At 42.3% G+C, this 141,560-nt stretch overlaps 1 protein-coding gene across 2 annotated transcripts; it reads left to right on the top strand.

Annotated features, from left to right (window-relative positions):
* The first annotated feature begins 22,147 nt into the window (after positions 1–22,147).
* DGKQ (diacylglycerol kinase theta) lies at positions 22,148–132,670 on the top strand. Of its 2 annotated transcripts, XM_052776235.1 has the most exons (23): positions 22,148–22,376; positions 49,009–49,088; positions 61,039–61,138; positions 65,811–65,896; positions 66,647–66,772; positions 68,204–68,357; positions 72,718–72,786; positions 93,306–93,406; positions 94,923–95,146; positions 95,983–96,073; positions 100,346–100,400; positions 101,569–101,630; positions 101,889–102,039; positions 102,909–102,947; positions 104,620–104,735; positions 111,653–111,804; positions 113,189–113,337; positions 113,899–114,080; positions 115,537–115,637; positions 119,767–119,913; positions 121,460–121,571; positions 124,146–124,298; positions 125,465–132,670. In XM_052776235.1, the coding sequence occupies exons 1-23, from the start codon at positions 22,178–22,180 to the stop codon at positions 125,561–125,563; spliced, it is 2,748 nt and encodes a 915-aa protein (XP_052632195.1). In that variant the 5' UTR covers positions 22,148–22,177; the 3' UTR covers positions 125,564–132,670. The 2 variants fall into 2 exon arrangements, with proteins under 2 accessions (XP_052632195.1, XP_052632196.1); XM_052776236.1 differs by lacking the exons at positions 124,146–124,298; positions 125,465–132,670 and adding an exon at positions 121,709–122,038.
* The last annotated feature ends 8,890 nt before the right edge of the window (positions 132,671–141,560 follow it).

The following is a 141,560-nucleotide window of genomic DNA, read 5'->3' as shown; positions in this document are numbered from 1 at the left end:
GCCGGGGCCCGCACTCACCAGGGAGCGAGGAGAAACAGACCGTGCCGCTTGCCGTCAGGGGCCGCCGGGCGCAGGGAGGGAAAGGGTGGGGGCGGGCTGGCTCCGCCCCGCCGCCCTCAAGGCCGGCCGCGGCGCCCTGGCGGCCGGCTGGCCGAGCGGGGAGGCTGGAAGCGAGGAAGGGCCGGCAGCCGGCCGGCGGCTGGCGGGGGCGCGGAGCGGGCCGGGCTTCCCTTTCCCGCCCGCAGCCCTGGCCCGGGCTCGCCCCTCACGGAGCCGCTGCCTTTCTGGGGCGGCGCCTCGCTCGCCCCGGGCGGCGGCGGCGGCGGCGGCGGGGGGGGGGACACGGGGCCGAGGCGGTGGAGCTCTGTTCTGTGTGGAGGGGTGGCCCCGAAGGTCAGGGGGTGGGCAGGGGTGGTGGCACCGGGGCCGAGGCCGGGTCAGGTCGGGCCTCTGCTGCGGGGCCGAGCCACGGCAGAGGCCGGCACCGTGAAACGGGCGGCGGGGCGCGGGCCGTGGTGTGCTTTGCACGGGCCACGAGCGCTCCGCCTGCTGCCCGCCAGCACGCTTGCTCGGGCTTCGGACGGGCGGTCCGGGAGTCCCCTCCCCGAGGCCAGGACCTGGAAACGGACGGGTCTTGCTCGGGACACAGCCTGGCAGCGCAGGACCGCTTCCTCGGGGCAGCGCGATAGGAGGGGCACCTCGGGCTGCCTCTCGGGTTGCCCGAGGGAGAGCTCGCTGGCCTGGCTGTTGGCAAAAACAGCCTGTTACTTATAAACTGGTCAAGATCAATACCGTGACGCCAACTTTGAAGAACAGCGTCAGCGTACAGGGCGTCCCAGAGGACCTGACTGACATCAATCACCCCCACAGCTGAGTGCTATGGGGCGTTTTTCAGTGTCCAGCGTGCCCACAATAGAACAGCATATGGTTTGGGCCTGAACAAAGTAAATTAAAAAGCATCTAATTCTAGGAAAATCATTAGATAGATAAGAAAGGGGAGTAGTGTGGAAAGAGTTTAGATGTCTGGAGAAGGTCTTGGAGAGCAGTGGCTAGGAGACTTGCTAACCACTGAGAGTCAGAGCTGGAGGAAAAGGCCAGTAATGCTTTGTTTTCCCCCTGAAGAAAGCTCAGGCTGAGAGCAAACAGGGCTACTTGCTGGCTTTGCTGCAGAGGAGCAGGTCTCAGGTGAGCAAGCTGATGCAAAAAAATGAAAATGGAAGTGCTTTGCTTGGAGAGAAGGGTGAAACCTAGAAAATGCCCAAGATGGCCTGCCTGGTTGTTTGCGGGTTGGATTCTTGCACACCGACCTGTGCTGGCAGATCCTGCTATTAAACCTACTGTTCTCTGACTGATACTCTAAACGTCCTGTCATCTACGAAATACAGTACTTTTAACTTATAATTCAAAACCTTTTCCAGGTTGGCCTGTTTTCTGTTCAGCATAAATATCTCATGGAGTAATTCACAGCCACCAAATTCTCTTTTTAGAATTGAACAAGTTTTTAAAACATAGGATTTGCTTTCACAAATTAGTAACTTGGACATGAAACCAGACATTCATTCATAATATTCTTTTCAAACCTTTGGCTAGAGAGGCTCACAAGACTGAGTTTGTCAGAACAAAGTCATATTTGTAGTTTGGCAGTGGAAGGAGAAGGACCATTTTTTCTTCAAGACAACCACAAAATAGTAGATGACTCTGGTGGTATGAGAAGCCAGGAATTTCTAAAACTTCTTAGTTTCTAAAGCCTCCTTAGAGCTTTAGATGTTTCATTAATTGATAGAATTTTTTACTTTTGTGTATGTTTATTTAATAGTAATAAAAGCATTTCAATATGCTCCTCTTGGTGAGATAAAGTCCTGCAATAACACTTTGGGTCACTTCCTTTTTAAAACAAGGATTGTGATTTTTTTGTTGTTGTTTCTAACAGAACAGACTTCCAAGGCCCATGTGCATCACTGAGTTTTGAATCACAAATAAAATCCTTCATACCTAGATACCAAAGCAATTGCTGATTTACCTAAAATCTCTTGGGCAAAGAGCAAAGACTAGTGAAATAGCAGGTCAGCAACAGAAATGGGAAATCCATTCATCAGCTCTGACTTCTCCCAGCAAGTATCTGCAAGGTTTGTATTTTCTGTTCTGTGTGGAGAGGAGGCCCTTGAGGTTGGGGGTGCGAGGGAAGATTTCTTACCACAGAGAGGCAGCACTGGTGCAGCATCTGCTAGTTATATGTAAGGACACAGAGGCCACAATGAGATTGGAAGATAGGTTGTTCATTCAAGGGTTTGTGGTAATGCTGTCTGAAGGTTATCACAGGCTGGTGCTTGCAGCACGAGTATTTGAGGCTGTCATTCTTCTCAGCAGGGCTGAGTTTACAATAATGTTGCTTACTGAGTAGATGATTAAAAGTTTGTGGGTTTGTCTCTCTCCCAGCACTGCTAGGAGGTGAGTACTACACTAGATCCATTGTTTGTAAGGAAGATGTTTCCTGAAATGGGTTCATGTTTTTAATGTCAGATTGTGAGGATGTCCAACAGTTTTCTTGGGCAATCATGCATTGTGCTGAATAAGGGTTAAAGGAAATGACTTTCAGTTCTTGCACCAAAGATGGATGCAAATAGGAGTAACAAAGCCTTTCATGTTGCAGTCATGAGCGTCTCAGTGCTTGTGACTTCCTGTTTTTTAGGGTTTTTCATTAAATTATTTCACGGCAGATGAGGAACTGTGTTGTCAGTCCTTTGTCCTTTCTGTCTTACTGGGGAAATCCATTTACAAGAGGCTTGGCCTAACCTCAGATTCCTTCTAGACTGTTCTTTGACATTATTCACCAAGCAGTGTCCTAGAAGTCCAGGGAGTGCATCATGTCTGTTCAGTCCCTAGCTGACTTCACTTTTGTGCCTCTAAACATACTTCACTCATTCTGATCCTATCAAGAAGTTACAAATACTTGGGATTCCCAAGGGGCAGCTTTCAGCTCATTATAGCCACTAAAGCCTTAACATACAGCAGTTAGTAGACTTCTGTGTTGTGGTAATCCTCCGTGAAGTCTCAGCAGAGCACTGAGGTTGCAGCAATCACAGGATTGCTGTAATTTGTCTCAAACTGGGTGAGGACTGGGATGAGGGGGAGACAATAAACTAGAACTGTCAGCCTGGAGGACCCAGAGCTGTTTACCCTTTGAAGTAGCCATCCCCCAAAAGTGTCCCTCAGTAGCACAATCTGCATGTGTCCTCCTGCCTTTCCTGGCTATTTGCAGTATAATGAAATCACCTGATGAGGTTTGGTCTGGAGTGCTGTGTCCCCACAAGCAGCACCTAAGGGTACATCATACAACATACTATGTACTGCAGAGCATGATATGAATTAATATTTTCAAATCAATTCAGCACTCAATAAAAGTCTTTCACTCTAGGAAGCCATCTGTGAGCGAGTTTGTGAAGTGGTGGGGTGGTAGCTTGCAGGTTATGGCCTACAGCTTGTCCTGAGTACAGGAAAATGAACTTGTTTGGCAGCTGACAAAGGAGTTCATGCTCGGATTTCATCGCCAGTCATATACACCCAACTGTTTTAAGCTGTTTGAATTGTCACTGTGCAACAGTAGTACAAGTCTGAAAAGAGAGCATCTAGTGTCTCTTAGAAGACCGGTTAGAAATGCCAGAGTGGGTTCTGGTTATTTAAATAAGTGAGGGCCTGCTGCTTCTCTATCTTTAATTAGATGATTGTGCATCCTCTAAAGGAAATTCTGCGGCCAGCATATTTTATTAAATATATTATAATTTGCTTCTGGTCTTAGCACTGATTTACTTAAATGCCTTTCTTTAAATGAGTCTTCAATTCATGTAATTGCAGTAATGCTTATAGAACTTCATAGTTCAGCTTCAGCATCAAAACAAAGATTTAAGTTCTGCCATCTACTGGTTAAATGGGGTTTAGCGGAGGCTTGGTGTCATTCACTACCAGTAAGAGGGCATTGACTTGGGAGTTCAGATCCTGATTTTGCTCCCGAGTCGAAATTCACACAGGTGTACTGTCAAGGAACCATATAGTTGCCTTGCAGAATAAAAGCGCTTGTTTGACTCCACCACATGAACTGAAGAAAAAGGAGTTGAGACCAGGATTGTAAACGCAAAATCAAAGCATAAATTGAGACCGAGGCAAGTAAAACTGCTGTCACTTGACTGTCAGCACTGTGCCTTCAACACCGAACTACATAACCCTTTTGCAGAATTTCTTCAGAAGTGGATATTCTCTGATCAGCTTATAGGCGCTGTAGTGAGCATCAGAAAGAAGAACTGTGTGCACCATAGCAGTGGGAGGGCAGTTCCTGTCCCTATTGAGAGTAGTGATATAACTTGCAGTAAATGCAGAAGTCTTTGCTGGCCACCAGTGTATTTCCCTGCGTAGCTGGAATGGTGTAGAGGACTTTAACCTGGACTAGATTCTTGGGCATGCTCACCCTAAACCAACCCATATTCAAAATATTCTTTAAACTGTTGGTGTATACGCGATGTACAATACCTTTGCACACAGGCTGGATCTGTGCTGTTCCTAGTGTGTACTACAGTTGCACTAACACTCCCTTACTGAGCTCAGGACTCTGACAGAAAATGTTATTCATCTGATACAGCTGAAAGGGGATGAAGAGGAGAGTAAACTCATGCAGAAAGTTGGTAGAAGAAACAAACTCTGGAGCCCAGGCTGCTATACTATATATCATGTGGCAAGTCTAAGCTACCTGTTTTCACTTTGAAGCTGTACCAGGCTGAAGAACTTGCACACAATCACTAACCTCTACCCGAGAGGCATCCATTTCCTACTACATGCTCACTGTCATGCATTTGGTGACTGGTAAACGTACAGCCTTGAGCGTTCACTACAGCGCTGTCCTTCCATGCCCTGTACTGACAAATAGTAATTATTTGTAGTTGCCCTGAAATCCAGAACTCGGTTTACCCACTTCCTGTACAGCCTGTTCCAGTGAGTTCTCACTTCTAAGAAGTGAGTTGAAGGTGATTTTTTTCTTTTGTAGCTCACAATTTAGGAGTTACTGCACTTAAATAGCAGGGAAATTTCTTAGAAAAATAGGAAGGAGAAACAATAACACTGTCTTTGCTTTAATTTACATTTTTGCTGCGATATAGTAACAACTTCACTTTCAAAATTCTGCACTTGATATGTACATACAAGCAAATTCTGGGTTAGGACTAACTGGTATTTAAGAACAGCTTACAAGAGCTGCGAAATTGTGCAGATTTAGCCAAAGTGATGTGCTGTTTTCATAAGTGAATAAAAACATACAAACTTCAAAAATCCTGTGCCTTTTAAGAAACAGTGGTTTTCAAGCATCAGTAACTCCCAAAGTCAGGGACAATAGAGAACCTTTGTGACCTACCTTTAGCAATGCAGCTGAAATCAGTTCTGTCTCCAGTCTTAAACGCTGTATTAACCCAGGTTGGTGGAGGCCTAGATGTAATATTACATGTGTCTTTCTGCAGCTCCAGACAGAGGAAGACAGTTGCTGATTCTGCCCTTCTGAGTTCTGTGAAGCATTTTGTGAGTTAAGATGTGGAGCAAATTGTCATTGTTATGCTGACTTGAGTGTAACTGAGATAATTTTTATGAACAGAGGTGATGGCCACACCTCAAATTTCAGAATAATTTCTGCTTTGCAGAGAAGTGCTAATATAAAATCTAGATTTGTTGGATGCATTATGGCTGCAGTGTTTTGAATCAGCTGGGATGGAAGTTTTAAAGCTCTCACTGATAGAAATAACATAAAAGCAGTTTCACATAAAGTATGAAGGTATTACGTAGAACACAAGGATGATTTCAGAACAGTTGTGGTCATTTGCAGTCAAATTAAGATAATTTTGAAGTCAATTTCAATAAGATTATTTAGAAAAATAAACATCATGTAATGATCCTCCAAATGAAGAGTGTGAGAGCAAATCACAAGGAATGCTTTGAGAATAAAAGCAGGTTAGAGAAAGAGGAAACTGGGCCAAAAAGAAAATGTGTTGAAATTCAAGACAGGCCCGGTTAGTAAAATGAGTAAGAAACCATTCATAAGTAAATACTACTATTATAATAAAAATATGCGTTAACTTCTGGATAGATTCTGCAAGGGTTAATATACTAACCATAAATGATGGAAAAGGCTCAGAGTAATTCATTCAGCAAATATTGAACTATTTTTGCGCTGGCTAAAAACTTGGAAGTCTGGAGTTCAATTTGATCAGATCCACACTGCCATAGCTGCTCAGCTTTTAGTGGAGTTGTTCTGACTTACACCAGCTAAGGCATACTGTCATTTTTCGCTTTTATAGACTACTCAAACAGCACTTTAGCCCTGCAGTGAGGGACTTAATGTGCAAAGTAATGTGCAAAACTTACTGTAAGCCTCTGGGAGGAGTACAGCATCTGGGGTCTAAATCAGGAGACAAAGGGCTGTCTTTCCCACTGTCTCCACACACTAGCAGTGGTCAAACAGCACAAGACTTTGCTAAGTAGAAAGGACAGTGTTCCTCTTCCTGTATCCCTGGTTCCTAATTTCTGAGGGGAATAAACATCTGGACATGTCTTACTACCTTAGCGAAGGCTCTGCATTAACATACGTCCTCTGGATTCCTGGTGGATAATAATTGTACTTAAATGGAGTAGTTAAAGTCTTGCTGTAATAACAAATAAAAGCTACTACATTACTAATAGAAAATACAAGAACAGCAGCAGGGAATATTTCACTTGCCTTTGGTACCATTCATCTATGTGCATATTTAATCCACCTGCTGACATTAATTTCAGTGCTTATTTAGGCCTTATTTGCAAAATACCATTTTTACCCTCCGACAACTCATTCAGTCATAGTAGAAGATTGTGCCAAACTTTTTCTTCCAGAACTGAGAGAAAAGCAGAGCCAGGTTCAGCGCAAAAGCAAGGAGCTGAGGCTCACCATTCTTTTCTGCTTCCTATTTATATGGAGATGGAGGAGGAGGACAAGGAAGCATCTGGAAATAAATCTCACTAATCCCTCTAAAGTATGGGGAGTGATAGAAAAACTTGTTTTCAACCTGAAATTCATCATTTTCCAGCTGTCTGTTTTTCTGTCCTGTTATTATCCATTTCCATAGTCATGTCAGAAGATCTTCTGATATAAGTTCTACTAATTTCTCTGAAGTATAAAAATGGGAACATGCTTTTGTTACTTTGAAATTAACTATTTGACACCTGTTTCGAAAGCAAACATTTAATCATAGCTGTAAAGAACAGCTGGCACATTCTAGAAAGCAATAGAGAATGTGCTCCCTGAAAAGAAGTCTGTATTTTTTACTGCCTATACATGCTTGTTTTGCTCAAGGAGCATTAAAGACGCAGAGAAAGGCAGTAGAAATTCCTCTGCTGCACCCTAGTGGTAGCCTGTGTTTGTCCGTTTCACCTTTATGCCCGAACGTGACTGATTAACTGTTCTTAACTACTTTTCAATGAAAAGTTGGATATTGCCTATTTTTTACCAAAATGTTTGTACTAGTACTTTTCTTTTTGTTTTCTCACTTTTCCTGCAGAGAGTTAACATTCTGAATAAAAACAGCAGTCAAAATTCAAGAATCTTCCGCTAAGTTTCTTCCAAGGCTTCCCGACCAGACCAGATCACTTATGATACAGCACAGTCACGATGGATATTTCTCTGACATATTTTCCTGCCTCTGAGGGCAGAGAATGATGCATCATAAGGGTATACCCTGACCCCTAGCAAAAGTGAGAGCACAGAGCTAAATTACATCTCACACCAGGCACTGCAATACTATTTCTGTTTAAAAAGTTGTCTTTTTTGCCTGTTTGCAGGTAGTCTAAGTCTTTCCATACAACTAAGCCTTCATTAAGATCTACTTCAGTGGTTGCACTAACCAACAGGACACCCACTGAACACAGCAGCTGAGGATAACATAGTGAGGAAAACAGAGGTTGGTGTTTCTTTTTATCCTGTTTCTTAGCACAACATTTAGATGTCATGAGAGTGGGTAATCATCTACTACTGCTCTGTGTGCAAATAATATCTCCACTGTTGATCACTCTTTCAGTGAACAGACTGCCTCATTCACCACAGACCTTAATCAAAAGCTGTGGTTGTGCCAAAAGCAATCTACCCAATGGGACTTACTATGAAATGTTAATTTCAATGCTACCGGGCTCTCAATGCTTCATTTCCATCAGTGAAATCCCATTTACTTTGTTTTTTTAATGCAGTATCTTAACTGACCACAACCACTGAAAATCTATTTGCTAAACACCGATGAGATATTTCAGTCATGTTCGCTATGCAAGCGGCTCCTGTATAGACAGATTTAATTCTGTGGTGCTTTCAACACATGCCAAGGCTAAGCCTCTTTTTAAATGTCCACCTCCTAAAAGCATTTAGTATTGGCCTGATGGCAGGTCTTGTTGTAATTTTGCCTTTTAGGAGATTTTGTAAATGTGTTATTTGGAGGCTAATGAGTCAAAAGGGCTATTCCACACTAGAGTCCCATCTGGATGATCTTGTTGCATGCTAAAAATTACACTGGCAGTACTTAGTTTAGTCCATTTGCAAAGAAAACTTACCTAGGCTACAGAACCCTAGTTCTGGAGCAAGCATTCACATGAAAGTTAATGGAGGAGTATCTGCTGTACTTTAACATTACACCCTGTTATTTCACATTCTCTTTCCTCTGGCTACACCCACAGGGAAATGGCAAGCTGTCCTAAAATCCCACCCTGAAGTCTGCCTTCCCAACCTGAACATAAAGCTAGCACACTGAAAGGAAGAGTTGAAGGCTGGTTTTTCCCATATGAAACTAATTTAGGATTAAATTGCCAAACCTCAGCAACTATTTGATGTGTCTTTGATCTTTGAAACTCTTGTTAATGAATAATTGTGACAATGCACTGAAGTATTTGTTGGTAAATTGAACCTCTTAAGCTTTCAGAAGTAAGCAAAAATGACTTTATATTCCAGTGTTCTGAGTGGGCATCTGGAAGTAGAGGAACCTTCCAGGAAGATGTAATATGCTGATTTTGAAAAAAAAAAAAAAAAAAAAAAAGATGAGAGTTATTTTACTTGTTTAGTGAAGAATGGAGTGTAGCGTGAGTGCTTTGGAATGTGATCGTTAAAAAAAGGTTAGAAAAAAAAACCAAGAGGACTTAATTTTCAAGAGAAACATTTTACTCCTGTGTGTGTGTCAAACCTGTCTGTAGATGCCCTTTACTTAGATGAAAGTAACTAAGCATACAGAGCAATCTAACAGTTACTGACATTAGTAGGGCCTGACTCCCAACAAATCCCAAGATCCTGCAATGGCACTGCCTGGTGATTTAAGTATTTTTGAGGTTGAATCCAACTTAGAGAAATACTCAGGCTGAGCTGATTCTCTCATCAGCTGAGCAGGGCTTATGGAAGGGGAAGAGGCTCACATGAAGCCTGGGATCCCACCACAGCCAGAGATCTTGCCAGGAGCAGTATCTTGGGCCAATGCAGTGGTTCATAAGGAAATTCGTGGGCTGAAAGGCAAGGGCTCTGTTTTGGTGGTCTCTGAGAGAAAGCCAGGCTGGACTCCAGTGCTTAGACTTTCACGATGCCAGTGGTCTGTGGTGGGAAACTGTGGGGTTCACGGCTTTTCTGTCCGGTAACCAGCCTTGCACCGACTGACACCTGCAGGTAGGTCCCTGGGTTGGGGCTGTGCAGATGAGCTCTCGGCTTCTCTCCCAGGGGTTGCTTCCAGGCCTGTCGTGGCTTTGGTGCTGGAGGTGCTGGTGCCTGTCCCCATGCTGCAATGCGCAGGTGCAGGATCCCTGTTAACTTAGCTGTAGAACACATTTTGATGTTGGGTGCTCATTCCCTCTGGCCCTTGGGGAATATAAGGACATCTCCTTCTGCAGGGGTAAGTGCCACTGCCACATTGCCTTCCCTGCCTGACCCTCCGGGATGTAACACTGTTGCTAGAGCCATCAGCTGTCCTGCACACCTTGAAAGTTTCTATTTTACATCCATGACCACCTGCTGGTCCTGTCCAGTTATGTCACAGAGCACACAAGCAGGTTTTTAATTGTTTTACTTGTAGCATGGTTTGGAAAATTTACACTCTTCCCAAAATCTTGAACTGAGTTACACAGTGTAAAGTTTTGTCTGCATAAGAAGGTGATAGAGCAGGTCCATAACAGGGTGACCCAACAAGTCAGCAGCCCTGCTGGGAGAAAGTGGGGAACTGTTTTAATACCCAAGTTGGATCTAACTTTGAGGTTGCCTGTGCTCTGAGCTCCCAAGACCCCTCCCATCCTGCATTACTCAGTGAAATAAACACCTATGAAATGAGTGCTTGCAGCAGCATTCACAGTGTGTATCTTTCCATGTATCAATGCTGGAGCGCACTCAGCAGAGCCCGTTTCAGTTAGAGACTTACTCTAAGAGTAGAAGGAAGGAAATGTAATGGTAACCAGGGGGAGCAAACAGGGACTTTGCACTTAACAGACCAGTTTTTCGTCATTCACAGATAGAGATAGGCTTCTGCTCCTGCTTGTGTTTTCCTCATTATGGAGCACAGCAGCTCCAAGTCAGTGGCTTCCCCGTCAGGGGGTATTTGCTGCTGTTGAGCTGGCCCAGAGGAGAGCAGTGATGAGGCTGGCGAGGGGGTGCTGGCCTTTAGCACAGCAGTAGCATAACAGGGGACACCAAAGGGGCACAGAAATACTGCTGGAGATTGTCCAGGACAGCCAGAGCCATCATGATAGCATGCCCCTTAGCACCAGCCCAAATGCTACTCCAGAAGGAAGCTGGGGGGGCCTCCAGGTGTGAGGTTACAGGGTGTGCCTGGTGCCTCTCCCCAGGGCCAGGGCTAGGGTCACACTGGCCTCAGCCCTGGGAAGTCGAGGTCCGGCTGAGGTGCAGGGCTGCCTGGTGCAGAAGCTATGGGAGAAGGCCAGCACACCATGTAGCATCAGGAGGATGAGCAGGAGAGCAACAGGATCCTTCCAAGGAGATGCTTGTGCAGAGGCAGGAGCTGGAGCCCTGTGCTGCTGTGAAGGGTGCACCCACTCTGACTGAGTGAACAGCACTTTGGCTCAGGCATCACCAACAAGCAGGCCTGACTGAAATCAATGACTGCTCTGCAAACCTTGAGAATCATGCTAGGCCATTATCTTCTCAGGAACCTAGGCCATGTCTTATCAGGACCTAACATTACTAGCCTGAGGTGGGACTAGACAAAAGTAAAACCACTATGGCTGCACTCCTGCATATACACCAAAGGGGGGCTGACTACAAGTCAACCACTTTATGCTATAGATATCTGTAGGCGTCCCCCCCCCCGGCCCCGAGCCCATTGAGCTCTCCTGCACAGCAGCAGGTTGCACAGCAGTGATCTCCCCTTGAGCAGGGACACCCCTCAAGGTTACTTCTCGAGGTTGAGAGACCCCTTACCTGGCATCTGGTATCTGTAATGAGGTAAATGACATTTTCTATTAGGCCTAAAAGTATACTGCATACTAGCAACGTTTATGTATCCAGCTATAGCTTAATTATTAGAAGTGTACTAAGTAGTAGAGTGTTTGAGAACTGTCTAATCACTATTTAAATAATCATTTAAATCATCATTTAAATCATTGTCAAATCATCATCAAACCACTGTTTACCATTCAATTATTGCTTAATCACCACTTGATTGCTATTTAATTATCATTCAATCATTGATTAATTATAATTTTATCATCATCAAGAAATCCCATTTAGTTAACTCCACAACAATGACTTCTCTTAATAATTCTTCTGCGACAGCTGTGTAAGAGGTGCGATGGCTAAACACTATGCTTGAGTTTGTAGTGGGTTGGGTCTCCCAAGATGGCAAGGCTGGGAGCTTGTGACTCCCTGCAGCAGGAGAACAGCTCCTTCTGCTCATGCAGATGCGAACTGAAGGCACTCAGGTGCAACACCCTGAGAACAGGTAAGCAGGAACAAGCTCAGTCTGGAAAGGCATCTGAGCCTGGAACACATGTCCCCTCATGAGGACATTTTGAGTGATGGTGGCTGGAGACTTTACTTTTTCTGACCAGACTTACTGTCTCAGGAGGTTTGCCACTTGCCAGGGCCTTAGATCTGGGATGGTTTGTCCAGCCCTTGGACGATCACCCTCTGTCATCCACGTGGCCACCAGTGACACTGCCAAAGGAGCATCTCCAGTGTGGCCATGCCGCTCTGGAGTCTAGGATGAAGGGCATGGGAGTGCAGATGGTGTTTCCTTATATCCTTGCTGGTGAAGAAGTGGGTGTATCCTGTGGGCCAACAGGCTCAATCAGACATAAAGAGAAAACAGACTTTATTAAATGGTGTTTTATATACTGGGTTTCTAATACATTATTAGAGTGTAGAAACAAAAGGGGTTGTTTCTGGCGAGGCCAACCAGTATGGGACTTGACTGCAAGATATGTTGTGATAAGAGGGAGAACCAGTTATGCTCCATCTTATTTTTCGTAGGCCCGATTCATTGTAGGCCTGTTCAAACTCTTATGAGCAGGCCTGATTTTTTGTGTTTAGTACGTTTGTGGAGGAGACTTCCAATCTCCATTGCTTACACATATCGTTACGAGTGGGAGTGATACTTGATGGGACCTCATAGGAGGCTGCCTCATCCCTTCTCCATCCACCATAGCTTGCAAAATTGTTGTTAGGCTGATATTCAAAAGGAGATTTCAGCATAAACCCTGTCCCATGCTGTTCAGTCTGCAGGGAGTTCACCCAGATGGTTAATAAGGATAAACTTAATATCCTGGCTTGCGGCTTTTGGAATTGGAGTGCATATACCTTGGTCAGTGTGATTCCAAATATACATAAAACCATGAATTAGTTCCCATGCTAAGTTTGGGGATTGCTCTCCTCGAGTCCCACCAAGAGTGATGAAGAGGAGAAAGACACAAACTTTCCAAAACATTTTATAATAATACAAACAACTTAACCTTAAGGCAAAGGGTCAATATTAGACATACCAAAACATCTTTCTCTATTTAAACATAAATAGACAAAAGCTGAGATTAAACAAATAACACACACAATTATCAACACAGTCAAGGTTAACATAGGTCCCACATCATTTTCTTTTCCTCCTTTTTAGATCTAAAATGCATACAAAAAAGAAACAGAATAAAATAGGAAAAGGTCAGACCAACAGGACAATCCACCTAGTGTGGATTCAAAGATCCCTTCTGTGGGCATCAGTAGCCATCCATGCATACACATTGGTGGGGGCCTTCTAAGTCAGTGGTACTGGTCCCACAGTGGGTAAATCCACCAGGACTGGCTGCCCTGGGTACTGGAGGGGATTCACAGGGTCCTTGGTTTTCTTCTCCCCAGAAAGTATAGACGGAGCCTTGGGACAGAAGGCTTGCAAGCCGGGGGCAACCATTGATTCCCCACCGGCTGTTTACTCTCGTTACTGCATCTGGCACCCATTGTGGCCATCACGGTTCATGGGTTTTAGGGCCTGCTTTAGAAGCCCATTGGTACGCTCCACAATCCCATTCGCTTGGGGGTAGTATGGGGTATGGAAAAACCACCAGATTCCTTCATCCTGAGCCCACTCCTGAACCACCTTGGCAGTAAAGTGGCTTCCATTGTCTGATTGGATTGATTTGGGTTTAGGCAAGCAGCCTAAACCATCATTTTAACCCCTTCACCGTACTTTCCCCTGTTGCCCAAGATACAGCTTCTGCTTGGGTTAGGCCCGATACTATTTCAACCCCCACAAACACATAGCATTTTCCCTTGGAAACCCAGAAAGGACTAATATAATCCACCAGCCAGGTGTTCCATAGTCCCTTATTGTCCCTTAGGTGTATGGGTTGGTCCTTAAGAGGATTGTGTTCTCTTAGCTGAGTATGGCATAGAGCACATGCTGAAATAATGGTTTCGCACAATTTTCTGGTTATGGCCCATCCCCTACTTACTGCCTCTTTAAACAAATCTTTGCTCCCTGAGTGGCCTCATTTTACATGCAACCGTTCCAGAAAGTGTTCCCATTTTTCCTCTTCACCCTCTGCAGTCAACCTTGCCAAGCGGGTCAGCAAATCCACCTGATTATTCAAAAGCTGAGCTGGATTGTCTCCTGTCTGGTGCACAGGGAGCCATCCTACTAAAAAGGATTTCTACTTGGTAATGTTCAAGATTTCCTCACATTTTTCTTGTTGCCACACCGGTACCCAACTCACCTCCCATTGATTTTGTTCCCAGAATGGGAGCCATTCAGTACATCCCTTAAACACAGTGTATGAATCTGTGTAAATAAACACTGGTTCTTTAGCCTTGGCCTCTTCAGTAATTATGCTCCATACAGCAACTAATTCTCCTATTTGAGCGCTTCCCTCACCTTCTGCCATGATTCAGTTCCCTGAATCAACATGCAGGGCTACCGCTTGGTATTTCCACACCTGTCCCTCTCTCCTAGAGGACACGTCAGTAAACCATGCATTCCTCAGGTGGAGTTCAAATGGAGGAGCAGGTTTTATGCATGAGGGAGGAGGTTCTGTGTCTGGGTGGTCAGAGGGTGGATCTTGTATTTGGAGGATTTTGGGTGTTCCCTCCTCTATCTGTTGTGTGTGGCAATAGTGATCTAATTGGGCATACCACTTTCTCACTGTTTCTCGCTGTGCAACCCCCATGGTGGGAGGTTCCAGGCAGTATTGGTTTCAAGACCTTAAAATGTGCTTGTAGAATGATTTATTGTTGCTGTATCATTCAGCTTCCTGTAGAGCTAGGCTAACCACAAAGAGACCCTTCTCCCAAACTGAGTAACATTTTTCTGCATCTTTGAAACTGCACAAATAAAACCCCATGGGGCGGATTGGACCCTCTGGTCCACGTTGCCACATATGTATGGATACTCCATGAGTTGCAAAACCCCACTCGATATGGAGTGGATCTGTCGGGTGTATTGGCCTCCAGCCCTGACATACCCCAGCCTCAAAAATCAACAACTTTAAGGCTTCTTTGTGGACAGGGGTCCAGTCCCAAGTAGCCCTTTTGTGTGTTAAATCACAGAGGGGGTGGGCTATGATAGAAATATTGGGAATGTGTTTCCTCCAAAATACTAGCAAGCCTAGGGCATGTTGCAGTTCCTTCTTATTTTCAGGCATTTTTACCTGCTTGAGGGTAGTTAAAGTTTCAGGGGGAATGCACACCGTTCCTCCCCTCCACCATATACCCAGGAACTTTTCCTCAGAAGATGGGAGTTGTACTTTTTTGGATGGAATTTGGAGCCCTGAATTTTCTAGGTGGATGATTATTTCTGTCTGGGTCTGTCCCACCGTGGTGGTGTCAGGGCTGTCAACCAGTACATTGTCAATATATTGATATACTTTAACCCCTTCTCCAGGAGTAATTTAGACCAGTTCTTGTGCCAACACTGGCGATATCCCTGGGGGAGATGAATAAAAGTGAGTTGCACACCTTCCCATGTAAAGGCAAAACAATCTCTGTCTGCTTCCTGCAAGGGGACCATAAAAAACATATCTTTCATGTTAATGGTTACCAAAATTTGCTGGGCTTGGTCCTCTATGGTCGCAATCAATTCAGCTATGTTAGGCACTGCAGCTGTCAAGGGGCCTATATTTTCATTCAAACACCTGTAGTTAATGGTTAATTGCCATTTCCCCTTCAGTTTGAGCACAGGCCAGACAGGATAGTTAAAGGGGGAATGTGTGGGGATAATCATTCCTTTCTCCTTTAATTCAGCTGTCACCGAGGTGATCCGTTCCCTTGCTCACAGGGTTTAACATTAACAACTTTAAAGTCTCATAGAAGCAGTAGGGAGCCCAAATTTCCATTCCCTTCCTTTCGAATCCACCCAGGCTCATCCCTTTAATAGATCAAGTCCCAAGATATTCATGGGGAAAGTTCCCAAACTCATGATAGCCTCTACTGGAGTTTGGTTTCCAGGTAACGAGCATTTAACCTGAGCCACTGGCTGTGGCTTAGAGTTTCCAAAAACATCTGTAACCCAAATCTGTTTTTTATCGGCAGCTATGCCATTGTGGTCAGCAACATCCACTCAGAGTGCTGAGACTTGAGCGCTGGTGCCCACTAAAAATGTAACTGGGATTTTAAAAGGGCCAAGGGGAAAGGTAATCAACAAGTGTCCCTTAGTATTTTCTGGGAGCCTTCTTAGGTGGACTCACCGGCTGTCACCCAACTGACTTACTGGGGACAGCATGTCCAGTTTCCTGATCCGAAAGCAATCAAGTCCTTTTCAGGGGCAGTTGGTGTTTGAGGGACAGTTACCGCCACCTCGTGAGATTTTGGTTCCACCCTGCCTTTCCCCTGGGAGGGCTGCTCCATCCTGAGGGGTAATCTCCTCTGACCTTTCCATGCTCAAATAAGCTTCTCTAGGGCTGTGGTGGGTAGACCATCCATTACGCGCTGGGGAACCCCATTCTCAATTCCTTTGGCCCACAACAGATTTCTTTTTGCCCCTAGATTTCGTGAGGGGAGGGTGATCCTCCCATTGTTCTATTCTACACACAGCGACTTTAGATTTACCCATTCCCACTGTGAGGCCCATCCTTCGGCCATAGTTAATCAACTCTTGTGCCACTTCCCCCCAGGTCATAGCTCCCCGCTGTTGGTTCCGTCTTCCTCCCCTCAGGGCTAATGCATCCCGCAAATGGTCTGGAGTTGGACCACATATAGTTTTAAACAGTCAGGCAAGCCCTGGATCAGGGGAGTCATCCTGTTGGGGTTGGCATTTAATAGCATCGGGGAGAGTTGCTGAGATACTAAACGCCTGTCATGCATCAACTGGAGACAAGCAGTCTTCTGCAGACTTTCAGTTAAGTGTTTTATAGTTGGGGTCTCGATACACATTGGGTCCCCTCGTTCCATGGGATCTAATCCCCCTTCCCAATATGCAACTCATTGGGTTATGGACCACGATTCTCTCCGGTTGTTGGTCGTCAAAAATACCCCCGGCCCCCAGTACCCCTGTGCCTCATCTTCTGACAATAAAACCCAGTCTCTGCCAGTCAATGATACCCTCCATACATATTCAGTCTCAGTTTCTTGAGCTAATCTAGTATATTTTTCCTGGATTTTTGATAGTTTGGTCGCTGAATATGTTACCGTTTGGACAGTAACTTGTGGGACCCTTCCCGCCTGACTGTTACCATTTTGGTCTTAATTAGAGGTCTCAACGTTGCCTCCTCATTTTGGGGGTAAAAAATTTCTCGGCTCATCTCTAACTCCTTTGTCGGATACAAGGATCTCTTGGCTAATTTTGCCAGACTTGTAAATCCCAGTTCACTATCCCGGATGCAGTTAAGTTCCGTTTGGTCACAGGTTTCTTGTTTGTTCTCCTCTAGTTTGGACTGTAAGATTTTTTTCTCAGACCACGGCATCCAACAGAGCTGTGTGGAGTCACTGAGTGGTGTTACGCTCAGCAGCTAATTGGCTTTGCAAAATTTCAATTTGCTCTTGCAAGAACTTGACCGTTTTAGTAACATCACATTCCTCAGCCAATTGATTCTGGAGAACTTTTACCTGGTCTTGCGAGGATCTGATTGTCTCCCCTTCCACCTGCCTGATCAAGTGTCTATCCTTTTGGGCTGTGGTCAGTGCTGCCCCTAATGCAGCACACACTATAGCTTTTCCTTTACCTGACCACAACCTTTGCTCCTTTGCAAGGTTAGTGATAAAACTTGCCCCTGCCTCTGAATTATGCCAATTATCATGGGCCCATACCATTCCTGGTGGAGTAGGTCACTCCTTGTACTCCTTCAATTTCTCAAGAATCGGGGAGCAGTCAAGCACCGATATTTCCCGGGCAGTCATGGCTTGCTACCGCTCGAACTTCTCCCAGCTTCTAGCTGAGAGGTCACTTCCCAGTTCTCCCCGTCCGTGTTCATCAGATGGAGAATCAGTATCCCTTAGGACCTTCCAACACCAAGGGGTTCCTGTCCGTGACACCAATTTAAATGTCATGACCCACTCAGAAGAGGAGGGTGAGTGACTCAGATTCGCAAATCCCCAGTGGTGTGGACTAAGTTGAGACAACTCTCAGGTCTGTATACAAACATTTATTAGATTCTCACAGTGATTAATATATGTCCTAAACTAGGTTTTCCAATAATTGGTTAGGTATATAACAAATTATGGCAAGCGGTAAGGTACGCCTTGCATTACTTAACAACTCTAAGACAAAAGAGAAACAGGGCGGGGCGGGAGGGGGGGAGCAGGGAGAGAGAGAGAAAGCATGAAAGAGAGAGATAAAGAGATGACTGGTCCTGTTTCCAGCATTGGTCCAGCTAACAGGGGATTCTGGTTCATAAGAGCGCTTTTCTGTGGAATTCCACACACTTTCCTTTTCCTTCTCTTTTCAGTGGCACCTATCTTCCCCCTTTATATTCACCGTATCAGTACGACCCGCCCTACTGCTGCCGTGGCAGCTTCATTTCAGGTTCTCCCACTCCTCCCTCCCCAGCCCCCGGGTGACGTGTAGCATGATTTGGATTGAGAGATTTGGCCTGAGAGACGAGTGCTGTAGTCACACATATGTTTAGCATGATTTCCATAATCTTCATTATCATATGCAAGGATGTCAACTTTAATATGCATTTCACAAATAATGAAGCAAAGGTCATTCATCAGACGCAATGGCCCTGAAAACATAGAGTTAACAAGCTTCACAAGTTGCACCAGAGCAGAACCATCCTGTCTCCACAGGGCTTCCTCCCCCAGCTGCATCCTTTGCTATTCCTCCCACACGGCTATCCTTATCAGTTCATTGAGCACAAGGCCTGCATTATTCAGTTCAGGGTACTTCTGAGTGTTTGAGACATTCCTCAGAGAGTCTCGGAGAGCCTCTGCCCCCCGCCCCCCTTATCTTTACGAAGTTTTGTCTCTCGCCACTGCTTCTCTCAGTCTTTGTTTCGGGGGAGTTACGAGCCATCTCCTGCAACAAGTTCTTGAAGAAAAGCAAGAGACGAGGTCTCTATAGCTAGGTGAGAATACGATAGCATGGGCTAATCACATACAGAAGGGACTTCCTCTCCTGAACAAGGAGGAATGTCCCAAAGAACAAATCTGGCAAACAGCACTGAACTCCACCTAAAAAACCACTGGCACTTCTAATCTAATTACAACTTTTGTTTTGATATAGTCAAACTCAGCTTGTTTGAAAGCACTGAGACAGACTACGTGGTAGTTGAGGCAAGCAGACAGCATGGCAAACAGACTGCTTTTGTTTGTCTCAGTTTCCCTTTCTCCATCTTCAACAGGAATTTAAATGTTCCTGTAGTCTCTCTGAATTCAGGTGTCCTCTGTGAATGTCTGCACTCTCACCTGGTGGACACAGAGATAAAACTCAAGGAACTATGTCAGCTCATACCAACTGACAATATAGCCAGATCTCTAAAAGAGATAGTATTTGTGTGTGTGTTGAAGTCCATTCACATTTGAAATGGCTGAGTGTAACATTTTGAATCATAGGATCATGGGATAATTCAGGTTGGAAGGACCTGCTCAAAGCCTGCTTACCCATGAGGTCAGACCAGGTTGGTCATGGCTTATCCAGTCATGTCTTGAAAACTTCCAAGAATGGAGATGGCATAAGCTCTCTATGTAATATGCTTCTCTGCTTGGCTGCCTTTAGGGGGAAGAGATTTCTCCTTATATCCAGCCTGAACACCTTGTTTGAAGATCTGCCCTTTTTCTCTTGTCCTCCCAGCATGCACTGCTGTAAAGAGCCTTGCTCCATCTCCTTGAAAACCTCTGTGTTGGTACTAGGGGGCTGCTATGAGGTCCCCCTGAAGCTGTCTCTTCTTCAGGCTAAGTCCTGCTCCCTCAAACTCTCCTCACAGGATAAGTGCTCCAGCCCCCATCCTGGTGGCCCTCCACTGAAATAGTTCTAGTATGTCAATGTGATTCCTGTATTTGGGGCCAAAACTGGATGGAATACTCTAATGAGTGCTGAGGAAACAGGGATAATCCCTTCTTTCAGCCTACTAGTTGTGCTCCTGAACAGCCCAGGATGCTGTTGAGACTGGCTGTTGCCAGGGTGCGCAGCTAGCTCATACTAGCTCATTGTCAACCAGATACCCAGGACCTTTTCCACAGCGCTGCCCCACTTGCCTGTCTGTTCATTTCTCCCGTCTGTCCAGGTCCCTCTGGATGGTCGTGTAATGACTGTTCCCCCCAGCTTGGTGTCATGTGCAAACCTGACAAAACTGCTCTCCATCACCTTCGCCACGTTGCTGATAAAGATGCTAAATGCAACAGGTCCCAGGAGAGACCCCTGCAGTACTCCTCCCATTACAGTCCTCCAAGCAGAGTTCAAGTATGACCCATTAACCCCTACCCACTGAGCCCAACCATCCAACCAGTTTTCTACCCATCTAGTCGTCCACCCATGCTGGACCATAATATTCCAGCTTGGTGTCATGGTTTAACCCAGCAGGCTGCTAAACAATACAAGAATACAAGAATATTGTGGGAGACCATGTCATAAACCTTGCTGAAGTCAAGGTACCACTGGTCTCCCCCCCTACACAGATCTACCCATTTTGTCATGGAAGGCAATAAGGTGGGTCAGGCATCACTAACCCTTGGCAAATCCATACTGGCTGTTCCTAATCACCATCTTCTCCAGGGAAGAGATTTCACGCTGCTTCCCTCTTCCCCATCCTCTTGTATATTTGGGTCTCAATAAAGCTGTATAGTATCTTAGGTGTGTTTTCTAAATCATGTTTTTAGGAGCAATTAGAAATATTTCAAAGCTTTTGTATCTAACTGCTCACTCTTTCTCCAACCATAAAAAGACATAGCATGCTTTCTTTAGTCCCCTAAGTTATTTTTACTGTTTCTCTTGGAACTGGTCATAAATATGGTCATATTAACAATAGGGAAAGGAGATGTAAAGTAAGATTAGTAGAAACTAGAAGATGCTAAGAAATTTTAGAAAGACTTCAGTGTTGGTCTACAGGACAACAGGATGATTTATTAAACCTTTCACCAAAACACAAATAAATCAGAGTCAGGGATGACAATCTGAACCACTTTTTTCTTGTCTCTCATGGCTTAATGAAGGTACCTGGGCGTTGTTTCAGACAGCTCAGTGGAGATTCTCACTTAATACGAAGCTGAGACCTAGGACCCAATCAGACAAATAGAGGTGCGGACAGCATACATCTACATAAACAAGATCCAGAGGCAGAGCCTCCTTCCTTGTCCCAACCTACTCCAGCCACAATACTTTGCCTAATGTAAGAAACAGAGGCGTTTCAGAGGCGGAGGAGGAGACTAGCAACATAGAAACTTTCTGGTGTGTAAATGTTTTCAAAACTAGCAACAGGAAGGTGAAGTGAACATAAAGAACAAAACAATTGTGTTATAGAGGAGGCAGACTGCTAGGCAGAACCCTTTGTCTTTTCACATGAAGGCAGAGATGTTGACAGCAGAAGGCAAAATCTGCAGCAAACCATCTTCTTCTCCCAATGCATCATCAGAAGACTTCTTGAGATGGAGCTTCGTGCACTCCCAAATTGCACGAGGCTGTGGTAGCAAAACTGTCCAGTTTAATGTCACAGTAAGAAACCGGCAGTCTTTTCAAGCTTCACGGTGTTAAGTTGCAAACGGAACCCGCTGCCTGTTTGCGATCAGACCTTCTCACAAGCAGGTCTTTCTTCCCTGCCTCAACGTTGCTTCCTGTGGCTTTGTCACCGGTCGCAATGCAGCGGCAGTAGCGGCGGGGCACCGAGGTACGCCCATCTCTCTGATGCCTGTTAGGTGCGGAGGAGCTCGTTTTCCGACACCCTTCCACCTACTTCTCCAGCGCTCACCTGAACCTAGGCGCCCTGCGCGTAATTCGCACCTGGCCGGAGCGGGGACGCCTCAGGACACGCCGGGACCTGACCAGAAACGCCTGGAAAGCGTCAGGATGGCGGTGGCCCTGAGGGAGGGCCGCTGGCGTGAGGGGAGCCGGCGGGGCGGCTCCGGCGTCCCCTCAGGGCGGGCGAGCGAGCGGCGCGGCGCGGCCGGCAGGGGGCAGCGCGGCGCCGCCCGGCGAGGCCCTGACGGGGCACCGCCCCCGCCCGCCCCCGCCGCGGCCGCCGCCGCCGCCTGGGGCGGAAGCGAGGGCGAGCGGCGGCCGGTGCCGCGCCGTGAGGAGCGGGCATGGCGGACGGGACGCGCTCGCTGCGCGGCGGCAGCCCGGCCTCTAGCCCGCTGCTGGGCGGGCGGGGCGGCGCCGCGGCGGCGGCGGCGGGGAGCAGCTCGCCGGGCCACGGCTTCCGCAGGGTGACCCTCACCAAGCCCACCTTCTGCCACTACTGCACCGACTTCATCTGGGGGCTGGCCGGCTACCAGTGCGAGGGTAAGGGGATGGCGGGGGGCGGGGGGCGGCCGGGCGGGAGGTAGAGCAGCCGGCGGGGGGGGCAGGCCGGGCGCCGCGCCGCCGTGCTGGCTGGGGCGGCCGTCGGTCGTGCGGGACCTGCTGGGAACGACCGCCGCGTCCTGGGCGAGATGGGGGGGCCGGGGGGCGGGGAACAGGAGAAACTAAAAAATTCCTAAAAACACTCCTAATAAAAATTCTAATAATAATCATAAATGGCAATAATAAAATTCTCATAATAATAAAATAGTACAGTATTAAAAAGAATACGTTCTACGAAAAATCTAACAGTAATGATAAAAATTCTAGTAATTGTAATAAATTCTAATAATAAAGTCTAACGACCACAGTAATACTAAAAATTCTAATAATAATAATAATAAATTATAAAAATAAAAAGGTCTGAAACCAACAGTGATACTAATATTACAACAGTAATTCTAATATTAATAATAACAAATTCTAATAATAATAAATGGTATCAATAATAATAAGTCTAACAACAATAATTTTAGTAATAAATTACAATAAATTCTAACAACAATAATAATACAATTCTGATAATAGTAATAATAATTCTAATAATAATGTTGGACATATTTCACTGCCCTCTCCTGTCTGGAGGCACAGGTGTTTGCCCTGATCCAGCACTGCCCCTGCCCATCCTGGGATGGATCCGCTGCGAGCCACCAGCCTCCCCAGCAGGCACCAGCCGCTGCCTGCCGGGGTGGCCAGTGGCTCGCAGCAGAGCCATCCCAGGGGTGTTCTTATCTGCTGGCATGCCTGATGTCATGGAGGAGCCACAACCTGCGTCGAGTTTGAACCTTTTAAACCCTGATGCCAGGGAGGGGAGAAGGAATTGCTAGGTCTCCTTGCCAGCCCCCATGGCAGCTGAGGTTCATGGAGGTGATGAAATTATGGCTTGTTCTGATGCAGTGAAACCAAACGGTGCTATAGGGAAAAGAGGGGCTCTGCGTGTCCTGCTTAAAAAAAAAAAAACAAACCAAAAAACCAAAACAACACCTTGATGTCTTTTTGAGCGTATGCTGCCCAGCCGGCTTGGGTTGCATCTCCAAGACCATGTCTGGAGGAGTCGTGTTGTACAAGAGCCTCATTGTTGAGGTGGTTATCAAACAAGGCCGTGGGTGTAGAGAAGTACCCTGCAGTGCTTGAAATAGCTCCTGCCTTTTGTCGTCGTTGTGGGTGAAGAGGGTGCAGGATTAAGTTGGGTGGAAGTCATGCTGTGTGGTGCAAAAAAAGTCTTGCAAGAATGGTTTTATATTTGCTTAAAACTTTGCTGAGAGATGCATCATCCTGTCTGCATAGCAGAAGGTCACTGCCTACCCTAACAGCAAAAAAGCCCCAACCTCGAGTGAAAATTTCTTAATTTGTGAAAAAGCATAAAGCTAATCTTTTACAGTCTTTTATTACATCACTGCCTTAAAAAAAGGCAAATTACTAGAGTCACAGAAGTGGGTGTTCAGGTGCCACTTTTGTTACTTGAAGAGCTGTGCGGCTTTGGTACGTTAACAAAATGTGGAAGGCTTTCATTCAGGATGTCTCACTTTTGTTCCATTCACATACTAGGTCCATAAAGGTAGTGCATAGCTGTAACTTGAGTTTAGGGTCTTTTCCTAGTTTGAAAACTGTGCTGACAGTTTGTGGTCTGGAATTGTTTTTCCCCTTTGGCTTTTCAGGCTGAATTCCGGGTAAGGATCGTTAGCACCACTGTCTAATGACAGTGTGCTAATGAGGAACTTCTAAGCTGCATTGTTAAGATATCTCTTTTAAACCTACATCCAAAACCTCCACCCCAAACAAGTCGTGTGTGTGAGGGGTAATGAGAAAAATACTCTTCATTAGCTGTAACATTCCCTGCTCAGAATGTGGGGGGGAAACCCTGTAATGTCACCTGACACGTCAGTGTCTCCTTTGGGTGAAGAACTGGGTTTTTTTCTTGTTCATTTGTCAGTTTTCAGCCAGCTATGCTCAGTGTGATGTTTGTCTTTTCCAACAACTTAACTGCTAAACAACAAATTTCAAAAATACCCGATGGGTCATTCGCTGACGGTGGCCACTGTTGACAGCCATGTGTACACCCTTGTACCTTGTTGTATAACTTGGCAGCTCATTCATTCCAAGTTATTTAATAAATGCTAATATGATTTCTTGAATGATATTTTAAGTAAATTCAATTTAATAATTACCTCCTTGTCACATTTGCTTTAACTAATGGAGTTTGACCATTGTTCTTTAGAAAGTAATAAAAGGGTGATCTCTAGGAGTACCTGGCTGATTAAAAATAAGAAAATAACCCACCCAGCTTTTAGTGAAGGAAATGTTTGCAGTAGACTGGAAAAACTTGGTAGATAATTGCTATCTCCTTTTTCTTCTCCCCAAAGAGACTAGGACTGTGGGTTTGATTGCAGCTGAGCTGATGTTGTTGTCACTGGGACTCCTTTTGATAAACCACCTACGGGCTTCAAAATGAAGCCACTGAGTGGCCTTTTTCTAGGTGAATTTGCAATGGTTTCTGTTCCAAATCTGTGGGTTCAGGTGTTCAGTCTCCTGATGCTGTTTGTGTTGTCGTTCTCTGAAGCTGGTCTTGAATTAAACAAGTTTCCAAACTTTGAAGGGAACTGAGCATGCTGATGATAAGACTCCATCAGTTAAAGAAAGGAGACAAAAAAAAAAAAAGCTCCTGCCTATCATTATTTTGAGTAGTTTTGTGGCCTGAATTACCTGGATTTGAGTCTTAATTGATCACAATTTGTGCTTTTGACCCTTGGAAAATGGCATCTTCTATATGTGAATGATCAGGTCTGTGGAGTTTTTCAGTAAACTTACCAACTACTCAGCAGACTGGCACGTGCCCATGTGGCTTACATCGCTGTGTAGCAAAAATACAAGAAAGTATAATGATTTCTTAACACATTTCTGGCAATGCAAGCCAAGATATGTGATCCTTCCCTTTTCTTCTTGTGGATTCTGAAAAATACGTAGAAGAGATGCTCTGATGCTCTCAGTACAAGGCACAAAGTGTCCTGGATCTAATCTCTCTGTTTTGAAGTGAGACACTGCTTCCCTCTGCAGTTCAGGACCAGTACTGCTGTCGCCAGCACTTTGTAGGGGACGGGAGGTACTGTTGGGGAGCAGCTCTCTTGCTAGATTGGCAAAGTATTTTTATAAGTGAAATATTACAGGGAAGGCAGTAGTCTTCCTATGTGGGTTAAGTGTCCAGTTGGGTCTGAAGATGTGACTGTATTAAGCTTTTGTGCCCATATTTATTGTAATCTCAGTCAACCAGGCTTGCAGCTGTGGTTTATTTTTTCTTTCTCCACCCCCCCACCTTGTTTTCTGTAAACCCTTTGTAAGTCACTCTTTATTTTTCTTGCCCCTTTACTCTTTGTAGCTGTCACTTCCTTTGATAAGTGTGTGTGCGAAAGAATAAGTAATGTTTGGATTGTAACATGAACAATTACTCTCTTATATTGCTCTTGCTTTCCAAAGCCTGGTCATTTCAGTTTTGAGTGCGTTTAAATTTCCTCGGGCTTGGCAAGGAAGAGAGGTAGTGTAAGTGACTGGGTTTCTGTGCATGTGTGTGTGCATCTTAAAAACAAAAAGTATTAAATATATGAAGTCTGTAGAATAAATAAAGAGAGTTGAGTTCTCATTGGTAGTGCAGAGAGGAACCAATTTCATACATTAAAAAAATAGCTAGCAGATAGTTTAATTTGGAGTTTGGGATTTACTTTAACCACCAATAAATACATTTCTTTTCACAGTGCTGCTTCTTTTTCCATAAAAGACTTTAAAAAAAAAGTAGGAAAAATTGTGAATCTGTACATTTTGGGGGCTACAAATATTTCCAGTGCTATAAATCTTTCTAATGTGAACTCGGTTTGGTTTATTTGCCAAAGGTAAAATGTAAGGGGTTTAAGTAATAAGCAAGGTGGTTAGCAAATTTAACAGAATTGTTTAGCTATTTTCAGGTTTTATATATCTATCTCTATATATCTATCTTTCTTTCATTAAAACATTTATTGGAAGCTACTGTCAGGGACTTTTTGGTGTCTGTTTCTACTAAGGAAATGTCATTTGAGCAGGTAGGGTACTTGTCTTGATATGAAGGCACTAAGTCACATAATACTTTGGGAAATAGCATCCATGTTTTCTGGTTTTGTGTTTTTGGAGGTTTTTTGTTTGGGGTTTTTTTTTTTAGGCTTTGTATTCTAAGCAGAACCTCCAAACTTATTCCAAGATGAAGAGATCCTTGTTTCTCCTTATCTGGTTTAGATGTTGGCTGACAGCACTGCAGCTTTTCCAGAATAAAATGTAAATGGTGAATTGGAGTTATGTTTATGCCATAAATCTCTGGCTTAGCAAGACAGCCATAAAGCTGCTGTGATTCATACAGGCATGTCCCAGACATGGGCAAGCCATGTTGTTCCTTGTTGGTGCAGGAGAACCTGGAGATGTTCAGACAGCATCTCTGCAGCGGTCTGGGGATGCATATTCTGGACATGTTTTGAATGGAGTCTACTCCATTTAAAGACTGTTCTAAATAATTGGAGTCAGATAGGGAAGGTGTGTTTTAATTTAAAGCTGGGAGTTAGACCAACAGGGATTTTGTAGGGATACGGAAACAGTAGCAGGGAATAACGGGACGGGGAGCAATCCCCTTGAACTCTCATCCTTTCTAGTTAGTTCTGTTGTTGGGACAGGCAGCTGGAACATCCTTGACCCTGCTGGTTTCGTTCAGCTCAGTTTTGAAGGAAGTGAATGATGTATGAGATTCCCCAGAAAGTCTTAATGCTTGCAGTTCAAAAGGAAGCCAAATTCTTCCTTCTTCTGATGATGCTTGGCTTGCTTTTGGTGCACTTTGAACTAAAAATAAAAGCTGCAAGAAGGTAAAATCTTGCATCTATCCCACAATCAGTTTGAATTTTCAAGACTTGCTGGCTTTATTCTTTAGTGGGTTCCTTGTCAGTGGTGGGGCCTTTCCGTGCAACAATAATATGTTTGATATTGAGATGCAATATGAGTTTGTGGTTGAGATGTTGTTGAGCTGATGTGACTTTGCTGCATTTAAAACTCAGATTTAGTTATGCAACTCTAAATCCATCTTGCGAACAAACACAACGACTGTCAAAAAAGAAAAAAAAAAAACAGCAAAAAACACTCTCCAAAAGAAGCCCTGACGCAGAAACTTAGCTCCGTTCTGGTCAAGCTGAAACATATGTTGGGGAAAAATGTTTGGGGCATTGACTGACACTGAAAGATGCAACTTACTTGCTGGTCTGGATGTGAAGAATAATCCATTTTGTACTGAAGAGAATTTACGCTTTTCTTTTCCCCGCCTGCCTCTGACAGTGCTTTGGAGGAAAATATCATTGTCACCATCAGTGATGCAGAGGAGAGGACAGGGAGCTTTGCGAGGATGCACACAGCTTTTGTAGCTGGAAGCTATATTTTGTGTTGATAGCATTATCCCAGAGTCCAGAAACTCAATTAGGCAGTAAATAACTTACCACAGAAAGTGCTAAAGCCAGTAATCCAATACCAGGCTTTGCACAGCACTTTCGTATCTCATCTATGTTACTGCCTCAGTCTGACTCAGTGATAAATGACCAAAGCAATAAAGAAGGTGCTCATCAATCCATCATGGTGTGGAGTGGCTGCGGCTGGCACTCTGCACGTTTCCTTTCTAGATGATCTTTCTTCTAATGTTGCTTAGACTCAATATATTCAGCTGTTCCTCAGCCGTCTTCTAGGCTAATACCCTCTGGTTCTTTTCATCTCACACAAAATTTTTCAGTGTTCCTCTGGTAAGTTTCCTGTGGACCATAGTTCTTGCAGTGCTGTGCTAAGGGTCTAAAAAGCCTTTTATTCTTTCTTGCAGTTGTGTGGGAGATAAATGCCTGACTAGTTCTTTCTTTCTGATAAACAAAGGACATTGAACTCCAAGGCTTTCTCCATAAAACATTTTCTAAGCACTCCACTGAGCCATTTAACAGCATTTTCTTTAAAACTTGGGTAGCGTTTCAGTCAGAAGTCACCTTAGTACTGCATGGGTGGAGAAGCACTTGCCTGTTCCTCTTTTCTGTGATGTTGTTGTGCATTAGCTGTGTGTTTCCCCTTGGTTCAGGTTTGGTTCCTTTTTGGGAATCAGTACATTTCGGTAACATCTCCCCTTTCTCTAGAGATGGTGTGCATTCCTTCTTTATAGGTGTAGAAGTTTGTATTAAAATGGGATGTAGCGCATCTTGCTCAGCAACACACATCTCTGTGTGATTACTCTGTCCTTCAGTTTTAGTCTTCAGCAATTTTTTTTAGTAGTGACGTTATTTTTATTTCAATGTTTTCCTGGTAATGTTGGACAGTATCCTGGGGTTTTCCATGTGAAATAACCCCATTAAGCAATCACTTTTCATTGAGAGTTGCTTTATAGCAATTATTACCCAAGTCTAGATGCTGATCTTGAGGTGCAATTTCCTGCTTATAGTGCCATGGAAGATGATATACAAGGTTTTTAGTTTTCATTCTCTTCTTGGCAGTTTGTAACAAATGTTTCTGTTGATTCCTGCCCCCGCCCCTGCTGTTCTGAATTCCAAGTCCAGGGATAAGGAATTTTGCTGCATTGTTTCCAGGGGTTTCTCTGTGGGCAGGGTCCCTGTTGCTTGTCTGTTTTCTCCTCTTTGATTATGTGCTCTTTATAACTTGTCTATAATGTTGCTTTTCTGCTTAGTATCCCATAGTAAACTGGTTCTCTTACTGATTTTGGAGCTCTTTTCTCAGATGGCAGCTTTGAATTATCTTTGAATCAGGCTGTCCCCAAATGACCTTTGCATTTTGGTTAAGTTACTAGTTTCTTCCAGAGTTGTTTCTAACACTGCATTTCATCAGCTCAAACTGCCTTCCTTCTGGGCTAGTTGTTGCTCATTAGGCCCATCCTGAGCTGGCTCACGAAAATCCCGTTGGCGAAACTGCTTTTGCAACTCCTATTGTAAACAGGTGACAAAGTTACATTCATGTATTTAATTTGACTCAGCTCCACTGGGGAAAGAACAGGATATGTGTATAGCATATAGACCTTTCTAAAAGATAAAATAATATGTGCTGATCACCGCCTATTGTTCCCTACCCCACACATCAAGCTTTTTTGTTTAATAGCACCTTTCAGTTTTGAGAGAAGCCTGTTAGGAAACACTCTGAAGCAGAGTGCAAAAACTAACATTTGTATATGACAATGTGGTAAGGAACTCAGTGGAAGTGTACTATTTTTTTAATAAATGTGCCACCACAGTATTCTTTCTTTTAAACCATATTGTTGCCTATTGTTTTCTCACTTGTGGAAGTTTGTTATTCACTAGAGTACAGTCAACCCCTAATTTCACTTCCTGTTTTTATTTAAATACTTTTATTTGCTTGGCTGTGGAAGAATGTGGGTGTGTGCATGTATGTGTACATCTATTCATACATATATATTCACATATATATACACACTTGAAAAACACGTGTATTTGTATTTTTGTATATGTTTGTTGCTTTTCCCCTGTTTAAAATTGAATATGAGTGATTTACTTGGAAGTATGTTTAGGATTATGAATGTAATATGCTGATACCACTCACCTACTTGCCTTCTTTTTAAATACCACTTGCATGCTATAAATGTCATGCCACTTGCTATGTAAAAATAATGTTGCTTAATATCTAAAGCAACTAATAGTGAGAATAAAAATTACTGTATTTGACCACAATTTAATCTGTCCCTGGAGGTTTTACATACAGAAGCGTGCTAGAGACATTCTGAATACTTTGCTAAACAGATGTGCTTGGGAGAAACCGAATGATTTGAAATTCAGGTGTTAAGATAGGAGCAGTCTGTTGTTCTGCAGGGTAGTATTAGATTACAGTGGCTAGGAAATAAGACTTCCAGTTTAAGTGCAAGAATATGTAGCAAAAAAATCTCTGTTCCTCATTGCATTTCTTTCTCCTCAGCAGAATGTGTCACACATCTTAATGTCTTGGTTTGTTATGATGTAATTCAGGAAATGAGACTGCTTTTTCTGCAGCACTTTCTCTACAGTGTGTGGAGATAAGAACTGGTACACCTTGTTAACCAGTGAGCATAGGAGTACTCCACTAACCAGTTCCTTAAGTGTTTCAAACAGAAATACTTCCTCAGTGCTGAAATCATTGCATGGTTGGGAGCTTCAAAAGGAGGCAGAATAATACAAGGAAATTGCTAGGATTCCTCTAAGGATGAAGAGGGCATGAGGGAAGGATCTGAACAAACTGAAAAGGCTAGTCCTATTTGAGACTGTGGATGCTCTCTTTCAGGATAAAAAAATGCCTTTTGTGAGATGAAAGGTTTTCTTCAGAATATAGTTAGAATGCCGGAGAGAGTGTAAATCATCGCACATACAAATTTGCATGGGGAACTGATTAGGACTAGCAATTCTGGAATGTATCTGCTATAGAAAGAAGTCCTTAGACTTGAAACAAGGGTGTGGGCTGAGTAGCATGACCTAGGAAGAACTGCTTTTTCACATTAAACCTCTTCTCAAAATAGTGTTGATATGGAGGACTGGAAAAGCTGATTTGAAACTTCTTGGATATTCACAAATATTTAGAGAATTTAAAACTCTCAAGACACTTCTGCAGGTTGATGCACAAATTTTGGGTGGCCATGGATGCCATTGGATATACTGGTAGCATAGTACCACACTGGGACAGTTGTGCCTGGCAGGTGTGCATGTAAGCTGTGAGCAGCCATCTGGGCTCAGTGCTGGAGAGTTGTCATTGCTGGTAATAGCAGCCCTTTCAAAAAGTAATCGCAACCCCTTTGTCCTAGAACGGTTTGAAACTTGAGGAGAATGGTCCTTACAATTATGTTTTATGTTCCAACCCTCTGTCTGGATGCTGGGGAGACTTAACTCTGCAAATAGAAGATGCTGAGTGAGAAACCGAGCATGGGACCCAAAATGAGGAGGTGTGAAAGAAGAGACGTAACCTTAAAAACAAAAGCAAGTGAAAAGATGCCTGTTTTGATTTCTGTGCCATTGACTTACATGCCTGTAGTTTCTCTTGTGAAAAAGAGAAGTTAACCAGTGCTGCTTATTCCCAACAGCAGCTGGGACTATCAGACCTCCCCAGCCAAATCCTTTTGCAGAAACACCTGAAGTAGGAGGTAAACATACCATAATGTTAAAAATACCCTTCAAGACAGCTAAGTATCATCAAGTCCATTCTGGTTTTGACCTCTCTTACTCTGTTCCTCTTACATTCTCTTTGCTCCAGAACGGCTCCTGTCTGGCAAGTGCCTTGAAATTTCTTGAAGCTATTGTATTTTTCATTCATGAGCTTTTTCTTCAGGAGGAGCAAATAGATTATTTAAAAAATAAATCCTCCTCCCCTTCCTTTTCCCAAGTCTGGAAAGATAATGGAGATACAGTATACTTATTCAGTACTTTTGCTCAGTGTAACTTTTTTCTAAATACGGTCTCATGAGAAGCCCTAAGAACCTTTCAGCATGCTTTGGTAATTCATGTGTATAAATTAATAGCTGATTATGTTACATAATAAATTAAGAGCAAATGCTACAAGAACTTGCCATGCCAATCTGATCGATTAATAAAACCACACCAAACAACAAACCAAAATAAACAAGATAATTTGGTCCCTCTTTAGGAACCATTTATAGTTTCTCAGGGGTAGGTTTTGAATTTTACTGTTTTGTGAACAGAGCTATTGGAAGTTGTGGTGTACTCATAAGTGGTGTATATAACTTGACACTGCAGGCTTCTGTTCTCCAGATAGATGTAAATGCTCAGCTTCTATGAATTACATGTGATCTTACTCATGTGAAAGAGGCTGTTCCTTAAATTCAAGGTAAATATACTGTTGAGTCTCATCAATGACTCAAGCCTAAGCAGTGGAATTGAAATCCTCACTCTTTCTTAACAGTAATCTTTTTAAAATGCTTGAAATTCATAAAAAAAATTAAGAGTGGTTCAAAAAAAAAAAAGTAGCACAGAGATTAGCACCTTCAGTTTGCTAGCCTTTAGGGAAATAGTGCCTTGTGAGTGTTTTATTTTCCTCTGATTCACCACTGTGTGGATCAGTTGCCTTTAGTTTCCTGACCATCAATACCCTTGTAGCAACCACATTGAAGAAAATACTGAATGTACTTACCCAGCTGGCACAGAAACCTATTTCTTTGCTTTTTACCTTTTTTTCCCCTCTCTTCTTTCCAGCTCTGTTTTTCACTCAAATCCTACAGTTTCGTACACTTCTGTCTGTGATGTGGGTTGGAAATGAAGCCCTATAGGAATGAGAGGTAGAGGTTGCCATGGCAACTGGGATGTTTTTGGTTTTTAATTTTTTCCTTCACTTGTTTTGTGGTGATAGGAAGTGTTGAGATGCCCTAGATAATGCTGAGATTACCCAAGTTAAAAGAGGAAGGAAAACCCTTACCTTGGGGTTACATGTATTAATAATTGGGCCTACACTTCAATTGTACTCCATGTTTCTTTTAAAATTGTAACTGTGCTGTGGAGGTAGGTGGGTGCTATGGTAGCTAAGGTTAGCAGTGGTTTTTATTGTAGCCTTCTTGGGATTTTTTATTACGTTTTTATGTTCTGTGTTCAGTTTTTAAGAGGCAAGGTAGAAGGAAGTGCACCTCCTAGGGACTGCAACCCTCCTGCTTCCCGGTTACATCACTGAGCAGAGGAGGCTTGTTTTATGTAAAATGCTGCCTGTCTCTCCCTTCCTCAGTCCATTTAAAGGCTTATGTGTGTTTTGGAGGGAATTCTTGGGTTTTCCCCCTCCTAGACCACTAAGCAAACTCACTGAGGCTCTGTGTGCATGGGATGCATGTGCGGTGTACGTTTTGTGCCCCTGGTGATACACCCTGCAGGTGCAGGACTACATTATGGCTGCTCTGAATGGGGTAGTGTTAAGAACGTCTCCAAATCTTTGAGTATCGTGAGGGATTGCAGGCAACTGTGTCAACATCACAGTTTTCTGCCAAAATGCCATCATGGCTTACGAAGTCCTACCGTGCATTAAATTCTGCTGTAATCCGCCCTGTTTATTAAAGTGTAACTCAAATTCTTCTTTTTCGAAGCTGAAGATGTGCTACTGTTATTTCCCTTTTATAAGTGGGGAGGCATTTTGACTTGAATATGTCTAAAATTGCAGAAGTGTTAACAGGACTGATTTTTGTAGAAGACATCTGTGTTGTCCACCTGGGTTTTCAGAAACTAGTTATTGAAGTCTGATATTGACATTGTGGTGTGTGAAGTTATATGCGCTATACTGAGCAACCAGTGATAGTCATGCAGGAGGCCACGTATGTGAGGGCTGGAAACTGGCAGGGTTTATGTAGGTTCCCTAACCATGATGAAGTTTTAGTTGTAAGGACACTTGCAGTAAATGTCAAATTGTCTTAGTGGATTTTCCTTAAAATTGAGGGCTGGGTCAGACTGCCTTATGGTTTTTGTTGTGTTACTCTGTTCTGAATGCTGTAAGCTATAGCTCTTTGTTTTGACCAGTAGCTGTGAGTCAGCTGGAGAGTGCTGATAAACAATTGACAAAGTTTCTCTTTGTAAAGCATCACCCTGAAAGCAGTGAATTGGAGAAGCTGTTGCAGACAACAGCTGCAGGGAGTTAAGTACCATGTCTTTAGCATTCGTGACACCCGTGTCCTACAGTAGGTGGTTCTGTGGTCCAGCTGGGTCTTCCTTGTCACTCTCCTGGTTTTAACCATTACATGTTTCTCTGCCCCTGCTTTTCCATTTCACTTGCAGATGCAGCAGAGCTGCCACCTCTCTGTTCTAGCCACTGGTTTTTAATCTATGGTTCAGCTGATCACATGGGCAATCTGCAGCAGAAAACAGAAGAGTCTCCAGCTTAAGGCAGAGCCGGGGGAAAAGACTGATATTTAAGTGGTCTTCAAGAGGCCTGTCTGTAGTGGTATCTGGTACTTGATTTTCTTCTTATCCCCTTCGCATCTTGCTGAAATTTTGAGTTGCGTGTCATTGGAAGACCTCTTCTCCCTTCAAGGGTATTAGGAGCTGCAGCCTTTCACTGCAGGTGAAGTGGGCGTGATAAAAGCTTTTTCTGTCAGATTTCAAGCTGGCTCGACCCTTTCTAGCTGTGTAAAGGCTGCAGTTTGGAAGACCTGGCAAAAAGCCATGACATGTCTGGCATGGTGTTACATGGTCTGGCATCTGGTTTGTACGGCAACCTTCATCCTCTAGCCTGTACAAAAGAGCAACTGGAGTGCTGAATTGTTTGCCCTCAAACAGATTTCTGTGGGTCAGAGATGATTTCTTTTCAGGATCCCTGTCTTCAGCATCACTGACTACCACTGCTAGCCCCCTAACATTGGGAGCTTGTGATTCATCCTCACTGGAAAGAGAGTCACAGTCATCCCAATGGGCTGTGGCTGTTGCATGGTGGGTGTGACTTCCCAGTAGTGCATTACCATGCTAGAACCATGCAGTGGAAAGACAAATTCGGTGGACAGAGGGCAAAAACTGTGTCTGTCCAGGTTCCCTGTGCAACTCCGTGTTGTGAGTGGGATGCCTCTTCCTCTGGGGGATCTTTTTTGGGGAACTGAAAGGAGATGAGTTGCTGAGCTCTCTCCTGATGTTGTAGCCCTCTTGGAGATTTCTGGTTTTCCATCGGTGAACCAGTGCCTTGTCCCAGGGCACTGTCCTGTCCTTGGCTTAATCCTTAAGAAAAGAGAATATGTTGGGTGCTTTCTGGATCCGAATGTGAGTGTGGCACTAGCCATCTTCCATCTGTGAAGAAGAAAAAGCTCCTAATGTCAGGGACATATTCTGTGCTAAAATCACATGCCTTTGAAATTCTGTGCCCACCTTCATTTCACAGGTGGGAAGTCAGATCCAGCTGTCTTTCAAGGAGAAAGTAAAGTCTGTGCAGAACTCGCCTTTCTCATGGAGTTTCATAGAATGGTTTGGGTTGGAAGGGACCTATAAAGGTCATCTAGTGCAACCCTCCCCCACAACAACCAGGGACGTCTTCAACTAGATCAGGTTGCTCAGAGACCCGTCCAACCTGACCTTGAATGTTTCCAGGGATGGGGCATCTACCACCTCCCTGGGCAACCTCTTCCAGTGTTTCACCACCCTCATCATAAAAAATTCCTTCCTTATATCTAGTCTAAATTTACCCTCTTTTAGTTTGAAGCCATTACGCCTTGTCCTATCACAACAGGCCCTGCTAAAAAAGTTCGTCCTCATCTTTCTTATAGGCCCCCTCTGAAAGGCCGCAATAAGATCTCTGTGGAGCCTTCTCTTCTCCTCCAGGCTGAACAACCCCAACTCTCTCAGCCTGTCCCCATAGGAGAGGTGTTCCATCCCTCTGACCATTTTTGTGGCCCTCCTCTGGACCTGCTCCAACAGGTCCATGTCCTTCTTATGTCGGGGGCCCCAGAGCTGGATGCAGTACTCCAGGTGGGGTCTCGCCAGAGCGGAGCAGAGGGGCAGAATCCCCTCCCTCAATGTGCTGGCCACCCTTCTTTTAATGCAGCCCAGGATACGGTTGGCTTTCTGGGCTGCAAGTGCACGTTGCTGGCTCACATCCAACTTTTCATCCAGCAGTACCCCCAAGTCCTTATCCTCAGGGCTGCTCTCAATCCCTTCATCCTCCAGCCTGGGTTGATACTGAGGGTTGCCCGTACCCAAGTGCAGGACCTTGCACTTGGCCTTGTTGAACTTCATGAGGTTCACATGGGCCCACTTCTCGACCTTGTCCAGGTCCCTCTGGATGGCATCCCTTCCCTCAGGTGTGTCAACTGCACCACTCAGCTTGGTGTTGTCTGCAAACTTGCTGAGGGTGCACTCGATCCCACTGTCCATGTCACTGATGAAGATATTAAACAGTACTGATCCCAGTACAGACCCCTGAGGGACACTACTTTTCACTGATCTCCATCTGGACATTGTGCTGTTGACCTCTACCCTGGATGTAACCATCCAGCCAATTTGTTTAATTGAAGCCTGTATTGAGCTAGGCCATGTTATTATTTGCCATACTTTACAGCACGGAAGGAGGGTGAACTGCAGCATGTTAAGTGGAGAGGGTGGATCCCACTTCTTTGCATAGGCGCAGCTGGTAGTGTGTCTAGGTTTTCTGCTGGCTATGGTTATGACCTAGAAAAGCCTCTTGACCAAATGGAGGTGGCTACTTTTGCTAATGTGGTATTGCTTACTTGTGCAGTTGTTATTTGCTCCTTGGATTGCAAAGCCCTGGTGGAACAGTGCACACAGCGTAGGTGCCCTTGTTGTCTCTCCAGCTGTAGGTGCTCTAGCTTTGCCTGCTTAGCAGGATTTAGGAAACCTGCTCTGGGTGAAGTCAGGAGACGGTAGGATGGGGAGGGTGCTTTTCTGACAGGTGAAGTTCTGTCAGTTCATTTGTCAATACTGCGCTTACTGTAACAGGGAAGATGGAGAAGCAAGACAGAGTTTGTTGTTAGACTTAAGAATATTTACAGCCTTACTTATGAGAGAGTGAGAGGTCCATAGGGTAGCCCAGGGGCTTTGTAAGGCTACCACCATTCCAGCAAACCTAGTATGACCAAATTGGTGTTTTTATGATGGATGCTTTAAGTATATCATTGAACTCATTTGACTGTTTTGTTATTCAGTGGCTTGTCTTGTTTTCACTTGACTTGTTGCTATGTTATTTCCTAACAGCGTATCTGAAATACAAATGAATAGGAATTCAAATGTGCTGCTTTGAAATTACAGAGCTCAGATGTTACAAAACCATTTCTTTTGCGTATCCATACCTATAAATAGAGCTTGCTGTCATGTACACAATTCTGGAAATAAAAAGTACAACGCATCCATGTTGTGCAGGGGGAAGCTGTGTTTTTATCAGACAGGGTAGATGCTGGTTATCTCCATTTAAAGCAGACACAGGTATGGCTGGTTAGTTGCTAAGGCTGGAGAGTCCTGGAGGAGAAAGGACCTGGCAAGTACAAGTTGTATATAAGGATACTCAGTAAATATTTAGAAAACCTTAACAGGTTTCTCAGTTCTTCTGGATTTTCAGAGGAAGAAGATCCACGGTGTGGTCTCATTGAACTGTAAGACAAGCAAAGGCCCAAGGTTTCTCACCGCAGTGAGAGAGAAGGGTGTTTTTAACGCCTGACTTCTTAAAGCTTTCAGAGATTTTTCCATTCCTGTCTTGCTGTTGTTTGAAATGTTCTGGGAAGACCAAAGCTTCTAGTGACAGCTTTTCTGGTGACATTTAGCAAGCATTGCACAACAGACTTCTAAACTTAAACTAGGTTGTGTTTTTGTCTGAGAAAGCACACCAATATTGCATACAGGTCTCTGCATGTTTCTGCTGAGTTGGGAAATAAGTTGGCAAGGCCCATGCACTGCATCCAGCATTCCTTTCAGTGAATAGTCACAGTATTCAGGCTGGCCTGTGGTCACGGTCCTAAATAAAAAAGCTAAATGTGTCTGTGTTGGCAAGCTGCTACAGTAGAAGAAGAGCTCAAAGCTGTGTAACAAATGTAAAAGTTAAGTCCCACAAAATTCCAGTGAAAAGAGAGTGTTGCTTTTAAGTTACTTGTTAAAATAGCATCTTTTCCATCAGCTTGAATGGTCCTGTCTGCATAAGCAGTCTGATAACAGTGTGTTTTATATAATAATTTTAAAACATTGAGATTAAAAAAACTCAACAAAACCCAAACCCCCAAAGTGTTTTTCTCCAATCTGTGACTACTTAGCCTGTGGGCATTTCCTCAAAGCTATTGTCTTCTAATTATCAATGGATCTCTTCAGTGAACACAAAGGCAGTCCTACTGAACAAAATAGCCTCCTTGCAGGACTGAGGACAACTTCAGAAGCGAGTGAAAAAGCCCCTAAAGGGCAGAGGCACTGTGAGATTAAGCCTGTATTTTGGCTTTTGTCGTATCAGGCACATGCTACGGAAGAGCAGGAAGAGAGGAGGAAATAACCTACTTAGTTTTGGCCAAAATAAAGCTTTGTTTTGATACAGTTAGACTGACTTGGCCTGAATTGTCTTGGTGCTGATAGGCCCTTTAAGTCCCACTGATTCATTGTTTGGAAAGCAGAGACTGTTCTTGTTGTCTTGCATAACAGCTTTGAAGCTTTGGTTTACTCCATGGCTTTGCTAGATTTCTCGTTTGTTCTGCTCTGTCAATCTATAGGCAGTTGTCCTTCCGTCAGTATGCTGCAGTAGCTACACCTCCTGCACTGGGCATCCTTGTCATTGTGTGCATGGGTATACTTTTATTAAACTAATTTGAGCAAGCTGATTCTTCCATGTTCAGCTCTTCTGTACCCATCTTCCTTCCCCAAATGCTTGCAACCAGACTATAAACCAGTGCTGCTGTTTCATGACTGCAAGCTCTGGCAGAACAGAGGTGGAAGCTAAGACATCTCTACAAATACTGGCAAATAAAATGGGAATTTTGGAAGCCTTTCTGGGTCCTGGACTAAAGTGGTTTGGTTTGGTGATCCACCAGAAGGCAGAGGTCCCTGCTGTGTTTCAGGGTAACCCTGGGGGAAGTGGCTGGACTGAACAAATGTTTGCGTGCCCTTCCTTAATAAGAGGGGTAATATGAGAACATCTTGTTTTCTCTTATTCTAGCAATGATTGCCAGTGCTCTTAAAAAAAGCTGTTTTTTCACTTGCTGAGCACTGTCTTTTTTTCTTTCTTCCTTTTTCTTGTGAGAGGAGGGGTGAGAATAACCACTTGAAAGACTAGGTAAGGTTTGCCACCTTGTGTTTTTTGCTGTCCTTTCTGTTCTGCTGTCAGTAAGTGCCCAAAATAAGCCTCTTTGACTTGTTAAAATAACCAGAACCTTGTCTCACTAAGGTACCTAGCTGCAGAAATAGCTGCAAAGAGAAAGGAAAATGAACAGTTCTTCATGGCAGTAGTACACAGGGCAAGAAATGCTGGATGTAAGTTGTAATAAGGGGGGTTTGGTTTGGACATCCAGCACCAGGCTCCTGACTAAGGACTTTGGAGGACGTAGAGTTGGCTGTGCGGAGAGGCTGTGGGTTGCCTCTCCTGGGTGGGTTTTTGGAGCAGGTTTGGCTGACACTTGTCAGGAACACAGAAGGACAGACTAGCTGAGCTCTTGAGGTCGCTTGCTGCCCAGTTTTCTGTAAAAATGAATGTGTTACCTACGTGCTTTCATTACAGTTACCTCTGGGTGTTGTGGTTTAGCCCCAGCCAGCAACTAAGCACCATGCAGCCACTCACTCACTTCCCCCCCCACCCAATGGGATGAGTAAAAAAAGTAAAACTCATGTGTTAAGAACAGTTCAATAGGTCAGAAAGGAAGAAAATAATAATGATAATAATAACAATAAACAAATAACAATAATAATAATAAAAGGAATGAAATATACAAAACAAGTGGTGCACAATGCAATTGCTTACCACTCGCCAACCAATGCCCAGTTAGTTCCTGAGCAGCGACCTGCCCCCCCCTCCCCCCCAGGCCAACTCCCCCAGGTTATATATACTGGGCATGACATTACATGGTATGGAATACCCCTTTGGCCAGTTTGGGTCAGCTGTCCAGGCTGTGTCCCCTCCTGACTTCTTGTGCCCCTCCAGCCTTCTTGCTGGTTGGGCATGAGAAGCTGAAAAATCCTTGACTTAGTTTAAACACTACTTAGCAACAACTGAAAACATCAGTGTGTTATCAACATTATTCTCATACTAAATCCAAAACATAACCCTATACCAGCTAGACAACTAGGAAGAAAATTAACTCTATCCCAGCTGAAACCAGAACACTGGGACATACTGACATTCATGCCCAAAGTAGCAAATATTTTTGTAGAAATTATTTTGACAGTGTAGGTATGTGGCACAGAAATAACACACTGTCTAAACTATAATGTGAATGTTTGACATCAGCTGAGCAGAGTTGTTACTACTCTTCTATCTTTCTGCTTGGAATGAGTTTTGGTTTGCAGATCAGAAAAGAATAGGATTTCCATCCTTATGCTTACCACATCACTTGGGCTCTGGAATGTCTTCATCTCTTCCTTCCCAGCAGGTGTCTTCTCAGTAGCAAATAATGTGAGACCTCTGAATTCTCACAGTCATTTGTTTTGATAAATGCTGAGACTTTTCTGTTAATTGCTGAATTTGTAGCATTCTCAGGCTTGGCATCTGGAGTAGGAAAACATTTTGTAATTCTGAGCAACATTAGTATTCTGAAGAATAGTTTTGACTTCGGGGAGAGGAAATGCCTCTAATTGCAGAATAGGTTGCAATAATGGCTTGATGTAGCATAGGCAAATTCAAATACTTCCTCTTGTTCTGGATTGTTGATGCCTTATAAGTTGGTGAACAAAGATTTGTAATAATTGTATCTGTTTAAAGGAAACATTTATGTTGCTGGAAGTACTGATGGATATCTCTTCTCATCACTAAACTTTACAGGATGCCTGGGAATGTTTTTGAGGGTATAATTCACCCTTAATTCATTCTTTCATCTTGGTAAAAAGATGCATATTACATGGTTTATTTTATAATCTGGTGTATTGACTTGAAGTAAAAGAATCTTGGCCTCTGTAAATTGTTGTGCTTTAGAAAGCTGAAAGGAGTTGTGCTGATTTTCAGCATGTGAGAATCTGACCTTAACTTCAGACTATGTAGTTAGATGTACTGCACTCTTAACAGTAATGCTCTCTACTGGAGTTAATGAAAATGAAAATTACTGGAAGTATTGAAAAGGAATTGAAAAATTCACCCTGCTGGAGTGAATTACCCCTCTGGAGTAAATAGCATGAGTCATTATTCTTCCTGTAGTGCCTGTTGCATTTAAAACATAGTCATGTTTGGTATGAAGCACGAGGCTTGAAACTGCACTGCATATCCTTTGTGCTGCCCTGAAACCGCTCCTAAACTTGATGGCTCCGATTTCTTGCCGAGGTTGGTGGTCTGTTGCACCAGGCACGTGGTAGTGTATAAAGTGCCTGTGCTGTCACCTTCCCAAGGAGTCCACCTAGTCCCAACAGTTCCCTGGAGAAACAGCAACAGTCGTACTCCCAGTGCTGATCACCCTGGAGTTTGCAGCCAGCAAATGCGGGCTCTAACCAAAGTTATCACAAGGTACACATCTGTGTTCTTATCCTTTCACTACTTGTTAGGAACTGAACTTTTTGTGTCACCCATCTCTTCAAACAATTGCCCCTCTCTTGGGGCAATCAAACTTTGGGGCAATTGTAGCCTATTACAGTCTTCTCACAGCTGAGTCAGGAAACGTGGTGGGAAGCATTAATGGGCATGGTCCTGGTTTTTCAGAGACCTGCCCACCTTTGATTTGAGCAGAAAATGTTGCTCCTTGCAGCTGCTGGGATTTGTTCAGATGGAAAAAGAAAAATTTGATTACAGATGAGTTTTATTTGATGTATAAAATGCAGTAATGAGTTGAAGGTTGTCCTGTGAAAAAGGAGGAGAGAGTGTCTCAGAATGTGGGGGTTTATGATAAAGAGTGGAAGTTGCCATAAGCTGGAGGTGGGGATACATAATTGTATCACCTGCATCTGGTCCAGGAAGCTATTTATTAATGTGTTTGATTGTTAAAATGATTACTTCAAATTTTTAAGACTAAAATATGTGTGAGTACAGAGACACATTCCAGTTCAGGGTAGGCAGAGTTAAAGTTGCACTTCAGATACCTGATGAGGACTTTGTCCGTGTTTCTCCATCTGCTGTATTTTATCTTTTTTTAAAGATAACCTTTTAAAGACGGCATGTGTTTGGATAGGGATCATCTATAACGCTTGCAGGCACCTGTTGAAAAAAAAGCTGCCCAGTATTTAATCTGGTAGAAGCAGGTTTTTTTGTCCTGTACAATTTCAATGCACTCGAGAAAATGTAGACAACATTCCTCTGGCCACCCAAAGGGTGGCGCAGTGCCAGAGTCAGTTGCTAGCCATAACCACAGCCTTTTCTTTGTCTTATTTTTCTGAGCATCTTAGCAGAAGACAGGTATAACTGAGGGTACTGCGCATGCAAGGTTCCCTCTGGAACTGAAAGTTGGCATTCACGATGTGTGAAATGCTAAAACAAAACCACACTGACTGCAGGCCTGGGTTTGGGTGGCAGACAAAAGTTACAGAGGGAAGCAATGAACTCCTAACAAGGTTGCAGGTAGATTTGTGGCAGCGATGACTTGGTAGGGCATATGCGATTCAACTCTCTCGTTAGCAGCCCACCGCCCCATCTACAAAGGCCAGGAGCGAGCTGAGAGTTCACATTGGACATCAGCTGCTAAGGATTGCAGAAGAATCTTTAAGTGAATTAATTTTAATCTACCATTTTGCTGACTGGGTTGATGAATGTAAAGTGATGTGTATGAAGGGGGGAAAAATACTCCTACAAGTTGATGAGCCTTGAGTCAGCTTTTACAGATCAGGCAAGAAATGAAGTTAGAGTTGTAATGATGTGGCTGGAGAAGTATGTGCCCAGTGTGTAATTGTCGAAAAAAAGACAAATTGAATGGTAGACATTGTTAGCAAAGGAATGGGGCAGAGTGGCAAAAAAGCCACCTCTGTGCCACATTATGAACTCACAGCGTGCACATACTGTCTGTGCAGTGAGTGAGCTGCTGGTGAGTCTTACTGTAAGAGTTTCATGCAGCATTAGATCTTCAAGAAGGCATTTTCTTTTCTTTCTTTTTTTTTTTTAATCCCCCTTGTAATCTTCCATGTAATCTATGTAAATTTATAGGGCTTTTTGTAGAGGATTGTAGAGAGTTTTCATTTATGTAATACTCCTACATATATCAGGCCATCCGGTCCAGCAGACTCTCCAAGACAGGGACTTCTTCCAAGTCTTACATTTAACAAGATGCCCCAGAGAATTATTGCTTTTCATTTAGTTTTATTTATATTCACATTAATGAGTGGAGTATGTTCTTTAATGCATTGCACTTAAATTTTTCCAGAAATGAAAAATGTATTGTGTACTGATAGCTGGGAAAACAATTCTGAGTTACTAGGCCATTCCTGGTTGAGCTAATGGTTTGTTTTAAAAAGAATAAGCCCTTTAGTCAACTAGGTCATTCAGTAATCTATAACCTTTGTTAAAAGATCAGAAGAAACTTTGGCAGGCACTTGCTGAGAGTTACAATTTGTGCAGGTGAGCAAAATGTAGGTAAGTTAACGGCATTCACAGATAATGCCAAACAAAATGAAATTATTATTTGCCAAGTCATCCAGACAGTATTGAGGCATTGTGCTGTTGTCACTTCACGTCAGCGTATGAAATTTTCCCAGTGCTGGCTCTGTGACAGGTAGTTGGCCAAAACACTGTGTTGTTTCTTGGGAGTTACAGAAGTTTGCTGTGGGTCAGCTGTGTGCCAGTGCATGCAGTGTGCATGGAGAGAGTTGCAGGAACTTTCCTCTGTCTTCGGGTGCAGGAGCTCGCTCTTTCTCAGAGTCCTCTGTGTGACCTGTGGCAAGGAGGCAGGTGATGGCTCCTGTGTTAGTCACCCGTGGGTCGTGGCACCCTGCAGTGAAGACAACAGGAGGGAATAGCTGAAAGGAGAGAGTCTTACTGCTGCTTGTGGTACTGGTGCAAGTTGGTTGAGATGTAAGAACCAGAGGCAGAGGGCCAGGAAGTGACTGACAGGATAACAAATCCAGACAGCAGAGGGTTGGAGGAGGAATTGCGATTTACTTTGCAGGTGCTTTTGTTAAGCTCAAGACAAGCACTCACTGAAATAAGAGAAGTGCTTTTGGGTTAAGAATGCACATGTGAATAGGTCCACAGCAAGTCTTGTGTTAAACTGATCACACTTCCAGGAGAGGATCAATCCATTTTGGTCTTTGTGTTGACACGTCTTGATCTTCCTTGGAGAGCAATTTGGTAGTTCTACTTTTAAAGCTGTTTAGCAAATGTAAAATTAGATTTATAAATACAATTGTTAAAGTTAAAATAAAAAATTAAATAAAGACTAACATGTTAAAATAGAAATTTACAAATAAATGTATGTTTGAAAACCAGCAAAACTGAATTATGGTGAGTATCTCCTCAAAGAGGAGACAAAAGTAATTTTCAACACCTAGGATTTTGCTCAGGACTGGGTGGTCTTTTCAAACGTGGGAGAAGATTATGTGTTAAATTTGGTATTTCATAAGCTATTCCCACCCAGCCATTGCTTGCATGGGACACTGATACATTGCTAGAGTCTGTACAGGACATAATTGACCTTTTTCTTCTTCCCACTTTTGGGATCTGCTTTGAAGTCTCTCTTGGGGACAGAGAGAAAAAGGGTTAAATGGAAAAAGTGTGGCATATTGGAGGGTGTAAACAGCCCTTGCTTTGCTAGCAAGTGTTACATAGCGCATGAGTTACAGTGATGCCCAGCTTTTATCTCCTGCTTTCCTAGGGAGGGCTGGAGAGAGAGGTTTTCTGTTTCCTTGCAAGTGTATGTTGAAGAGCTACTGCCTGTATGTTCACTGGGTGTTCCTGTATGTACACATTGGCTTTTTCTTTATTAAATCACCAAGTCAAACAAAATGTGATCAGGAAAGTGGCCCGGGGAACTGAAGGCTTATGGGCAGAGACTGCTGTAAAGCCATGTCTCATGCTTGATGTGGACAGGGAGCAGTCCTGTGGTGCCTGATGCCCACCTGGCTTCTTGCTGTGCATTGGGAATATCTAATTTTTCATATGAATGATGTCATTTATTATTGAGTAGAGAACAGGAGGAAGGGAAAGTTGTCAAATGTGGTTGCTGCTGTATGCCTGACTGTATAGTTAGGGGCTTGGAGAGACCACATGAAGTCCCCTGAACCTGCAAGTAAACGATTTTGTGGATTCTGTCAATGTCTCTTGAAATCAGGACTGTTCATGTTCCCTCAGTGTTGTATAGCTTCACGCAGCTTAAACCTGGATATAGGTGCCTTGTATTCAAATTTCAGTTTGAAGGTTGCAGGCGCTGTTTTCTTCAAATATACCTCAAGTGTTTGTCACTCCCTTCATCCATGCTGTTAGGTACTTTTGGCAGTGTTTAAAATGCTTAGCTAAAGGATGCACTGAACGCTCCAGCCTTTCAAGCCTGACTGAAACCATCAGTTTTGTGTACAGTATCTGAAAGCTACAGTTGAAATTGCCTTGTTTTGACTTAGACAATGCATAGATGTGTCTGCTGGTAGCTCACCACTGAGTTGGTATGTATAAAGAAATCCTCTTCCTGTAAATAGAACAGCTTGTCCTCTTCCTTTTCCTTTAAATGCTTTTTCCTCAAAATGTTGCATTTCATCTCCTGAAACTTCACACAGCATCTTCTGACATGTTTTTCCTGTTGAAAGATCATCTCTTAAAAACACCAAACCTCTCTTGGTTGTCAGAACTTCAGGCTTGATTGTGTTGCCTCTCCAGGACTACTCATACAAATTTAGGATTCCCCCTTCCCCTGCAAGATAGTGTTTATGCTTCAGTTTGGCTTGCTGCCATTTTTTTTTTTTCTTTGGGGAATGTGGAAGACAAATACAAAATGGTGACTTGTAAGAGTTAGCTCAGCCCCTGGGGAATTTTGTGGGACAGGAAAAAGACACTTAGCCAGAGCGCATCCTCCCTGCCGAATTTGAAGCATGTGACAAGGAGAAGAAGGGTGCGTAGGTACCTCCTGAAAAATGTGTGAAAATCTTTCATGGAGAATGTTAAAATCCCAATTTGGGCAGCACTGATCTCCTGCCGTTTGTCTCCTCATATTCCTTAATTTGATTCTCTGCAAATGCTTCAATCTTTCCCTTGATTTAGGGAATTCATTAGGAATTTAGGAAATTCATTATTTTGCATGTTGTCTTTTTCTGTAGGTACTCAGTCAAACAATTAAAACCTTTATGCACCTTCCTGTTTTACTCCTTGTCTGAAACCTTCATTCACCTTTTGATTCTACTGCTTGTCTGAAGTTGCTGGTTTGAATTCTTTTTCAGTATGCTTTTCCGTGCCATGAGATGTTTCCTCAGCTGAACCATGAGATACTGTTTTTATGCAGGACCATGTTTTGCTGCTTCTGCCACCGCAAAGAGAAAATTTAATGGTATTGTGTAGTGACTTGAGTTGTCTGAATAAATGAAGAATGTATCTCAAGGTCTATCCATGCCCATGGAAGGAGCCTCACTTCTATTGGCTGATTCAGAGCCTTTTTCTCTGAATTCCCTGAGGTGTTTGTACAGGGCTTGGTTAACTTGTGTATTGAGTTATTGTGTGTGCACTTAAAATAAAGCTAGTAGCCACTTGGAGATACTGGTCTTGCAGGCTTCAGTTGCCTGCTGCTTCTTGCAGGTGATAAAGTTTCCTGGAGCAATCTGCAGCACCTTGCTCTGTTTTTTCCTTTCTAGCCTGCCCACTTCTGAACCAGAAAAACAAGGCAAAACAGTGCCATTTCACTGAATTTCATTAGTCACTGATGCTTTCTACTTGACTAGCCTCTTGCCCCTTTTTGAAGTTCTTGACAGCTGCCTCTTTATATTTGAAGCTTCATATTGTCACCTTTTGTGGGTTGGAGCCATGGGAACCTTTGTCACCATGCTTCTGTCTGCAGAGATCAGTACCCCTCACCTAGCCAGGTTCAGCTGAGTTTCGGGCACCACCTGTGAGGCAGTGAGGAGGCTGCCTAAACAAATAAAGGGCTGGGGCAAGTGTCTTCTGGTGGTGGCAGGGCGTATGTGGTAAATTTCAGATTAGCTGGTAACAGACAGGTAGCTTTTCTGCTGCACCTGCAGACCTGCTCTCACAGCAACCAGCTGACCCTCCTAAAAGCGTCAGCAGAAATGTTACAGAGGCCTGAGGAGAGAGTAGGTTATGTCCATCTACATCTATGTTGTGATAACATATGTAAGTGTGATAAGAATTCACCAGTTTTCTGTGTGGGGTCTTATCTTTTCTGGAGCAGGAGATGCATCTTTCCTCTGCCTGGACAATCACTTTGTTATCTTTGGTCTCCTCTGTGCTGATGGACTGTGTGCTCCTTCCTCCTTAGTGACCACATCCAAATGTGTTGGGCATCTGCATCTTCAGCTCTGAGAATCTGCTTTATCATCCCTTTGTTGATTGTTTCCACCCCTTATCTGCACCATTTAGTCAGGAATGCTGTCAACCTTAAAGATGCACATAACACTTCACAGCACCCAATGGAAGGTTTGGATTTGCTCCATTCCTACTTTATTTCATCAGCGCAGTAATCACTCTCTTCAGCCATGGATGATGAATAACATGTTTGTATGCAGCAGTGACATGCAGTGCTGCTTCTTTTTCTGATTTGCAGACTAATGAAAAACAAACATCTGCCTACTGCTCACATTAAGGTGAGCGCCAATGTGAAAGGGGTCATCCTTTTTTTTTTGTGTCACCAAAAGGAAAAGTTACTTTGCATGGACTGGCAGTAAGCTGCATAGAGAAGTAGACCTTGATTTTAATGCTTGAGTTGGCATGGTAGGAGCGGAGTTGCAAAATCAGAAGTCAGTGAGCTGGAGAAGGGGGAGGAGAGGAAAATTGTCAGCTTTTGATGGCACTAGCATATACAGTCAATAATGGCAACAGGCTACAGATGGGAAGCTTGAAGTGCATGAGATTTTTTTCAGTTGCTGGCGAAACTTAGGAAGTGCTACAGCATGCTTCTGCAAAGTCAGGAGGTGTGAAAACCTCCTGTGTACAGCAACAGTTGCCACTGGCAAGTGATCTTCTGCCCAGGCACTGGGAGAGGTCTGTGCTTCCATGCCAGAGGTCAGGGCCTGAGTATCTGTGTCAGGCTTCATGCTTGACCTGGTAGAGAGTAATTCTGAAAGGAGGAGGACTGTAAAGCCATAGTTGCATGGCTTATTAGTTCCTAATTAATGCAAGGTGGTGGGAATGAAATAAAGAATCCCTTGTTTTCTTTGCATAGCTTAACATCATGTAAATCCATGGTAAGAAGCTGTGGAAAATATCACCCCCATGAGAAATTATTTTTTCAAACGCTGTCTTGCTTGAAAGCATGCTTTGTGGAGCTCAGGTAGAATTCTGAAGTTGTTGCTTCCACAGTAGAAGAAGTAATTGCTCTTAACTTTCAAAGCTGCGTGCAACTGGTGACTTTCAATTTTGTCTCCTTCATCCATTATGCTCAGCGTGTAACAATACTGTGTTATCTCCCATTTATTCCTGTCACATGCACAAGCTGGTAGAATAATTCACTTTCAAACATGTCCATCTGCTTTGGCTACATCAAAGAGCTATTTTGGACTTTAGACTGTTTAAAATATCTTTTGAAATGTAAGAGCCCATTTTCGTGCTTATGGAGAGAGAGTGTGGGAGGGCATGACTTGCTGTAGGCCTGTAATGCATTGGGATAAACTCTTCTTCCTTTTCCATTGCCAACATCTTAGTAACAACATGAGCTGGCGTTTATGCACTGCAAGAAGTGTGACGGTCATGTACATTCTTAAACCTAGGGGAGAGCAAATGTGATTAAAAAGATGTGTTCCTAATTGTATTTGACTCCATATGATTTTTTGTTTGTTTGTTTTTCACTAAGTCCCTTGTTTATGAAGACTTGCTAAAGGTTCTTATTGTATTTCTGCAGTTTGCAACTTCATGTCTCATGAAAAGTGCCTCAAGAATGTCAAGATACCATGCTCATGTATTGCTCCCAGCCTTGTAAGGGTAAGTAAGGACACACTGCCTTGCCTCTTTCTTGGAATAACAGCAAAAATTTATCACTAATGAACATGGTGTAGTACAGTGGTGGCTTGTTAATATCATAATGCTTCAATCAATTGTGTTAGTCATCACTGAGGCTTTTATAACTGCTCGGAGGCAAAGTTACATTTCCTTTGAGAAGACCCTGCTATGGGCAGCTGTGGGTAGTCTGTCTTTGAACAGCAGTTATTTGCATTCTTCAAATATTACTAGATGTTCTTACTTGCATGTCATTACCTGGAAGCCTCACAATAATGGAGAGGGGTGACTGATTGGTCTCAGGGCTCTCAGAAAACCATACCATGTGTCATACTAAAGAGTTCTGTACACCGCCAAATTTTTTACAGCAATTACATCTTACTGGGAAAATGCTAAAGCCTCTCTGCCTAGCAAAGGGGCAGTGTTTGGCTTCTACTGATTGCTGCATCTTAAGAATTTGCTTGTTCATTATGTCCAGAGAATAAAATCATTGCATTAAAAGTATAAGATTTCAAAGCCAAAAAATCAGAGAGCAGGACTTCAGTTGATGGTAATAATTCACATTTATTTATTTTAGTAATTAATAAAGTACTTGTTTTCTGATGTCCTGTGACTTTTCCTCCCACAAGACTTCGTGCTTAAGAGATCGCTTTTAAAGGGTGTGAAAGATGGATCACCTTTAAAGAAGGTAATAGGATGCAACTAAGGTACTAAGAAGCTAAATTGAAGAGAAAACAAAGTATATTACCCACTTGGGAATGGATGACAGAAAAGGAAAAAAGGGAAGGAGAAGATAAGAAACTTAGTAGAGTAGTAGTATAACACTGCAAATACCTTTAAGGAGCCATATGCAAAAGTCAAATGAGACATGGCTGTAAAATCAGTATCATGTGCGTTACAGGCCTCACTGACTAAAAGCACATTTATGGGAACACATTGTATAGACCCAGGAACCTATGAAGGGGAGCTGATTCCCTTCTTTGTATCCTAAAAATCTTCACAAGTTCCTTTATGTTGTGGAAACCTGTGTAGGGGGTAAGATGGGAAAGTTTAAAACAATATATAACTTGAATTTCAGGAATTGGATAGAGAGAAATTAGCCACTTGTTTTTCTTAAATTTGCTTTGTCTAGATGATAATGCTGTTAGGCTTTGCTACACACTTCTTCTTCCCCATACACCTTTCATCTTGAGATGTATAACTTAGGTGTCAAAACGGTGTCTGATACATAGAAAGTTGCCAGTGAAATAGTAAGAAATATTGCTCTAAGTCTTAGAACCCACAGTAAAGGGACATGTAGATAGTGAGAAATGCTATTACTAAGAATTAGCATCTACTACTGTTTCAGTATGCTGGCAATCAGTCATTGTAGCATGGGAAAAGGAATGATGAGTCAGATAATACATGTATCTTTGAAAGGGCCTTTGGGGTACAAATCCAACTGGGAAACATTCATTTAATTCAGACTGACGGAGTTCTAAACATTTGTGACTGCTTCTTTTGTGAGTTTGCTCTAAGTTTAATTCATTGTTCAAAATAGTATTTGTTCCTTTGCTTTTGCATGGTAAAAATCCTGCATTTAAACTTATTAATATTTCCACTTGCAGCAAGTCATGGATGTAAGTGTCGGTTTTTTTGTTCTTTTGCCAGTCCCCATTCTCTCTCTGCCCCAACACATGAATTTTATCTAATTGGTTTTTGTTTTCACATAAAATCCAACTATCCTTGCTGTGCGGTAGAATTTGTTTTGTCTGAGTGTTGTTGTCAGCCCCAAAAGATGTTTGCGGTTCAGTGTTGCTGTGTTTAGCCACAGTCTTCTGAGTTACCTGTGTTGAGCTATAATGATTATGTTTTGAAAATTCTGGGTTGTGCTATTCTTTCTGGACAGTCTTGTCCTCCTTGACATAGTCATCCAAGTTGCAGTAATCCTGATCTGCTGTGCAAGTAAAGCCTGCCCTATAGGAGATGATGTTTTGCGTGCAGGCTCTGTTGAAATAAATATTGAAGTTGGCATTTGCTTAAAAAACATAACAGAGCAAGAATCAAATTATAATCATTTATAGAATGTGTGGAAAGTTTATTTTCTTAATCTCCCTGCTCTCCTTTCAGATTATTTATTATTTATTTATGAAAAGGTCCAATGTAGGAGGGAACACTGGTGGGATTTATTTTGTGATAGTTCCTTCTAGTATGTCAATATTCAGTGTATTACAGAAATGAATTTTTTTTTTTTTAAATCTCCTGGATTTCCTCTAGAGAAGATGCCAATTGTTAAAGCTCATCAGAGTGTGTGTCATCTGATACTAAGTCAAACTGTCAGAGAATAATTTTTCAGCAGATGTTTCATGGAAACTTATTCCTGAGAGTAGGGTTTCCTTCCCAGGGTCAAGTAAAGGCCCACAGAGTCACAAGCATGCCATGACCGCATCCAGCCTCAGATCATTCTTGATGAGTTCACTCTTAAGGCTGCCCTAAGAATTTTTTTGCACTACTGTTAATCATTATCACCTGCATTTAGTATTCCAGACTGGATCCAGGTCATGATGTTTCAAAACAAGACTTCATGGATCAGTCTTCTGGACAAGTTTGTGTTTTTATGGTTTGCAGATGATAAGATTTGTTTCACTGGTAAGGTCTCAGCAACTTTTCCAAATTCAAACCCTCTCTCCCCTACATTCCTGTAAGTATTTGCCTACTCGGAGATATGTTAAAAAAAAAAAAAAAAGAAAAACACCCCCCCCCCCAAACCCAAAAAACACCCACAAACCAAAATAACCCCAACAACAAAACAAACAAAAAAAACCACCCCAAAAGACCACCCCCAAAATACCAAACAAAAAAACCCAAAATAACAGTGAAAACAAAATCTCTTTGGGTGTGAAATGTGAGGTTTTATTTTCCCTTGTTAGGTTGGAATTGAAGTTGTATTACAAGCTCTTTACCCCTCAGCTTTGCCATAGAACTGCGTGTGTGTTTTCTGTATAATTGTTCTTTGAAAACTAAATGGAAAAGTGGTTTTAGTGATGTTAGGCATTTTCTATGCTTGTTTTTCCTCGTTGTGTTGGTGCGTTGTTATAATGGTTTCTAAACATTTCCACTTGAAGAAGGGTTGATAGGCTGCTCATGAAACTTTCTTGTGTGCTTTTGTTCTTAAAGCCAGGTTGTCTAGAATAGAAAAATGCTGGTTTAGGTCATCAGCTTCTCCTGAAGCTTTCTGTGCAAAAAATAAAGCTTGGCTTTGTAGTTCAGAACATGGGTAGCTGCTGGAGTTTACGAGTTGTGATAGTGAATGGGAAGGTTGTGGTGCTCCCAGCGGTCTCTGCATGGGCAAGCGGGTGTTGCCTCCTGACCTGAGTCTCTCCCTCTGGCTGCTGGATTCAGCTGTGTGGAGGTGGTTATTTGGGTCAGTTCCTCGTGAGCTGAAAGAGAGGAAAAAAAGATACTTGGATTAGGGTAAATCCCTCTAACTTCCCTTCTGATAATCTATTTTGTATTGGACACTTCACACGTATACACAACAGCAGCATCTCATTTTTTCTGCAGCTGAAGGACTTCTGTACTGGGACACAACCTCTTTTTTGTTTACTTTCTCTCCTTACCTCTGTTCCCTGCCCGAGAAGCAATGGGAAGGTCCAACAAAGTGCAAGACAAAGACTGTCAAGGTTTGGTTACTGCTTCACTTGCCTTGGAATAATAAATCCCTCAGTCTCATTCAGCTGTCAGAAATGTCTGATGGATTTTTGTGTGACTGCCTCAGAGAATTAGCTTTTAAGTAATGTTGCTGCACATGGCTCATAGACCTTTTAACAAATGGGAAAGAGCTTGACAAGCTGGGAAGAAGAATTTGATAGGGTTGGATTGGCTGGGAGTTCTGGAGAGTATAGGAGAAAACAATTGGAATCCAGTTTTGGAAAATCATTCCTTGGTGGTAGTTGCAGGTGTTGGGAGGTTTTCTATCAGCATGGGTTAAAAAATGCTTCAGTGAATGCTTGCTGAGATTTTACTGCTTCTTCCAGCAGACTGTCATAGAAGACAGGCTGAAATGCAATGTTTGTGAATAAGCTGGTTGGCATGTTATTGTTACATCTCATCTTCAAATTACTGTATTTTTGGCATGCATCAATCAAGGGACTTTTTATCCTGCCCCTCTTGTATCTTTTTGGTGGTGGTGTTGGTGGAGTTAGATCTGTAACGTGAACTTGACTTCACAAAATATATGCTTAATATTTTTCCTCTTTTACATTCTGTATTATAAAAACAAGTTTGGGAAAGTTCTTTCTTCTCTCTCTTCTTCCCCTTTTATTTGTCTGCGATAAAGAGGCTTTGCTGGTGTGAGGGTTTTTTCACATGGTGTCCTAACAACAGTTGGACCCCAAGCTGATCTTTTTAGCAGGGCCTGTTGTGATAGGACAAGGCGTAATGGCTTCAAACTAAAAGAGGGTAAATTTAGACTAGATATAAGGAAGGAATTTTTTATGATGAGGGTGGTGAAACACTGGAAGAGGTTGCCCAGGGAGGTGGTAGATGCCCCATCCCTGGAAACATTCAAGGTCAGGTTGGACAGGTCTCTGAGCAACCTGATCTAGTTGAAGACGTCCCTGGTTGTTGTGGGGGAGGGTTGCACTAGATGACCTTTATAGGTCCCTTCCAACCCAAACTGTTCTCTGATTCTATGGTTTTACCTGGGTGCTTGCTGGATAGCCCTGACCACCTTCACCAAGAAGGTCCGTCTGTAGTTCTTGAAGACTTGACCTATACCTGTGCTGTTTAAGCAAGGCAGTTGCCTGGAGTTTAGCAGCCACATGGCATCATTTAGAAGGCAAATGAGGTGTAAAACTGCTTGCTGGTAATCTTGGCACCACACCAAGGTTTCCTCCTTTTCCTCCCCAAAATGATAGGGAGGTCCTAAAAGGTCCCTTTAACCTCAGGGTTAGCACCTCCTAGTTCATAAACTCAAGAGATCTTATTATGCTCTGTTGAAACTTGATGCAAGCTGCCTGGTAGCCTGCAAACTCCCAGACGAGCCCCATAGCTTTATCAGTGATTCTTGAGGTTCAGAAGTGGTATGGGATGTCACTCTGTGTGTTTCTTTTAATTCTTAATCTTTATCTCAATAAAAAGAGATGGACATTGATTTCCTCTGTAGAAATAAAAGCAAGGAGTGACTGCCTTTTGCATATCGTTTTCTCTTTCCAGTACAAAAAATGCTAGTCCAAGCAATTCTTAATTGCGGTGGAAAGCTCTTACACAAGTCCCGTTTTCTAGTAGAAGTATTGTATATTTCTGATTTGAAGTGGTATGGAATTCACTGTATAGTTCCCGTCACAAAGGGTCTTTGAGCGCCTATAGATAAGGCCTAATGTCCTGTCACAGAGATCTGTAGGATGGAGAAAAAAAATCCCGGATATAGTGAGGTCGCATATGGATGTGTGCATTATTCCCCTTCATTAGCCCCAATTAAAATTTTGATAACTAAGTATTTGATTTTCTCATCTCTCTTGTCCTATGGTACATTGAGACACCATTTCATTTTTGTTTCTTATCTGATTTCAGAACTTCCACATGGAATGTGTACTTAAAGTTGCTTTTTAAGGTGAACTGATACATCAAGTGCTCAGAGGAAAAATGTCAATTTGGACACAACTGACAAGTAATTGGCAGGCATTGTCCCTAAAAGGAAATGTAGAAATAGAGTGCATTCAAGTGCATGCAGTGTATTTAAGTTGCAGAAACCTTTTGCTGTTAAAGCAGAGGTTTCAAGCAAATAGAAGGGCTCTTTATGATTACTGAGTAATAAGTAAGTAATTGAAAAGATGTCAATACTGGGAAAAGTTGACTCACAAAGTTCTTAGCTTCTCTCAGAGAGGGTGTGGTTTAGACACTTGATTAACCTGGACAGAATAATTATGGGGTCTACTCAGATATGATCACCATATCTTCCTCTCCAGAGCAAAGGTTTTTGGTGTCAGAGTGAACCCTAGGAGCGTTACATAAGGAAATACTTTTGCACTGGTGTATGGAGTTTGTGTGGCAAGGTTTTGGTAGTGGGGGGGGCTACAGGGGTGGCTTCTGTGAGAAGCTGCTGGAAGCTTCCCCCGTGTCTAACAGAGCCAATACCAGCCGGCTCCAAGTCGGACCCGCCGCTGGCCAAGGCCGAGCCCATCACCGACGGTGGTAGTGCCTCTGGGATAACAGATTTCAGAAGGGAAAAAAAATTGCACGGAACAGAAACTGCAGCTGAAGAGAGGATCGAGAATATGTGAGAGAAACAACCCTGCAGACCCCCAGGTCAGTGAAGAAGGAGGGGAAGGAGGTACTCCAGGTGCTGGAGCAGAGATTCCCCTGCAGCCCGTGGGGAAGACCATGGTGAGGCAGGCTGTCCCGCTGCGGCCCATGGAGGTCCACGGTGGAGCAGATATCCACCTGCAGCCCGGGGAGGACCCCGCGCTGGACCAGGGGGATGCCCGAAGGAGGCTGTGACCCCATGGAAAGCCCATGCTGGAGCAGGCTCCTGGCAGGACCCGTGGAGAGAGGAGCCCGGGCTGAAGCAGGTTTTCTGGCAGGACTTGTGACCCCACAGGGGACCCACACTGGAGCAGTCTGTGCCTGAAGGACTGCAGCCCATGGGAAGGACCCACTCTGGAGCAGTTCATGAAGAACTGTAGCCCATGGGAAGGACCCACATTGGAGAAGTTTGTGGAGAGCTGTCTCCCATGGGAGGGACTGCACGCTGGAGCAGGGGAAGGGCGTGAGGAGTCCTGCCCCTGAAGAGGAAGGAGCGGCAGAGACGACGTGTGATGAACTGACACCAACCGCCATTCCCCATCCCTTTGTGTGCTGCTGCTGGAGGGGAGTACGTAGAGAAAATTATGATTGAAGCTAAGCCCAGGATGAAGGGAGGGGTGAGGGCAAGGTGTTTTAAGATTTGGTTTTATTTCTCATTATCCTACTCTGATTTGATTGTTAATAAATTAAATTAATTTTCCCCAAGCTGAGTTTGTTTTGCCCGTGATGGTAATCGGTGAGTGACCACTCCCTCCCTTATCTCGACCCACGAGCCTTTTGTTATATTTTCTCTCCCCTGTCCAGCTGAGGAGGGGAGTGATAGAGCGGCTTTGGTGGGCACATGGCATCCAGCCAACTGGAAACATCAGAATCCGCAGAAGATGTTCTTGTTTCAGGAACACCATTTAAATTTGTATGAGCAATTTTTTTTTTGGCCTTATGTTGAGAGCAGTCTTTATGAAAGACCCCATGTGACTAGCCTTGTGGGCATTTCATGAAGATGGTTGCTTCCAAGCTGGTTGTGCTTAGGCTTGAAATGCCACAGTGTTTTTGAGCTGAAAACTAGTGATATTAAGTTAAATTCCTTTTGCTCAACCTTTGGAGGCTATTGTGAGAGTGTTTGTATCCTTATTTCTGTTACCCTTTCCTGCTTGGAAGCTGATTAGCCCCGCACTACTGTAGGTCCTGCAGCCCTGCTTTCTCAGTCTCTCCAGAGTGTTTTACAAAGTCCTGCCAAGTGTGAGTCTTTCTGATGTGATGAGGAAGGAGATGGGTGTGGAAAAATAATATTTAGACACATGTCTAGGAAAAGTTTTTAGTAGGTTGTTCTTTTTTAAGACTGCCGAAGACAGCAGCTGTCACTCTGGTATTTGGTATATCTGTATTTCTCTCATTCCCCTTTGAGCCTGGAAGTCTTTGGCTCAGGATTCAGGCTAAAAACTTTCTTCTGCTTGAGTTGGTAGAAAAGCAGCTGCAGCTGGGTGAAGAATAGGCCTTCCTGGAGCTGTGTTTTTCCCCACTGAGGTATCCAGAAGGTCGCAGACCAGTAAGGCTTGACCTGACCTGACTCTATCCGCGAACCAGAGGGTTTGTTGGTTGCTGGGCTGCTCTGTACGTAATGATTCCACCTCAGTGGAAGAGCACTTAAATTAATGATCTGGTGTTGGCCACATGCTTGATGATAACCTGTGGCATTTCAGGGTAAGGAACAATTTTAAAAGGCACTACCAAAAGAAAACTATTCTATCCTTTCTTTTTCTTCCAAAGTTTTGATGTTAAGAGCAGTTTGTTGCTGTTCTTTCTGTATGGTGGAGAACTGCTGTGCACTTGCACAGATTGCACTGAAGGGGTTAGAATCGAATTTTTTTGTTTCTATAGAATCAAATTTTATTACAGGCCGAGTTCAACTTTTACAGGAATGTGTTACATTCTGTAATGCTTTGGATTTCTTAACAGATGGCAGGAAACAAAATAGGAGCTAGGAGTATCTTGTCCATGAGTGCAAAGTCATTCTGCAGCTTATGCTGGAGTGTTACCGCTATACTTTCTGTCGATGGGCTTCTGATCAATACTATAAGGGCACTTAGATGTCATTTAATGGTATTACCAGCAGAAATTTTCTGTTTTCTTCTGCGGAAATTGATTTTAGTGGTTTGCATAAAGTAATTTAAGTAGTAGTATTGGAAAAGTGGTTTTAAACTCTCATAAATTATTAACTTTCTCTCTGTAGGCCACCTTATGTGTTTGTACTTTGCTGTACTTCTACAGGTGGATGTAATTTAAAGAATAATATGTAACATTTCATATTCTGACATGCTGCCTCACTGGCTTTCCCAGTCTGAGTTTTGATTTTTTTTTTTTATGTATTGGGTGCTTGGAACTTGTTCAGCAACAAAAGAAATGTAGGGAGCTGCATGACGTGATTGATGAGTTCATTATGTTGTACTTGCTCTTTTTTATCTTTCCGTCTTACTCCCATCCCATTTCCTACCAGGCTCTGCAGTGGTCATATACCTGTCACTTCTAAAAGATCACTCATAATAAAGTTTTTTTGGCTTGTTTCAGAAAGGAAGAAGTTGAAGGAACAGATTTGTTGTCGTCCTCCCCTCTCCTTTTTCTTTTTCTCCACCCAACATTTCAATCAGCAAGTTGTTCCCTTCTTTTTGGCAGTGACTTGAGACTTCAGAGGATTGTCACCAGGGTCTGAACAACTGCAGAGTTTAGACTTGGTCTCCTTCTCTTGAGTCTTCTAGATAAGTACAGTCAGACCCTGAATAAGTTTGACTCCTGTCAAAGTCCTTTCTCACAGTCTTTCCCAAAATAAACACTGTTTTTCACTAGACTCTACTTTGATCTACAGAATGTCCTTTTTCTTCAGCAGTACGTTTCTGTGACAATAATGAAAAGCCTGCATTTCTATGCCAGGTGTAAGATAAAATAGACAGACTCATGGCTAGGGGAAAGAAAAGTTCTCTGTGTTTCAAACAGGGAAGTTCATGTTGAGTGTCCAAAGCAGGCTATTCACCACTCCAGAGCTAAAGAAGGTCTCCTCTGCATCTGATCTCAAGGGGAATACTGCTGCCTTGGGGACGGCCAGCTCCACTGTGCCTGGGTCTGTGGTGAGAGTAGGGCAGGCAGATGACTTCAAGGTGACACTTGAAACCTGAAGACAGGTTGAGATGTGCAGAAAAGCTTTCATGACAAAATCCCACCAGGGCTTTTCAGTACCCCTCACAATTGCTGTGTCTGGCTGGGATTGTGCTCACGTAGCCATTCTCATTATCTCTTTCTGCACCTGAACTCATTGTGTAGGATGAGTTTTGGGCAAGTGGCCTTCTCCCACCAAGCTGGGATTGGACTTTTATTTTTGGAGCAGCTAGAGTGAGAAAACAGCTCTGGCACTTTACCTCCAGCATAGCTGAGGTACATTGTACATTACTGTACAGGGAGGTTTGGTTTTTCCTTTCCTCTGAAGAAGTAGCATGAAAGTGCAAGGAAAAGTGGGCGGGGATTATGAGCCTTGAACTTAATCTGAGATAGTTTGATTAAAGTTTTCCAGGCTCTCCAGGATTTTTTTTTTTTGCCCTAAGGATATATATTCTTTTTATAAACATGTATTATATGACTGGAGTATTCTGATTTAAGAAAAATAAATAATAATGCAAGCCAACCATGAACTTTGTGTCAGTCAGAGCTGGAGGGCTGCAGAGAATGAAATTTCTGTTTGGGTTGATGGGAGTAGGAGAAGGACCCCCAAGCATGGTTTGTCTGTATTTTTAAATCCTGAATTCATATGTAAAGTAAAAATTTGAAGCTTTTGGAGGCAAGGATGTTTTGTAATATATCATGTTGGAGAGACTGATATGAAATCCTTTTCGTAGGCTGGCTGGCAGTCCAGTGTGGTAGGGAGCTTGGGATCTGGACGGGTAGTTTCCTGGTCAGTCAGGGACCAAGGATTCCTCCAGACCACATGGTCTGCTGGGGCAATGAGCTGGTGACTCTGCTTGACTGGTGAGCTCCTGTGCATGGTCTTGTTCGCGTCTGATAACACAGGCATATTTCATACCTCTCTTCATCCTCCTTTACCTCCTGGAGATTAATTCTGAGGAGGACTGAAGGAACCACATGCTTTGCAGTTTGGGGGTTAGTGATTTTTCTGGATTAAAATTCCAGCAATGTTCCTTTCTCCTTGTGTTACATCTGGCAAAACTTAATCTCACTTATTTTATTGCACATGCTTGAAGTACAGGATTGTTTAGTGTAACTGTCCCCATGCTTTCAGAGGCAGAAACACTGGTGGCAATTAGACCGTTATAACAGGAAGCAACTTTCTGTGTGTCATCAAATTCTGTGTTCCCAGTATGTGTGAATTTGCTGGTAGTGGTTCCCAGGAAAACCCTAATACACAAGGAGAAAAATTCAAATCCTGCTCAATAACTTTGGAAGATTGTTTACTAGTACATCTGGGGGGAAAAGAAGCTATCTGTGACTACATGTATCTTAAGTCATTATTTCCAACTTTTTACTGGGAATGATTAATTTCATTTCATACCTAAATAATCATTTGTCAGCCTTTATTAGAAATATTTTTTGTGTGTGTGATGCAAGAACCAGAAGAGAAATCTGATATGTTTGTCGTATCAGGAAGGGCATGTGAGATGCATAATACTAAATACCTAAGTCACAGCAAACTTTTATGGAAGTCATTTGGATTCTAGAATTTTAAAGATGCAATTATGCTTCTTCCTTCTAATATGAATGTCAGTTTAACAAAGGTGTGCGACTTGTAGGAAGAGTGGTCTCTAGAGCAAGTATAAAGCTCAAGTATGTTTCTTATTCTTCATTTTTCATCTTTTCTTCTGTTCTTTTGGTACCATCAATTCCAGTCTTCATTTTTATTCACTAAACAAGAAAAAAACTCCCTTTTTAAGATAAGTGCATAGTATACTAGAAATACATTTGCTAAAACTGTTGGTACAGCTCTTGGCAAGAGCTGAAATGTATCGTCTTCTACCTACAGTCAACAGGAACCTCAGCATGGATGTACTTCAAGAGCTGGATCTCTACCTTCCTGGCTTTGAGGCTTTGTGGGGGCAGGGAGAGACCAATGCCTTCGTCCTGATGAGCCAGTTGGCTGGGCTATATTCAGGGAAGAGCTGAAAGGCATGTGGAGAGTGCTGGACCGAGCTTTTAAAAAATGTCTTGAGTGTGTCTTTAGGGTATTTTGTGTACATGTGCAACTATTACTCTTTAATCATCTTTGATTCAATTAAGAAAACTTAGGAGAGGAACTGTGATTCCAGGTAAGTCGCACGGCACTGAACCCAAAGGAAACTCTTGGATTCATGGCATTGTGGATCATCAAGAAGCTAACCAGCACTTAAAAATATATATATAGGACATATTAAAACCCAAGAATTTTAAAAAAGATTTTTTAAAAAAAAATTATTTAAAATAAGTATCTAAAATTTATTTTTAAATATGAAGTTTTATTAAAAAGGTTGATTTGCCTGTATATTTGTTCTCAGGCTTAGTTAAGTTTACGTTGTATATACTGTCCTGTCTGGCATGATAAAGCAGTTTCTGTGAATTGTAACTGGCACTTTGAAAGTTGTGGCTGATAATGTCTTAATGCGTTCTTCATTGCCAGGTTCCAGTTGCACACTGTTTTGGACCTCCAGGACATTACAAAAGAAAGTTTTGCACTGTGTGCAGAAAGTCACTAGAGTCACCTGCCTTTCGATGTGAAGGTAACTTAAAAAACTCTGCTTGTATAGCCATCTGTGTGTTATCTGGTAATGTATACTTTGCCTGCCTTGCATACCTTGGGTGTATGTGTACACACACACACACATATGCACTTACTGTGTTTGAGAGATTTTTGGGTTGTTTATCATCCACTCATTGGTCGTGGAAATGTGTACTTCAAATTAAGGAATAATAAATCAATAACCTTCAATAAGCCACAAACTTTGTCAAACATGTATGCCCTTTCATCTTTCTTTCAATTTACTTTGAGCAAGTCTGTGGTGTTGGTGTGCAATGAATCCATGCCCAAGATGTGCAAAGAATGAGAAGCTATTATGGCAAAAGAAAGACTTGTCCTGTTGAGGTAATTTATTTCTGTTTCCAATGGAACCTTTTGATACAGGGAATCATCAGGTATTCATGTTTCTAAAACCTCCCCCTTTCTACAAAAGAATGGAATATAACTTTTCTGTGTTACTGGACTCAGATGTCCGTTGCTTGTAATGGGGATGAGGTGCCTTCAATGGAAAGATATTTGAAAATATTATTTGTCAAAATAGTACTGCTCTGAGTGTCCTGACATGGATTCTCTGAAAAAACAGTAATTAAAGAATTCACCCAAACATCAGAATTTTTATTTGAAATACACGTTGGCATGAGTACTTGACTGATTTTGACGTGGGGCAGCTCCTTAATTCTCCCTTGTCTCCCCTGTCTTGAATGTCTAGCAGTTGTTCAGTTGACGTTGTGAGGTTGAATTGAATTTAGCATTTTGAAGGAATATTACCTGTGAACTGTTTAAAAAAAAGATAGAGTCTACTGAGAGAAGAATCAATTCTGTAGGGATTTGAGATGCCTTCAGAATTGCTGTTATGCCAAAGATAATATGTTATTCAGTGTGGTCACCTGTGTGTATGTGTAAGGGAAACATTCCTCTTTGATCAGAGAATTTGAAACCAAAATTTTCGCTAGCTGTGTCATCTTAAGTCTTGAAAATAGCTTTAGTTCAATGATCTATTTTAGTTAAAGCTTTTTAAATTTTGCTTTCATATTCCTACTCTCTTAATTCTACTGTATTAGTGTTGTACCCATTGCAAAGGAATATTTATTTTTTCAGACGTTTCCATTTAAGTGTTCTTAAACAACAAACACGTGAAATCGCATGTTGTATTTAAGTATTAAAAATGCCCGGACATTTTTTTTTTCTGGTTCAGTGAAGGTTCTGAATTATGTTCCTCACATGGATTAAACAGTTTTCTTGTTTTGTGTGCTGTGACTTATTTGCTATCCCGTTTTCTGACCACCAGTAAGTCTACAACTTGTTTCTCTCATACTTTTCCAAAATGTAGCTTAAAAAGGGCAGTTAGGTTCATAAAATGCACGAGCTTCTTCCTTTACTCTTCAAAAATACTTTCAGAATTTGTTTTAGAAGTCAGCTGTTTGAAGCTGTAGAGCTTTTAAATCCAGGTGGAGATGTTGAACTTTCTTCCTTTTTTTGCTTACTTCTAATGACTTAGCTTAATAGTACAAGTCTACTGTTGGTTATGATGTTCTCTTCTGATATTGAAATTTAAAGAACTTTTCCTGGAATCTTTGCCATAACTAAGATAGGAAAGAGAGTTAAGATGAAGTTACCTTTTCTAAGCAAATGATTGACATCGTTAGATGTACTTTTAAAATAATTTAAATAACTTGGTTTGGATTCTTCATGTCTTAAAATAAAATAAATTTTCTTGAAAGGAAGTAGAAAATTGTCAGACAAGTACTAAACGCTGTAGGTGCATGGTGGGGCATCTGCTCTCAGAAATGAGCGTGCATGTATATTAATGCCTGGTGAGATAAGTCCATACACTTCATTGGCAAAAATTACAATATTTGGACTCCAGATTCTGCTGACACTTACTAATTGCTTTGGATAGCTATTTTTGCTGTAGAATTCACTGGCAATGGTTGAACCTGGACTCATGATGGTGAGAGTTGGGCTCCCCTTTCTTTCCAACAAGGGCTGGAAAGAAAAAAAGGAAAGGGAGTAACCCAAATATTTTTTTTTTTTTAGTGTTGGATCCTTTACAAAAGTTTCTTATTAAGCATCAACTGGGAGCAGCAATTTACTGGGGAGGGAGGCAGTTAACATTCTAAAGGTTATTCTGCCAAGTTTATGTATCTGAAATCAACCAACTTGTTTTTTTGGTAATTGTAAAGGAATTCACAGCACTTTCATGACTAGCTTGAACAGAAGACTGTCATTCTCTTATCAGATAAAGAATTGTGTAGATTACAGAAGGGCTGATAAAGATGAAACTTCTTTTTGTAGGCCTTCTGATTTGACTCGATCTTTACATACTAAAAACTTTATCTTTCCTATAAGTGGGATAGCTATCTTAAGGGTTTAACTCCTGTGACACTCCTGCCCTTCACATGCACACATTTTCTTGTTAATTCCGAATTGGGGTTGGTGTTGGAAGCAGCAGATGTGAATTAAACCAAGGGAAAAAACCCCTCTGTGTTCTTACAAAGTATAGCAAAGGGCAGTGTGTGCCTGTGTTAGCAGAATTAACGATAAAAACCCCAATGTTTTTGTTAAATTTCCAAAGCTGTAATTTGGTCTACAGTAAATTTTAACCATTAGTGAGGGTGTGACTCAAAGCATCTAGCTTTCCTGGTAGCTGAATTGGCAAAACTGTAAAATATTCCTGTTATATCTATGAATATGGAGAAATGTGAGCAGAGGAGAGACCATGTCACACCTTGTATAAAAGTTCTTGAAGTCTCAGTGAACGCACATTGTATGGGGAGTTGTATGTGAAAGCTTGTGATTGACTTAGTAAGCCCTGTTAAAAGAGGCTTTGCTTTGGTGTGGTAGATCATGGTCTTCTGCGGGATTGGAATAATACAGTGTTAGCGTTGATCACCTTTTCTGGAGTCCAGAGAATGATTTCAAAATAAGGAATTATTCTCTATGTAATTTAATACTGTTTTCAAGATACTTTCAGATAATGTCACTAACGTGCAGTTGTCATCTTTCAATCTTCAGCTTACAGTCTTCAGATTTTTGTGATGTGCTTGGAGCAATAACTTGTTTGAGCAGAACAGAAAAAAATATTTGAAGAATTTGACACTTGCCTCTTACTTTCATTTACTCAATGAAAAATTGGATGCCTTCCCATAGTGCTTGTATACCCAAGTCTTTAAAAAGCAGCTAGAGGAGGGTCTCTTTTATCTGTCTCTGTCTATGAGGTCTGTAGAGAACTTACCTAGCTCTTTCAGTAATGAAGCTAGATATTGAGATTTTAGTTGGGGTTTTTTTTTTTAATGACTGATCCTTTGCAGCATAGCATTTTAGCTGGGGGGGGGGGTTCATAGATTCTCTTTTCTTTCACGTCTGATACTTCAAGTCAGCTTTTAAATAATGAAAGTACTTTATCCAAAACAAGCTTGCTTAAAACTTTATAGGCTTCACTAAAACTTTTTTGAGCTACAGTATCTAACAGGTATTTTGGAAGACAATGTTAAGCTTACTTAAAAGAGTGTGCTGAAAAAATGATTATTTTCCTTTTCCCAACAATGAAATGGTGATTTACTGTATGCAGACATAGCTTGGACAAGTATTCTTTGAGATTAGCATACCAATTGATTCTGGTCAGGTTTAAAATTAAATCCATTGAGCATCATCTGGCAATAAAAAAGATTTATTTCCTGAGTAAAACACACTTTCTGGCTGTTGCAATCTGCCTGAGAACGATATCCTCCAGTCATTTTGCATGTCCTGACGTCAGCGAATGTCGTGTCACTTTGCAAACACAAGCGAGTCCGTGCTGGTGCAGGCATGCTGTGCTGTGCTGTGCCACATGGGCCAGTGGCTAATCCGACCTCTGCCGTGTCTCCTGTGGGACTGTGAGCAAGACAGGGCTGCTGGCTGTGAGCAGGAGGGGTGGGCTACTGCCTAGCTGCTGTTTCGGCAGTAGTGCCCCCTCCTTTGCTGGGGCTGGGGTCTCGAACACACCTTGTCTCTTGTTTCCTTGTGCTTCTGACAGCTCTAGGGATGAAGAGAGGGGCTGTCCAGCAGAAAAGCACCTGCTGTTTTCAACCCACTTGTGAGGTGCCCGCTTGCTTTGCAGTAGGGTTTGGAAAAGGGTTTGTAAAGGGAATGAATGGAGTATAGCTTCAGGAAGACAATTACTTTACACTCCAGACTTGGTGGTATTTGGATGCAGAAGGAGAACTTTCTTTCTGTTAATGCTTCTAACATTCAGCCTTTTTTGGATTTGATTAAATCAAACTAGACTTCAGGCACAATTATATTGGAGTAGGCAGTGGTTCCTGTGAAACTGTGAGTAAAAGCTGTGTAATAAGCCAAAAAGTTGTTACAAATTTAACTTGCTATATTGGAGGAGATAAGGCGAGTGCATATGAGCAGAATTAGCTCAGCCTTTTCTTATACTTGCTGTATCAGTTTAACACAAAGGAAGTGGAGCAACACACAGGACAATGCTGATAAACTTCTTTTATTGCCTATCTTTACTGAACAGAAAAGAGCATGAAGGAAAGAAAATATGGTGCAAAAAAGTAGTGGAGGAGTATTGGAGGGATGGAGAGAAAAAGGGACAGAGGGAAGAGCTGCGAAAACCCTGGGGTTTCCAGTTTAAAGAACTTTTCTTGTTTTCATGTTTTTAGTTTGTGAGCTACATGTGCACACAGACTGTATCCTGTTTGCTTGCAGTGACTGCCGGCAGTGTCACCAGGATGGGCACCAGGACCATGTAAGTGTGGATGCCTCTGCAGGAGAAAGTGGTCCCTCATTTTCGGTGTGAAAACATGGGCTAGAGGAGGGGGAGGAGTCTTGGTCTTTTCTTTCACATGCGGCCAATTTTCAAAGCACTTTTGTTGCTTATTGGCAGGCAAAGGAAATGTGTGGCTTCAGAAGGTATCGCAGATAGCAAGAGGAACTTAAATTCTGTCATATTCATGATGTTTATTGAAGCCGTGCTGAAAAGTCTGTGCAATGTATACAATGTCCTAATTAAAAGAAAAAAAACAAACAAAACCAAAACATCAGGCATCTTATCTAAAAATTTGCAGAAGCTGGCATGGAACTCTTTTTTTTTCTATGTGTTGAGCTGTTGGCTGCATTACATCCATGGCAAACATTATCACGTTCCTCAGGCTTCCTGCAGTCTGTCTGAGGCAAGACGGCCCAGCTTCTCACTGTAAAATACATGCGTAATACTGACCTTTCAGGATATTTTTTTTTTTTTTTTTTTTTTAGAGAATATTGGTTTTGGTGGACTGTGAAGAAAATGCACTTTGTGATAAATTTTTTCATAGTTTGATAAACTTCCTTCAGTGAAATGTAGGATTGTTTAGGTTCATATTTATGGTAAGGAAATACTTAGTGTCCTAGTCTGTCTTGCTGTTTCCTCAGAGCTGTTTGAATTGCTGATTTTAAAGTTAGGCTGAAGATGCTTCTGTATCTGTTTCATGTAACGCTAAGTCCTGATGTGTTCCCCCAGGATACTTATCACCACCACTGGAGGGAGGGAAACCTTTCTGCAAGTGCTCGTTGTGAAGTTTGCAAAAAAACCTGTAGCTCTTCTGAGGTCCTGTCTGGCATGAGATGTGAATGGTGTGGCATCCTGGTATGTTGTGCTGTTGCATATATTTGTGGGTACCATATATATATTTGCACATACTTAAACACTTTACATAAATATACTTTATTTGTACATTTCATAAATATACTTTATATATACTTTATAAATACACTTCAGGTATACACTTATTTATACAAATATATTAGTTAGATGGAAAATCTGATTTTTTTAAATCCCCCCCATTAGTCATTAAAATGAGGAATTCACAACATCACAGTTAATCTTTATGTAAATCCAATGGAATTAAAATTTAACAGGCAAATCGTTATAGATTTCTGTTTAGAAGCCTGCAGTTACTTTTCCTGTGTGAAATCGGAATTTTTTTCAAATTATGTCAATTCTGCAAGGTCAAAGACTTACCATTCTAATATGCTTATTCCTCTTTCAGCGTAGAATAGTTCTTAACCTGTGTGGTTGTTTTTTTTTTTAAAGCTGTCAGTATTGGTTTCTATGTTTTTCTGTTCATGTGACACATGTTTAATTCCTGTGCAACATGACAGTACCTTTCAATAATCCTCACAAAAGCCACAGCTTTTCACATAGTGACATGCAGGCTGCTGTTTAGATAACAATTGGTCCATCCAGTTAATGCTACCTCTCATTGAAATATGATGAAAGTGCAAAGTAGCACCAGGTGGGGTGGGAACTGAAAAGCATATGTAATAAATCATTAATTGCCAGTTACTGCAAGATGAGGTACTCTATGTAATAATATTTTAAAATGAAACTCTGGGGTTATTCAGTATTTCAGGTATGATTTGAAGAATTTAAATTTTTTTTTAAATATTGCAGGGTTTGTATTTTTAATCTGATTCATAATTTCTGAGGTGGGAGGGACTGTCTTTGAGAACAGTCTAACAAATGTAACGTGCAGTATGGCCACATATACAAAGGTATGTGTATTCAGTAATGGCAGAAGATCTTGCGCAAGTACAAAGGCAGAAACTAGCCAGCCATGTTTTGGAATAAAAACCCAAACAGTGTTATCTCTGAATCTGCAAGTGGGTACAGCTGTGTAAGAGGATATTGCTATTTTCAAACTATTCAGTATAACCTGCCTACCTTTCCCACCTCCACCAGTAAATATCTGTATAGAATGGAAGATCCAGGGTTTGAGACCAGAACTTAAAACTTCTCCACATAGCTGTATAGAAACCTTTAGTTTTTAATAGAGCAGGTTTGTAGTACATGGATTTTCTTCACATGTTAAGACTTCCCATTGTTGGTTATATAAAAACTGAATGGAACAAATGAAAATCTAGAGTGAAAAATGGATCACTCATTTCATAAAAGTGATTTACAAAAGGTCTATATGTGTCCTAGCCTGAGTTTTGCAATTCTGGTGAGTATTTTGTTGTAAACAAATTTGCTTTCTTCGTGTCTCACTAACTTCTTGATTGATGCTTCTATTTATAGGCTCATTCCGCTTGCTACATAATTGTCACACCAGAATGTACTTTTGGAAGATTAAGGAATATGATTCTTCCTCCAACCTGTGTGCAGTTATTTTCTCGCAACTTCAGCAAACTGCATTGTTTTCGAATATCAGAAAATTTGCAAACAGAATCAGGTAAAAACTTTCAAAGTTGACTGCAACTAACTGATGAGCATGTTTAACCTAGTGTTGTAATTTACTGAAGAATACGATTGCTAATTTTCACTGGGTTTTGTGGCAATACTGTAACTTCTTGCTGTTTCTGGGACAGGATAGAGATTTTTAAATGCAGACTGTGTGTGAAATGCTGAAACTTCTGTTTACTGGTGCTGGGCAATTTGAAAACTGTTGTTTAAATAGTAAGCATGCAGAAAGTGAAAACCTAAAATCCAAAAATTTGCTTAGCAGATTAGTGTTATCATTGCTACAAACACTTGCTGATGTACATGTTGGTTTTTATTTGGCATATCGTGTATACATATATTTTTATTTGCCTCTTTGGTTAAGCATCTGCCCTTTTAAGATTTCTGTGCTGAAAAGAAATCATGTATTTAGCAAGGTAATGTTCTACTGCCATCTAGAGTGTATGTTTGGGTAACAGCTCTTTAGGAACAAGAGAATTTTTTTGAGCCACTGAAGTATTTTCTAATTTATATTTTGATTATTATGTTCTTACAAAGCCTTTCTTTTTGTGCTTGAATACAATAGGAAAACAAATAAAAGGTAGGCAAAATATAGGTTGTGGAAGTTAAATATTTGCAACTGCACTTTCCTCAACCTGACAGGTTGTTCTTGAACTTTCTGCTTTGAACGTGTAGGTTTGGTTTCGGTGAAGGCAGTTGGCTAGCAGGACCCATGCGTTCTCGTGTGCAGAAGCTATACCAGGAGTCCTGCTACTGCAGAAACTGCATGACCCTAAGTCTACATAACCTAGATACGCTGAAGTGACCTATAAAAGTGTAAAGGGGGAGAGGAAGCCTTATGTTGCTTTTTTGGTTGGTGTGTTTTTTTCAGTGGGTTATTTTTAATGAATTTGCTTGTTGGTGGATGAAGGCGAAGTACAGCACATAGTTGAAAGTCGTAGAGTTTTTAGTGCTTCCAACATAAGAAATACCAGAAATAAACAATCTGGATGAGCTTGGTTTTGCTGGAAGACTCATTATGAACTTTGTTTCAGGTCCATCGTTAGGTATTCTACAAGTGTCCCAAAAGCTTAAGTGAAGATAAAATTGTATTATTATTAACAGAAGTTAATCACAAACCTTTTAAATAGCCTCTTCGGGTGTGACTTTTCTGGTGTTAACTGTTTGTCTTTTAAACAGTGGTGTGTTCTTTTAATGTGTCAGACTTAAACTTTTTCCTTTTTTAATTTTTAAATCACCTCTAAGTAAAAATCGAACACAGAGCACCTTGAGTGAAAGAATCCAAGGTTATTGCTGCACCTTCTATTCTCTTCCTTCATTATTTTACATGATGGAAGAGAAGGTTTTCCATTTCAGGACTTAGGCTACAAGCTAAGTGTATGAGTTCATGTTACGCATATTCAAGTTTTTTTTGAAGTAATAACTTTTTTTTCATTCCTTTAATTAAAATGTGTGTTTTATACTTTGAATTGAGAGAATGCAGTGCAGATCAGTCATTAGCTGGTGGTCAGAAACAGATGTGCGGGGAAGGGGAAATACTCAGTAACTTAATTTGGACCATTTCCAGTGCTTTAATGTGATGTAAAAAAAAAACGAAGAAAACCCACCACACTGGGAATGCCAGAATGCATTTTTATAGTGCTCAGCCTGCATATACCCAGATAAAATACAGTAACACCCTGAAAAGTGTTTCTTTTCTAACACCGGATCTCCTTTCTGCTGCTCTGCAAGAATTTCTGCGGCTTGGGCTCAGCTCCCCGTCGCGTGGTGGGCAGCAGCTTCCCAGGGTGGAGGGGCTGCTCACACCCAGGGGAGCAGGGGCCAAGCCATGGGGATGCTCCCCTTTCCTCCTGCTCCTGGTCCCAGGCATACATCTGAACTTGATGGCTGCCCTCAGTGCTTGACATCTGCCTTCTTTTCTGGTCAATGGGCCATGATTGTGGCTCAGCACAAGGCATGGAGAATAATATTTGTGGTGCAGTGCCTGCCTTGCAGTCTGCTGTGCGTAAGGTGTTTTGTTCTGTTTTTCCTTAGCTGATGATAGTATGTGATGCTTGTTTTAGCAGCCAGGTCCCTGATGTTCAGGTATAAGCCTGGTGCCTTCACGTGTGGCTCGGTGTTACACCATTCGCATTCTGTTGAGGCTTGCTTTAAGACCTGTTGCTGGAGTTTTGCTGCTTTCAGTCATCTGCTGGAGATCAGCTGTCTGCAGGTCCCTGCCAAAGGCACTAAATACCTTTGCTAAACAGGTCTTTCCCTCTGCCCAGGTTATTCCTTAAAGGCAGAGCTGGGAGTTGCCTTAAACTAATTCTCACATCATCCTACATCGAGGGAGCTCAGTGCTCTGGCATAGTATTCTTTCTTATTACCCACGCTCACAGAACAGACCGGCATTTTCTTTCAAAAACCCACTAGCTCCTGGCATGTGCCAAAAGTTACCAAGGTGTGTCATGGGTCCAGCAGCTCCCTGACACTCGTCAGGATGTGTTGAAGCTGCTCTGACCACAGAGCAGCTTGGGACAGCTGCCCTGGGAGTTGCTGCCGCTTTTCCAGGGAGAGGTGTAGGCTCCGGGTGGCAGATCTTGTTAAAGATTGCATGCATGTTAGGGATGTTTCCGGGGAGCAAAGAGCATTTCAGCTTTGTTGGAGGATAATTAGCACTTCTGTCCTCACTTCCGTGGGATGTGTGTGCAAGCATGCTCGTTCAGAAGTCCTCACACAACGACATGCACAGAGGGTGCTATTCTGTTGCCACAGCTGACAAAGGGCATTGCTCAGAAGATTGTGAAAAGACCAGTCTGCGGTACCAAAGAAGTGGTGGTTGCCTGGATGAGTTAACTGCTGCAGGCACAGCTCTTCCCAAGCTGATGGCTGGGAAGTGCCAAGTGACTTGTCCTAGACAGAGAATGAGCACATCATCATTGACCTGTGTTATGGAGGCTCATACAATCAAATCCAACAGCTGTTAAAACTCAGATTTATTCTTCAGTAAAAAGTTAGTTAGAACTCCGATAACATTTGTGAAGCACAGGTTCAATGAGGTAAGGGGAATTAGCACTACACAGCCAATTTTGTCTGAAGGGAAATTTGAGAAGGCATTCAACTTCCATTTATTTCAGGGTGTTTCAAGACCATATTGTCTAAATATCTCTCCAATTTGAAACTTAATCTGTTTGTCTGTCAACTATAACAGGGAAAGTATTTCAACCCTTCTTTTATATTTTAAAAACCCCAACCCAGAAACTTTATTGTTGATCTTTCTTGTAGTCAGTTGAAGCATTACCCAAATATTCGGTAAGTTACCTGGTCTTCAGTTTAGGACTCCTGCTAAGTACCCTTCTTGACATGCTGTGATTCTGCTTCTTGGAAGGTTTTCTTGCATTAGGATTCTGACTTCCCTAGTACCTCTTTTGCTCTGAAGTCTTTACTGTTTTTATTTTATTTTTTCTCTCATGTTTTGTGCTTTGATTTCCTGCTTTCTCCCTCAGCTGCAAGGCATAGTTTTTATAGAGGCGTTGCCTGGCTTGTATCTTTTGGGAGCTTTTACTGCATCCCAGTCAAGACTACTGGGAGTTTCAGTGGGTGGGAATATGAATACCATTATATGATCAGCACACTGGACTGGTTTACGTTGCATGCCACTGCTACCCTTAGAGGAGAAAAATTTATCATGTTTGGATTTGTACCAGTCTTTCTGTATGGACCTGAGTGTCATGAATGAGAATGCAGTCAGGATGTTATCTTCACAGGAGCAAATGTAAATGTTAGTAGCTTTTATTTTAATAATGTCTAAGTATTTTATGTGTGATTTTACAAGCTGCATTATTATCTGACATGTTGGCTCCTAGATTTTAGTGAGAGCAATGACCTGCTGTCAAAATCCTCTTATGGAGTGCAGTAATTTCTGTCTCTTTGGGTGTCAGCAAATCTGTTTTTCAGTTATGGAAATTATTTATATAATATCCATACTTCTGTCTGGAAAGGTATTACTGCAGTTCCTGGACTGATTTAGTGATTAAAACTTAATGGAAGCCATATATACTTTGGTCATAGGCAAACATTGCAGCTTGAGAAAGGCATGAAATGCAGTAGTTGCAATATTAAAGCTAGTAGTAGAAGGACTTCAGGTATGCCTTCACTGTAGTTACGTGACAATGCAGGTTTGCTTTTTTTAATGATGGTTTTATAGTATGGATTATTGTAATAAACTAAGCAGAAGAAGAAAGTGTGCTTTTCTGACTGGATTCTTTTGTGTTAGCTTCTTTGGTGGACACCATCCTTAAATGACAAACGCTTCCCCCCACAATTCAAGTTAACAAGAATCCTTTCTTAAAATGTTTCTGTTTTCACAGATGAAGATGATGATGTTGATGGGTCAACACAGGGATCATCAAAAGATGTCCAAATTTCAACAGATTCAAGTAAGCATAAGTTTAGTAAGTGGTGAATAGTCACCCATTGCAGTCTTTATTCATATAATCTTAACTTGCTTTGCCACATGAAAAAATAATAAATGGCTGTTTTTCTAATGCTGGTATCAATTTGAGGTCCAAAGTTTTGGTCCAACACATTTATCCAGGGTATTACAAATATCTCATCACTATTTTCCACTGGTAGATTGGCATAAGTGACAATCTGTTGATTACCCTGACAAATAGATAATTTCTCTCAACTTGGTAATCGAAGAAAGCAAGCAGGGTGTTAACAATCCATAGATAAGCAACCACTTTAAAGGGCAGACACAGATAGCATGTCTTTTCAAAGCCTTTTTCTTTTAAGATAGCTGGATCCAAATCTTACTGAAGGCACCAGGTGAATTTTTGGTTGGTTTTGGGGGTTTTTTGGTTTTTTTCTTGGACATGTTGCAGTAAAAGTGTATGTATTCCTGTGCATCAGGGTTGAGCTGGGCTGGTTGCTTCCTATGCAGTTAAATTCTTATGCGTGTGGAGTTTTCTGGGGTTGGTATTAGCCAAACTCCTACTTTTCAGAAGATGAAGCCAACCACAGTTTAAGGGCATCCTACCCCCTATATCCATATTAGTAACTAGAAGAACGTGGTACTTCCTACCTAATGTAGCTGCATGGATTGTTGTAAAAACTGAAATTTCAGAACAATACATAGGGAGGGATTTTATTTTTTCTTTCTTTTTTTTTTTTTTTTTTTACAAAATTAATAGGATAATTGTGCAAATGCTGTTTGGATTTTTAAAAAATCCAGCTCAGTAACAAATGAATTCAGTTATGGAATTGATCTCAAGCATGCTCTTATTTCACTTCTTAAAACTTGAAGCTGGTGTCTCTTAATGACTGTAAGTTAGGATCCACCACCATGCTCCCTTATTATGGGACCAGGCTCTGACTAACTGCAGTTTATCTAAGAAACTTCCACTTTGTCCAGTGTTTTAAGTGATAAAAGTAGCTGAGCGTCAGGACTTTTATACTTCACCAACTAAGGCTATTTTGCTTACTCATGACTGTCAAAAAGAGCAAATTATGTACCAGATATTTCAGGTGGATTGGTTGAAAGTACTACTGCACGACAGGTCAGCTTTAGGCAGCCTTCCCAAAAGAAGGAAAAAAGATAGGAAAATTGGGGGCAGGATACAAACTTTAATATGTCTTTTGTTCCTATACAGTGTCCATGTGTGGACTGGAGAAAGCAGCAATAGATGGTACATCTTCAAGGCTCATGTAAAGAATCGTTACTCGTATTTTAAATAGAACAGTGGCATTAAAACAAATTGCTTCCTCTTAATACATTTTCACAAAACAGAAGTCAATAAGCCCGGTAACTTTGCTATGATTAGAAAACTCAGTAAGTAGGCAGTGATTCTAATGTCTCTTTAACATTTGTCAAAAGAAAAGATGAAATGTTTGAAAGCTTTAGTTTAATGATGTTAGGGTCTCCAAATCTGGTACCCCACTAGAGGTGAAACTGCTGCAGCATCCAGTCCCCTCTGTGGCTGAGCAGGATGAAGGTCTGTTAGTGGGAATGTGTGTGTTTATACATATATGTGTTCTGATACATATACGTGTATATGTATACATGCGTGCGTGTATGTGTGCATACATATATGCACACACACCCCCTCCCCCTAAAGCTCTTGGTGGACCCCCAGCCCCCATGGTCTCTCCAGCAGTCATCCTGGGCCTCCTTGGTCCCTACAGCAGTCATGGTGCCTCACTCAGAGACACGTGCACACGTGGCTCCTGGGCCACTTACCTTGCATGCCAGTGAGTCCAGCCTGATGTTTGCTGGTGCTTACACAACAGCTGTCACTCTGGTTGCTGGCACCATGGACACATGGGTCACAGTGATCTGCAGTCCTGCTTCAGTTCCTGGTGCTGCAGGAGCCCATATGCAGACATTCATGCAGAACAGTGGAAACCATACCCACAAAGAGTTAGAAATAGTATTTAATGAGAAGACAGGACAGACAATGCTGATCAGGAGCAGGGCATGGCCAGGCAGGCACACCCCCCAGCAACCTCTTTATATGTGACCGGCTTCTTTTATCTCCTTATCCCTCCATTTTCCCATACTTGTTCCTCCCCAAACCACCCTGATCCCTCCCTTCCTCTGCCTTTTGTTCCTCCCCTAAACATCCCCTAACAATGCTTTGTACAATCCCAGAATACTCTTCCCATGCATCTCATAGAGCCCCACAGACTGAGTGACCCCCTCAGTCAGTGTGGTGACCCACAGGGCTTCTCTTGTGGACTCACCTGGTGAGTGCCATCCCCAGCCCCTGGAGCTGATGCCCTTTCATCAGGGCAGGGCATGGCTTCTCTGATAACTTCTCTGACAAAGTTAGTGGGGTTCATCAGCCAGCCGTTGTGCTTCTGTGCCTCTTTGTGTGTGGGGAGTCATAACCTATCAAATGAAACATGACAGAGGCGCGGTTGTAGCGTGCTGGACCTCTTCTACCCATCTCTAGATAATGCTATTTGTGTAATACGGGTCAGGAGCAAGCTGCTCATTAGCTTCTGTGTGTTGACTCAGTAGGTCTGCCACATCTTTTGGCATGTTACCACGCTCTCCTTCAGGAGTGTCTGAACTGAATTATATTCCAGAATATTGTAGCTTTTCTTAATTCCAGCTCTCCACGTTTTGCAGATGCGTATTTATAAAACCAGTGAAAACAAAACAGAACAAATTGAATAATATTGACTTGTAAAGACATGCTTTTCTGTAGGAAGGAAGCCAGTAGGAAAGGATGCAAAGTCTCTAGATAATACTGGAAGAAAATTTGAGTTAGTGGTCTGCATTCCCTTTTGTTGCACTGCAATTGTAGTAGGCTTGTTGAGTGAAGTGTAAAGTTAGAAGATTTAAATCTTAATTTTGGGAGCTTAAATGTGTTAAGTCAATCACTTAGCCAGATACTGAAGCCAGAAGCATAAAACCACCATAAAACAACCCTATACTTTCTGAGATGATAGATTTAACAGACTTACAGAGCAGGTTTGGAAGAGGACTATAAATCCTTGTGCCTGAGAATGTGAGCCAGCTTCTAAGGACTTGTCTACACAGTGAACAATTAACTTGAGGAGAACTGAATGTTACAGGGACAGTAGGATAAACATCATGTGAATGTTGTCATTAGTGTAGTTGTATTGCCTGGGGAAGGAGTTGAGCCCCAAAGTCCACTTTCATACTAAAATAAATCTTGGTCATTCTGGGAATGATAAAACTGCTCTGTATTGACAGACCTCAGATAGCTGGGACTGGAGGTAAAGAAGGGGATTAAAAGTGCTCCTTAGGGGTGCCTCTCAGGGGTGTGTGGTGTCTGTCCTTTCTGAGATGCAATGTTGAGCTACGTTTCAACCAGCTCAGATTATTCTTGTTTTGCTGGAGACAGAATTCATTGGTCTCAGCTAAGATGCAACCACAGATGTAATCTGTCAAGCTTGAGAAATCAAAGGCAAACTTTTGAAAATCATTCCTATTATTTCATAGTAAGATGAAGACCTAGTGGAGGCGGGCAGGGGGGAAAGTTGGTTTGTTGTATATATGTATATATGCAACAAATGAATCCCAGAGGAGCTATCTCAGTCACTTTGGAAATAAAAAATGAGTTATTAAGAGCTCTTACTTGTGCGTCAGTCTGCAGGGATCTGGGAACATGAAAAGACATTAGATTGTGCCCTAATTGCTTGCCAGGAATCAATAAAAGCTGAGGGTACTTGACTATTATATAGTGAGGCCTAGGCAGCTTTTACTTATTTTAAAGCTTATCCATCATAGGTAGTGGATGAGGGAAGTTGCTTCTCCATGTGCTCAAGTTCTTTCCTCACAAAAGCTTCTGTTCAGTGGTACTTCAAGAGATACTCATTTACAAGTTGAATTGCTGTACCTGGTGTCATGCTGAAAACATTTTTTCCCCAAGGCAGTTTGCTTCACCTGCATTTGAAGATACTTTGAAAAAGAGTATTGTGCTCAACTGTCTTGAATGAACTAGTGGCTTAAGTGCTGGAAGAGGTTGTGTATTTCCTTTTCTTGGCTGAATTGCTTGTAACTGCTGGGAAAAGAAAAATGAGTGTTCAGAAAAACCACATGTTACTTTTCTTTTCTTCCACTTTCCCCATTGTGCATATCTTCCTTTCCTCTCCTTCCCTCAAGACCCTTCATCTGCCTTTCCTGACACTTAATATGCCCACTGTCGCTCTTACTTCTCACCAAGTCGTATTATATGCTCTTCCCCATCTTGTGTCTCCCAGTTCCCCTCCTTCCCCAAGCACAACATTTACTCCCCACTGTTGCTGCCCCTTTGGTCTGCCTGTCCCTCTCTTGTTCCCTGAATCCCTTCCCCCCTCATCCTTGATGTTTCATACCAGTTGGTAGTCAAAACGTTGGCTGCTCTGGATGTCTGTTTCAGGGAAAGCAAGCACCTCTTCTTAACTACTTCCTGAAAATATAAAGAAGTTTTATGGAAAATCTCCTCAAGAAGAAAGATTGAAAAAAATCTTCCTGTAGTTCTGTAGCATCATTGCCAAAAGGCTATGGAGAGTTATTCACAAATGTTATTAGCTAGTGTTAATTTATTCCCTGCCTTAGGGGTCCTTATGACAACGTTTATCAGATTAAAAATTTAACCGTAGATACTTAAGAATGACATGGAGATCCATGCTTTTTGGGTTGTTTATGTGATCATGCATTCGCTTTGCTTTAACATCCTGCTAGTCTTGGTGCTTGGGTACAGTTTCTCCGTAGCAGCCCACTGGAAATGAGTACAAGACACATTTCCGGAGATGTATTGAGGGCTCACCAGACTTTCTGGCCATGTGCATGCAACTCATTTGTCAGACAGGGATGTGTGAACAGCAAAGAGCATGGCCCTGACCTGGGAGTGTCTCTGCCCTGTGAGTGTGTCTCAGCACTCACTGGCTGCACGTGAACTGTCTGCTTCAGCATATGCGTGTCTTCCTCAGGACAAAATGCAGCCATCAAGAGAAAACCCTCTCTGAAGGAGGTTTTAGAGGAATCTGTCTGAGGAGAGTGATTCAAAGAAACTAACACAATAGTTTGATTAACTATTAAGTAGGTATTCTTTATTGGCAGCACTGGATGCACGGGGGATCGCTCCACTTATCGTGCACACTGTCGGGTCTAATTGTGCAGGTTAAGTACATGTTCTACATACATATTCACTAGATTTCTGAGAAATGTTATACATATTCATTAGTTTTCCAGGAAACTATTAGCATATGCAAATGTCCTTTACGCAGGTGCATTCAAGGTCTCTGGTGGTCTTCAGGAGTCCTCTGGTGGTCTTCCACAGTCTTCTTCACTTGTCCGCTATTTGACCCTCCTCAGGTGATTCTGCGCAGTATGGTCCTTTACATGTTTTGATACATCAGCGCTTGTTAGTGCTGTTATTATCTAAGTTTTCATTAGTGGTGTAGAACCATATGGCTAGTTTAAGCTACATTATCTACAAGGACGAGAACAAAGGCAGGAGTTCTTATCTTTTCTGGCCCTATCTATTCAAGCAAGGCCTCTACTTGTGCCTTCTCAACAAGGTCATAAATTTATCAAACATTTAATTAAGTTTTGTGATCACTCATGGTTCCTCCTTGCTCATCACTCCTAAGTACCAGTCTCTGACAGGCTTATCCTTGACAAACACCAGTCCTTGGTATGTAAAGTTACAGAGACACAATCATTAAGTAATAAGCAGTTCGTTCTCTATATCAATCCCCCCTTTTCTTTAAACCTTTGCAAATTCTTTTGCAACTATAGGATTCCACTACTTCCGAGAGACCATGTAAAATACTTTCCGGTTTCTACTTGATGTCTGATTTTATTTCGTTTCCAACTTTCGTAATTTTCTACTGTGCCCTGACAACACTACACAAAACACTTAAGCATAATGCAGACCATCATTCCTAAAGTCATTAAAATTATAACCATAATAAAAATTTGCTTTAGCCACCTGAAATTTGGCAGCCAGGCTGTTAGTTTGTCCCACAATTCTTTAAATCCCCATGAGAGGTCATCTGTTGTTATCTCATGTAGTATTTTGGTCTGTTTCCAAATTTCTTCTAAGTCAGTGGAAATTCTTCCACTATGATCTATATACATGCAACAACTCTTATTTATAACTGTGCATACTCCACCCTGAGAGGTCAATAATAGATCTAATGCCATTCTATTTTGTTGTACAATTTGAGATAAACTGGATATTTCTAATTGTTGGGTTCTTATTGCATCAGTTGTTCTATTCTCAAGGTTTTTTATTGCTGTCGAAATGTTAACTATGGCTTTTTCTAACTCACTCACTCCCAGCCATGGAAGAAACCATCGGACAAAACTATGAAAGGCAGTAGGCCTCCTTACTAAAGGATTCTCAACATCTCGTCTAATCTTTTGGAAGTGTGTTCGCACCCATCTTTTTGGTGGAGAACTGTGTATAGTCATATTCGGAACCACTGCTCCCAAAGTATATGTTCCCATCCAATTCTTTGGTAAAACTTTCTGGGCAGTGTCATTGCATAGCCAGTACCATCCTTTTCCTTCCAGCACTGGCCATGCTGTAGTATTAACAGAAGTTGAAGTTCTAATATCTATAGTTCTGTTACAAACCGTATGATTCCCTACATACGTCCCATTAACACAGTCAATTTTTCCAAGTCCTCTAGGTGGATTACATCTCTGTACACACATACAATAAGGCTCCTGGGCCTCAGGACTAGTTATTTCTAACTTCCGGACTTCGTCATTGTCAGTATACCATGTGGTACTTTCCCAAAGATCGGTCCAGGAGTGATTTCTTGGTATCGGAATACCAATTAGCGAGATTCCTTTTCCCCCATGTTCTGGCATGTGAGTACATATCCAACAGTCAGTTCTGTTCAAGATTTGGGAAACGTTTTGTGTCAAGGAAAAGTGTGAGTTCAAGTTCCATCGAGCTTCATCTGAACCGAGTAATAACTCTGTTACCATCATGATCTGGAGAATCGCAGACCCGTGGGTCCTGTAGGGATGACCGTCCATGGCCTCTCAGGTGCTCTCTTTACTCTTGAATAGTGAATCCAGGCCGGCCGTTCCTTGATCTTAATGGCAGTGAAGGTTGTCAGCGACACTTGATAGGGTCCGACCCATTTCTCCTCCAGAGGTTGTCCTGAAAAAATCTTTGCATATACGTAATCACCCAGTTTAAAGGGATGGATTGGTTGATCTAACCTTCTAGCCCTGGTTCCTAAAACTTGTTTATTTACATTTTCCAACTGCTTCTGGAGGGATACCATGTAGTCACACAAATACCATGCACCCAGTTGGGTTAACTCTTTTCCTGGAAATTGAAATTGATACGGTCTCCCATACAATATTTCAAAGGGACTTAAATTTTCCTTTGTTTTTGGTTTCACTCTCATTCTAAGCAATGCCAGGGGAAGAGATTGGGGCCAAGTTAGATTAGTCTTTTGACCAATTTGTGCTATCTGTTGCTTAATTAAATGATTCATCTTTTCAACTTGCCCACTTGCTTGAGGTCTATATGGGGTATGTAACTGCCAGTCTATCCTTAAAGTTTTGCTCACCTGCTGTACTACTTTGGCACAAAAATGAGAACCTCGATCGGAAGATATAGTTGCTGGAATTCCAAAACGAGGACTGATTTCATTCAACAATATCTTAGTTACTTCTCTTGCTTTGTTTGTTCGGCAGGGGAAAGCCTCTGGTTAGCCTGAAAATGTGTCAGTCATGACTAACAAGTATCGGTACCCCCCTTTTCTTGGGAGTTCCGAAAAATCAATTTGCCACTGTTGTCCTGGATAATTTCCTTTGCCAATTATCCCCAACTTTACTTTATTTGCCACATTAGGGTTATTACGTAAACAAATTTCACACTGTTGAGATATTTGTTTCACCATTGTATACAGATTGCGTCCTATTAATTTCTGATTTAAGCTTTTGTACAGGGCATCCGCTTCTCAATGCATCTTATTATGTTCAGTTAAAACTGTTGTCCATATTAAATTGGATGGTATTACTATATGATTATCTGCTAAATGAACCCATCCATCTGACTCTATTTTACCATCCAGATCTTCAATTAATTTTAGGTCTTCCTTTGAATAATTTGGTTTCTGATTTGTACTTACAGTTTGGATTTTACCGTCTGGTATTAAGCATACTGTCTCTGCTTCCACTTCTTCCGTCACCCACCTAGCCTCATAATCTGCTAGTTGATTTCTAATTTCTGAGTCTGTGTTTCCTTTTTGGTGTCCTCGACAATGCATGATAGCTACCTTTTCTGGTTGCTTCACGGCTTCTAATAGTTTTAAGATTTCTTCTGCATGTTTTATTTGCTTTCCTGGAGCAGTTAGCAATCCTCGTTCCTTCCAGATTGCACCATGAGCGTGAACTACTTCAAATGCATATTTAGAATCTGTCTAAATGTTTTATCTTTTTCCCTTTTGCCAATTCCAATGCTCGGGTAAGGGCAATTATCTCCACCTTTTGGGCTGAAGTTCCGGAAGGCAATGACTTAGATTCGATTACCTGTTGGGTGGTTGTGATTGCGTATCCTGCTTTACGTTGTCCCTGTTTTATAAAACTACTCCCATCGGTATACCAGGAGTTTTCAGCATCCTCCAGAGGTTCTTCTTTGAGGTCTGGTCGACTGGAATATATAGCTTCTACTGTTTCTATGCAGTCATGTGTCACTGGTTCATCCAAAGTTCCACTAAGAAAAGAGGCTGGATTGACAATGTTAGTAACTACAATTTCTACATCATCTTGTTCTACTAACACTGCTTGGTATTTTAAGAATCTCTGGGGCGAGAGTCAATGGCTTCCTTTTTGTTCCAAAACCGCCGAAACTGTATGGGAGACTAACACCGTTATTTTCTGTCCCATGGTAAACTTTCGGGTCTCTTGAATATTGATAACAACTGCTGCAATGGCTCGAAGGCAGCCAGGCCATCCTTTGCTTACCTCGTTCAGTTGTTTGGAGAAATAAGCTACTGCTTGTTTATAGGGACCAAGTCTTTGTGCTAGTACTCCCAAAGCTATTCCTTGTCTCTCATGAGAAAACAGCCAAAATGGTTTTGAAACATCTGGCAGTCCCAGAGCAGGAGCTCTCATTAGTTCTCATTTGAGCTGCCTAAATGCGTTTCGTGCTTCTCCAGTCCAAGTTACTTTTGACTGGTCTCTCTTTATCAATTCATATAATGGCTTTACCAATAATCCGTAATTATATATCCAAAGGCGACACCAACCTGTCATTCCCAGAAAGGTCCGCAGCTCTTTTACCGTTTGGGGCTCCGGGGTTCGGCAAATGGCTTCTTTTCGCTTGGTCCCGAGCTCCCGTTGTCCTCCCAAGATTTCAAGTCCCAGGTAGGTTACACGTTGTCGAACCAGCTGGGCTTTCTGTTGAGAGACTCGATATCCACTTAAACCCCCAAAATTAAGAAGATTTACAGTCCATCGAATACAGCTTTCCCTGGTTTCAGTAGCTATTAAGAGATTATCCACATATTGTAACAAGATTCCTTCATTGTCTGGAGGTACCCAAGTTTCAAGCTCTTTCGCCAATTGATTTCCAAAGATAGTGGGGCTATTCTTAAAGCCTTGAGGTAAAACTGTCCATGTTAGCTGAGTTCTTCTTCCGGACTCAGGATTCTCCCATTCAAAAGCAAACAAATTCTGACTTTCTGCGGCTAAGGTCAGGCAGAAGAAGGCATCCTTTAAATCCAGCACGGTAAACCAAACTTGGTTATCTTTTAGTTTTGTTAACAAAGTATATGGATTTGTGACTACTGGATGTATATCTTCAGTAATCTTATTTATGGCTCTCAGATCTTGGACCAACTTATAGCTTTTCCCATCTGCCTTTTTAATTGGTAGTATAGGTGTATTATATTCTGATTCACACTCAATCAATATTCCATATTGTAGAAACTTGTCAATTATTTCCTTGATCCCCTTCCTATCATCTAATTTCAGGGGATATTGCTTAACTTTGACAGGTTCTTCTCCTGGTCTCAGCTTAATTATTATAGGGGCTGCATTTTTAGCTTTTCCTGGAACCTCAGAGGCCCAGACTCCAGGATATACTTGATCAACAGTTTCTGGAGGTACTTTAAATTTTGGTTCAGCTTGTATTAATGTCAAGTTTAAAATGTTAATTAGCTGGTCTTCCTTGATTTTTAATTCCATTTTTCCTTTTTCAAAAACAATTTCTGCTTCCAATTGTTCTAGCAAATCGCGGCCTAACAAGGATTTTGGAGATCCGGGCAAATACAGAAATTTATGTATTCCTATTTGTTTACCCAATTTATATTTAAGCGGTTTTAGGAAATAAGCCTTTTTCTGCTGGCCAGTAGCTCCCACTACAGTCACAAACTCTTCATCCTCCCGTATCAACCTTTGATTTAACACTGAATAGGACGCTCCCGTATCTACAAGAAAATCCACCTCTCGTTCTATTTTCCCTAGCTTAACTTTAACCAGTGGATCCGCTAGAGTGGATTTCCCCGGTCCCCCTCATTGACCAGAGGTAACATCGGCTACAACAGCTTGTGCTCCACTTAGCTTAGGACATTGTCCTTTCCAATGGCCTATTTCTTTACAATAAGCGTATTGGTCTGATCTTAGGGGCTGGTGTGAGCCTCCCCTCCTTCCAATTCCCCAACCCCTCCCACGAAGGGAGTTGTCCTGCTTTCCCAGCGCAGCTACAGTAGCTGCAGCAATAGCTTTTCCCAATTTTCGTCTCTCATCCCCCTCTCTGTTCCGATACGTTCTCCAAGCTTCCTCTATCTATTTCTCTAAGTCCCTTTTCTCAGGCTCTTTCAGTTTCTGAAGCTTTCGCCTTATATCTTTTGAAGATTGCCCTAGAAACAAAGAGACCGTTGTTTTCCTGCTTCAGATAAGGGATCTAAGGTAGTAAATTTCCGCATAGCTGCTCTTAACCAATCAAGAAACTCTGTGGGAGTTTCAGTCTGACTTTGTTTTACTGCATACAGACTTGACCAATTAACTGCTTTCGGTACTGCATTTTCAATACCAATCTTTATCCATTCTTGATATTTTTTCAACAATCGGCAATCACTGTCATCATTAGGGTCCCAACTGGGGTCTGTTCTCGGTACGTGATTATCTACCGTTTCGGGTAAAACCCCAGCAGTTATTTGAATTTGGACCTGAGTCCGAGCAGTCTTTATTATTAATTGCTTTTCAGTTTCAGTTAAGGCATCTAACATCAAATCAATATCTCTCAAATCTGGATATTGATTTTTAACGATTAACTCAAATCTTTTAGCAGCTCCCTCAGGATCATCCCGATATCCTTTTACCATTTCCCTCCATGAATCTAAATCATTCATCGTAAATGGCACTTTAATCCTCGTAGGACCGGTAGCTCCTATTGCCTGTCTTAAGGGCGCCTGGATCATTGGACCGACTTTACTCCGGGTGCGAGCTGTAATAGGAGTAAAACCTAAATCTCTCGTGCTCGTACCTTCATCAGGTTCTTTCGCACCCGTATCGTCAGTAAAATTACCTTCTACAGGTGTTGGAGGTAGTAAGGGTGGTGAAAAAACAAAATCTTCTATTCTTTCCTCAGTTTCCTTTAATTTTACACATCTTTGTTCTATACTACATGCCGAACAACATCTCTTCATCTTCCCTGTAGTCCTTTTCTGCTCCTTTTCCATTGCTAACACAAGAGGATCTTGTGGGGCCAAATTAATGCCACATTCTTTCTGCCATTCTGAATGATTTCTTAAAGTGAAAAACATATCTGTGTACATCACCTCATCCCATTTTCCTTCTCGTCTCAAAAACATTAATTGTAACAAAGTGTTATAATTCAGTGTCCCATTAAAGGGCCATTTTTCATCACTGTCTGATTTACATAAAGGCCACCACTGATTGCAATATTTTATTAAAGTTTTCTTATCCACACTTCCACCTGGCGGTCCCCCTATCTCCTTCCAGTGATCCAAAATACAGCCTAAGTGGCTCTTTTTCGATATTCTACCACTTTGTTTATCTCCCGTATTACTTGTTTAGATTTTTACATTTCCAACCACAAACAATCTCAACTGTATACGTAGGCCGTTCCCTCTTGTCCCAGGGAGTCCAAACCCGACACTCAGGGCATTCAATATCCCCTCCACAATCTATTTGTAACCTCTGTTTGTACCACACACATTCCAGGACATACGAGGGCATACACTCATTTCCTGGATGTAAAAGACACCATTCAAATACCCACATTTGTACGATGCACCATACAGGGATTTTCTTACACCAACACCACAAAATGATTAAGATAATCAAACTCAAACTTAAAATTACAACGCTAACATATAAATTCAAGTTCCAAATCATCAGTGAGTCACACTTCGTTCATCTCTGGCCGTACCCCTTGCGGAGTTACGAAACTGTGGATCAGAACTCCACATGCGCTCCGCAGCTGAGCTGCGTCTCATTTACTCAAACATTCAATCCACAGTTTTAATTGTCTTATGTCATTTCAATTTGCAATCCAAAGACCAAAATCCGCAAACGATATCCATAATTCAGTTCCAATAGCCGTTTACCACATTCGGTAACCAAAAACGTCAAAATCAAATTCAAAACATAAACAAAAGTACATGAGTGGGTACCAAACTTAAAGCACACAAAGTGTACAAAAGCATACAGAGTGTACCGAAACAAAAGCACCCAAACATATACCACACCAAATGTATACCAAGGGTGCTAGCTACCTGGTATACACCATCCTGCATAAGTTTTCTTTTGTCTTAGGACTTATGGATAGCTTTACAAATGACCGGTCCCAAAAATAAACATAAAAGAATAAAGAATACCTTTACTCCTTTAGATGGTGTCCTTGTCTGCTCCCGCAGTGATCCAATTGAGGTGAGGAGTCCCTCCGGGAAATCCCGGGGGTACCCTAGGGAGTCCTGTTCTCAGTGGGTCCTGCAGCCGAGCAGAGCAGGTCCCATCTGGGGTGCCAGATTGATTCAAAGAAACTAACACAATAGTTTGATTAACTATTAAGTAGGTATTCTTTATTGGCAGCACTGGATGCACGGGGGATCGCTCCACTTATCGTGCACACTGTCGGGTCTAATTGTGCAGGTTAAGTACATGTTCTACATACATATTCACTAGATTTCTGAGAAATGTTATACATATTCATTAGTTTTCCAGGAAACTATTAGCATATGCAAATGTCCTTTACGCAGGTGCATTCAAGGTCTCTGGTGGTCTTCAGGAGTCCTCTGGTGGTCTTCCACAGTCTTCTTCACTTGTCCGCTATTTGACCCTCCTCAGGTGATTCTGCGCAGTATGGTCCTTTACATGTTTTGATACATCAGCGCTTGTTAGTGCTGTTATTATCTAAGTTTTCATTAGTGGTGTAGAACCATATGGCTAGTTTAAGCTACATTATCTACAAGGACGAGAACAAAGGCAGGAGTTCTTATCTTTTCTGGCCCTATCTATTCAAGCAAGGCCTCTACTTGTGCCTTCTCAACAAGGTCATAAATTTATCAAACATTTAATTAAGTTTTGTGATCACTCATGGTTCCTCCTTGCTCATCACTCCTAAGTACCAGTCTCTGACAGGCTTATCCTTGACAAACACCAGTCCTTGGTATGTAAAGTTACAGAGACACAATCATTAAGTAATAAGCAGTTCGTTCTCTATATCAAGAGAAATGGAGGTTGCAGTGCTGTCAGCAAACATTCTTTTCACAGCATGTCGTTCCATGGCCCTCTTTTACCAGGCAGTGCTCTGCTCAGGTAGCTGTTCACCTGCCAAGTAAGGGAGATAAAATTTTTTGTATTAGATGATGCCGTGAAAAGCCGAAATCAGGACTCAATAGTCAGAAGACTATTAAGCAGGTATCTTTTATTGCAGCGCTGGGCACACAGGGGATTTCTCCTCCTATTGTGTGCACCTGGTGAGACTAATTGTATAGTTCATATACAGGTTCTATATACATATTCATCAGATTTCTGAGAAAAGTTTTACATATTCATTAGTTTTCCAGGAACTCATTATCATATGTAAATGTCCTTCACGCAGGCGTACGTGACGTCTCTGGTGGTCTTCAGGAGTCCTCTGGTGGTCTTCAGTAGTCTTCTTCACTTGTCCGCTGTTTGACCCTTCTCGGATGATTCTGCGCAGTGCGATCTTCTGCATGTTTGATACATCTTATCCTAAAGAGTGCTCATTAGTGCTTCTATTATCTATGCCTACATTTTGATGTAATCCATATGGATACTTCTAAGCTAAGTTATCTAAGAGGGATAAAAGTCCTTATCTTCCTCAGAAACTGCAAGGCCATCCCAAAGCAATTTCTCACACATTTTGCAACATACAGAACTTTTATCTACCACCTGTTAGCAAATAATTGGGTAAAGAAATAGCAAGGTCATTGTATTCAGAAAAACATCTTTGCATCATAGATAGACCCAAGTCATTGACTTAGTGCTTGCTTATGTCTTGTCCCAAACCTGCTGACAGTGTGGAGGAGACCTTCACTATAGTTCTGCAAGCACGAACAAACTGTTTTCAGGAAGAAGCAAAGACAGCATGTGTGGATTTGAGGGATTTTTCCTCTAAACGTGCTTAGGAAAATATTCAGCCTTCATTGTACTCTGCTAAAACTGCTTACGGATAACTAAGCATGTCACATGTTCCTCTGACACATGATTTAAATGGATTTGGAGTCCTAAAGCTAGACAGAGAAGCATGTGAAACCAGGTCGAGCAGTGATACATATGGCAGATGCTTGGAGAAGTTCTAAAAACCACCCTGGAGGAGAAGGGTGAAGAGGTGGCTATTAGTGTTGGAGGATGGCTATTAACACAGCTTTGTGCTTCAAAACTGTCTTAGAACTAGGGGGATTTGAGCTGCTCATGAAAACAAGTGCAGAGAAGTGACATACTTGTAAATGGCTCCTGTGGAAGAGGAATAGCTGGAGAAAGGAAGAATCTGGGATTCTGAAAGACTCTCTTCAAGACCAATAAAAGAAAAAATACACAATTCTTACCTGCTTTATTGCTGCCTTGTAGGTTGTGAATGGTAACACTGAAATAAACCAAAATTTGCCAGTCCACACTATTGTAATTTGAAGTAGCAGTGACTAGAGAGCAGAAAGCATATGGATAGCACAACTTTTACTGGGAAGAATGGTTCTTGGTAAGCGGTGTTGCTAGAATTTAGTCTTATAAGAGTAAATTCCACCAATATGTTTGGTGTAGGCCTCTAGCTTTCTTCAGTGGCAGAAATATTCAGGACTACATAATTTTCCTATCTCTGCCACAAGCTGCACCTAAGTCTTTTCAGAAGCTATGTCCTGGCTGTGGGGATTTGGAACTCAAAAGGCATGAACTTTGGACTCATCAAATGCTGTTTGTCCTTTTCCCAGGACAAGTTGGTATCTTAGCCTCCGAAATCAGATTCCATGGTTTGGTAAATTATGCCTGGAGTTGACCTTTTTGTAGTTGTTTTCCTCTTGAAAAGCATAAGCATGAAGAACAGGGTTTTTTTCAATTCAGTATCCCATGATAAGAAAAAAAGTAATGTGTTTTTCAGGAGAAAGTTCTGATACTGTCTAATCTGATCCAACAAGAAAAGATAAAAGACGTTCGGCAGTTAAGTGTCAATATTATAAAACAGGCAGTAACTCCTTTAAATATCAAAATCTGTTATGTGCATCTGTTGCATATGTGCATCTTGCAAAAAAGATTTTTTTTATACTTAGTAGTGATATATAGACTTCACTTCTATAATTGGATCATTTTCTATTGTTCAAAAATTGGAACAGGAGGGAGAAAAAGCTTTACCTAACTTTAAAAGTGATTATAGTTGAGCTTCCTCCCAAGGCTGGTTAAACAAACCAGACTGGCATAAGACACTCCTTAACTTTCATGTTGTGGATGTACACTTGAATTAGTTGGGAAGTGTTTTTCTGGATGACTAGTTCTGGTCAAATAAGTAGCTGTTTCTTCTTTTGTTAATGTGTCCCCAGAAGTTCATGTGCAAGAAAGCCATCTTTCATCAGGTTGTGGTAAAAGTGAGCCCTGTGAGGAGGACAGTGACAAAGCTGAATATGATTTTTCGCTGATAAATTGAGCTTGTTTTGTGTGACAGATAACCAGATTACCTTCGGGAAAGCAGGACTGAGCATACTGTGTATTTAGCTAAGGAATGTACTTGAGCTTAGGACATTACTACTGGTCTGTAGATCTAAACTCCTCCTTGCAAACCAGCTTATTTTAAGAGTCAACCCAACTTTTTGCAACCTTTGGCTGGTCTTAAGAAGTGGAGCTCATAAAAAAAATCTCCAGTTAAAATTGCTAGGGATTCTCTCAGGCCAGCTAGTATCTAGCAAGAGCAGACTACAAAGGCAGTTTGAATGAAAACAAGTTCTAAAACTTGGTTGAATGTTTTTATTCTCAGATGGTTGTCTACTCTGGGTTGCTAGAGAAAACAGTAGGGATTTTGATAATGTTATGAAAGTTCATACTCAGAACATTGGCTGTGCTGTCAGTAACCAGCGTTTGCTGTGTTTTCTCAAGTTGTGTTAGCCCTAAAGGTCACCCAGGACACAGTATGTCTTTTGGTTAAAATTTGTCGATGTTAAAGTCACTATGGAGATCAGTGACAGAAATCTGTTTCTAAAAGAATTTCACTTTTTCTGACATTAATCCAGCAGGTTTTAAAGGAGTGGATGGATCACTTTCTGACGTGTGCTATAGTCTCAATGCAATGGCAATAGAGTTTCAAAGATACTTCAGAAGTGATGATATTTAAATGTTCTTATATTGTGACTAAAAAAAAAAGATTGACAACAGACACAACCACTAAGTTCATAACTGGAAAACTGAAAAGCCTGGTAATACTACTTTTCATATAAAAAAAAAAAAAACAACTTGAAAAGTCCTGATGTATCATATCATATATCCTAAGCTTGCTTCTCCAGTAGAATAACTCACTTTCCATTGCTATGAAGAGTGTACATTACATGTGAAAATTGTGTGATTATTTTTTCTTAAACACGTGTTGTAAAAGGTTTCAGATAACTACTCTCAGAAGAGTACTTGAGGAATAGTCATACAGGAAAGAAGAAATTAGAGCTGTGCTTCCAAAGTTCATTCTTCTTGACAGGAGCCAGAAGTAAACCTGCAAAGCCAGAAGCCCAAAGATCTGTCATGTTGTAGGTACCATTTAGAAAGGCAGTAATTTTTGCTTCTTCAATTTAGGATTTTATTTCTTTTGCCTCCTGCTTAAACCCTTGGTGCTTTCCATCAATGTCCAAGTGGAAACCCGTAACAAGTGGTGTCCCTCAAGGGTCCGTACTGGGACCCGTGCTATTTATTATCTTCATCAATGACAGATAGTGCGATTGAGTGAACCCTCAGTAAGTTCATTAGACGGAAGGAATGCCATCCAGAGGGGCCTTGACAGGATTAAGGAGTGAGCCCATGCAAACCTCATGAAGTTCAACAAGGCCAAGTGCAAGGTCCTGCACTTGGGTCAGAGTAATCCCCAGTATCAACCCAGGCTGGAGGATGAAGGGATTGAGAGCAGCCCTGAGGATAAGGACTTGGGAGTACTGCTGGATGAAAAATTGGACTTGAGCTGGCAATGTGCACTTGCAGCCCAGAAAGCCAACCGTATCCTGGGCTGCATAAAAAGAAAGGTGGCCAGCAGGTTGAGGGAGGTGATTCTGCCCCTCTGCTCTGCTCTGGTGAGACCCCACCTGGAGTACTGTGTCCAGCTCTGGGGTCCCCAGTACAAGACATGGACCTGTTGGAGCAGGTCCAGAGGAGAGACACAAAAATGGTCAGAGGGATGGAACACCTCTCCTATGAAGAAAGGTTGAGAGAGTTGGCGTTATTCAGCCTGGAGAATAGAAGACTCCAGAGAGACCTTATTGCAGCCATTCAACACTTAAAGGGGACATATAAGAAAGATGTAGAGAGACTCTTTACTAATGCCTGTAGTGACAGGACAGGGAGCACTGTTTTAAACTGGAAGATGGTAGATTAGGACTGGACTTAAGAAAGAAATGTTTTACGAAGAGAGTGGTGAGACACTGGAATAGGTTGCCCGGAGAAGTTGTGGATGCACCATCCTTGGAAGTGTTCAAGGTCAGGTTGGATGGGGCTTGGAGAAACCTGGTCTAGTAGAAGGTGTCCATGGCAGGGTGTTTGGACTAGCTGATCTTTAAAGATCCCTTCCAACCCCAACTATTCTATGATGCTATGATCTTATTTATTCTGTTTGTCTCTTTCTTTGTACAAGCATCCCTTGTACAGGCTTTCCTTCACAGAGTAACAGCGTAGCTGAAGTTGGAGGCAGTATGGAGATTATCTAGGCCAACACCCTGCTCAAACAGGGTCAATCAGAGCAGGTTTTGGGGGGTTGTGTCCAGTTGAGTTTTTAATATCTCCGAGGATAGAGACTTCACAACCCTCTCAGGACAACCTGTTCCAGTCTCACAGTAGAGGAGTTTTTTTCTTGGCTTTAAATGTAATTTCTTGTGTTTCAGTTTGTGCCCATTGCCTCTTGTCTGTTCACCTTTACATTCTCCCACTAATTACTTATATGCATGGATTAAGACACACCCCTCCCTCCTGCCCCAATCCTTCATTCTCCAGCATGAACACTGCCAGTTCTCTCAGCCTCTCCTCATATGGGAGATGCTCCAGTCCCATCACCATCTTCATGGGCCCTCCCTGCATTTGGTCCAGTACATCCACATCTGTCTTGTACTGAAGAGCCCAGAACTGGGCACAGGTCTCGTGATGAGGTCTCAGCAAGGCTGGGTAGAGGGAAATAATCATCTTTGTCAACGTGCTGTCAATGCTATTACTAATGCAGTCCAGGATGCTGTTGGCCATCTTTGGTGTAAGGGCATGTTTCTGGCTTATGGTCAACTTGGTGTCCACCAGGATCCCCAGGGTATCTCTGCCAAGCTGCTTTCCAGCTAGTCAGACCCCAGACCATGATGGTTAAGCATGATTTCCCTTGATAGGTCTGTGCTGATTACTCCTTAATATGTTTAGAAATGGTTTCCAGGACTAGTTGCTCAATCACCTTCCCAGAGATCGAGGTCAGGCTGATCAGCCTGCGGTTCCTCAGATCCTCCTTCCCACCCTTCCTGACGGTAAGGGTGGTACTTGCTTTCTTCCAGTCCTCAGGAATCTCCCCCAAACCACCATGACCTTTCCAAGATGATCGAGAGTGGTCTTGCAACAACATCAGCCAGCTCCCTCAGCGCCCATGGATGCATTGCGACAGACCTGTGGACTTGTGCATGTCCAGTTTGTTTAAATGCTCCCTAGCCTAATTCTCCCCCACTGAGAGTAAGTTTTCCTTGCCCTGCACTTTCCCACTGGTCTTAGGAGCTGATGGTTGGTCTTACCAGTAAAGACCAAGGCAAAGGTGGCAATCAGTGCCTCTGCCTTCTCCATGTCCTTTAAGACCAGGTCCCCATTCCCATTCACAGGGCAGACTCACATTTTCCCTAGTCATCCTTTTGCTGATGATGTACCTATAGAAACCTTTCTTGTTGCCCTTCATGTCCCTTGCCAGAATCAGCTTTCCTAAGCCCATCCCTGCATGTTTGGACAGTGTCTCTATATTCCTTCCACCTCACCCAATTCTGCTTCTGTCTCTTGCGCGCGTGCTTTTAATGGTGGAGTTAAGTCAGGAGCTCCTTGTTCATCCATGGGTGCCTCCTGCAAGCTTGCTTTTAAAACAGTCACTTAAATAAGAGAAAAGCTTTGTCATACAGTAGACGGTACCAGACTGAGTCTTAACTCATCTTTGTGAAAGGTGAACCTGAAATCCTTAACTCTTCAGCCTTTCAGAGATGTCTGTGCAACAACCTGTGCTGCATGACTTGGGCATGGATTTGATAAGGCTTTAGTGAAATGAAACACAGCAAAAGATTGTAGTTCTTAATTTGCTGTACCTTCTTTCTTCTAGTTTTTCTGTTGTTCCTGCATTTTCTCCTGTTGTCTGTACAGTTAACCAGCTATTTTAAGGACTTTCTTTGGAAGGATGCTCTGAGAACTGGCAGTGCTTTGGGAGCTGTTCTGAAGGTGATGGCACTCTGTCTTGGTTTTCAAGTTGCTGAACCGATCAATAATAAATCCAGTCTTGAATGGTGAGGATGAAGAAGGGATAACATAAGCAGCATAGTTATATATAAACAGTTCTATCAAAAGCCAGGATGAAACTATGATTACTTGAAATACTCTTCCCAGTTTACTCCGCAAATGTACCCATTTCAAGTGAAAAGTAACAAAAGAAAAATGAAAAGATTCAGCCTTAAAGCTTGTGGTGAAGAAACAGTTCAGTGGGTTAAAAGGTTTTTAATAGTTCCATTATATGCTTCCTATTCAGGTAGCTTTATGATTTGAGGGGTGTGTTATTGAAATACGATAATTGTTTTCATTCAGGTAAACAAACATTAAAGATATTTGATGGGAATGATGCAGTGAAACGCAATCAATTTCGACTGATTTCAGTTCCAAGGATTGCAAAAAATGAAGAAGTTGTGGTAAGATAACCCGGTCAAGGTTAATATTCCGGTGTGATAAAGGGGCATATGATTGTATATTACAGTAGTCAAAAGCTAGCAGTATTACAAATGTAACTCAACAACAACAAAATCTGTAAATTGGCTATAACATTACAATGCAATTTGACTTCTTCATGTACTGCTCTTACTTTAGAGCATCTGAAGAAGTGGTGGCCTACATACCTGTAGCATAATGGGGACCACAGCATATCACATGTTAAGCAGTCATTCTCCTTCCCTATGTGACACTGAAGTCTGATTTTACTGATATGAGCAATACAGGATAATCAGCTCCTTAGATCTTGCTCCTTTTCTATAGTATTTAGTGGTTTGATGTTTATCCTGGACAGCCACCACTACTGCACTTCAGTTAATCAGCTTTGAAGACTGAAGCACGCCATGGTTACCTCCACTCCTTGGCTGTAAAAGTTAATGAATTATCTGTCACGTAGTGGCCACTCCCTAGCTTTTCCAGTGCTCCATCTGGGGTGGGAAGGTGACTCAGTACTAAATCAAATGTTCTGTACAGATCTTAATTTACTGGGCTGGGCAGAGACCCCATGCTGTGCAGAAATGAAGCCCAGAGTGGTTATGGGGTGGTGCACAGTAGAATTGAGCATTGTGAGGACTCAAAGTCATAAAGAACTTGGCACAGGAATCTGGAGAATCTATTACATCAGAATTTTGAATTTAAACCTACAGCTCATTAAGATTTTTATCTTGATATTGTGCTCAAAATCAACAGGAGTTTTGAAAATGGTTTGTAGTGTTCACCATGTCAAAGATCTTCAAGGAAAAATTTGTACAGTGCTGAAAACACTTTTATTTAGGAGTGCTACTTGCCTTTCAACCATATTTTATCAGGCTGCTGCTTATAATACCAGAGCAGATTAATGCCCGTTCTTGTAAGTGACTTACTGGGCTGTATTCACTGCAGTGTCTGTTTTAGCAGAGTTGCTGCAGGCATGGGCCAGTAATGGATGTAAAATTCCTGTGACTGCTTGCATCTTCCAAGGATAGCCCTTACCTTTCCTCTTCACAGATGTGTGGGTTCAGGGCAGCCTTGTGGCTGAGAATGCTCACTAATTGTCAGCATCCCCTTAGTGCAAGAAGATTGAATATGCAGAGTTGGGTACAATCAAGTGTAATTTACCCTTTTCCTTGTGGAGTAAATTTTGCATGCAGTGAGTGTAGCTTTATTGGTGCTGAATTTTTATATTTGATCTATGGAGTTTAAAATTACTATCACTTGACAAAAATACTGTGGGCTGTGTTCAAATCCATTGATATCCCCAAGTTTTCTTCTTGTGTCTTCCACTAAAATTGGTTTTCAAAACTTCGCTCTTGTTTTGCTTTTTGCCATTGATAAATAGCAAACACTTAGAACACACGTTTAAGGTTGCTTCCATAAGTAAGGTATTTATAAATGTCTATGCTATACAGGTATTAAAGGTGTCTTTTCAGGAAAAGGTTAATTTATCTTGCTGTGTTGTAGGAGGCTGCTTTGAGGACATACTACATAAATGATGACCAGCAGGAGTATGAGCTTCAGACCTTTACGCAGCAGACACTGCTGTCTGATGATGTTATCAACAGGAACAGTGCTGCAGAGGACAGCAACTTGGGCTCGGTATTCCGGGAATCCATTCCTGAAGCTTGGATCATCAGAGCCAAACCAAAGGATGAGGAAGTGATCAGAATTTATCCTGCCTGGCTGAAGTGAGTGTTTTCCTCCTTTATCACAAGGCTATCCTGCTTGGCTACATTTGTCCTCTGTAGGCTAGCCTCATGTGTTTCAGTTATTGAAGTCGCACAAGTATAACAGAGAACGTAGTTTTTTCTGTATTTCAGGATTCTTCTGTTTATTTTTCTGAATGAGTGATATACATGGTATTCATTTCCATGCCTGGAAATGTGCTTGTGGGTTTCTTTACGCGCATGGAACATATTGTGTGACTTGTGCAGTTCTATTATGGTGCATTTGGCCAAGAACATGCAACTTTACATTAACTGCATCTGTAAACAAATGATGACATACACATGTCACTTGAAAGCTTGATGGGTTTTTGGAAGAAATATTAAGTAGGAAGAATTCAGTGTAACTTCTGATGTGAGAATATGAGGAAAAAATAAAGAAAAAAAATCTGTTCCATTTACCACTGAGACAATATACATTTTAAGCATATTTAGCAGTGGAAACAATACTGGCTGGTGATGTATTCATTTCTTATGAGCAGTGGGATATAATTTAAACATTTGTTCATTTTACTAATGCAACTACGTTGCCATTTTTTACAAAAGACTTGCAGGTAATTCTGTGTATAGGAAGAAACTAATTTGCAGTGCTACAATTGTAGTGACCAGTTCCTTGAGTTGAACATCTTTGCTTGTCTGTGGGGCTAATACTGCATGTGCCATGAGCCTCAGTGAACAACTTTCTTCAACTAATACAAATTTCTGCCTACCCTCGTAGAAAATTTGCCACTTGGGTAAAAAAGGTACACACAGGATAGGTCAAATGATTGTCCTAAAATAAGTATTCCTTTTGTCTTTAGGGTGGGAATGGCATATGTTTCTCTACGAGTAAATAAGGATAGTACTACGCAGACTGTGATCAAAGAAGTGCTTCCATTACTTGGAAGGCAGGTAAATGAAAGGTCATAAGCTCGTCCATATACCACCAGAGTGACCCTGAAGTAGGGTGTGTATGTTTTTCTCTTAGAAAAATTATAATCAGTCCATTCATGGTTAATGCAAATATTGTTAATATTTGGTAGATGATCTCTTGTGTCTGGTATGATGCTCAAAAATTTCTGCAGTCTTGATGGTAGACCTGGTTGCTCTGTACTGGAAGTTACCATTAGTCTTTCTGGGTCAGGCAGATTTACTTGTATGAACACAATGATTCTTGGCATGCAGTATATTTTTTCTGGTTGTTTATGTCTTGAGATATTGTCCTGGGTTCAGCTGGGGTAGAATTAGTTTTCAGAGGAACCTGGGAGGGGGCACAGCCAGGACAGCTGACTGAACTATGTGACATCATACTCAGTATATAAATGGGGAGCGGGCTGGGGGGGCTCTCTCTCACTCGGCTTTTGGTGGGGGAAGTGGCCGAGCGTCGGGTTCCGGGTGGTGAGCAGTTGCACTGTGCATCACTCGTTTTGTATATTCTTTTATTAGTACCATTGTTGTTGTTGTAACTTCTCTTTTTGTGTTGTCCCAGTAAATTGTCCTTATCTCAACCCTCGAGGTTCCACTTTTTTTTTTTCTTTTCTCCTTTCTGATTCTCCTCCCCATCCTACCAGAGGGGGGCTGGAGGAGTGAGCGAGCGGCTGCATGGTCCTTTGTTACCAGCTGGGCTGAAACCACAACAGATATTTAAAATACACTCGCATGTGACCACACTGCTAATCTTACCTTAACGGGAAACTGACAATCACTGTTAGGATGATCATGCTTGTCTCCTACTTCTTTGCACTGCTCTGCAAAAGAAATCATAGAATCATAGAATGTCTCAAGTTGGAAGGGACCCATAAGAATCATCAAGTCCAACTCCCTGCTCCTCGCAGGACTACCTAAAACTAAACCATATGACTAAGAGCATTGTCCAGATGCTCCTTGGACTCTGACAGGCTTGGTGCTGTGACCACTTCCCCGGGGAGCCCGTTTCAGTGATCGACCACCCTCTCAGTGAAGAACCTCTTCCTAATGTCCGATCTGAACTTCCCCTGACGCAGCTTCATTCCATTTCCTCGTGTCCTGTCGCTGGTCACCAGAGAGAGGAGATCAGCACCTCTCCCTCCGCTACCCCCCTTGAGGAAGTTGTAGACTGTGATGAGGTCACCCCTCAGCCTTCTCTTCTCCAAGCTGAACAAACCAAGTGATCTCAGCTGCTTCTCCTAAGTCTTGCCGCCGAGACCTTTCACCATCTTGGTTGCCCTCCTCTGGACACACTCTAATACTTTGATGTCCTCCTTACATTGCGGCGCCCAAAACTGCACACAGGACTCGAGGTGGGGCCATCCCAGTGCAGTGTAGAGTGGGACAATCACCTCCCTTGACCAGCTAGCTATGCTGTGCTTGATGCAGTCCAGGACACACTTGGCCCTTTTGGCTACCAGGACACACTGTTAACTCATATTCAGCTTGCTGTCGACCCAAATGCCCAGATCTCTTTCTGCACAGCTGCTCTCCAGCCTCTCGTTCCACAGTTTGTATGTATAACCAGGATTACCCCATCCCAGGTAGAGAACCTGGCGCTTGCTCTTGTTAAATTTCATATGATTGGGGATTGCCCAGCTCTCCAGCCTACCCAAATCTCTCTGTAGGGCCTCTCAACTCTCAAGGGAGTCCACAGCTCCTCCTAGTTTAGTATCATCAGCAAACTTACATAATGTGCATTCAATTCCTGCATCCAGATCATTTATAAAAACATTAAAGAGCATGGGCCCTAAAATCAAGCCCTGGGGAACCCCAGTGGTGACTGGCCTCCAGCCTGATGTAACTCCATTTACTATAACCCTTTGAACCTGACCCATCAGCCAGTTGCTAACCCAATGTGTTCTGGACTTGTCTGGCTGTGTACTTGGCAGTTTATCCAGAAGAATACTGTGAGAGACGGTATCAAAAGCTTTGCTAAAATCCAAACCCACCACATCCACTGGCTTCCCTTGGTCAGCTAGATGGGTGACCTTGTCATAAAATGAAATTAAGTTAGTTAGGCAGGACTTTCCCCTCCTGGACCCATGCTGGCTATGACAAATGACCATGTTGTCCCTCAAGAGTTCTTCAATAACTTCCAGAACAACCTTCTCCATAATTCTACCAGGCACTGAAGTGGGACTGACAGGCCTGTAATTACCAAGGTCTTCCATCTTAGCCTTCTTGAAAACTGAGACAACATTTTCCAGCTTCCAGTCAACTGGGACCTCTCCAGACTCCCAAGACCATTGAAAAATAATAGAGAGAAGTCCCGTGATGGCATCGGTCAGTTCTCTCAGTACCCTGGAATGAATCCCATCAGGCCCCATAGACTTATGTGCATCCAGCTGGAGCAGCAAGTCTCAAACAAGTTCAGAGTTGGCTGGGAGTTTATCATCTCCCCAGTCACAGTCTTCCAACGCAGGGCTCCAAGGATCCCAGGGCCCATCGTTGGTGTTGAAGACAGAGACGAAGAAGGCATTAAACGTCTCTGCTTTGTCTGTGTCCCTATTTGTGAGGTGACCGACCTCATCAAGTAATGGACCTGATCCTTCTTTTGCTGTTAATGTATTTTAAAAAGCCCTTTTTGTTGTCCTTCATGGTCCTGGCCAGCTTGAACTCTAATTGAGCTTTGGCCACAAGAATTTTCTCTCTACAGTGGCAAACAGCATCTTTGTAATCCCCAAGGACTACAAGAACTCAAGGCTGAATGGCACCCACGTTCTTTACCATCTACATTCCTGCCCACCTCATTAGAAATTATTAGATACATCTTGTAATCTTGTAGATACACATGTTTTGCTTGGAAGAGATTGCTTTTCAGTCTGCCTGTCTGTCTTACAGTTGGTGCCAAGATAGCATGACTTTTAGGAAACATGTTAGAATTTGCAAGTGTGCCAAGACACTGGCAGTCTTAATCAAACACACAGGTGTGGAGGCATGAAGCTATAGTGTGCATAGTTTGTTCAGTAATTGGGGCTTGTGAGCACGCCAGCAGATCAGCATGCTTCCACTGCTCCAGGGAACAGCCGTGCTCACAGAGGGCAACCACTGCCTTTTGTGGTTATTTACAGGGTAGGTAGGAATATGTGTGTGGCTAGCTATCTGCAGCAGGTGATAATTGTAGATCTGTCTAGGTGTACACCTACAAGTACATGTAGTGCATGCAGCTCATTTTGCACCATAGGATGGTTCTAGGATTTGATTTCAGTACTTTTTCTCAAGTGCTGTGGACCTTTTAACAAAATTTGGAAAATCTTGTCTGAAGTCTTGTCTCATCTGAAAAAAGCAACTGTCAAACAGGGTGGTTGGGTAGTCTGGGAAAGATCTTCACATCTCTGTATTTGGGAAGCTAGTTTTAGGTTGTAAGAGACTTAATTCCATGGCTCAATTGCAATTTCTCTGATATTGATAGTTTTTTAAAGGGTTTTCTCCTTTTTCTGTATGAAGAAGCACATACAGGATATATCTTTTTAATATCCAGAATTTGCCATTGCTGAAGATCCTCTCCAAGTTGCTCTCACTGAATTTCAGGCAAACCAAATGTAGGCAGTTGAGGCTTTTAACACCCCTGTTCATGACATGTAAAGCAAGATCATTTGTCCTCTGCGTATCAAGGTCAAAAATTAAGAGACTTCCTCAATCCTGAGTGTCGCATGTTTCCAGGGTTGCAGTAATCCTAGTTCAACTCTTGGCTTTTCTCAATCAGCTGCAAGGGACTTGGGTGGTCCTTGGCAGTATAGTTTGGAAGAGGGACTGTGGCACATGTGAAGAAGGTTTCGTTCCATCAGTGCTGGGGGAGTGCCCCAGGAGATGGGGACCGGTCGGCCTGCTTTTGCCAAGCCTGGTTCCTGGGCCATCTTCTCAAAGAGCAGGCTCATTCCCAGTCCTGCATGCTTTCTCTGGAAGGATGCTCTGGAAATATCCTTGTTGAGCTGCTGGTCACTGAAGGGGGGTAGAGTTAACTGTGCTTTAGAGGTGCCCTTTCACCGTGGGCCTGCAAGGATGCTGATGTAGTTAAGGGCATGGGAGCCTGAAGCCATATGTGGGAGGCTGAGTGTGTAAAATGAGGATTATGCCTGGCTCGGGAGGAATGGGTTAGGGGAAGAACATCGTGGTTCTGTGTGTGTGCAGCATATAACATAATGTTAATGTTAAACATCTGGCAAAATTATATTTCATTCAGAAACTACATTTACATGTTGCATCTTTTGGCAGACGGAGTGCCTCCAGAATTTCAAATTGGTGGAAGTGCTTATGGGCAGTAAGCAAGGTAAGTGAAGGAGCATTGGCCGAATGCACGTCTGTAACTGATCTTCTAGCTTTTTTTCCCCGCTTTTAACATAGTCACAATTAATTTTTTACAATAAATGCCTTCACAAGTGAAACTTCACCATCGTGTTGAAATACTCAATCAGAAGTGATGTTGGTTTTTTCGGTCTTGTGTGTCCTGTGGGAATATGGTTCCCTTCTCTTTCTTCATCACCACATAAAGGGTTTATTAGTGGTTTCTGGTGGGTATTGACACTTTGGCGAAGAGCCTTGTTTTGGGGAGCTGCCTTTAACTGTCATAATTTTCTTAACTGCAGTTATTTAGTAAAGATTAATTGTGACATTCAAGTAGCTCCCTTCCTTCTCTTCTCTTTCACCTTGACACTGCCCCCAAACAAGAGCAAATTTGAGTCCTGAGATAGTCCAATTGCAGTCCAACTGCATTATGAAGTATAGAAATACACAGTCCTAGCATTGCTCAAGAGGTTTGTGATCCTGCAGGAGCTGAGCTGGTGTTCTCCAAGTTCACATCCCTTTGTGCTTCATTATTTGTAAGGTTGCATGGAGAGATAAATAAAGCCACAGAAGTCGTCTGATCGTGCCCTGGCCACACCCAAGTAAATACCTTTGTAGTTCAAATACTGGCCTGATACTTTGCTTGGTTTGTGAGTGTTACCAGTAAGTTGTTTTATAAGGTTATTGCAGCCTTGTGAATGTCTTGTCTTGGTTGATTTCTGGTGCTCTGCTTTAAAGCATCATTTACAACCTCACTTTAGCTGGAAGTTGTTACAATTGTTTTAATATTTTAATAAAATACAGAAGTTGTTTATTACTGTAGGTGCCAAGGAATGTACTTTTAAAGTTTTCTGTGAAACACTTAGCTTGTTACCAAAGTACTGCTTGTCTGTTGGGTGTCTTCAAGGTGTTTCTCCCTATTTTTTTAAAGGTTGGTGGTGTATAAGAGCTGTGAACATCAGACTGTTCAAAGCACCTAAGTGGTTTTTCTGTTGAATAATGAGTAGTTCAGATCTGTGTGGTCCTTTATGTAATTTTGGTTGTACACACAGTTGTGAATTTTCCCTAAATTTTTTTGTATTGTTTTTGTTTAATTGAGCCTGATAATAACTTACAGTGCTTTCAAACATGATTAATGTTCTTTCTGTCTTTAGTTCAGCGCATGGTCTTGGACAATCAAGAACTGATTCTTAAGAGACTCAAGGACATAAGAAAGGTAAATCTGAAAAAGAAATATGATCCTTTTTTATAGCAAGTAGGGAGTCCTCTTTCTTACAGAAAAAGTAAGTAATCAGTTACCCCCCCAGCTGGCTCATCTGTAGAGAAGCTAAGTGCTTGGACTGAAGTTTGTTTCTGTTTGTGATATTCTCTAGCCGTAGAGGACTTGATTGCTAAGTTCAGAACTATTTGGGGTTTGGTTTCATGATATCTTTTTGCCACATGTCACATAGTTTATTTTTCTTTATTTTGGTAGACTTCAATACGTCAGATGAATCAAACAAGATTTTACATTGTGGAAAATAGTAAATCCATTGTACGAGTAAGTTTATTTGTTGGTGGCCTTCCACCTCAGCTTTCCCCTGAAGAATACACAAATATTCTCAAGGAAGAATTAGCTATCAAATGTAAGTAAACAAGTGCATTTTGAGATATATTCACTTATACAGAATAAAATGTAGTAGCATATATTGCTCCTTTTTATTATTTTTTTTCTTAACATTTTCTGACCTTATTTGAAAAATCAGTCTGCCTTGTATTCTCACAGGGGGCTTTTTTATTAATTTTAACATGTTCATGGTTGCATGAGAGGTGTGACAGCTCATTATTCACAGAATTATTATTATATTACATGAGTTCTATGTGACCATGCCATTTTTTTAGTGAAAAAGCATCACTTTTTAGAAGTGAACCGTACCTAGCTTACACCATTCAAATTATGGCAGTGCAGTTTAATTCCCTGTGCACGAATGTTCCTCGCCTTTATTAACCTCTGACGGTTTTTCATGGGCTGTCCTCCACGTTGTTCATGAGCTCTGTGCCTGGTCATGGAGAAGTATGAGCAGTGCATGCACACACATATGCACGCATGCACAAGCAGTCAGTGAAAAGAATTTATTTTTCTTTTTCAAAGAAGTATGATTGATTTTTCATAATACTCTTTCAACCAACTTGTTCTATAAACAGCGTCAGGAATGCGTCATGCTTTTTGTTTCAGGAAACGAAGCATTTTTCCTAATCTTTTATGTAACTTTAAGAGGAATTAAACTTTAAATGCCAGAAAGAATTCATAGTCACCTTTTACAAAAATCAGTTTAGCTTTTCTAACTTGCAAAGTAAACTTAGGGGAGGGAAAGTGTTAGCTGGAGATTCTTCCTGTATTTGTATAACTTTTAATATTTATTTATATTATATTTATGTAACTTCTAAAACTATTTTAAATATTTACTCTAAATGTACCCAAGGTTTTATGTGTTTATATTTTTACCTTTTGCAGCAAACGTAGTATCTGTGAGTCATGTTTATCAAGCACAAGGTAAGCATTAAGATTTTTAGCCTTGCAAACGTCCATTTTCAAAACTGCAGCCTAATACTAGAGGCTCTAAGCTCAGAGTATGTTAGTCTTATTGCATAAGCAAAAAGCCCTTCAGATAAAATGTAACACATTGTATTTATGAAAAGCAGTGGATTAGTGTTACCTTATTAAAAAAAAAACCTAAAAGGTTGGCTTCATGTCTCGTGTACCAGAAAGTGGTAATAATTCATCACAAAAACAAATTTTGAAGTTGCACTTCAACTGAATAGTCTAACACCATTGAATTGTTAAAAACCCTTCAAGTGCTCTCTCTTTATTTTGACTTCCAAAATACTAAAATTTGGTACTTCTTTTGAACTTGATGGGATTGTTTAACAGTTACCGTTTCCTAGCATGGTGTTAAGTGGGGGTTCAGTGGCTGGAAGTCTGAAGAAAATCAGTACACTCATCTCTGCATTCATCCTTTGAGCTGTTGCTTTGGTTTTGCTGTGCAAATTTTGTTTCAGCAAGGTTGGAGAAGCTGTGAGGCTTCTGAGAGCCGGAGCAGCAGTGGCTCTGTGCAGCTGTAGTGCAGTGGTCAGAGGGAGATCTGCGTTTGGTAAAACTTTGAAGTGTGGAATTTGTCTTTTGTATGTTAAGGTGTCCATATCCAAGATGTTTCACATTCTTTGGCAGGCTTAACTTTCATGTGACCACTAAATGAATCTTTCTGTAGTATGGTTTTGAAGACTGATGGGTGCTTCCTTTGTGTATTTGCTGTCTCCACATGGCTAGTTAATACTGACTTTTTGTAAGGAAAACCATAAAGCTTTCAGATGTGCCTTCTTTTTATATTTGTCAATGGAGAATAGTTGGTTTTGTGATACTCTTCTCATGTCACAGCTTACTTTGACCAGATTTACCTGCATATGTTTTTTAGATGTTTCTGCTTGTATGTGATTTTTACTATTCTTTGTGGTTTTTTACTTTCTGAGTATTTTTATGTTTCTGATAACTTCCTGACTCTCAGGTTTTTTTGGTTGTGTTACCAGCTTACATCTCATATGCTGTCTGTTATGCACTTTGATCTTGTCCTGCCCCGTTTTCCTCCTCACTAAGTATCTTACTTTAAACTAACTTGTCAGTATTTTCTTTTATTTTATTTTTCCTTTTTGTCTTCCCTTCTTACCCAACTTCCCCATACAGGACCTAACCCGACATAAACATCTTAAATGATTCTCAAACCAGATCTTTGCTTGTAATAATTCTTACTGAGATATTGTCAGTGAATGGAACTACTGGATTTTTAATAGTGACATACAAAATGAAACCTGATACCTTTGTCATTTTTACATGATGGTAACAGCCTGTTAGTTCTGAAGAAGAGTATGGAAATAGGCCGTATTTCTCAAGCCCAAAGGAAGTCTTCAAATATACATCAGTTCTGGGCTGCAGTTCTTCTTGTCCTAAAACTGCTTTGCCTTAACAAAAATCTGCGGTGCATTTGGGGGTATGAAGGAAGGCTTAAAAAAAACGCAGCCTAATTCACTGATAACCAACAACCACAAGTGTTACAGAGTAACTTTTACTGAATAATGTCCTGAGTAAACTGAGTAAACTTTCATTGTGATATGATGATACTGGTTTCCTAATAATAGAAAATATAAAAAATAGTTCTGATACCTCTTTACAGGTGCTGTTGTACTCGAAATTTCATGCTTTTCTGAAGCTGAAAGAATATATATGCTAGTTAAAGATACAACTGTCAATGACAAGCCTCTGAATGCTGTGGTGATTCCTGAAGTTATGGTAAGAGATGGGATTGAATTTAAAATATGTCTTTAAAAGAAAAAAATTACCTCTAAGGCTTTTTCCGCTGGAAGTAAATGAAACTACATTTTATTCAAAGGAGCCATACAGTGAGTTTCTGTAAGTAGCGTGATGAAAAAAAACACTTGAGAGCCTGTACTTTATGTATATGATATACTTCTGTGAGTTAAGTCACTTGTCCTGTTACTGTTGAGTTGTCAGGAATAACTACACAACTGTAGTTGCATAACTGTACAACTGTAAAGGGGAGAAAACCAAATTTTTTTTTCCTCTTTATTTCTTTCAATGATCAGAAAGTTAGGTAGGGTTTTAGTTTTAGCTGGTGTGTCTTAAAATGCTTACAACAACTTTGGTTTGGGGACTAATTGTGTTTCCTTGCTAACCATGAGGTAAAGTACTACTGCTAATTTTCACATTTTCAGTATCTTCATTTCCCCCGTTCTGTAGCAGAGGGAGTTTGATGTTGTTTAAATGCTGCATTGTGGATTTCAGAGGAAAACAGTCTGCTGAAAGACATAGTGCCAGGGTCCTTTTACAAATACAGGCTTGAATTCTCATTTATTAATTTTTATGGTTACAAATCACTTTCCTATGAATCAGTTGGTTTAATAATAGGTTTCATGTTAACATAGCAGTTTCAGGGTGAAAAGAGGAAAATGGTCCACTGAGCAAGTTGATTTTTAAAAAGGATGATGTAGGTTCTGTCCAAAAGAGAGTGTAGCTGTAGTTACTTTCTGTTACTGTTTTTCTGGAGTTGCATTATGGCAACTGAAGTGAGGGTCTTGGTTTGACTTTTTAGAACTTCCCAGAAGGTTGAATACTTAAAAAAATACATAATTAGTGGGAACTATGAAACAACATTAGATGGGAGGATCTCAAGTTCAATAGCCATAGTTGCATACTTACATGCCTGCTTTTACCATTTAAAAAGTCCTATGCTTGTCAAAGTTTTCTGAAGGCAAAATTATTTTTTTATGTGAGCAGATACAAGTGGCAATGCTTGGATGAAACTGGCAAGATTAAAAACTATTCCCCCTCCAAATATAGTGAGTGCCTTGTTCCTATGCATGCATAGGCATTATGTTTTGTAAAATCCTTAGAAACCACAGTTCCCCCTTGTCCAAACTAGGTGTCAGAGTTTCTGTTATAAGGAACAGAAGGCAGTGTGAAGATGGGACTGCTTTGATGCTTGTTTTCGGTGGTTTTTAGGCAAATGCATTACAAATGCATTATAAGCCTAGATTTGGTCCACGGCATGTGAAACTGAACATGCTTCCTTCTGTTAATTACATGTGTCTGGTTTTCTGGCACTAGATATGTTTGAAGTGAACTTCTTGATGCCAGGAAAATAAGGATAATGCAATCTGTTATCTGATGCAAGATATTTTTTAGAAACACCAGATAAGGGGACTGCTAGGGATGAATTTCTGATATGTAAGAAGGAGAGAGGGGCTGTACACGTGCATATACATTTTGTTTCCATTTCAGCATGTATTATTTATATTTTGTCATCTCACTGAAATGAGCCAAGTGTTAATCTAAATCATATTTCGAGTGTTCATATGTGCTTTGGCCACCCAGCTTACACCATTCAGTAATTAGGCAGAGTAAACTAATGACTGATTGTTGTCCCTACTTTGGGTAGCAATTTGACTAGATGACCTCCTGAGGTACTTTCCAACCTAGATTATCCTTTTATCCTATGATACTATTATCCTTTGTTTATACTTTATAAATGTGACCATTTAAATACAGCACCAGGAAATAACTTATACAGGAACTGAGCACAGTAGTAAATTTATACTGTGTTTGACATTCCTCTTGTGGGTGAAATAGAAAGAAATTGGGAATGAAGGGCTACTGTGTAGTCTCAGAAGAAGAATGGGTAATGAAACAAAGGCCACAGTGTTTTGGTTAATGAATGATTTTTCCAAATTGCAACTTAAATAAAACAAACAAAACAACCCTTCTTAAAAGTTGATAATAGAACAAAAGTAATTTGGTGGTTAGCGGGTTGCTAGTCCTTCATTTTCCTGAGGTGAGATTCGCTTACTCTGTGTCTGATATACCCAGTTTTAGTCTGGCATGGTAAGGTCTGCCAGAAGGAATTCATCCTCTTATGATCACTACTGAAAAGTTTGAATACAGAATCAGTTTGCACTAAGTGCTTCTTAGAAAGTCAAGCAATTAGTGTGATCAAATGTGTTGATCTGTTCTGCTGTTTCATGATCTCAGGCCTTTAAGAATTTAATCAAATGCTTTTTCATTTCATAATATTCAAAGAAATGAAAATACTGTCTTCACTGGAGTGTGGAAAAAAATACAGTCTCTTTCAAAGCTGTTTAGCTGCTGTGTAAAGACCTGCAGGGGCAGTTTGGTATCACTTTTTGGTAGCATGTCAAGTTGGAAGATATCGCAGGGCTGAATCTTTGAATTGAAAGCTAATTTACCAGAACTCTTTTTGCAGTACTGGCAAACAAGGAAATCAGCAGAGAGTTGTATGAGGCAAGTATCAGCATGAAGGTGACAAGTTTTTGTAGCTTTATCACTAATACCACTTACCAGTGGTTCCTTAAGAGTAGTAGAAAAAGATGTGGGAGTGTCCTGGATGGGTGAAACTTTCCATTTTATTCATTTCATTAATTCCTCACAAAAATGTGTCCAATTTAAAAGGCGTAATAGTTTAATGACCTTCTTAGCCATTACACCATGAAAGGTTACTTTCCACCCTTCTCCCACTGCCGCAGTTCCCCCAAAAGTACAGAAAAGGCTTGAGCTCCTACTGTGTTGACCCAGCTGCTGCTCCAGTTGCATTGAGACACCTTGCACATCATTCCTCATCAGATGCAATGACTCCTTTCTGGCCAGGGTGGAGGAAGTCTCTGCTTGGGGCATCATGAGTCCTTGCACATGGGAGATGCGGCAGACAGCCCGCTTGCAAATGTTGAATTTTACTTGTCGCTTAGAGATAATCTGCAGTTCCTGGAGACAGCCTACCACCCTGGAAGATGCACCATGGTGGTTGTGCTGGCAGGCCTGTGGCACAGAACACCTTGTTCTGCCTCATTGTGAGGTGTGATTACACAGTACACTCAACAGAAAGGGGATTAGCGTGGATAACAAATGTCTTGCCCCAGCCTGAAGCTGCAGTGTGCTAATCCAGACAAATTAAGCAATTCACAGTGACCATCAGAGTGTCTAAATCACACGGCCTCCTTCATCTGTCTCTAAGAAACGAGCAATAAATTCCTTCCTGAATGCCAGCCAACACAAAACCCCTCTGCAGATTTCACTCTTCAAGCAGAGCACTGAAGCCAGGGCTAAAGGGGGAAGGGAGTCCTCAGGCTGTGAGTCACACATCCCCTTCTGCCCAGTAACAAACTCATCGTATGTTCCCACTGGGGCTTTATTAAGGGATTAAAAAAAATTCTGCAGCATAAGAGTGCTACCCTTGTGGCCGTCTGTAACAGAGCATGTACTTTTCAGAAAGCAGCACAGCAGCCCTGCTCTGCTGTAGAAACTGTCACAGAGTTTTTAACTCCTACTGAAAAATAATTGTTTTCTTAGAAGCTGGCCTTTATCTAGGGGTTCAGCAATGTTTCTTACTCCTTTAAGTTTAATGAAGGGTGATGACGGGAAGCAAGTTAACTCTAAGGCTAAGCACTTTCTAGAATACTTCTGTTTATTCTACAGAGGTGCGTTTAGCCCTAAATAGGTATAGTTAGGGATTTACATTAGAAGATACTTGCAACACAGATGGTTTTGAGTGGTAGGACTGCTCAGTTTATACCACATACAGATATTTTGTTAGCTCCACGCATTCTCCACAGCTGCTTGTGAGTCTTAGTAGCATTCAGGGTAAATGTTTCACTTTTTTGTTTTTGTACAATATTGACACTTGAGAATTAGGAATTTTAGATGGCGGTTTTGTAGAAACTAAATACATATTTGCAACAATATATATTTGCTTGAGTAAGATCTCAGACAACTTTCCAAAACACAGCTGTGCTTTTGAATGCCTTGGAGCTTACCACATCTCAGAAATCATTGCAATTCCCTGAAGTTCCTTGTGAATTATTTTGGTTACTTGGTTTTAAACCCAGTGCGTTAGAACTTGCCTGTAAAAGCAAGTAATATAAAACATGTGTTGAATATGTCACTTCTAAATGTCCAAACCCAGTATTTCTAGAAACTGATTTCCTGAAGAAGAGAAGGTAATCAAATGTTCTTGTCCATATTCAAGTAAGGTATTTGTTTGACTTTAATGTTGGGCTGGTTTCTTTTCTCTCATTCTTTTTTGAAAAACTTTTTGTTTACTTTGAGCTGCAGAACTGAATATTTTTTCTTTCTGTTATACCCTTGCCCCCCATTTTTTTAAACCCCACAAATTTCTGGGTGTTGGACCAAGGCTGAGGTTTCAGATAACCTGTATTGTTCAGAAAGCTGAAATGACTGGAAGTGAAATTTAGGTAGTAAAAAAGCTCTGAAGAGGAAGAAATGGGAAGTGGTCAGGTGGGAAGGTAGGGCAGAGTAGAAGCTGGAACAAGGAGTGCAGGAAGGGAACAGTTGGCCCTGTTAGCGCATGGGACATGGCGTTTCCTTTTAGAGCTGCTCTGCCTTCTGTTGCTTGTGGGATTTTCAAAGGACCATTCATAATGGGATATGGCAGATGATAGTGCAGGAATGGATGGAGTAATGAGAAGGGCTTTACTTCTGGAAAAGCCAGAGCTCTGCTTACTATTTTTACTAATGCCTGTGATGGATTGAGGGGAGGAAATCCACTTCTGTTGCTGGGATGTGTGGATCCTTGAGCTGTTGACCTTACAACTCAAGAAGTCCTTCCTTTTTGTGACAGTGGCATGCACTGTTTTCCTTAGTCTTCCTTTGCTAGCTACAAATATCCTTTCCATGTGCTTCACAGAAATAAACATATTACCCTTATTGTGTGTTGGACACACTTTGAATAGTTGCTTCCCCTTTTCCAATAAAGCCTGAATATGGAGGCAAGAGGTGTTTTGACCTAGCAGTTGTTCACAGTATAGTGTGAAGGTGGTTCCTCTGTAGAAAGCCGTGTGGATGGCTTTACAGTCTCTGTCTCGCCAACCTAGTTGTTTTGCCAGCAGTGAAACCTTTCCAGCAAAACAAAATTTTGAGGCTCTTCTGGCTCTTTGTCAGCTAAAATAGCCCTTGTTTGGCTAATTTTTTTGTTTTAGAAGACGTACATATTTTCAAACTGAATGTCTCTGGTAGAATCTAAAGGACGAGGAAGGAAGGGGCAAGAGGAGAAGTGTGTGCCTGCTCCACCAACCTTCTTATCTGCTTAGTGTTCCTCTTCCTGGTGTGTTTTCTGTTTGTGCTTGCAAGTCACACTCCATGGCAAAGGGCATTTCTCATGCAGGCAGTATCACAGAGGAGAAGGATTTTTATATGTTTGCTTGTATCTTGACACATCTGGCAGGATGTGGCTTGCAGAGGATTACCACCCAGCCCTTTTAGGAGAGCAGAATCTGAGGAAATCTCTCAAATACTGGGAAGCCCCAAATGATCATTTGTTTTCAAGCATCCAGATGAGCTCACAGGTAGATGATGGTCTGGGGTGCCTCAACATCAGACTCCAGTTTGCTTCCCCACAAAGTTACTCATTAATTTGTCCTGATGTCTCCATTCTTCGCCTTGGTTCATGCTCTCTGGTGGTCACTCATAGACAGCAGCCGACACACTTTCTGGGTGCTGTCTCCTCTCCTCTGTAGCTCTTGGTATCTCTCCACGTTTGCATGCTGCAGTCACGCTGCTGCCTTGCCACCCCCTGAATCATTCTTGTCTAAATTGACTTATATTTAGCACTGTTATTCTGTTCCCTGAATCCATCCTGTCAGCTGCATGACAAATTGCTGTTCCCTGAATGCTGTCCAATTTGTAAATACAAATTACCATAATTTAGGGACTGTGGCAAACGTTTCTGTTTTGAAGCGCGCTCACTGAAATGCCCAATGGACTTTTCTGATGTGTACCTGCCCCACAGCCCTGTGGCAGGACGAATGAAAGGTGTGCTGGTGTTTTCTGATCTTTCTAGAACCATTTACAAATCATTTTATGGGATGATTTGTGGGCTGGCTGGCTGAAAACCAGTCCCAAGGGAGTGCTTCTGGTGGCTGGAAGTTCTGACCTCTGGTGAGGCTGCAGGTATCGTTCCTGTGCAGTCTGTAGAGTATCCCAGGATATCCTTCTTCTGCCATGGGCAATGGCTTCCTTTGGAGTGGTTTCTGGATGGGCCATGCTTTGAGAGCCCTTTGAGCAGCAGCTTCAGTAGAGGTGTGAGGATCATAAGACACTGGCACCAAATCCTCCTGATTAAAAATTTTAAATACATATTTTTAAAATAAGCTTTCAACCTCTTACTTCATGGGGAGGGGCATGCCAGTGTGTGCCCCAAATATTCTCATTTTAAAATGTTTTGTCCTTATAAATTAACATGTATTCTAAGATGACCACAAAACTTAAGACAAATGTTTCAGTTGGTTTTGGAAGAAGTTCTCTCTTCACAACGAATGTGTTTGAGTTGTACATGACTCTGGAAGGTACCTTATCCCTCACACTATTCTTTGGCATAGACTGTTTACTGAAAATGTTTAGGAAGGACTACTTACAGTGCCTTTGTTTTTAATGTTAGGCTCAACTGTGTAGCTGGGAGTGTGTTAAGGAAACTTCAGTTCCCAGAAAAACAAGATCAGCAGCTAACCAGTCCATTGTCTGGACATTGAATCTTTTTATCTATTGAATCTGGATTTTTTTTTTAACTAAGCATCAAGGAAACATCAGGAAATACTTCTGAGATGCAGTAGTAATTTTGCTGCCTAGTCATGATTTTGGCTAATCCTTTTCTTGTCATCTTTCAGGCTTCCAAGATACCACAAAACTGCTGCCCACTTCTTGTATTTGTGAATCCAAAAAGTGGTGGTCTAAAAGGTCGGGATCTGCTGTACAGTTTTAGAAAGCTGCTAAACCCACATCAGGTCTTTGAACTTACCAATGGTGGCCCACTGCCTGGGTAAGTCATCATAGTTTTCATTTTTTTTTATTTATGTTGTTTTGGTTTTTTTTGAAAGGATGGATCAGATTCACTTGTTATGAAGATCTAAATTGCTTCTGTTCTGTGCCTGAAGACCAGAGCAGTGGATCACTGATCAGTGTTCTGACTGGTTCTCACTGTGAAAACAGATTTAAACATTGAGGTTCCCTAAAGAAAAGAGAATAGAGCAGTTCCTGATGCATGATGCTTGTGTCAAGTGTAATAGGGTCCAGTCCTGGGAAAGTCATATGCACTTTACAATAACACAGATTTAATAATTATTAAAATAAAAAGATTTTATAATCAAATGGGGATGGAAAGAGAAATGTCACATTGCCTGACAAGGGCTTGTTTTTGGCTTTATTTCCTCTGATGTTTCACGGGAACTAACAGGAAAGTATAATAAAATTTCGTATCTTGACTCCTGAAATTTAGCCACAATGGCAGAATTAACAGGGCCTGCCTGATCACAGCTGCAACATTTCTAAATGCAAGGAACAGAACATAATGTGCTTGTAGGGAGGCAGGAACCAATTACTTGATTTAATCAACGCCACTTTGTTACCAGCTTCATAAAACTGAAAGTTATGGTTGTAGCCTACTCAGAGCAGCCTCATTCCTTCAGCACTTTTTTACAAGGAACTGTCATGACAAGCTCTTCAAAACAAAAGCTTTCATGGGAGAAATGCAGCTTATGCAGGAGGCAAGAAAAGCAAGCTGCACAAACTAAGGTTTTTGTCAGAAGTGTATAATTCTGTTGTCTTTCTAATGCAGCTCAAGCTGCAACTTCAGTAATGCGTTCATTTTGTTTTGCCCATGGAATCCTTCTGTAGTTTTATGGCAAAACGCTTCCACTTATTCCTTGCTTCTTGTGCAATGGGAAATAAAAATTCCTTTGCAGGGTATTTCAGTATGTAGGATGAAAAGCCACAAAAGGTAAGAGCGACAAGGAATATAGAAGAAAATGTGCTAGAAGTCTTATGACTAAGTAAAAAGAAAACCCCACCGGTAATCAACATCTCCACTAGGACTTAGAGAGTTATAAATGTTCACATTGAAATGATGAATAGTTAGATCTCTGTGTCTTTGGTGCAAAAGGAAGTGATTAACAATTTAGCTGTGAAGAATCTTAGAATGATGTGGTTTTCACTCTTTTTAAACAGCTTTATCTAGAAGTTCCTATTTTTCCATTTACTTTGTTGAAGTTGATCCTGAAACTGATTTGGAGCGGGGGGAGGGGTCTGGGTGCGGGCGGCAGAATCCAATAATAATGTGTTATCTTAAATAGTATATTAAGAGGCTTCACTTCTCCTGTACTACATTGTAACATTTCTTTTCCCCTTTGCTTTGTTTCTCAATGGAGGTTTCACACGTTCTCTAAAATCCCCTCCTTCCGAGTGCTGGTGTGCGGAGGGGACGGCACCGTCGGCTGGGTCCTTGGTGCACTGGAGGAGATCAGGCACAAGCTGGTGTGCTCAGAGCCCTCAGTTGCCATCTTACCTTTAGGAACAGGTGAGAACCATAGCAAGCGCCATTCTTCTTCTGAGGGCAGAAGTCCTCCAGAACGTTTACCTTTCTTTATCCACCTGACAAACAACTCAGTTTTGCAGTAGAGATGCCATGACTCAGTTCTGGCCAGTGTTGGATAGCAAATGCAACATCAGCTTTTCAAGGAAATGACAGTCATGCTTTCTGAAGGAAAAACAAGCGGCAGGGGTGTTGGTATGGGTGTGTCTGAGCGGGCAGGAGTTGCACAGGGCAAAATATTCTCCCCGTGACAACCACAGGTGCATCAGCCATTGCTGAAAACCAGTGAACTCAGCTGCTCCCTGACTTCTCACCTCCATAACAGGCTTTTCCATCACTTTTTGGGAAAACTTTTCAGATGAGACAGTGCAAGCACATGCGATGCTTAGATATTTTCTCTGCTTGTTAACTTTTCAGTCCAATCTCACTACTTCTTTGACTTGTTTGGAGTACCTTAATGTGATTTGATTTGTAAAATAGGGTTGATGCACTTTTTGATGCTTTTAGCTAACTTACGAAATGCAGTTGTTCTTCATTGTTGCCCAGGTAATGACTTAGGGAGGGTCTTGCGATGGGGAGCTGGCTACAGTGGGGAGGACCCCTACTCGATTTTGGTTTCTGTGGATGAGGCGGATGACGTTCTTATGGATCGCTGGACTATCCTTTTGGATGCAGAAGAGCCAGCTGAAGGTGCAGAGAATGGCATTGCAGAACCTGAGCCTCCAAAGGTGAGCTGAGCACCGTTTGGGTTTGATTCTTAGGAACTGTTGTTCTAGCAAAAATCACAAAGAAGATAGTTACTAACATAGTTTAATCTTTTATTGCTCACCTATCTTTGAGCTTGGACCTTACTGAGCTATTCCTTAGGGAACCCAGCATATGCCTGAATCTAGTGCTTCAGTTTTGGTAGGACTGGTTGGCTGCAGAACACACTTCATTGCTGTTTGGCAAAAGGTATCTGGTAGAGGATTAATGAAAAGATTCAAGTAATAATGGCATACCTATTTGCTTCAGTTGGAAAGAAATTTATTTCTCAAATAAGAAGAGCTTTTTGAAGGAATGCCAAACACTTTCCAGAACACTAGTGAAACTGGAGTGTCGACCAAAAACCAACACCCCGATGCCCCCAAAAAAGTACTCTTATCTTTCCTTTAACAGTTTAAAAAATGGCTGAGTTGCTAGCATATACAGGAAGTAAATCCTTCTGTCATCTTACTGGCATTGTGTGTCTGTATTTGTGGCATCTGTTGTATTTTTTTGGAATGAAACTCCCTGTCCTTTGGTTTGTATTACTTGTTTCTGTTTAGGAAAATAAAAATGTTGGTTGTAGATGGTGACTTCAGAGCTTTGTGTGAATCCTGGTTCTGGTTATCTTCAGACAAAACAAACAAATTGGACAAGGGGGTGGCAAAAAGGAAGTAGGAAATGGTAATAATGGTAGCAATTGTCTAAGATTGTAGTCCAGTCACTGGAAAATGCTAGGCATTATGTGTCACTTGGAGGATTTAAGTTGGTCAGGTTCCAGGTATTTTTCACTTGGTGGAGACGGGTTAATCTGCCCTGAGTGCCTAATCTGCTTTTTAAAGGTGAAGGACGGGAGAGTCAAGGGCTAGGTTAGAAAAGTTATGGGATGAATGGCATGCAAAGGAAAAATTAATTGCAGAAATGGTTGAAATCTGTAGAAACTTGAGACTGGCTTATAGGGAGCTATTTAAAATGCAGCTGAGTGGGTGAAGTCAAGTTCTTCACTTATCTGGCATAACCTGGTCACCTTCCAAAGTAAGGAAGAACATCTTCCCAATAATGTCATGATAAATCCATGGCTGATGCCAAAAATAATAGTGGCATTAGTGTTCAGCAACTTGTGTAGTTATTGCATAGAATCGCTTTGAGAAGTTGGGTTGGTTTTATTTCTGCATTTGTTTTTATTTCTGCCTTATTATGCTTGTTACTTGCAATTAAGATTAAATTTTTAAGTTTCTGGTACTTCGGAAATGATGACTACACATGTCAACAATTGTCCGTACGGCTTTATTTTTAGTGCAGTGTTTCTGGAAAATGTTTTCCAGGATCTGTCAAGATCAAATGACTTGGATCATCTGCAAAGCTTGTTTTTGTTGAAAAACTTTGGAACCTCTTCATTTATAAACCTAAGGAGGAAATAATACATTTTTTTTTTGTCAGATTGTACAGATGAACAATTACTGTGGTCTTGGCATTGACGCAGAGTTGAGCTTGGATTTTCATCATGCTAGAGAAGAAGAACCAGGGAAATTTAATAGCAGGTAATCCTGGGAAAACCAGGGTGAAGGGCAAACTCTGGTACTGCGTAACTTCCAATTTACACTATGGCTGATAATCTTGAAATGCTACAGGTATCCACAAACAGTATTGCTTGAGGCAGAGCTGGCACAGGGAGGCGTTAAGTTAGTCAGGAACTTGTAGACACAGAATTTGGTTTGGGGAGGGGTGGGGAGTGTTGTTTGGTTGGTTGGTTTGAGATTGTTGTTTTGGGGTTTGGGGGGTTTTCTGCCTTTACCAAGAGAGAGCACCAAAGCAGTTTTTGGAAGCCCTGTCGTTATTATTCAGTGTACTTTTTTGCCAATAACTGCAGTTTTGAGGTAGTGGAAAAATGTCTTACTCAAAGCCTTTAGCAGGAGGGAGGGCAGTGCTGCTACGTGAGCAATAAACACACTGTTCAGAACTTCTTTGTACCTTTCCCAGCCTTGCTTAGTTCTGTGGTAGCACCTGCATGCTGGTAATGAAGATAAAAAAAGATCTCTGTATCTCAAGTGAGATTGAGTGATTAAAAAGATATGGAGAGAGACCTTCCGCCTTTCTGGCACGCAGATCAATCAATAATAGTACTTTTTCTTCTTCCCATTATCACTGATGAGAAAAAGAAACCACATTTGTGTAATTAATCAGTAATTCGTTGTAGAAACTGGTTTTGTCTGCTTTCCCCTATGTTTGTGAGTAAATGTTCTCTAAATTGTCTCTTGGTTGCCAGAGACAGTTACAGCCAGTTACAACTATGCAGTATTCAAATCCTTACTATTAAAAATATTCTCTGGTGGGTTATGAGTGTAATGATGTGCAATCCCACCTATCTTGCAGTGTTATATCTATCATTACAGGCATTGCTCATGTTTTTTTCTTAAAAATGGAATAATACAGGATACTGTTTGTGGTACATAAATTACTATTAAGCATTGGTTTGCATTTTCAGTCCACTGAATTAAAAACATCATAGGTCATAAAATCAGGCAATAATTTTGCATATAGCAGTGCTTGTTCTAGTGTATAAAACTGTTCTAGATTTACTTTTGCAATTAATATAATGTAAGAGTTACATTCATTCTTCCTTTAAAATACACTACCCTGCCTTTGCAAAGCTGCAGCACTTTAAAAGATATGTCCTTTTCTTAATGCCACTGTATTTAAGGGTTGTACTTTGACTTTTAGTGCCCTGTGTGCTTTTCATCCCTTGAATCTTTATCTCAGTCAGTTCATAGTGTGCAGCACCTGCAGTGCAGTGGGTGGTGACTTGGTACCGTTCTTGCAGACCTTTTACATGCGTATTCGGACACCATGCAAGCAGGGTGTCTTGGAGGGTGTGCAGGAAAGAAGAGGTGATTTTTTTTTTTGTAAATCTGAAGGGCTGTATATTTCTGTGATTCAAGATCTGAGAAAGAAACATGAAATAATGAGTTGATACTGAGCTACAGTTTTGCAGGAGACAAACAGCTTGTGCAGGCTAACAGTGCTGACACATGATTGTTGCCTTTCGCTGCCTGTGATGATGATTGTTAAAATTGCTGGCTTTACTCTTTCCCAGGACGTGCAAGCGCATGCTCTTGCCAGCAAGATTAGCATGTTTTTATTGTTATTTTCAGTAAATTAACTAAGAAGGATGGCTACTTAATGCCAGATGCAACAGCTGCTGGCATGTGAACTGGCTGCTCCTGAGTGCAGAACAGGAAGTTTCAGGTTGTGACAACAGAAACTGCAGGTAGTCCTTGCGAGAAAAATGGGCTTGAGTGCTCTTCTGAATCAAGATCTTAAGCTGGTAAATGTCCTGAAAGCTGTGTGCTCTCTGGCCTCAAGCTGTAGAGTCTCTTTACACACTCAGGACTCCTTATCTTTGGCTTTCCCCCCCTGGAGGGAATTCAGTGCTGAACTTCCATCGCAGGGCAGATAGAAATAGTGTATGTTCCAGCAGTGATGGTTTTTATGTTGTCGAGTGCCAAGCTATGTGAGGTTTTTTCACACTGTAAAACTTAAGGATCAGGGCATCTGCCTTCATTCCCCCATTCCTATGGGATCCTGGAGCCATCTTTAGGGTTGTCTGTTACAGAAGAGACCACATCTTGTTTGTGGCACCCAAAATTGGCAGGAGACTGCTGTGGCAGGCAGTCTCGTGAATGTAAGGTTAGGCAGAGAGAATATTCTGCATGATTTAATGCAAGTTTAGAATTGTTTTACAAAGATACAGAACTGTTCTTTCTCTGGCTGGGCTGGGGGGAGGTTTGAAAGTACTGGTTGTTTGATTTTTTGATTGTGGGTTTTAAAATGCTACAATGGCTACTGTCTAACTCATTTTTTTTCCATCTTGGGTCCTCTGTATGTGAACCTGGTAAAATTCTTTCCCAGTCAGTAAGATTACCCTAATAAAAGCACCCTAACAGATTCTAATTATTGGTCAGAGCTCTTCTCTTTTGCAGTGGTGGTTTCCCACCCAGTGGTGGGCTTGTTGAATTGCAGGACTAGATAAAAAGCAGTCATTTTGTTTTGCTTGATAGCTTTCTGTGCTGTGTGCTGCAGTTCTGAGAGGTTTGCTTCTGAGAGATGTTACCTAGCAGTTTAGTAGTGCTCATGGGAAACTGCAGTTCATTTAAAAAGGCCTGGCACACAGATTTCTTATCCATCATCTTTAAAAAAGAGTTCCCCAAACCTACCCTTCTGGGTGTGCAGCAGTTGGCAAGAGCTTTGAAAAGTCTGGCTTTCTGCATCAGCTCGCTTCGTTTCTTCATGAGTCTTGAGGACTGGCTTCTTTATTTTCTTTTCATGAAAGCTTGGAAAGCAGTTACTGATGGTCTTGCTTCGTCTGGCCACCAGAGGTGCTTGCTGCTTAAGCAACAACCACAGAGGTGATTAAACTAACAGTGTAAGTTGATGCTATGGTGTCTCCCTGAGTCTATGGAGACTTGTTCATGGGACTTTTAAAAAGTAAAGGGTATTTTTCAGTTTGCTCTATCAGGGATAAATACAGGATTGCAGTACTTAAAAAACCAGTTGTTTACTTTCATAATCCATTAAAGTGGTCCCATATAGGATCACCTTTTAACTTTATCTATTCTGAGATACTCAATTAGCTAAACTGAAGAATCAGTCAAACCTTCTGAAAGTCCCTCTGGAAGGGTGTATGCAGCCTTATGGGTGTAGCCAGTGGGGCATCAGGTAGTACGTGAATGTTGGCTATACTTACAGTGCATCTTTTGTAGAAAAACCAAAGGGTGATTCCTGAGCTGTGTAGGTCAAATTCCCAAACTCATTTGAGCAGTAGGATGTTACTTCCATATCTGTACTCTAGAGAGCCTTCCAAATAGTTCTAGGATGATATAGTGATGCAAGTGTTGCAGCCGAGCTGATGCAAGGACTCACTGGCTCCATGGGGATGGGTGAGCTGCATGTAACGCCCTGCCCTCCTCTCTCATCCCCATCAGTGTCATTTACAGCAGTGACTGCAGTGTGTGTCCCACCTAATACAAAACTGGATTTCCTTCAGCACAAATAAGGTGTTGGAGACTGCTCCAAGGACAACTTCCTCCTTCCTGCCTTGCTAATTAACTGTGGTGAAACTACTGTCTGCAAACCAAGGGTTTGCTTTAGGAGATGCTTATTCTTTCTACCCAAGTGGGCAAGCTAGTATGTTATTAGCTACTGCTAGCAGTAGGCTGACAACTTCCACTGGCACTTTCTCCCCGAATCATGTCCCACACGTAGTTGCGCAAAGAAGGGTGGTGATTCTCTCTAAGTGGCAGATGTGCAAAGATCACCCTTCTAAGCTTGGCTGGCCATTTTAATCATAAAATCTTTCAGTCACCTTCAAAACCCTTGGATAGGAATTGGTGTGGTAACATTACATTCAGGCAACACTTTAAGAAGGGAAGATTTTTCTGTAACAAAATTTCACAAATCTCCACATGCCTCAACAGCACAAATCATCCCCTAAGTAAAAGGTATATAAAGTTCATGCTTTGTTTCTGCAGTAAAGCTAGAAGAATTTGGAGAGGGGTTTAATTGAAAAACTCTTTTAAATATACCTGTTAGAGGACAATACTGGTATACGTACGAGGAACAGTGCTATGCTGGGCCTTACGTTTTAGTTACAGGATGCTTGTCTGCTTTTAGGTTTCACAACAAAGGAGTGTATGTGAAAGTTGGGCTGCAGAAGATAAGTCATACCAGAAATCTTCACAAAGACATAAAGCTTCAAGTGGACCAGCACGAAGTGGAGTTACCAAGTATAGAAGGACTCATTTTTATTAATATACCCAGGTAAAAAGGAGAGGAAGGATCCTGTGTGGATGTGTGTGTGTGGAAATGCTGCTTGGTATTTAAGCATCAAATGTTTTTGATAATTGCCTGACTTGCTGGCTTGCCACTGTGCCTAAGGAACTAGCTCTTAATACCATTTTGACGTCGTTTTTCTGATCCTTTGAAACTCACAATCTCACTTCTCTTAAAGGTGGCACTATCTTGTTTTCCCAGTGCAAACCCCTGTCCATTTGCTATTTCTTCTGTGTCCTAACAGTAATTTGGTAACATTTCCTCACCAAAGGTGTTCTGACTTCTTTTGGAGCAGTTTTCTAGTAAAACATGACTTTTTAGGCATGGTTGTAGGCATGTGGCTTCTGTCCACTACCATTTTCCCCCTCCCCCAAACTGCTTGAACAGTTCACCAGATTTCACCATGACTTGTAGGAAGATCAAAGATGATCGGCTTACACTCTCTGGCATGCTAGAGACCAGGTGCCTAAGCAGTTCCTGCAGTGAAGGCCAGCCAGGATTCAACTGTCAGACACTGTCCTGGTCCCACAGCTAGCTGGTTGGTGTATGTGGAGTTGACTATGCTACCTGGGTAGCTGTGGAAAACCCACAGTTCAGGTACCTTTTGCAGAGTTGTAGGGACTGCTCTGACACCTGCAGGGAGCTAGAGTTACTGCTGTGGAAGAAAGGAAGACAAATCTGCAGGAAATCTGGCTTCCTTAGATGTGCTGTTGGTAGAGGCAGGGTTTTTGTTTGCACAAAATCAGCAGGTAATTAGTGCTGCCATGCTATTTTTTTTTTCAAGTACACTCTTATCTTAGGCTTCCGGTATCTTTTTCCATTTTAGTCTGAAAATGTTTCAACTTTTTATTGAAATGTATATATTTACATGTACATATACATATGTGCACATGCACATACACACAAGTATATGTTGCACATGAGAACTGTGGAGAAGAAAAGATTGTGATTAGTCCTGCGCAGTCAATGCACTAAAGTGAGTGATTCGAGGAAGGAGGGTCAATACTGCACAAAAAACAACACAGTGTTAAATTGTCAGAAGCATTTCAGAGGATCAAAGTGCAGAAATACCTGCTTAACTACAAGTGAGTTTGGCCAGGTACAAGAACAAAAACTTGATATTTGTTTTAGCTTTAGTTTCTCTTCAGTAGCTTCCATGAATATTGTCAAGATCAGTAAGATCTATGTTAAGTTCTTAAGTCTTGGAAGTTAAGGGTTAATGTAGCTGTAAATTGCGTCTGAAACTCTTTGGAGTTACTTTCTTCTTACCTACTCTTTTCTTTCAAATGGAAGCTACTTACTTCACTCCTTCTTTCACTCCTGAAAGATCATTTTAGAAGTCTGCCAAATTTTAGGAAAACACTTCCTGCTTTTACAGTGCAGGAAAGCTGTTTGTCTCCTCCAGCTGCTGGGGAGAAGAGTGTCTAGCTTTTGAAGTCTGGTGAACCAGCCACCCCTAGCAGGGTGCTGGGCTGGGTGCTCTGTGGCAGATGGTAGGTCCACAGGTGGTCACTGTGGTGTGCTCTCTACGCAGCTGGGGGTCTGGAGCTGATCTCTGGGGGTCTGAGAGTGATAACCGCTTTGAGAAACCACGCATTGATGACGGCCTGCTGGAAGTTGTTGGTGTGACCGGCGTTGTTCACATGGTAAGTTGGCATCCCAGTAAGAACAGAGGAAACATACATTTTCTCAGACTGCTTATTTTTGTAACAAACAGTGCTTTCCAAGTGTGTAGTCCTAAAAAGTATGCATCTATGTTAAGATTATACCATCATTTATTCAGGTACTTGTTGCATCATGCAGAAATGGGTATAGACCATAAACAGAATTCATGGGCAGTGTTGGCTGTCTGTGAACAAAGCTTCCAGATGTCGGGAGTTCAGCTGTGGCTGGTATGCCTGTTCATGGATTGCAGTGCCCTCTCATTGTCTGCTTACTGGGCTGCCCTGAAGATCCATATTTAGGTGCCAGACTACTACAGATGGAATGGAAACTGAAGAAACCTGTGGTTGGATAAGAAGTAATAGGAGTGTAAAGAATTTGTTAAAATTGCATGGGGAAATACTTCATGACTTAAGTAGGCTTTGAACCAAGGCCCGAAACATACATGCATACATATATATGAAATGCAAATATATATATTTACATATACATATGTATTGTGGAATTGTTAGGGAAGAAGTTGCTGCCCAGGCATTCACATGTCAATCAAGGAGTCACACACACACCAGCCTAGACTTTAACTGCTAGGACTGGAGTCCCTTCGCAGCGGGCAACTCCAGTGAGCCAATGGGTGCCCCTTTTGACTCCTCACACACACACACACACACACTCTCACCCTCAGGCACTTCTTCTTCCCTTAGACTCAATCCTAGGTTCCCCAAAGCAGAATCTCTAATCAAGGCCTTCAAAAGAGAAAGTGTAATTTGTTCTATACATGGTGCACAAATTTAGACCACTCGAGCTGTGTGCCCCCAGAGTGAGACCCCAAACACTAAAACCTCTGGGCAGTTATACCCTTACAGTCGAAGTTTCTGCCTCTCACACCATAGTCTGGTCCAAGAGTAATATTCAGGCCTGGGGTCATCTTCTCTCTCATTGGGTCCTTCTTCTCTTCTCTAGGCAGGTTCTTTCTCTTTCTGTTTTTTTAGGCTAGTTGTTACTGTCTCTTCTTTTCCTGGCTCAAACTGGTTCTGGGGCTTTCCAAATCTTATTCCTCCAGTCAGAGAATAAATAGGGCAACATTAAGCAAAAGCATTAAGAAAGCTATGAGTTCTGCTTTGTCATGAGCAAGTACTTTTAAGCAGCTAAACAAAGTTCTTAAAGCCCTCCAAAACATATTAACAGCCTCTGTAACTTACATACATTCCTGTGCTATTATAGCCTCACAATCTTATCCCATTATTGCCACATGCAGTTTATGTCTCTTTTGGGCGTCTTCCACATGCTCAGCTTTGTCACCTTCCACAACAGAATGCACTAGCTTTCTCATAATAGGTATTTTAATATTACAAAAACAGTCACTCTTCACTTGGTGTATTTGCAAAAAATCTTTTCATCCCTCATCACAATCAGGGCAGAGATTCCTTTGAGACAGGTGGCTTTATAATTGTCTGCCACGGGCTTTCCGACACCCGTCTCTGAGAATCTGATGCTAGCTGCTCTTGATCTGAATGCTACATGAAGGAGACGGTATGCCAGTTCTGCAAAGAATATTTTGACTCAATTTGTGCAACTTTAATTCTTCCATGTATTAACGTATTTTTACAATGGCCTGCCATTAGCAACACAGTCCTGTGGGATGGTGGGTTATTTTTGTCTTTTCTTCATATCTGTTTCACTGTCTTAAGAAATCTGCTGCTGACAAAGTGTATGTGGTCAGGTAACTAGAGACAACTAATCCGTACAACCATGGAAAGGTGGGTACTTAAAATTGTTTGTGTAGCTGGATCTTTGGTGTTGGCCAACTTCACCATTTTGTAATTTAGATCTTTTACAGAAGACAAAACATTCCATTAGAAGAATTGGTTTGGTAGAGATCCTTCAAATTTTTGTGATGTTAGAAGCAACAAGGAGTATACCCGTTGCTTTGGAATATAAATGTTAACAAACCTGTGCTCTGGTTTTGTGATCTTCTGTTAAGGTTTTTACCCCCATGTTTGGTGTTTGTACACATTCCCCAAGAAAATGTGTAGCAGCAAAGTTCACTTTGCTTCACTTTTTACAGTTAACGCTCAGCCATTAGTTGTAGTTGAGTATATATATGTGTATATGGAGTTGAGTTTGGCAAAACTCTCTCTCCCTGTTTGATAAAGTGCTTTTAGACTCTTGAGTTTCATGTGTGCCGAAGACTGTGTGTATGGTTAGGTGTTTTGAAAATGTGTTTACTATGTTACGGAGCGGGGACAGTAAAAGCAAACAAGACCTTTGTGAATGCATGCTCCTTGGCCAACCTAAGTGTACAAATGACTTCACTGTGTAAGTTACTTTGCCTCTGGCAGCCTGCAGGGATATCTGAGTTCTTCTTCATGCATGAACTTAAATAATTAATGCTGCATCCGTAATGGCATCCTATGCAGATTTTGCCCAAGCAGTTCTTTTACTTGAAATTTAAAATGTCAGGTGAGAATAAAATTCTATCCACTCAGTTTAAGTGCAGCTAGTATTTGTATTTCTTGTTTATTGGGGTGATTGATATCCTGGCTTTTACTTCCTAACAGGGTCAAGTCCAAGGTGGTTTCCGATCAGGAATCCGCATAGCTCAAGGCTCATATTTTCGTGTAACACTCCTAAAGCCCATTCCAGTTCAAGTTGATGGAGAGCCCTGGATTCAGGCCCCTGGCCAGATTATTATTTCTGCTGCAGGACCAAAGGTACTGGCTGTAGGTTTGTCTTAGCAAGCTGACTTTGTTTCTGCAGTGGATATTACTGTATTATCTTGCTTGTCTGTTGTGTTCTGATGGTTAATTTTAAAGGAGCTAGTCAGCACCCTGTGGTTACTGTTAGATAAATACATAGCAGCTTCTACAGAGGATGGTTTGAGGGGCCTCTCCACTGGCTGAAATGAGGCTTGTGTTTAAAAAACAGTCCCTGAGCTTCAGCCTAGTGACTTAATTTTTTTTCCCTGTATTGAGATCTCCAGGCAGTGTTGCATGCCCTGAAGCAGATCACAGTTATGAGGGCCATTGTAGTACTGCACTGTGCAAGGTAGGAAGCAGTCTGCTGGCAGTGCTAGAGGAGGAAAGGTCTGTCTGAGAGCAGCAAAGGAGAAAACTGAATAATGGAGGAGGAGGGTCTGAGAAAAAGAGACTTTGGACTAATCAGTGTCTGTTTTCCTTGCTATCTCAATGTATGTGTAGAAGGAAAAGAGCATCGGCTACCTAAGAATTTAACTTCTCTATTGACATCAAATTTGTGAAATAAACATTTTGCAGCAGTTGACTCCGGTGCACACCAGTCTACGCATTTGTGGGCTACCTTAAGGATGCCTTTTTAATTCACAGAAATTTGTTGCTACTGGCAATCTTGGAAAATATATAGCCCTGCCGGGAGGGCTACTAGAACAATGGCCCTTGCAGAGGAAAAATGGGTGAAAAAGAGGGTCATACCTCAGATGTTTTGGAATATGTTAAACTTTGTTCTTTTCCTGAGAGAAAGGGGGGGGAAGAGAAAGAGAGAGAGAACAAACCTAACTTGTTCTTCCAGTGAGAAATATTTCTATCTTTCTATCGAGTTAGTGACTAATAGTGTTATCTGTATATATGTGTATGTATATGTGTGTACATTAATATATATGCACACATGTACATATCCTTATACATCTATATACATATACATACATGTGTATATATGTTTATGTAAAAAAAGCAGTTAAATCTATGGCTTTATAAGAATAAGTGCTTCAGATAGTTGTGTATTTAAATGTTTTTCTGTTGCAGTTCCAACATTTTACTTATTAGTTAGTTGCCTTAGATCTGCTTATAGGTGACTACAGATATTTTAATACTCACTCACTTTCTTTTAAAACTTTTCATTTTAGGTCCATATGTTGAAAAAATCCAAGCAGAAACAGAAAAAAACTGGAAGCCTGAGAGAGATGAGAGCAGATAGCATGTCAGTCTCTGAAGGAGGACGCTAAGTGGAGACCTGCGCTCAGAAGTGGTGGAGCACACCTACTGTAAATACCAAGATGGTTCAGTAAAACCAGGTGCAGACAACTAGTGAAGAGGGTTGCTTATGAGCGTGCCTTTTATTACATTTTGCTAGTACTGGGTTCTACTTCGTCTTTCAAGGATAGTGCCTCATTGCTACAAATAACTATTATGTACCACTTGTCTCATCTGAAATGTTTACCTTCGGTTGCTTTTTCATAAGCCATTTCCCAGTTTTTCATGTATATAGAAACTGAGGCCAAACAAGAGATTCCAAGATGCTGAGATTTCTGCATCTACCTTGACAAAGACTCTTCCCCTCCTCCCAGCTTTTTCTTAAACAAAATCATTCCATAGATAAATTTTGGTGCATTGTTCAATAAATGAAAATGTGTTCCTTTAAGTTAATGCTCACCCTAGCCTCCTAACCAAAAAAAGGCAAAGATATGAGCTGCTGTGAACTCCTTGGATCAGTCCAAATAGCACAGCTGAAACAGTACTACTGTAAAGACAAAAATACAAAACACAGGAGTGATTATTTCTATAAAAGGAGCCCCTTGCACTGGGAAGAGAGAAAGTACTAGAACAGTTGAGTCAAAATATTTTAGAGGATTAACTTCAACAGTATTTGGACAGTATGAATGAAGGGGAAACAGTTTGTAGAGCAAGTTTTCAACTACAGCTTAGTTTCTCCTATATTATCCAGCCAAAGCCTGTTTTAAAAGGCATTTGAATTTCAGCAGCTACCACTCTAATGTAAAAAAGGAACAAGAATACCCAAGGCAGTATTACATTCTACTGACTTTTTTCTATCATTGAAACTATTATCTTTGGCAGCAGACTTTTCTTCTTGTCTTTACTTGTGCTGTTTCATTTTCATTAATTTGTCACAGTTGGACTGTTACTTAACAGCAAGCTCAAAGACTGAAAGAATCATCACTAATTAGCATAAAAGAAGTACCACTTAGTGTTCACTTAAGTAAATTAGCACAGTCATATGTTAGAGCTGAACTGAAGTACAGCGTAGCTTTGCTGAGGAGCCTTAGGAGTTATTGAAGCCTGTAGTGTGCATGTAACGTGCTGTAGGCTTCAGATAACTGGGAATGCGATAGCCGTCATGAAAACTCTCCTACCTGGTCAGCCTTCTCAAGTCCTTGCTGGGTGTTGTTATCAGGTGTGGTCCAGGGACAGGTGACTTCAGTATAACTTTGAAATATGCAAAAGCTGGTTTGTGTTGGAGCCAATTACATGCTGAGACAGTTCTTGCTGTGTCTCCTTGATCAGTCTGTACTCTAAGCACCGTGCCAGCTTCAGCAACATCTGATCATTACCTGTGCTTTCTACTTTCCAGTCATGGTGCAGATGAGGGTGTGAATGTGGGTGCTGCAAGACAGTCATCTATAGCAACAGTGTGATACAGCTAAAGCTATAAACAGACACAAAACAGCCATGCAAAAATGGCAGCTGCCTGCAGCCTCTCCTTCCTGTCCAGTGATTCATTCTGTTCTTAGTGTTCTGGTGGAGATGCATTTGGAGGACTGACTTCTCTCTTCAGTGAAACCTGTTATTAATTGTTTAAGTTGTTAATTTAATTTTCAGGATGTTCTTCAGGTACCACTGTGTGGACTTCAACTTACCTTTTTATTCAAGACGCAAACTGGACTCATGCTATGAAGGAGATAGTGTGGATAGTACAGAGCTAAAATCCTTGTCTCCTGATCATTACACACAGGGTTGTCTCTGCTTCAGAACCTGGGCATGAAGGATCAGCTGGAGCTCTTCTGGCGTCCTGGTACCAGCATTACACATAGGAGGGGTAAAGTGGTGTATTTCAGGGTATGCCCTCTCAGGATGAAGCTCACAAATTAGAGAGGAAATCTGAAATAGATTGCTGCTTATAATTGTCCAGAAAGTCAGAGAAACTGCTCTGTGTCCTCAGGGCAGCAGAAAGAATGCACAGTCTTCTTTCTGATTGCTGACTCGGTAACAGAGAGGAAAACTTGGCTTTTTGTTACAGAAAACATGCATAAGTTTTAAGCTTGCTGGTACTGACCATCTTCTGCAGCCCAAGTAAATAAACCTGTCTTACTGTTTTTCCAGACATATGTAATCCTGCAGCATGCAGCTGACAGTGTTTCATGTTCTTGGCTCATGAAGGGCCTGAGTGTCTCTCCCTTTTGCTCAGTATCTGTTATCTGAAATAACATGAAACTCTCAGGCCACAGTATTTTAATCGGAGGGCCCCTTATTGTGGCATATCCTTCCATGAGGATTTTCCAGCCTGGGAACACGGTATGAGCCTGTCTCAGGGTAGCGTTGTGGTAGCAAGGCAACACAGAAGTACGAATGTGTTCTAATCGCAACTTCCAGAGTCGATCCTGGTGGAGGACAGGAAGGCTTTGAGTTGGCATTTAAGGTCTCTGTGCATCATAAAATGATGCTTAGTATGTTTTGAAGACAAAACAGATTCCTGGGCAGTTGAGACAGCAAAGCTCCTGTAAATCTTAAAAGGAGAAACTCACTGTTTAATACCTCTATTAAGATGTTGCAGTTTCAGGTACTGTAAAGGCCAGTATATCAAGAATATATGTATTCTTTTTTTTTTTTTAACATATTTGTCAAACATAGTATCTGATAAGGCCTATTATTTTCTTCTATAGTATGCAAGACTTCCTTGAAGAGAGGAGAGAACTCTTCACAGTTAATACAAAACATTTTGACTTGGCTTTTAAGTTGAACAAAACAATGCAGTATAGTTTACATTATAGTGGGCAGACAAATGATTCTCGGCACTGAGTCTTCTGAGTAACATTGTGTAAGAACCTCATAGTCACATGGCCAAGTGCTTTAAATAATGCAGTAACAAAAGTGTTGGGGAAGGGACTTGGTTCTGTCAAGACAGGTGTTAATCAGCATCAGGAACACAGGACCAGGAACCATAATCTGTAGACAGGGAGGAGATGCAGGCTCATTGCTATGCTGAGCACACTCCTTCATCCTCTCTCCAATGTCCTGCCTTTTTACCTTGCCTGTAAACCATGGCAGGCACAGGTAGCACAGCTAGCATCTCTCGTGCTGAGATAGGTGCTCCTGACCTTTTACTGGTGTCCTACTAGATTTTGCCAGCATGGGGGAGAGAAGGGTCCTGAAAATCACGGTGCATTTGAAATACCCCACTATTGCAGATGAGAGAAGGTGGTCAGTTTGTTAAAATCTGTTTTGATGGGTAAACACATTATCTCTGTCTTGAATTAGGAAATCTGAAATTCAACAGCTCATCCCTGGAATACAGGTTCTACTTGAGAAAATTTGCTGCTTTTTCCCCATGGCTCTTACATTTGATTTGTATAGCTTAAATTGCTGATGTTTTCACTGCATAGATTTTTAAATGAAACAGTGTTATTTTGCCAAAAACTTTTTATTTATATATGTGTATATATGTGTGTGTGTACATATATGTGTATACATACATATGCACACACCCTTTAAAAATAGGCCTTATTTTATTTCCTTTCACAGTGCCTACTTGTACAGCTTTTGTTGTGTTACAACATTCTGATAGGACCCACTTCTGGATCTTTCTCTCACCAGTTTTGGACAGGAGGCAGAGCCTTCTTTCTTACTGGTCCCACGGAGGTTCCCAGCACATATTTCTAATGGACGTGTGCTTCCCAACAAGACATGATGGCAATATAGTGAAAGCACAACTCCATTTAGAGTACAGTCTCTGCATGTATACAGTTCGAGCTCCTTTGCTCCTTCTAGATTTTGATCAAGTGTGTGTGTGTCTAAAATCAACAGCAATGGCAATTGTAGCATTTTAAAAACTAGAAGAAGCTGTAGCATAGTCCACTGCAAGACTTAAATAAGGAACAAAACTAAATGAACTGTTATAGACAATTGTTCATTAATCTTCACAGTTACCCTCTTACTAGTGTTGTACAGATTGCATTTCTTTAAAGAGCAAATAATGTACTTGTTTTGAATATCAGCTGTTTGGAATCACTGAGCACTTACATGGTGCACATTACTCTGCAGCAGTCTGTTGGCATATAAATGTGACATTATCAAATGAAGCCTCATTTTGTGAGCGGAGAAGGTAAGAGTAGCTGTTGTGACACTTAAAAAGGACTAGTGTTGAAGATGCAACAGATTCAGCTGCATAGGTATTTTATAATGCACTGACTGTGAGCCGGTGTGGCCTGTGTTGCGTAGCCACCGGTCCATACTCCAGCACTGAAACAGGGGGTGTGTTGGAGTTGTGCACCTGAGAGACCTGGCAGTAGATATTCCTTTGGTGTGCACCTCATACCTCTTCCTTACAACCTTCATAGTAACTGTGCGTTTTCCTCTTCTGCTAGGCTGCCTTCCTGCCCTTTGGGCCTAGCCTTTCTACTGAAACTTGTAACAAAGGCATGAGTATGTGGTGGTGAATGTGTGTGGAGAGCGGGTTGATGGAGATCCTGCTCTAAAACACAGCTCTGGCTGTTGGACTTAGACCATTCATTAATTTCTACTTCAGCTTCTATTTCAGCCACTTAACAGCTGTGTGGCAAAGACTCAGCAACTACTGAACTACCTTGGATTCATGGTGACAGCATTGCCTCATTTTCAGGCTTTGATCTTACATGCACCAGTGCATGTATCACTTTATATACTTTTTGCACTTAACAGAAAATGCAGGTTAGATAGGCTTAGGGTGTGGCAAAATTGCAATGTTTGTACTTTTTTGTAACTATGGGGATGATTCTACAGATACAAAGATGCACTTTCAGGTAATGATGAAAACAAGTTTGTAGAACGCAACTGTTCAGGAGTTTCTCCGACTGCAGCATTCCTTGATCCCCATCCATCTCTAATACTGTGTTCTCCTTGAAGGTGTGCTTGGGAATGAGAGATGGTGTCTTCCTCCCATCACAGTGTGTATTTATAGATGACTGACTGAAAGTTCATATATATTTTTAAACAACTACAAATTGGCTGCTATTCTAAGATTTAGGTTTATTAGACTGATTTTATAATGCATAAAAGTAATGTTAAAGTTTTATTTATAATGTCAACATTTACTGATTTGACACTTGGCTTGTAGGAGAGATCCAGCTCAAAGCCTTCATTCCTTTTGCTGTGTTTTGTTTTGTTTTGTTTTGTTTTTTTTTAACAGTGTAGCCATTGTATGTGTGGAATGCAGTGAAATGAATGCAAATTACTAATCTTAACCTGCAGTTAGACCAGCAGGTTCAATGTTTACCGAACAGTGACTATTGATTGTAAACCCATACATGGCAGTTGAAACAGTGCACTCCTTCCATGTTTTAGAAGCATTGTTTCTGCTTCCCATGACAATTAAGGAAATAGTTGCCCTCTGATTTAGATTCCTAGTTACATCCCTTTGGAGAGATTCAAATGCAGATTATGACTTTTCTGCCATGAACTCATAAGACAGAATTTCTACTGATCCAGGTCTTGTATTGAACATGTTTTCTGAAAGATTGACTTTATTTTTTGTGAAGATAATTTATGAGAATGTTTTATAAGCAGATCAGTGTTGTCGAAAAAGTTGGTCTGAAGTCTTGAAATAAATGTGTGTAGATATTAAAGGTGTGTCCCAAAGCAAAGTATTTTTGAACAGGGCACTGTTACTAATGTAGTTATCCCTCTGAGCTCTCCTAGCGACACACCCATTTCACATGTCACTGTGCACAGCTCAAGTGTGTTATTTAGGAGACGACTTGATTTCAGAAGATGTGGCTAGCTTTATGTTGTGCGTACCCCGTATTACACCTCTGGCAGTGAGTCCTAATATAAAAATCAGCTGCAGAAGGCAGAACTTTTCCCCTGTACAAATCACTGCAGGTTAAAGAGCAGAGAGCCCGCCCTTGTGCTTGACTGCAGGAAAGTTAAGAGTCTGGTGACTGTTTGGCACTTAGAGTCCTCTCTCACTGTCCAAAGGGTGTGCCCCACATTAGTCCTTTTGCTTTCTGAAGGAAGGCAGGCAAAAATTGACATCTGCCTGTGTCAAACAGTTAACAGCTTGCCTTGCCATGGCATCCCTTTTTTTGTGCTGCTGATCTTGCCAAATTGGGTAGCAAGAGGTGCTTGAAGAATTACTGAGTATTTATTGTGTAATTTTAGGTGCTTATAAAGCCTTCACTGCTATTTAAAAGCAAAATTCTGGGGATCTGTAGCATAGCAATAGCTGTATAACTGCAGCTTTCTGAACATGCCAAAAGCAAGTTACCCTTGGGATAGTTTAATTAGCAATGGTGTAGATAGTAGCAATCAATAACCTTGAAGCCACAAGTTCTGATTATTGGAAGGGAGCATTTCTGCTTTGAATGCTATAGATTCCAGTGTCCTTCCTACTTACGAACCACCCATGACGTCTTAACTCTTCTCAAACTATGGCTTAACTATTGCTTAAATAACTGTGTTTTTCACCTCTGGTTATTTAAGTCATCCAACTTCAAGCAGTTTTACAAATGCTATTTTAATATCAAGATACTCTAAGATGTCTTATAGCATTTCTTGTGAATGTTCTAATACATTGGTAATAAATCATCTTGGCCCAACAAGCTAAGATAAGCTGACCATTGAACAGTTTAGTTATTGTCTAGTGCTTATTCTTTGTGCATCTGCCTAATAATTCTCAGAAAAAAAAGCCTAAGTATAAGCATTGAAGTGGTTGAAAACTGTTTCCACATTGTGTGCCTCAAACCAGTAATGCATTATCACACATTTACTTGTGGATTGGTCTCAGAAACAGGCTTTTAATGATGTAACTTGTTTCTCAGTGTCTGCCTTGCAAATCACTATGCTGTGGTAACTTGTCTACAAATAACATACCTAGTGTACTAATTGGTTTAAAAAATAGTAATTTATAAAAGATGAACTTTTCTCTTATATTTAAACATTGTTTGTCCTTGGGTTATGTTCTTAGAACAATTCTGTATATATTTTGCAATATGGGGTTTGTGTTTAATTTGATTGTACATTTTGCACTGATTTGAAATTCTGTATTCTAAGTATTATGTACAAGTTCCAGAGATCTGTAACTAGAATTTGTCTGTGAAAAATACAACATTTCTCCTACCCTGGATGTTTGTGGAGTAGTCATGCTTTAAAAATAGTGAAATACACTTCTGCAGAGAGAAATGTACTTTGTTTCAGCTGGGCACTACTTCTGTAGGTATCCTGTAGCCTTGCTGTTTGAGATTGGGTCATCCTCTGTGAGAGGGTGGCTGTGTTGTAGCAGTGTTACTTCATAGGTTTTAGTTTCTAAGATGACACCTACACACTAAGTTTGACCCCTGCAACATTCAAGCTCTTCTAGAACCCTTATTTCTGTGGGTAGCACTTACTGTAACTGGTAAAATCTTTCTGTGACAGCACGATAGTGTATTAAGCATTTTTGTTTTGTGAGCTACTTTAGTGATGATCCAGATTTTCCAAGGTAGTTTTGTACAATTCCTTGCTCTATTTGCACTCCTCTGGAAACACGTGACCTGGTGTTTTCAGGCTGCAGGGAACAGGCCCATGAGTAGTCCCATTGTGCTTGGCTCAGGTGAGCAGTGGTGGACCTGGCCTGCACAACCCAAGGGCCAGAGCCCATGGACCTTGGCTTGGAGGGGGTTAGTTGGGCAAGAGGAAGGGCTGTCCAGGGAGCAGAGCCCAGATGGAAACTCTGTCCTGCTGTGGATGGACAGCCCACCCCTCCCTGGAGGTCAAGACCCATCAGCTCCTGGCCTGCCTCTCATGGCTGATGGGGTTCCTCAGCTTCACACCTCTGCTTAGGATGTCCCTGCTGCGGTAACCCTTCCTCTGGGATAGAGCAATTGTTTCTCCCCACTCTGTTCAACAATTGATTGCAGAACAGGGAAGGGCTTGGTTTTGCCCTAGCATCTCAGGGTAAACCTCATTGTTCCTTGCTGGGCTGCAAATCAACAAGCTCCAAAGCAGCTACAGCCACATTTAAAAAAACATATATAGAAAAACTCAGTTCAGGACTACTGTTCTGGGAAAAGAGGGGAAGCAAACAAAATACCGACCTTCATGTAGAGGAAAAGAAACCAAGCACAAAACACCCAAACCTGAAGTGTTCATGAATTAACCAAGCTTGCCTTAAAAATGGAGAAAAAATGCCCTTTCTCTGTTAACTGGGGAAAGCGAAGTAGCATTTTCCACTTATTCTTTCTTCAGGTTCTAGTGGTGGTGTGGCACACTAAAACATACTGCTCTTCACATTGTATGCACTGCTTTTCAACTTTTACATGTTGCAACCGGCACCTATTTCAAATATGCAATTATATGAGCCAGCCAGGCTGTCCAATGGGTAAAACACGTGTACCTGGAGGACTTGGGAAATCTCCGAGTACTGAATGTGGTGAAGTCCTTCCAAATGCAGGTGGGTTTGTGGCACACCTTTGTGAGACAACAGCATGCAGTGAGCTAGGTGAACTTTGTTTTTCAGGAGACATGACCAAAAAATTCATCCTCATACATAGTCCTGAAAAAGGAGTATGATCTACTTCTCCAGTAACTGGGAACGAGCAGGCAGTGATGAAACTATAATTCTCCTCCTTAGCAGAGCACTGCTAGAGGCTCTGGCATCACACCTGACAGACATCTCCTTGAAGCTGTGGGCATGACACCCCAACCTGCCCATGGGAGGCAGCCAGGAGATGCATGCTGTGGTGCAGGTGCCCTGTGAGGCTTCTTGTTGCTTAGTGAGCATAAAGGCACATCCTCGGTCCTATCCATGTGTAGGGAGGCCTCGACACCTTTACCCAAGCCTACAGGAGAGTGCTCTGACAGCCAAAGGGAAAGAGGAAAAGAAAGAAATGCGAGCAGACAAGCTTCCTAGCTGGGACTCCAGATGACCCAGAAATTCACTGTTGGAGGGATTTGGGGGACAAGGGGGTGTTTGGGTATCCAGAGGGTTGTACCCCATGTTTAAGTGCATGGAGTACACCTGAAGTGGCCTGCAGGCAGAGAAGGTACCACGTCAAGTTACCTGCCATTTCAGTGTGAGGGACCATAGGCTTCAGTGGAGGATTAGTATTTACACGGTTCAATACACATCGAGGAACTCGGGTACTTCCAGGATGCCATGATGTTCTGCCTGTATCTATGATGATCTGCCAGTGAATTTTACTCCTGCCATCCGGTGAGCTGAGAGAACAGCCAGGATCTGGTTTGCAGGCAGAGTGGACGACTTCCAGCAGTCCCTCCCTTCCTGCTCATGTAGGGTTGTGCCTTGCAATCTGACTGTGCCACATTCCCATCATGGGGAGCTGGTGTCTGAGAACGGGAAAGATGGTTTGGCCATGAAAAATCCCAGTTTGACTTCCAAGTGGATTTAGTCACCAGTTAGACAAATACACTTTGAAGTACAGCTAAGCAAGAAACTTTTAGACAAAAATTAAGTCACAAGGAAATTAAATTGAAGGGCATCTGGAGCCATTTTGGACATCAAATTGATCATCAGGTGACAGCTTTGGCCCTCTAAAAAACATGCTTTCTTGTTGCAGACAACCAGTGGACTGTAACACACAGGGGATTCCTCCCAATGGGGCTGAAGAACCAAATGCTGGAATGCATGGTGGTGGTGGCTGCATTTCCTCATTCCCAGGACCAGCCTGTTGCAAACAGAACAACGCAGACATAGAGCAGCAATGCCTTTGCAGGCACCCACATACAGGCAAGCATCATCGACATGAATAATACAAATGGGCCAACCCTGTGCCTTCTCGCCAACTAACTGGGCTCAAAGTTCACTGCTGAATGATTCTCTCCCTCTGACTCACTTTTCCCAGGCCTCTTTTGTAGCTGGCACCATGCTCTTGTTCTGTCCCAGAACCTGGCTCTCACACCTCTTAACCAAGTCTCCTGGGTTTGGCTGGGATAGGGTTGATTTTCACAAGAAGCTGGGAGGGGGCACAGCCCGGACAGCTGACCCAAACTAGCCAAGGGGATATTCCATACCATAGAACGTCATGCTCAGTATATAAACTAGGGGGAGTTGGCCAGGGGAGGAGGGATTGTGGCTCGGGAACAGGCTGAGCATCAGGTTCCAGGTGGTGAGCAATTGCATTGTGCATCACTCGCTTTATACATTCTTTTATTAGTAGTAGTAGTATTACTTCTTCTCTCCTTGTGTCATCCTATTAAGCTGTCTTTATCTCAACCCACGAGGTTTTACCTTTTTCTTCTGATTATCTTCCCCATCTCACTGGGGCAAGGGGAGGAGTAAGCAAGCAGCCATGTAGTGCTTAGTTGCCAGCGGGGCTTAAACCACCACACCAAGAAATCCAGCTTAAATGTCTGCTAGGGGATCACAGAGAGAAAGGAAAAACAACAACAACAACAACAACAACAAAAGTTATAGAGAGAGTTTAGTAAGGATGTAGAACAGCCCGCAAGGTTCAGGCACAGAGCCTGGCCAGACAAGTGCTCTGACCAGGAGCCTGCTGACTTAAAATTGGGCCCCTGTAATAAAAGGGGGGTTAGGGCGGGTGTCAGAAAACACACCCAGAGAAACTGCATATAGACAGCACCTCACCCCAGACTGGGAAATGGGGTAGCGACAAGCTCTCTCACCTTCAGGACTTCTCTCAGTCAACCTGTGCTGTGAATCAAATCGATAGTTTACCACAAGCAGCCACTCTCACAGGTAAGGGCTGGCACTGCTGCTGGAACAGTGCCCCCGAGTCTGTGCCGGCTACCTACAAAGCTGGTGTGAGCCCAGGATGTCTGGGGCTGCTGTCAGGTGCTGTCACACCTCTGCTCATGTGCACACTTGCCCTGGTTTCAGCTGAGAGAGAGTTAATTTTCCTTCTAGTAGCTGGTATAGTGCTATGTCTTGGATTCAGTATGGGAATAATGTTGATAACACACTGATGTTTTCAGTTGTTGCTAAGTAATGTTTATATGCAGTCAAGAATTTTTCAGCTTCTCATGGCCAGCCAGCAAGAAGGCTGGAGGGGCACAAGAAGTTGGGAGGCGACACAGCCAGGACAGCTGACCCAAACTGGCTAAAGGGGTATTCCATACCATGTGATGTCATGTCCAGTATATATAACCTGGGGGAGTTGGCCTGGGGGGATCGCTGCTCTGGAACTAACTGGGCATTGGTTGGTGAATGGTAAGCAACTGCATTGCGCATCACTTGTTTTGTATATTCCAATTCTTTTATTATTATTATTATTGTCATTTTATTATTGTTATTATCATTATTATTTTCTTCCTTTCTGTCCTATTAAACTGTCTTTACCTCAACTCACAAGTTTTACTTTTTTTTCTCAATTCTCTTCCCGATCCCATTGAGTGGGTGGGAAGTAAGTGAGTGGCTGCATGGTGCTTAGTTGCTGACTGGGGTTAAAGCACAACAACACTGTTTTGAGGTCAGGACCTCCTGGTTCAAAGCACCTTTCCCTCCTGCAATTGCCAAAGTCCAAGCAACTACAGTGGCTCTGAGGGCACAAAACATCCCCAGCAGCAAGGACATCAGCCATGGATCTTGCCAGTCCTGCTTCAAACTGGCCAAGCTGAAACATTAATCCAGTCATATGGGCCATTACACAACCTAGCATCGAAGGTCCTGCTCCCACATCTCTCTGTCACAACAGGATGGCTTGGTGTCCTCTCCTCTGCTGCAGCAACCTGCTCTACAAAACACAGAGATGGTAGCAAGTCTCCTATGACTCAGTTTTAGAAGCCACAGCCCCCACAGCTGCACCCGGACATCTCCTGTCTGAGCAAAACTTCTGGACACTGAGGGGACTGTCTGACAGAGTCTCAGCGTATCTGCAACAAAGGTGTGGAAACAGACCTCAGCTAGGAGGTGCCAGAACTGAAGAGCCTCCATCAGCCCTATTACAGGAGAGGAGACTGCTTCAGTTGACCAGGAGACACTTTTTTCTTCTGCACTCTTCCACCTCAGCTTCCCAGCCTCTGGCTCCTCCTGGTGCCTCCATCCTCCTAACTCATCAGCCATTCCCTTCCCGGGACTTGTTGCCACTCCTGTATCACTGCTGTGTACAATGGCTTGCCTTATTTGCTCTCCTCTAGGAATATTTAACAGTTTTTTTCAGGCTTCTTTGGTTATAAGTGAACATTGTGTGGATTTTTTTTTCAATCTCTTTAAACTGTGGTGTGTCAGCAGCTCTGGTCATAAACTTTAAACTGCATCCTGCTAAAACCTGTCCAAAGTCTCAGTTTTATCTGCCTGTTAGAGGGAGCTGCTTTAGTTTCTGTTAATTATAAATACCCTCCCAGGTGTCTGCCAAGTTTTATGCTGAGTGTTGGCACAAAACGAAGCAGTGTCATTAAAGTACCATGCTACTCAAACAGGGACTTTAGTTCTGGCAATTCTTTTTTGTATACAAAGCCATTTGCTGCTCGGCACAGCTTTACGATTTTGCTGTCTATTTAACCGTACTCACTGTTAAACTGGAGGCTGCTGCCCTCTTGCTTTCCGACTGAGGATAGCAAAACACTCCACTGAATTAGGAAAGGCTTTCAGGAAGCCCTGCCCAGCCACTGGATGTGCTATTCCTGCGGGGTAAAAATTATTGTAAGAGAAATGGTGTGCTGTACTTATGCAAAGATGCTTATGCTATAACTGTTTGGTTCATGGATTAAAAAGCTTGTTCCATTTTTTTAAAGTCATCCTCCTCCAAAACTATCATCAGTTTGGGGAGGGAAAAAAGGCAGTAAGGTGGAGTGCTGAGGGCACAGGTTTCTGAAGCTGCTCTCCCAGTGTCTCCAGAGCTTTCTTTGATGGTGCCTCATGCTGTCTTCTTCATGGTGCCTGTCTCCATCCCCACCATGGGGTGCCTCCCTACACCAGGACGTGTTGCTGAACCCAGACACCCACAGCCCATGCTGGGAGCAGCAGTGGTGCCATGCCATGCTGCAGCATGGAGAGCATGGGCTGGCCAGCTTCTTCTGATCCCACTCCAGGAAGAAAGCAGGTGCTAGGGCTGCACCTTGGTGGAGAACAGAAAGCTGAGCCTTTTCCAGCAGCAGTGTCACCAGAGGCTCCTGCTTTGTCCTGCCCCTGCCAAGGACTGCTGTTGCTGAGGAGTGTGTCACTGGTGGGTCTTGCTGGGTCTCATTGCGCAGCAAGGTGGTCCAACCCCCAGAGCAGCATGCAGCACTGCTGGGAGGAGCAGCAGAAAGGCATGGGGTGCTGCTCTGCAAGTGCCATTCCGCTCTGGAGGGGGCCTGCATGCTGGGGAAGCATTGGCAAGCCATGTCCTGGGGGTGGCCCACCTGTCCCTAGTGGCCCCACAGAGGAACGGCACAAGGGACCTAGTCCCCAGTGGGGGAAAATCTGGCACAGGGAGTTGCAACCTGTCTGCAAAGGGATGCAGGGCAGCCCAAGGCATGGCCCAGCAGCCAGGCCCCATGGTGCTGGGCTTGGGGTGAGCTGGGGGAACAATGTCTCGCACAGCCAGCAGGAGCCATGCCCCACAGCACCAGCACAGGGAGATCATGGCATTTCAAAGCATGAAGGCAAAGTCCCAGCACTCAGAAGTGGGGAAAAAAGTCCAGCACTGCTCCAAGGCCAGGTCCCAGGGTGCCAAGAGTGGGGGCAGCCTTGGTGGCAAAGGTCTGCCTGCCTTCAAGAGCAGGACTCATAGCTCTCCTATTCAAGTAGGAGCCTGAAATTCATAGCCCAGACTGGCTAGAGGCCAGGCCCAATGGCACTCTGCCCAGGGGCATGGTGGTGTACAGTTATGGCAAAACCCCAAGCCAGACGCCATGGGCCTTGGCTTGGAGGGAGGTGGGGAACAAAGCCCTCAACGGCCTGAGGGCCAGGCCCCTGGGTGCACAGGCACAGGGAAGTTGGTGGGGCATGGTCTGCATGGTCTGAGGACTTGGTCCCACAGTGCTTGGCTGGAGGGGCCTGGGGGAGAAGGTCCTGCAGAACAAATCTCTCCTGCATGGCTCGACAGCTTGACCCACCTCTCTCCTCTGAGCAGCAGCCTCCTCGACAAAACAGGAGCAGAGCTGCTGACGTGTTTCTCCACTGCAGCTCCACTCAGCTCGCTCAGGAGCAGAAGAACAGGGGTTAGCTCAGTCCACGCTCATGTCGTTAGGAGCTGTGGGGCAGAGAGGTCCATCCTGAGTCTCCTCACGCCTGCTGGGGCCCCGGCCTCACTCCCCTCACCTGCTGCACACAGCACATCTCTCTTCCCTGGCCTCTACCTCCAAACCCTCCACTGCTCACACGGCCACTGCCAGCTCCTCCAGCTTCCTCGCTGCTCCTGCCACTGCTCTCTTCTTGCCCACCTCAGCTTCACACCATCTGGCTCCTGCCACCATCACCACCGCCTCTTAACTCCTCCAAATTTCTGCCTGGGTACACCCAAACAGCTGCTGCTACAGCCACAGCCCCACTGCCCACAGACACAAGGAGTGTCTCCTGCCCTCAAGAGGAGCCCTGCCCCAGAGCAAAACCCTAGCAGATCCACCCAGCAGCCCCAAGGCTGTCTCCCTCCCCGCGGCACCTGCCCACTCCACCAGTACCAGCACGCCAGGGAACTTCCCAAAAAGCACAACCAGCAGAGCACCGCCATAGCAAACGGCCCTTTGCGGAGCAGCACAAAAGGTTACGAGGCAGTGCCAGCAGCCATCGGTAAAACGCTACGCTCTCAGGCACAAAAGCTGAAGTGGCTGCTGCTCTCACGAGTGCTCTGAGCGCATCCCCATCTCCCCCTCTGGCACCCAGAGCCCTGACGCACACAGGACTCATGCAGGCAACTGGGGCACGACGCGCCTGCTTTCCGTGGGTCTTCCAGAAAGAGCAGGCACCACGGCAGGATTAAGCTGTCACTCTGCTCCATGCCACTTCACAGCTACGCTGCCGCAGAAGCGGCACACCACTGCCATTTCCATTCAATGCAAGGCTGACTTCTAACCCAGCCTGGTGACCTGCACAGGATTACCACCACAATCGCAGCTCCAGCGGACTTAGTGCAGCCACAATGAGCAAACAGCAAACACTTTCTCCTCACCATCAGCTGATGGCCCAGGGTGGCCGAAAAAACACAGAAAGAGAAATGATGGGGCAGCAGTTGCCTAAGCCACCTGGATTAGAGAGGCTCAAAGGGGGCTGAAAACCAGCATGTACCGCTGACCCAGCAAAAACGCAGCTCCAGCCCCCCATCTCAGTTCACCCAAACACGGTCGGGCAGCTGCTGGGTCCGAGCATGCCGAGAAGGGCCACAAACACTAATGCTGCAATGGAGAGGTCAGGCAAGAGGTGAAGAGCAGCCACCTGCAGACAACCGTGACCCTGAACGCGCAGCATCGCCTGTCACCTACACACAAACCTCCTTCAGCTCTCTATCACGCTGCCCACAACGGCTCCCTCCTGGGCCTGGGAAACAGCGACATCCGCACACACACATTTGGCCACATTTCTCCCCGGAAGACACGGGAGCAGGCCAAGAGCACAGGGTAGCTACGGCAGCATCCAGAAAGGCTCCCTCCTGGGTACCGACCCACATTCAAACTTCACCTTCTGCAAGGGCGGGCGCTTAGATTCCCATGTCCCCAAAAGCACTGCTGGCACAGCAGCACCCAAGGGTCCACCACACTTTGTTTTGCCTTGCTCACACACACACACACACGTGCACACACTGACCTGTTTACCACTGTGACGTGCCTCTGCATGGGAATTTCTTTAGGTGGTCCACTCCCAGTGGCTGGAGGCAAGGCAGGCCGGGCACTCTCCATACTGGGTTTCACCACTCCACACGCCACTCCTCTGCCTCGTGGCGGGCGAGGAACAGGCCTCTTGCTGCCTTCTTCTGGCATGCTCAAAGACCTGGGCTGCCGCAAAGTTCCTTTGGGCTTTCCTAAAGAGTTTGCAGATGGAGCCGTGAGTAGCACTCTCCTCCACCCAACCCAAAGAGACTTCAAGCACAGCAGATAACTCCCTCCAGGGAGCCCATACTTTTCCAAAAGACAGTTACG

The sequence above is a fragment of the Harpia harpyja genome, chromosome Z, assembly GCF_026419915.1.
Source record: "Harpia harpyja isolate bHarHar1 chromosome Z, bHarHar1 primary haplotype, whole genome shotgun sequence".
In the NCBI taxonomy this organism is placed as follows: Eukaryota; Metazoa; Chordata; class Aves; order Accipitriformes; family Accipitridae; genus Harpia; species Harpia harpyja.
The sequence above is the reverse complement of the archived record's forward strand: the minus strand, read 5'-3'. Positions and strand labels throughout refer to the sequence as shown.

What these genes read in the sequence shown, in the direction of transcription:
- DGKQ (XM_052776235.1), top strand. Translation starts at nt 22,178, where the DNA reads ATGGCGGACGGGACGCGCTCGCTGCGCGGCGGCAGCCCGGCCTCTAGC. An exon ending in CATCTTACCTTTAGGAACAG is followed by an intron (nt 113,338 to 113,898) that starts GTGAGAACCATA and finishes ATTGTTGCCCAG; the next exon opens with GTAATGACTTAGGGAGGGTC. An exon ending in TGACCGGCGTTGTTCACATG is followed by an intron (nt 121,572 to 124,145) that starts GTAAGTTGGCAT and finishes ACTTCCTAACAG; the next exon opens with GGTCAAGTCCAAGGTGGTTT.